This window comes from Schistocerca piceifrons, chromosome 1 (assembly GCF_021461385.2).
Source record: "Schistocerca piceifrons isolate TAMUIC-IGC-003096 chromosome 1, iqSchPice1.1, whole genome shotgun sequence".
Lineage (NCBI taxonomy): Eukaryota > Metazoa > Arthropoda > Insecta > Orthoptera > Acrididae > Schistocerca > Schistocerca piceifrons.
Window position 1 is genome coordinate 396,192,792 of NC_060138.1, and position 125,938 is coordinate 396,318,729.

Below are 125,938 nucleotides of genomic sequence, written 5' to 3' on the forward strand. Positions count from 1 at the left end.
GTTTTCGACGGTCGCCTGTTGCCATATCAGCCCGCACCACCGTATGTCACTCCCTCATGTGGAACGCACACGCTGCAAGCATTTAGGCCCTGACACTGCGGTTTTTCATCTCTGGCGGTACTCCGCAAGGATACCGCTCTTCGATTGTGCCATTCCAGCACTAATCGAAGTGCTAGGTTTTCCGGCCTGTTAGGAGACCGCTTCTGCAAAATGTGCAAGGAGATTTTTGCTGGTTGCGAGCTACCCGCCGATTTTCTAGCTGTACGTATTGGCTTTAATCCAAAGGTCACAGGTCACTGATGGGCTAAAGACGTACGTCCCATCACAGTTCTTAACACTGATTATAAGTTGGTGGCACGAAGTGTGGCTTCACGTCTTAAACAGGGAATGAATAAGGTACTTTGTCCCACTCAATCATGTGGCGTTTCGAATCGAACCACCTTCACCGCTGCATCTATATACCGTGATGCTGTCTTACTCACCCACCGCCGACGCTCGAACCCCGGCTGCAATTGATCCCTAGATTTCGCCGGTGCCTCCGATAGGGTCTCCCATCCTACCTGCTGGCCGTTATGTAGCGGATGGGTTTCGGGGAGCACTTCATAAGAGTCATCCGGCACTTCTTGGATGGAGCAAATTCCACAATCATTGTGAACGGTTGCAGATCATGACCAATTCCCATCAGACTATCAGTTCGACAAGGGTGTCCCTTGTCAGTGTATTTTATCGCTTTGGCGCTGTACCCCATGCTGCGTGACATCGGACGGATGGTCGATGGTGTTCCTTTCCCAGGCGTCACCTTCCGCAGTGTGGCGTAGGCGGATGGTGTAGGTGTGTTTGTAGCAAACGCCAGGGACATCGATTCGGTTCGCCGAGTCCTCCACGTTTATGAACGAGCATCCGGTGCCATGTTAAAATCCAACAAAATGGTGCTAATCCCACTAGGACCACGATCATTGACCATCGAACGCCCATGCTACCGGATTGTAGGGGAACAACGTATCTTGGGTCTTGAGGTGACTGCCTGTCCACAGCGCATGTTAACACTCACGTGCAGGCGGATTCTCACGCGCATCAGAGGACTTTGCGTGAGTCACACTGATCAACGACTCGACCTCCATCAACGAATCCAACTGATTAATACTTACACCCTATCACGGGCATGGTATGTAGCACAACTCCTTACGCTACCGAAACAAACCAGCAGAGCCATCTCACAAACAGTATATTGCCTATTGTGGCGGCGTGCACTATTCAAAGTTGATGCACAGACTTGTACACTGCCAAAAGTCGATAGTCGCCTTGGACTCATTGACTTTCCCCACAAATGTGCGGCAATCCTGATTCACCGTATCGCCACTTTGCGTGAGATTGACCCAGGTGGGACAACAGCGGTGCTTTTCGACCGTTATCGCCTACAATCGGCGCGTGCACCAGTATGCTTGACACATATTCCATTCCGGATGACGACAGTCAAGGACTATCACCTCAATCAAAGTTACATCCTAGCAGTGGCCACCGACAAGGCACGCACATCGAAGTGCCTTTACTAGGCGCTTCGAGGCCAGCTCACACCACACAAATTGGAGGACAGACGACCGTCGGTCATCTGGCACCACGCTTGGGCTAATATCAACCACCTAGCCCTTCCCACAGAAGTTTCAGCGCTATGGTATCGCGTTGTAAACAATTTAATACCCACTAATCATCGCCTGGCGGCCATCCTCCTATGGCCCTCGGCTGCTTGCGGCCGATGTGGTGACGTAGACAGCAGAGAGCATCGTCTCCTATGCCCTCACGTCACAGAAGTGTGGGACCTTGCACGTGTGCTATTAACGCTGATCGGTGGGACTACACTGGACTATGTGTCAGTCGACTGGTTCCTTAACCCTGGTATTCAGACCAACCCCCGAACACGACGTAACGCAATGGTGTGTCTCTTGGGCCAAACCATTTTCACGATCTATGACCTTTGCCTCGCAGATGCTGTCTCTTTCATGGACTACCTTTGGAGCCAGCATCGCCTGGCGGAATCTGACCGGAAATATACCATTACTTTTGCAAGATTTCTTAAAGTTGCAATGGTTCATGGTTATCAAAAGGTGTTCCGGGCTAACTAAGGCACCTCGTATAAGAATTGCCTGAGTGTACCCCTGGATCTTTGTCACTCGGACTTTCAAACTACCCTTGACTTACCCATACCCCAGATTTGATATTGGCCTTCTGGGCATCACTAGAGTAGACTGTTCTGTGATACTGATAATATGGAAATTGGTAACATGCGAATTGTGTGAACCTTGTATGAAAAATTATTGGAAAATTGGAAAACGCATAATCTATCTTAGAGGATTATTACTTTGTTAATTCTATGGGCGATGGGATTATCTCGCCAGTTCGTTTGAGTGTGCTGCGTCGCTGTTTTTTTTTTTATTTTGCCTTCATTTCTGTCTTTATTTATTTCTTTCTATTTAGTTTTTAAAATCATCACTTGCCTCACACCTGCAGAGGGAGGTGTGTTTCTGAGTAGTGTGTCGTCGCCCCCTGAGGCATAGCAGAGTATGCCTCCACTTTTATTTTCGGTTTATGGCAATAAGTCTTGCTACTAACAACACCCTGCTTTACGTGCTGCGTCGACACTAGAGGATGGCGGCATTTTTGGAGAGGAAAAGGTAGGGCTATAGGGGAGGTAGGAGGGAAAAAAAGTGTAGTATCTGTTCTTATCAGCTTAATATCTGATACGTCCTGCATCACACGACCAGAATATTAAACTCATTTTTGGCTTCTGACGGAGTGCTAGGGGCTTGCTCCACCTCTGTAGCGGGTTGGCCCGGCATTGCAGTACCGCCGGGATCGGCCCACCTAAAATTAATTAAAACACAGCCTGAAATGGGTTAACATTCTGCAGTGATCAGATATTCCGCTGGTAGCAAAACTTGTCGTAGTTGTTGATGTGCCCAGTAGTTAGTTGCTTACACACCACGATTTCTTTTAATTAATTTAAGATTATCTTAAGTAATTTTTTTTTTTTTTTTTTTTTTTTTTTTGCGGTTAGCCGGACCGCACTTGCAGCCGCATTACGCTAGGCTGGTAATTTATGGAGGCACAGGACAGTGCCTTCGGATGCCTCGTTAGCGTCTCTTATGGTCTGGTCACAGATAATTTTAATTAAATTGTTTGGAGTTATAACCTTAGCTCCTCGCGAACGTCGTCGTCGCACGCACGCAGAATACGTGTGTACACACGCACACACACATATGCAGTAGGTGGTGGACGACGTAAGCACTCGGCTAGGTGTAGCTCGCGCCAGTATAGCTCGCACCGGCCTGACGCTGCTGTGGGGCGGCCTCACGGCTTCTCCACTGCCCTGGCAGCTAGCGGCGTTCAAATAGGAGTCGCAGTTTACTCCTCGACATGGAGGGTAGTACTGGGCTGTTGACGAGTGCTCTCGTATATTGTCGTTCCTTCCGGCACTTGCTTTTGCGATGTTTTCGACGGTCGCCTGTTGCCATATCAGCCCGCACCACCGTATGTCACTCCCTCATGTGGAACGCACACGCTGCAAGCATTTAGGCCCTGACACTGCGGTTTTTCATCTCTGGCGGTACTCCGCAAGGATACCGCTCTTCGATTGTGCCATTCCAGCACTAATCGAAGTGCTAGGTTTTCCGGCCTGTTAGGAGACCGCTTCTGCAAAATGTGCAAGGAGATTTTTGCTGGTTGCGAGCTACCCGCCGATTTTCTAGCTGTACGTATTGGCTTTAATCCAAAGGTCACAGGTCACTGATGGGCTAAAGACGTACGTCCCATCACAGTTCTTAACACTGATTATAAGTTGGTGGCACGAAGTGTGGCTTCACGTCTTAAACAGGGAATGAATAAGGTACTTTGTCCCACTCAATCATGTGGCGTTTCGAATCGAACCACCTTCACCGCTGCATCTATATACCGTGATGCTGTCTTACTCACCCACCGCCGACGCTCGAACCCCGGCTGCAATTGATCCCTAGATTTCGCCGGTGCCTCCGATAGGGTCTCCCATCCTACCTGCTGGCCGTTATGTAGCGGATGGGTTTCGGGGAGCACTTCATAAGAGTCATCCGGCACTTCTTGGATGGAGCAAATTCCACAATCATTGTGAACGGTTGCAGATCATGACCAATTCCCATCAGACTATCAGTTCGACAAGGGTGTCCCTTGTCAGTGTATTTTATCGCTTTGGCGCTGTACCCCATGCTGCGTGACATCGGACGGATGGTCGATGGTGTTCCTTTCCCAGGCGTCACCTTCCGCAGTGTGGCGTAGGCGGATGGTGTAGGTGTGTTTGTAGCAAACGCCAGGGACATCGATTCGGTTCGCCGAGTCCTCCACGTTTATGAACGAGCATCCGGTGCCATGTTAAAATCCAACAAAATGGTGCTAATCCCACTAGGACCACGATCATTGACCATCGAACGCCCATGCTACCGGATTGTAGGGGAACAACGTATCTTGGGTCTTGAGGTGACTGCCTGTCCACAGCGCATGTTAACACTCACGTGCAGGCGGATTCTCACGCGCATCAGAGGACTTTGCGTGAGTCACACTGATCAACGACTCGACCTCCATCAACGAATCCAACTGATTAATACTTACACCCTATCACGGGCATGGTATGTAGCACAACTCCTTACGCTACCGAAACAAACCAGCAGAGCCATCTCACAAACAGTATATTGCCTATTGTGGCGGCGTGCACTATTCAAAGTTGATGCACAGACTTGTACACTGCCAAAAGTCGATAGTCGCCTTGGACTCATTGACTTTCCCCACAAATGTGCGGCAATCCTGATTCACCGTATCGCCACTTTGCGTGAGATTGACCCAGGTGGGACAACAGCGGTGCTTTTCGACCGTTATCGCCTACAATCGGCGCGTGCACCAGTATGCTTGACACATATTCCATTCCGGATGACGACAGTCAAGGACTATCACCTCAATCAAAGTTACATCCTAGCAGTGGCCACCGACAAGGCACGCACATCGAAGTGCCTTTACTAGGCGCTTCGAGGCCAGCTCACACCACACAAATTGGAGGACAGACGACCGTCGGTCATCTGGCACCACGCTTGGGCTAATATCAACCACCTAGCCCTTCCCACAGAAGTTTCAGCGCTATGGTATCGCGTTGTAAACAATTTAATACCCACTAATCATCGCCTGGCGGCCATCCTCCTATGGCCCTCGGCTGCTTGCGGCCGATGTGGTGACGTAGACAGCAGAGAGCATCGTCTCCTATGCCCTCACGTCACAGAAGTGTGGGACCTTGCACGTGTGCTATTAACGCTGATCGGTGGGACTACACTGGACTATGTGTCAGTCGACTGGTTCCTTAACCCTGGTATTCAGACCAACCCCCGAACACGACGTAACGCAATGGTGTGTCTCTTGGGCCAAACCATTTTCACGATCTATGACCTTTGCCTCGCAGATGCTGTCTCTTTCATGGACTACCTTTGGAGCCAGCATCGCCTGGCGGAATCTGACCGGAAATATACCATTACTTTTGCAAGATTTCTTAAAGTTGCAATGGTTCATGGTTATCAAAAGGTGTTCCGGGCTAACTAAGGCACCTCGTATAAGAATTGCCTGAGTGTACCCCTGGATCTTTGTCACTCGGACTTTCAAACTACCCTTGACTTACCCATACCCCAGATTTGATATTGGCCTTCTGGGCATCACTAGAGTAGACTGTTCTGTGATACTGATAATATGGAAATTGGTAACATGCGAATTGTGTGAACCTTGTATGAAAAATTATTGGAAAATTGGAAAACGCATAATCTATCTTAGAGGATTATTACTTTGTTAATTCTATGGGCGATGGGATTATCTCGCCAGTTCGTTTGAGTGTGCTGCGTCGCTGTTTTTTTTTTTATTTTGCCTTCATTTCTGTCTTTATTTATTTCTTTCTATTTAGTTTTTAAAATCATCACTTGCCTCACACCTGCAGAGGGAGGTGTGTTTCTGAGTAGTGTGTCGTCGCCCCCTGAGGCATAGCAGAGTATGCCTCCACTTTTATTTTCGGTTTATGGCAATAAGTCTTGCTACTAACAACACCCTGCTTTACGTGCTGCGTCGACACTAGAGGATGGCGGCATTTTTGGAGAGGAAAAGGTAGGGCTATAGGGGAGGTAGGAGGGAAAAAAAGTGTAGTATCTGTTCTTATCAGCTTAATATCTGATACGTCCTGCATCACACGACCAGAATATTAAACTCATTTTTGGCTTCTGACGGAGTGCTAGGGGCTTGCTCCACCTCTGTAGCGGGTTGGCCCGGCATTGCAGTACCGCCGGGATCGGCCCACCTAAAATTAATTAAAACACAGCCTGAAATGGGTTAACATTCTGCAGTGATCAGATATTCCGCTGGTAGCAAAACTTGTCGTAGTTGTTGATGTGCCCAGTAGTTAGTTGCTTACACACCACGATTTCTTTTAATTAATTTAAGATTATCTTAAGTAATTTTTTTTTTTTTTTTTTTGCGGTTAGCCGGACCGCACTTGCAGCCGCATTACGCTAGGCTGGTAATTTATGGGAGCACAGGACAGTGCCTTCGGATGCCTCGTTAGCGTCTCTTATGGTCTGGTCACAGATAATTTTAATTAAATTGTTTGGAGTTATAACCTTAGCTCCTCGCGAACGTCGTCGTCGTCGCCGCCGCACGCACGCAGAATACGTGTGTACACACGCACACACACATATGCAGTAGGTGGTGGACGACGTAAGCACTCGGCTAGGTGTAGCTCGCGCCAGTATAGCTCGCACCGGCCTGACGCTGCTGTGGGGCGGCCTCACGGCTTCTCCACTGCCCTGGCAGCTAGCGGCGTTCAAATAGGAGTCGCAGTTTACTCCTCGACATGGAGGGTAGTACTGGGCTGTTGACGAGTGCTCTCGTATATTGTCGTTCCTTCCGGCACTTGCTTTTGCGATGTTTTCGACGGTCGCCTGTTGCCATATCAGCCCGCACCACCGTATGTCACTCCCTCATGTGGAACGCACACGCTGCAAGCATTTAGGCCCTGACACTGCGGTTTTTCATCTCTGGCGGTACTCCGCAAGGATACCGCCCTTCGATTGTGCCATTCCAGCACTAATCGAAGTGCTAGGTTTTCCGGCCTGTTAGGAGACCGCTTCTGCAAAATGTGCGAGGAGATTTTTGCTGGTTGCGAGCTACCCGCCGATTTTCTAGCTGTACGTATTGGCTTTAATCCAAAGGTCACAGGTCACTGATGGGCTAAAGACGTACGTCCCACCACCGTTCTTAACACTGATTATAAGTTGGTGGCACGAAGTGTGGCTTCACGTCTTAAACAGGGAATGAATAAGGTACTTTGTCCCACTCAATCATGTGGCGTTTCGAATCGAACCACCTTCACCGCTGCTTCTACATACCGTGATGCTGTCTTACTCACCCACCGCCGACGCTCGAACCCCGGCTGCAATTGATCCCTAGATTTCGCCGGTGCCTCCGATAGGGTCTCCCATCCTACCTGCTGGCCGTTATGTAGCGGATGGGTTTCGGGGAGCACTTCATAAGAGTCATCCGGCACTTCTTGGATGGAGCAAATTCCACAATCATTGTGAACGGTTGCAGATCACGACCAATTCCCATCAGACGATCAGTTCGACAAGGGTGTCCCTTGTCAGTGTATTTTATCGCTTTGGCGCTGTACCCCATGCTGCGTGACATCGGACGGATGGTCGATGGTGTTCCTTTCCCAGGCGTCACCTTCCTCAGTGTGGCGTAGGCGGATGGTGTAGGTGTGTTTGTAGCAAACGCCAGGGACATCGATTCGGTTCGCCGAGTCCTCCACGTTTATGAACGAGCATCCGGTGCCATGTTAAAATCCAACAAAATGGTGCTAATCCCACTAGGACCACGATCATTGACCATCGAACGCCCATGCTACCGGATTGTAGGGGAACAACGTATCTTGGGTCTTGAGGTGACTGCCTGTCCACAGCGCATGTTAACACTCACGTGCAGGCGGATTCTCACGCGCATCAGAGGACTTTGCGTGAGTCACACTGATCAACGACTCGACCTCCATCAACGAATCCAACTGATTAATACTTACATCCTATCACGGGCATGGTATGTAGCACAACTCCTTACGCTACCGAAACAAACCAGCAGAGCCATCTCACAAACAGTATATTGCCTATTGTGGCGGCGTGCACTATTCAAAGTTGATGCACAGACTTGTACACTGCCAAAAGTCGATAGTCGCCTTGGACTCATTGACTTTCCCCACAAATGTGCGGCAATCCTGATTCACCGTATCGCCACTTTGCGTGAGATTGACCCAGGTGGGACAACAGCGGTGCTTTTCGACCGTTATCGCCTACAATCGGCGCGTGCACCAGTATGCTTGACACATATTCCATTCCGGATGACGACAGTCAAGGACTATCACCTCAATCAAAGTTACATCCTAGCAGTGGCCACCGACAAGGCACGCACATCGAAGCGCCTTTACTAGGCGCTTCGAGGCCAGCTCACACCACACAAATTGGAGGACAGACGACCGTCGGTCATCTGGCACCACGCTTGGGCTAATATCAACCACCTAGCCCTTCCCACAGAAGTTTCAGCGCTATGGTATCGCGTTGTAAACAATTTAATACCCACTAATCATCGCCTGGGGGCCATCCTCCTATGGCCCTCGGCTGCTTGCGGCCAATGTGGTGACGTAGACACCAGAGAGCATCGTCTCCTATGCCCTCACGTCACAGAAGTGTGGGACCTTGCACGTGTGCTATTAACGCTGATCGGTGGGACTACACTGGACTATGTGTCAGTCGACTGGTTCCTTAACCCTGGTATTCAGACCAACCCCCGAACACGACGTAACGCAATGGTGTGTCTCTTGGGCCAAACCATTTTCACGATCTATGACCTTTGCCTCGCAGATGCTGTCTCTTTCATGGACTACCTTTGGAGCCAGCATCGCCTGGCGGAATCTGACCGGAAATATACCATTACTTTTGCAAGATTTCTTAAAGTTGCAATGGTTCATGGTTATCAAAAGGTGTTCCGGGCTAACTAAGGCACCTCGTATAAGAATTGCCTGAGTGTACCCCTGGATCTTTGTCACTCGGACTTTCAAACTACCCTTGACTTACCCATACCCCAGATTTGATATTGGCCTTCTGGGCATCACTAGAGTAGACTGTCCTGTGATACTGATAATATGGAAATTGGTAACATGCGAATTGTGTGAACCTTGTATGAAAAATTATTGGAAAATTGGAAAACGCATAATCTATCTTAGAGGATTATTACTTTGTTAATTCTATGGGCGATGGGATTATCTCGCCAGTTCGTTTGAGTGTGCTGCGTCGCTGTTTTTTTTTTATTTTGCCTTCATTTCTGTCTTTATTTATTTCTTTCTATTTAGTTTTTAAAATCATCACTTGCCTCACACCTGCAGAGGGAGGTGTGTTTCTGAGTAGTGTGTCGTCGCCCCCTGAGGCATAGCAGAGTATGCCTCCGCTTTTATTTTCGGTTTATGGCAATAAGGCTTGCTACTAACAACACCCTGCTTTACGTGCTGCGTCGACACTAGAGGGTGGCGGCATTTTTGGAGAGGAAAAGGTAGGGCTATAGGGGAGGTAGGAGGGAAAAAAAGTATAGTATCTGTTCTTATCAGCTTAATATCTGATACGTCCTGCATCACACGACCAGAATATTAAACTCATTTTTGGCTTCTGACGGAGTGCTAGGGGCTTGCTCCACCTCTGTAGCGGGTTGGCCCGGCATTGCAGTACCGCCGGGATCGGCCCACCTAAAATTAATTAAAACACAGCCTGAAATGGGTTAACATTCTGCAGTGATCAGATATTCCGCTGGTAGCAAAACTTGTCGTAGTTGTTGATGTGCCCAGTAGTTAGTTGCTTACACACCACGATTTCTTTTAATTAATTTAAGATTATCTTAAGTAATTTTTTTTTTTTTTTTTTTTGCTGTTAGCCGGACCGCACTTGCAGCCGCATTACGCTAGGCTGGTAATTTATGGGGGCACAGGACAGTGCCTTCGGATGCCTCGTTAGCGTCTCTTATGGTCTGGTCACAGATAATTTTAATTAAATTGTTTGGAGTTATAACCTTAGCTCCTCGCGAACGTCGTCGTCGTCGCCGCCGCACGCACGCAGAATACGTGTGTACACACGCACACACACATATGCAGTAGGTGGTGGACGACGTAAGCAGTCGGCTAGGTGTAGCTCGCGCCAGTATAGCTCGCACCGGCCTGACGCTGCTGTGGGGCGGCCTCACGGCTTCTCCACTGCCCTGGCAGCTAGCGGCGTTCAAATAGGAGTCGCAGTTTACTCCTCGACATGGAGGGTAGTACTGGGCTGTTGACGAGTGCTCTCGTATATTGTCGTTCCTTCCGGCACTTGCTTTTGCGATGTTTTCGACGGTCGCCTGTTGCCATATCAGCCCGCACCACCGTATGTCACTCCCTCATGTGGAACGCACACGCTGCAAGCATTTAGGCCCTGACACTGCGGTTTTTCATCTCTGGCGGTACTCCGCAAGGATACCGCCCTTCGATTGTGCCATTCCAGCACTAATCGAAGTGCTAGGTTTTCCGGCCTGTTAGGAGACCGCTTCTGCAAAATGTGCGAGGAGATTTTTGCTGGTTGCGAGCTACCCGCCGATTTTCTAGCTGTACGTATTGGCTTTAATCCAAAGGTCACAGGTCACTGATGGGCTAAAGACGTACGTCCCATCACCGTTCTTAACACTGATTATAAGTTGGTGGCACGAAGTGTGGCTTCACGTCTTAAACAGGGAATGAATAAGGTACTTTGTCCCACTCAATCATGTGGCGTTTCGAATCGAACCACCTTCACCGCTGCTTCTACATACCGTGATGCTGTCTTACTCACCCACCGCCGACGCTCGAACCCCGGCTGCAATTGATCCCTAGATTTCGCCGGTGCCTCCGATAGGGTCTCCCATCCTACCTGCTGGCCGTTATGTAGCGGATGGGTTTCGGGGAGCACTTCATAAGAGTCATCCGGCACTTCTTGGATGGAGCAAATTCCACAATCATTGTGAACGGTTGCAGATCACGACCAATTCCCATCAGACGATCAGTTCGACAAGGGTGTCCCTTGTCAGTGTATTTTATCGCTTTGGCGCTGTACCCCATGCTGCGTGACATCGGACGGATGGTCGATGGTGTTCCTTTCCGCAGTGTGGCGTAGGCGGATGGTGTAGGTGTGTTTGTAGCAAACGCCAGGGACATCGATTCGGTTCGCCGAGTCCTCCACGTTTATGAACGAGCATCCGGTGCCATGTTAAAATCCAACAAAATGGTGCTAATCCCACTAGGACCACGATCATTGACCATCGAACGCGCATGCTACCGGATTGTAGGGGAACAACGTATCTTGGGTCTTGAGGTGACTGCCTGTCCACAGCGCATGTTAACACTCACGTGCAGGCGGATTCTCACGCGCATCAGAGGACTTTGCGTGAGTCACACTGATCAACGACTCGACCTCCATCAACGAATCCAACTGATTAATACTTACATCCTATCACGGGCATGGTCCCCCTGCGGGTTCGGGGGTAAGAATAGGCCCGCGGTATTCCTGCCTGTCGTAAGAGGCGACTAAAAGGAGTCTCAAACGTTTTGGCCTTAATGTGATGGTCCCCATTAGGGTTTGACCTCCATTTTTCCAAATTCCACAGAAGTACGAGCCTTTTGGGGAAGGACACCTTACGTGGTGCACCATCAGTCCTCTGTGCCCTACGACCTTGGCACTCTTGATCGTCTTTGCGTCGTACCTGCACCCTCCATCCCTCATTTTGGGCATAGACACCTGATGTATTGTGTAAGTACCGCCCTTAGTGCGTCACCACCAGCACCTACGATCACTATGGACTACCCATGGCACCCAAAATCCAGCACGGTAGCCAGCCCGTTGTGGTGGGGTCGTCATGTACCCTCTAGGTTGTAGCCCCCTGACAACACAGGGATCGTACTGCCGATGCCTGAGCTGACACCTCCCCACGTAAGCCAAGGAGTAGATGCTCGTCTCTCTGGGGCATCGGGACTCCCGGCAACGGCCATCCTGCCAGGTGGCCTTTGCTGTGGCTGGGTGGCGCCCGTGGGGAGAGCCCCTGGTCGGAGTGGGTGGCATCGGGGCGGATGCCCCGCAATGAAGCGGGTGAAATCTCAATCTGGTGGTCGTCCGACCGCCAATGTCTCTAAGCGTGGTAAGGTGGAATTTAACGCTGTGACATATAACCCGAAGTCGTTCCCTTCCCTAGCCACACCATGGGAGGAACGTAGGGCTGCAGACAGACAGGAGCCGTATTCGCCACGATACCTTGTATGCAGCAGAACTGATGGGGATTCGTTTTTGGGGACTAAGCCTCTTTTCTTCGTGCACAATCTCGAAGATAAGTTTGGGGAAGTGGCATCTCTTTCCAAAATGAGGAGCGGGGCCATTTTGATACAAGCAGCTTCATCTGCGCAGTCCCAGGCATTACTCGCCTGTGAGAAGCTCGGTGACATCCCCGTCACTGTCACTCCCCATAAGTCCTTAAATTTGGTCCAGGGGATTATTTTTCATAAAGATCTTCTGCTACAGTCTGATGACGAGCTACGTGAGAACCTGGCACGACGAGGTGTACACTTTGTCCGTCGTGTCTTTCGGGGGCCGAAGGATAATAGGGTCGCTACCGGTGCTTTCATCCTGGCCTTTGAGGGCGACTGCTTGCCTGAGAAAGTCAAGGTCATGATATACCGGTGCGATGTCAAGCCCTATGTCCCGCCCCCTATGCGATGCTTCCAGTGCTGGAAATTCGGACACATGTCCTCCAGGTGCACTTCCAGCCCCACGTGTCGTGATTGTGGACGACCTCCACATCCTAATGCTCCATGTGCTCCGCCTCCCACCTGCGTTAACTGTGGGGAGCATCATTCTCCCTGCTCACCAGACTGTGCAGTCTATCAACGAGAGCGGAAGATACAAGAAATTAAGACCTTGGACCGTTTAAGTTACCAAGAGGCAAAGAAGAAATTAGAACGGCTCAACCCCACACCTATGTTGAGGAGTTATGCTACTGTCACACTGCCGCCACCAGCTCCTGCACAGACTCCCTTCTCTGTTGGCCCACAGAGAAATCAGGTAACGTCTGCCCCACCGCTGGGACAGGCCGCTCTCTCTTCCACTGCTCCCAAAACACCGAGTTTGGGAGCGGTGCGCCCCAAGCAACCGGGGACGTTGGTCCCCACCTCTCAGCCGGAGCGGCGACAGCCCTCTCCGGCTCCTCAGCCGGGGAAGCGACAGCTCCCTCCGGCTGCTCAGCCGGGGACGCAACAGCCTCCTCCGGCCTCACTTGTTCGGAAGGGATCCCTTGGGGGCGTCCCTTCCAAGGACTTCCCCAGTGTCTCACAAGACACTAGCCAGTGGCTGAAGAAGCCACCAGCTGCTGGTCGAAGGGCTTCACGCTCTTCCTCTGTTCCTGATGATGCGTCAGGAAAGCCCTCCCAGCATGACAACCCTCCTCCCAAAGACAAGAGAGAGAAAAGGAAGCTCTCCAAGAAGAATAAGGACCCAGTGGTTCCCGCACCAACGCTCCCTGTCAGCTCAGCCTCTGAGGACGAGGTCGAGCTCTTTGCGTCCCCTGATGACCTGGATCTCGCCGTCTCCTCAGAAACGATGGCCGTAGTGACGTCCGTCGCTCAGTCGGTGGCAGCATGTGACCCTGCCAAGTAATTTGCCTTTTCAGTGCCTGCATGCCCCTACCGGACATGCTTTGTACAATCCTCCAGTGGAATTGTGGCGGTTATTTTAGCCATCTCCCTGAGCTACGACAGCTCCTAAGCCTGACACCTGCTTTCTGCATTGCCCTCCAAGAAACCTGGTTCCCGGCAATGCGGACCCCTGTTCTTCGTGGATACAGGGGCTATTACTGCAACCGTAGCACTTACAATTGTGTGTCAGGTGGAGCCTGCGTGTATGTCCTTACCTCTGTATATAGTGCTCCTGTGCCCCTTCAAACATCATTGGAAGCTGTGGCTGTCCGTGTAAGGACTACCCAGGACATAACCGTCTGCAGTGTTTATCTCCCTCCAGGTGGTACAGTCTCCCTGACCGAAATGGCTGCGCTTGTCGCCCAACTCCCCACGCCTTTCCTTCTCCTGGGGGATTTTAACGCCCACAATCCCCTGTGGGGTGGAACGAAGGTTACTGGCCGAGGCAGGGAGGTCGAGAATCTCATCTCCCAACTCGACCTCTGCCTCTTAAACTCTGGCGCCGCCACACATTTCAGTGTGGCGCATGACACGTTCTCGGCCATCGATCTGTCGTTGTGCAGCCCAGGGCTTGTACCATCGGTCCACTGGAGAGTCCATGAGGACTTGTGTGGTAGTGACCATTTTCCGATCTTCCTTTCACTACCACAGCGTCACTCCTTTGCGCGCTCGCCTAGATGGGCATTTAGCAAGGCGAACTGGGACACGTTCTGCTCTGCTGCCACTGTTGACTCTCTCCCCCATGGTACCATCGATGTGGCGGTTGAGACACTGACTGCAGCGATTGTTTCCGCTGCGGAACGTACCATTCCTCGTTCGTTCGGGTGCCCCCGGCGTAAGTCGGTGCCTTGGTGGTCTCCAGAGGTCGCTGCCGCCATTAAAGAACGTCGGCGGGCTCTTCAGCGACATAAGCGGCACCCGTCTTTGGAGAACCTCATTTTATTCAAACGTCTCCGTGCTCAGGTACGGAGGCTTATCAAACGGCGGAAACAGGAGTGTTGGGAGAGGTACGTTTCCAAGATTGGTTCCCGTACTTCCCCCTCCCAGGTGTGGCTGAAGATTCGGCGCATCTTTGGATTGCAGTACTCTACAGGTGTCCCAGGGCTTACCATCAACGGGGCAGTATCCACCGATGCCGATGCAATCGCAGAGCATTTCGCTCAGCACTATGTCCGGGCCTCTGCGTCGGGGAATTACCCGCCTGCGTTTCGCGCGCTCAAACGCCGGGAGGAAGGCAAACGGCTTTCTTTCGCTTCTCGCCACCCTGAGGCGTATAACGCCCCATTTAGTTTGTGGGAACTCCAGAGCGCTCTGGCACAGTGCCCCGATACAGCCTCTGGGCCAGATGGCGTCCACAATCAGATGCTAAAACACCTGTCCCCGGACTGTCAGCGATGTGTTCTTGCCATCTTCAACCGCCTATGGGGTGATGGTGTCTTTCCGTCGCAGTGGCGAGAAAGTACCATCATTCCAGTGCTGAAGCCTGGTAAGGACCCGCTTACTGTGGATAGTTATCGGCCCATTAGCTTAACCAATACTCTGTGCAAGCTGCTGGAACGCATGGTGAGTCGACGGCTGTGTTGGCTGCTCGAGTCTCGGGGTCTCCTGGCTCCATGCCAGAGCGGCTTCCGTCAGGGCCGTTCCACCGCCGATACTTTGGTCCTCCTTGAGTCTGCAATCCGCACTGCTTTTTCCAGGCGCCAACACCTCGTCTCCGTCTTTTTTGACCTCTCCAGAGCATATGACACGACGTAGCGCCACCATATTCTCGCCACGTTGCACGGGTGGGGTCTCCGGGGCTCTCTCCCCATTTTTATTCAGAATTTTTTATCTGTTCGGACATTCCGCGTTTTAATTGGCACATCCCATAGTTCCCTTCATATCCAGGAGAACGGCGTTCCACAGGGCTCTGTATTGAGCGTGCCCCTTTTCCTTGTGGCCATTAATGGCCTTGCAGCAGCAGTAGGGTCCTCTGTCTCGCCCACGTTATATGCTGACGATTTCTGCATCTTTTTCAGCTCCTCCACCATTGGCGTTGCAGAACGTCGGTTGCAGGGAGCCATACGCAAGGCACAGGCGTGGGCCCTAGCCCATGGGTTTCAGTTTTCTCCTGCGAAGACTTGTGTTATGCACTTTTGTCGGCGTCGCACTGTCCATCCCCACCCTGAGCTTTATCTTCAGGATGCTAAGCTCAGGGTTGTTGACACTTACCGTTTTCTGGGATTGCTGTTCGATGCCCGGCTTACTTGGCTTCCAACCCCCTGCGGGTTCGGGGGTAAGAATAGGCCCGCGGTATTCCTGCCTGTCGTAAGAGGCGACTAAAAGGAGTCTCAAACGTTTCGGCCTTCTGTGATGGTCCCCTCTTGGGTTTGACCTCCTTTTTTCTTCCAAATTTCCGTCGTCAGTGCGTGCCATTTGGGGAAGGACACCTTACGTGGTGTTTTTGTATTGGTCCATCATGCTCCACCATCTTGCATGTTACCTATTGTCGTGTGGGGGGGACTACGCCCAACATCTTCTGGGTGGTCTCCTTCTCGCCTTGTGCGCACTCTTCTTCTTAGCGCCTACGACAACTGTGGACCCTTTAAACACCTAAAATCCAGCACGGTAGCCAGTCCGTTGTGGTGGGGTCGTCATGTACCCTCTTGGTGGTAGCCCCCTGACCACGCAGGGATCGCACTACAGATGCCTGAGCTGTTTCCTCCCCATGCATGCCAAGGAGTATGTGCCCATCTTGTCTGGGGCACGGGGACTCCGGGCAACGGGATATCGGCCAGGTACCCGTTGCTTTGGCTGGGTGGCGCCCTTGGGGAGAGCCCTCGTTCGGAGTAGGTGGCATCTGGGCGGATGTGGCGCAATGAAGCGCAATAAATCACATCAAGCTGGTGGTCGCACGGCCACCAGCGTCTCTAAGCGAGGTAGAGTCGACTTCGATGCTGCGCAGTATGACCCTCAGACGTTCCCCTCGTTGGCTGCGCCATGGGAGGGACGCCGATCTAGTGCCAAGCGGGAGCCTTACGTGCCACAATACCTTGTCTGCAGCAGGACTGATGGTGACTCCTTTCTTCCGACGAAGCCTATGTTTTTTGTGGAACACCTGGAGGATAAGTTTGGGGAAGTGGCGGGGTTGTCAAAAATGAGGAATGGGTCCATCCTCCTCAAGACGTCCTCCCCAGCCCAGTCACGAGCGTTGCTCTTGTGTGATAAGCTGGGTGACGTCCCTGTTACCGTCACTCCCCACAGTAGCTTAAATATGGTCCAGGGGATTATTTACCATCGTGACCTCTTGTTGCAATCCGATGACGAGCTGAGAGCCGACTTGGAACGACGTGGTGTGCATTTTGTCCGTCGTGTCCATCGAGGACCCAAGACAAACAGGGTGGCTACCGGTGCCTTTATCTTGGCCTTCGAGGGTGATGTCTTGCCCGAGAAGGTCAAGGTAATGGTTTACCGTTGCGACGTGAAGCCATACGTCCCTCCCCCGATGCGGTGCTTCCAGTGCTGGAAGTTTGGGCATGTGTCCTCCCGTTGCCCATCCAGCGCTACATGTCGAGATTGCGGACGCCCGTCTCATCCCGATTCTCCATGTGCGCCCCCGCCTGTATGTGTCAACTGTGGGGAGCACCACTCTCCATGCTCGCCGGATTGCCCCGTTCTTCATAAGGAGCGGAAGATCATGGAATTTAAGACCCTGGACCGGCTTACTTATCGAGAGGCTAAACAGAAATATGACAGGTTGTATCCTGCTTCCCTTCGAACATCTTATGCTGCAGCCACGTTATCGTCGCCCGCACGAGCGACGGTTGTCGCTTCATCTGTGCCGCCTTCAGTGGGCCCTCGGGGCCATGTATCCCTGTCTGCCCCCCTCGTGCCTGGGGGCAAGCCTTCCTCTCTTGCCCCCTTAGCAGTTGGGGGCAAACCCTCTTCTGTCGCTCCCCCCAAGCTTACTTCGGGAGTGACATCTGCTCCACAACCGGGAGGCTCGCTTCCTCCCCCTCCTTCTCCGGCGGCGTTGCCTCCGCCGGTTCCTCTCTCACGGAAGGGGTCCCTCGGGGCTCTCCCTTCCTCCGTTTCTTCTCCTTCCCAGCCAGATGTCAGCCAGTGGCTGAAGGTTCCGCCACCTGCTGGTCGTAGGGCTTCTGCGTCGTCGTCAGCCTCTGACGCTCCTTCAGAGAAGCTCTCCCAGCCCTCTCACCCTAAGGGCAGACGCGAGAAGAAGGAACGGAATGTGTCCAAGAAGAAGGACGTTCCGGCGGTTTCAGCACCGCCTGCTGTACATAGTCCTGGCTCCGGGGATGAGGTGGAGATCCTCGCCTCTGCCGCGGATCTCGCCCTCACGGAACCCTTGGGGGCCTCTCCTATGGACTCCGCTGACTCTCCCCCAGTGGCGGCGGTTGGCTCTGAAGCGCTGTCTGCCTCTTAGTCGCATTCACGCCCTCCCAGTCCCTTCCTGCTTCCATTCTCCAATGGAACTGCGGCGGTTATTTCCGCCACCTGCCAGAGCTCCGGATGCTTCTGAGTGATTCCCCTGTTCTCTGCATTGCTCTGCAGGAAACTTGGTTTCCTGCACTGCGGACCCCCGCCCTTCGCGGTTATCGGGGATACTATAAGAACCGTGCTGCCTGTCAACGAGCGTCAGGTGGGGTTTGCCTCTTTGTTCACCACTCTGTCTGTAGCTCGCCAGTACCCCTTCAGACGCCTTTAGAGGCAGTTGCTGCCAGGGTTGAGCTCTCGCCGGCTATTACTGTTTGCTCTGTTTACATTCCTCCGGATGGGGAACTCCCCCGCCATGTCTTGGCTGCGCTGCTGGCTCAACTGCCGCCACCATTGCTGCTTCTGGGCGATTTCAACGCCCACAATCCTCTATGGGGTGGGACTGTCTCCGATGATCACGGTCGGGCCGTGGAGCATGTGTTGGCTCAGCTCGACCTTAGCCTCTTGAACACTGGTGCTCCCACGCATTTCAGTGTGGCCCATGGCTCGTTCTCGGCCATCGATCTCTCTATTTGCAGCCCTGGACTTGTCCCATCCCTCCACTGGAGGGTGCATCCTGACCTGTGTGGCAGTGACCATTTTCCCATCTGTTTGTCACTGCCACAGTGTCATTCTTCTGGGCGCTTGCCCCGCTGGGCTCTCCACAGGGCTGACTGGCCAGCTTTTACTTCCGCTGTAACCATTGCGTCTCCCCCACAGGGTGACATTGACGAGGTGGTCCGTGTTTTCACCACGTCCATCATTTCGGCGGCCGAGGCTGCTATCCCCCGTTCCTCTGGCCTCCCTCGGCGGAAGGCTGTCCCCTGGTGGTCGCCGGAGATTGCTGAGGCTATTCGCGACCGTAGGCGGGCTCTCCAGCGTCATAGGCGGCACCCGTCTCTGGAGATCCTCATCGCCTTTAAGAGGCTCCGTGCCTTCGCCCGTCGTCTTATTGCACGGCGTAAGCAGGAGTGCTGGGAGAGGTACGTCTCCTCCCTGGGCTCCCGTGTCTCGTCCTCGCACGTGTGGTCCCGGATCCGGCGGATTTATGGCTCCCAGACCCCTATGGGTGTCCCTGGGCTCTCGTTGGACGGCGCTGTCTGCACGGACGCTGCCGCCATTGCTGAACGGCTAGCCGCGCACTTTGCTCAGAGCTCTGCGACTGCATCCTATCCCCCCGCCTTTCGCTCTCTAAAGGAGCGAGCCGAGCGGACGCAGTTCTCATTCCACACGCGTCGTTCTGAAACATACAATGCACCTTTCAGCGAGAGGGAATTCCTCGCCGCCCTCGCCGATTGCCCTGATACAGCACCAGGCCCAGACTGCATCCACGCGCAGATGCTGAGGCATCTCTCCAGGGACTGCCAGAGACACATTCTCGCGATATTTAATCGCATTTGGAGCGAAGGCGTGTTCCCGTCGCAATGGCGGGAGGGCGTTATTGTCCCCATCTTGAAACCCGGTGCGGACCCACTGGCGGTGGACAGCTATCGTCCCATTACCCTCACCAACGTTTTGTGCAAATTGCTCGAACGTATGGTGGGGCGGCGTTTGTGTTGGGTCCTAGAGTCGCGCGGTCTCCTCGCTCCATCCCAGGGTGGCTTCCGTCGGGGCCGGTCTGCAGTGGACAATTTGGTGCGGCTGGAATCTGCTGTCCGTACGGCTTTTGCCCGACGTCAGCATCTTGTTGCTGTATTTTTCGATCTGCGGAAGGCGTATGACACCACATGGAGGCATCACATCCTCGCCACGTTGCATGGGTGGGGTCTTCGTGGTCGGCTCCCGGCTTTTCTTCAAAACTTTTTATTGCGCCGCTCTTTCCGGGTGCAAGTCGGTGCCACCTCTAGTTCCTCTTATATACAGGAAAATGGGGTCCCGCAGGGCTCGGTGTTGAGCGTCTCCTTATTTTTAGTGGCCATTAATGGTCTGACAGCAGCAGTGGGGTCGTCGGTGTCTCCTTCTTTGTATGCCGACGACTTCTGCATCTCATTTAGCTCCACGACTACGGGAGTCGCCGAACGCAGGCTGCAAGTCGCCGTTCGCAAGGCAGCATCATGGGCACTGACTCATGGCTTTCAGTTCTCTGCTGCCAAGACTCGAGTAATGCACTTCTGCAGGCGTCGGACGGTCCACCCTCATCCTGCACTTTACCTCGACGGCCACCTGCTTGACGTGGTGGACACTTGCCGCTTCTTGGGACTCGTGTTTGATGCCCGGCTCACATGGGTTCCTCATGTTACTCAGCTGAAGCAAAAATGCTGGCGGCACCTCAACGCCCTCCGCTGCCTTAGCCACACGTCTTGGGGTGCAGATCGCCGCACGCTGCTGCGGTTGTACAGAGCCCTTGTGCAGTCCCGGCTTGATTATGGGAGCCTGGCCTATGGGTCTGCGTCCCCCTCAGTGTTGAAGTTGTTAGACCCCATACACCACTGTGGGGTTAGGCTTGCCACTGGCGCTTTTCGCACCAGCCCCGTGGATAGTCTACTGGTGGAGGCCGGGGTTCCCCCACTGCGGATTCGCCGCCATCGTCTGCTTGTCGACTATGCTGTCCACGTTCATTGCTCGCCAGATCATCCCAATCGTCGCCTGCTTTTCCCTGCTATGGTCCTCCATCTGCCCGAACGGCGCCCTAGGTCTGGGCTTTCCATAGCTGTCCGTGTCCAGTCCCTGCTGTCAGAACTGGGGTCATTCCCTCTTCTGCCTCCCTTCCGGGTCCATACACCTACGCCTCCCTGGTGTTTGTCCCGGCCGTCCGTCCGTCTGGACTTGGCACAGGGACCCAAGGACTCGGTTCCGCCTGTGGCCCTCCGTCGCCGTTTTCTTGCTCTCCTCGCCTCATTTTCGGACTGTGAGACTGTCTACACTGATGGTTCCCTGGTTGATGGTCGCACTGCCTACGCCTTTGCTCACTCTGACCATGTTGAGCAACGCTGCTTGCCGGCTGGCTGCAGTATTTTTACTGCAGAGCTGGTGGCCATCTTGCGCGCTCTTGAGCACATGCGTTTCTGCTCAGGTAGGTCCGTTGTCATCTGCAGTGACTCCCTGAGCAGCCTTCAGGCCATCGACCGCTGCTATCCCTCCTCTCCTCTGGTGTCCTCCATTCAGGAGGCTGTTTCCGCCATTGCCCATTCTGGTGGTTCAGTGGTCCTGGTTTGGACGCCCGGTCATGTTGGCATCCCAGGGAACGAACGTGTAGACAGGCTGGCCAAAGGGGCGATAGACGCCCCAGTTTTGGAGATCGGCCTTACGGCTCGCGACCAGCAGCTGGTGTTGCGCCGTAAGGTACTTGGGATGTGGGCTGCTGAGTGGCGTGGCATGACAGCCCCGAATAAACTGCGGGCTGTCAAGGAGACGACCGATGTGTGGCGTTCCTCCCTGCGGGCTTCTCGCAGGGACTCGGTAGTCCTGTGTCGGCTGCGCATCGGCCATACGTACCTGACGCACGGCCATCTCTTGCGTCAGGAGGATCCCCCCTTGTGTCAGTGTGGGTCCCGGCTGACGGTCGGCCACATTTTGCTGGAGTGTCCTCGACTGCGCACACTCCGGCAATCTTTTAATCTCCCGGGCACTTTGGCTTTGGTTTTATCTGACGATGCCTCCATGGCTGATGACGTTTTAAATTTTATCCGTGGTAGTCCTTTTTATGGTTCGATTTAGGGAGGTCCTGCGCCTTTCCCTTTCTGTGTCTTTTGTCCTCGTGTCTGTTGCTGTTCTGGTAGGCCGTGAGATGGTTGACTCTTTCCCTTTTTTGATCTCGTGGTCAGTCAACCAGTCTCCGGCCCTCTTCCTTTCTTCTGTTTCTTTCTGTCTGGTGTTCCTCTGTCCTGTTCTTGTCTTTAGTGTTTGTTGCTGCATTTGTGTTCTTTTAGCGCCTGGGGGGATGTCTCCCCCCCCTTTGGTTTTTATCTGCTCCTTAGCTTTTCGGCTCGTTTGATTTTGGAATGGGGGACTGATGACCTTCGCTGTTTAGTCCCCCTTAAACATACCAACAACCACCACCACCACCACTTGGCTTCCACATATTCGTGAGCTCAAGCGTCAGTGCTGGCAGCATCTGAATGCCCTCCGCTGCCTCAGCAACACAACTTGGGGTGCCGACCGTAACACGCTGCTGCAGCTCTACAAAGCCCTTGTGCTGTCCCGACTGGATTATGGGAGTGTGGCGTATGGCTCAGCGTCGCACTCAGCGTTGCAACTGCTGGACCCCATTCACCACTGTGGGGTTCGACAGGCGACAGGAGCATTCCGCACCAGTCCTGTTAATAGCCTACTTGCTGAGGCAGGGGTTCCTCCGCTCTACATTCGGCGTCAACAACTCTTAGCCAACTATGCTGCCCACGTCCGTTGTTCTCCCCGTCACCCTAACTACCGTCTCCTTTTCACCGATGCGGCAGTCCATCTTCCACGCCGGCGGCCGCGATCAGGCCATGCAATTGGGATCCGTGTTCAGTCCCTGCTTAGTGAACTCGAGTCTTTGCCTCTTCCATCTGCTTTTCAGGTCCGCCCACATACACCACCTTGGTGTATCCGTCGGCCGCAGCTTCAGCTGGACCTCTCCCAATGGCAAAAGGATTCAGTTCCTCCTGCAGTCTTGCGCCGCCAATTTCTTGCTCTCCTCGACGAATCCCGTGACTCGGAGGTTATCTATACCGATGGCTCGATGGTTGATGGCCGTGTGGGGTACGCTTATGTTCATGCGGACTATGTCGACCAACGCTCCTTGCCGGACGGCTGCAGTGTTTACACTGCAGAGCTAACAGCTATTTTTCGTGCCCTTGAGCGTGTTCGTACCAGCACTGGCGAGTCTTTTGTCATTTGCAGTGACTCTCTCAGTAGTCTCCAGGCTCTTGACCAGTGCTACCCACGCCATCCCATTGTTGTTGCCATCCAGGAGTCCGTTCATGCTCTTGCACAACGTGGCCGTTCAGTGGTGTTCATATGGACCCCGGGACACGTTGGGATAGCGGGCAACGAACACGCCGACAAGTTAGCTAAAGAAGCCACCCGCAAACTGCCGTTGGAGATCGGCCTCCCGGCCACTGATCTCCGATCGGTGTTACGCCGTCGGGTCTTTGGGATGTGGGCCGACGAATGGCGCACCCTGTCTGTGCCCAACAAGCTGCGGCGTGTAAAGGAGACAACGACTGTGTGGGGTTCCTCCATGCGGGCCTCTCGGAGGGACTCTGTGGTTCTCTGTAGGCTCCGCATTGGTCACTCTTGGCTGACGCATGGTCATCTGCTGCGTCGAGAGGACCCCCCTCATTGTCGCTGTGGTGTGCTTATGACGGTGGCCCATATATTGTTGGACTGTCCTCTTTTAACCGCCCTCAGGCGAACTTTTAATCTCCAGGGTGCTTTATCATCTCTCTTAGGTGACAATGTCTCTATGGCAGATCAGGTTTTAAGTTTTATTCGCGCAAGCGGCTTTTATAGGTCCATTTAAATTTTTTTTTAACATCACCCTCTTTTGAGCTCTCTCTTTTACTTAGTTTTGTGTTGTGATTCGACTCCGCCCTAAACTTTTAGGCCGGAGGTTTTAACGTGTTGCAGAGTGGCTGGCTCATCCTATTATTTTCGTGATCAGCCAGCCACAGTTCTCTGCTGTGCAGTTTTACTTCCAATCTGCCTTTGTTCTCTATGTTGTTTTTGTTGCTGTGCTCTGTTTTCCATGTTGTCTTACAATGGCCCATGGGGCTTATCTTCCCCTGGAGTTTTTCTTTTAGTGCTTCGCTTGACTGGTGGATAGTTCCCCTGTGCTCTGTGTTTTTATGAAACAAGGGACCGATGACCTTTGTAGTTTGGTCCCTTTAATCTTTAACCCAACCAACCAACCAACCACGGGCATGGTATGTAGCACAACTCCTTACGCTACCGAAACAAACCAGCAGAGCCATCTCACAAACAGTATATTGCCTATTGTGGCGGCGTGCACTATTCAAAGTTGATGCACAGACTTGTACACTGCCAAAAGTCGATAGTCGCCTTGGACTCATTGACTTTCCCCACAAATGTGCGGCAATCCTGATTCACCGTATCGCCACTTTGCGTGAGATTGACCCAGGTGGGACAACAGCGGTGCTTTTCGACCGTTATCGCCTACAATCGGCGCGTGCACCAGTATGCTTGACACATATTCCATTCCGGATGACGACAGTCAAGGACTATCACCTCAATCAAAGTTACATCCTAGCAGTGGCCACCGACAAGGCACGCACATCGAAGCGCCTTTACTAGGCGCTTCGAGGCCAGCTCACACCACACAAATTGGAGGACAGACGACCGTCGGTCATCTGGCACCACGCTTGGGCTAATATCAACCACCTAGCCCTTCCCACAGAAGTTTCAGCGCTATGGTATCGCGTTGTAAACAATTTAATACCCACTAATCATCGCCTGGCGGCCATCCTCCTATGGCCCTCGGCTGCTTGCGGCCAATGTGGTGACGTAGACACCAGAGAGCATCGTCTCCTATGCCCTCACGTCACAGAAGTGTGGGACCTTGCACGTGTGCTATTAACGCTGATCGGTGGGACTACACTGGACTATGTGTCAGTCGACTGGTTCCTTAACCCTGGTATTCAGACCAACCCCCGAACACGACGTAACGCAATGGTGTGTCTCTTGGGCCAAACCATTTTCACGATCTATGACCTTTGCCTCGCAGATGCTGTCTCTTTCATGGACTACCTTTGGAGCCAGCATCGCCTGGCGGAATCTGACCGGAAATATACCATTACTTTTGCAAGATTTCTTAAAGTTGCAATGGTTCATGGTTATCAAAAGGTGTTCCGGGCTAACTAAGGCACCTCATATAAGAATTGCCTGAGTGTACCCCTGGATCTTTGTCACTCGGACTTTCAAACTACCCTTGACTTACCCATACCCCAGATTTGATATTGGCCTTCTGGGCATCACTAGAGTAGACTGTTCTGTGATACTGATAATATGGAAATTGGTAACATGCGAATTGTGTGAACCTTGTATGAAAAATTATTGGAAAATTGGAAAACGCATAATCTATCTTAGAGGATTATTACTTTGTTAATTCTATGGGCGATGGGATTATCTCGCCAGTTCGTTTGAGTGTGCTGCGTCGCTGTTTTTTTTTTATTTTGCCTTCATTTCTGTCTTTATTTATTTCTTTCTATTTAGTTTTTAAAATCATCACTTGCCTCACACCTGCAGAGGGAGGTGTGTTTCTGAGTAGTGTGTCGTCGCCCCCTGAGGCACAGCAGAGTATGCCTCCGCTTTTATTTTCGGTTTATGGCAATAAGTCTTGCTACTAACAACACCCTGCTTTACGTGCTGCGTCGACACTAGAGGATGGCGGCATTTTTGGAGAGGAAAAGGTAGGGCTATAGGGGAGGTAGGAGGGAAAAAAAGTGTAGTATCTGTTCTTATCAGCTTAATATCTGATACGTCCTGCATCACACGACCAGAATATTAAACTCATTTTTGGCTTCTGACGGAGTGCTAGGGGCTTGCTCCACCTCTGTCGCGGGTTGGCCCGGCATTGCAGTACCGCCGGGATCGGCCCACCTAAAATTAATTAAAACACAGCCTGAAATGGGTTAACATTCTGCAGTGATCAGATATTCCGCTGGTAGCAAAACTTGTCGTAGTTGTTGATGTGCCCAGTAGTTAGTTGCTTACACACCACGATTTCTTTTAATTAATTTAAGATTATCTTAAGTAATTTTTTTTTTTTTTTTTTTTTTTGCGGTTAGCCGGACCGCACTTGCAGCCGCATTACGCTAGGCTGGTAATTTATGGGGGCACAGGACAGTGCCTTCGGATGCCTCGTTAGCGTCTCTTATGGTCTGGTCACAGATAATTTTAATTAAATTGTTTGGAGTTATAACCTTAGCTCCTCGCGAACGTCGTCGTCTTCGCCGCCGCACGCACGCAGAATACGTGTGTACACACGCACACACACATATGCAGTAGGTGGTGGACGACGTAAGCACTCGGCTAGGTGTAGCTCGCGCCAGTATAGCTCGCACCGGCCTGACGCTGCTGTGGGGCGGCCTCACGGCTTCTCCACTGCCCTGGCAGCTAGCGGCGTTCAAATAGGAGTCGCAGTTTACTCCTCGACATGGAGGGTAGTACTGGGCTGTTGACGAGTGCTCTCGTATATTGTCGTTCCTTCCGGCACTTGCTTTTGCGATGTTTTCGACGGTCGCCTGTTGCCATATCAGCCCGCACCACCGTATGTCACTCCCTCATGTGGAACGCACACGCTGCAAGCATTTAGGCCCTGACACTGCGGTTTTTCATCTCTGGCGGTACTCCGCAAGGATACCGCCCTTCGATTGTGCCATTCCAGCACTAATCGAAGTGCTAGGTTTTCCGGCCTGTTAGGAGACCGCTTCTGCAAAATGTGCGAGGAGATTTTTGCTGGTTGCGAGCTACCCGCCGATTTTCTAGCTGTACGTATTGGCTTTAATCCAAAGGTCACAGGTCACTGATGGGCTAAAGACGTACGTCCCATCACCGTTCTTAACACTGATTATAAGTTGGTGGCACGAAGTGTGGCTTCACGTCTTAAACAGGGAATGAATAAGGTACTTTGTCCCACTCAATCATGTGGCGTTTCGAATCGAACCACCTTCACCGCTGCTTCTATATACCGTGATGCTGTCTTACTCACCCACCGCCGACGCTCGAACCCCGGCTGCAATTGATCCCTAGATTTCGCCGGTGCCTCCGATAGGGTCTCCCATCCTACCTGCTGGCCGTTATGTAGCGCATGGGTTTCGGGGAGCACTTCATAAGAGTCATCCGGCACTTCTTGGATGGAGCAAATTCCACAATCATTGTGAACGGTTGCAGATCACGACCAATTCCCATCAGACGATCAGTTCGACAAGGGTGTCCCTTGTCAGTGTATTTTATCGCTTTGGCGCTGTACCCCATGCTGCGTGACATCGGACGGATGGTCGATGGTGTTCCTTTCCCAGGCGTCACCTTCCGCAGTGTGGCGTAGGCGGATGGTGTAGGTGTGTTTGTAGCAAACGCCAGGGACATCGATTCGGTTCGCCGAGTCCTCCACGTTTATGAACGAGCATCCGGTGCCATGTTAAAATCCAACAAAATGGTGCTAATCCCACTAGGACCACGATCATTGACCATCGAACGCCCATGCTACCGGATTGTAGGGGAACAACGTATCTTGGGTCTTGAGGTGACGGCCTGTCCACAGCGCATGTTAACACTCACGTGCAGGCGGATTCTCACGCGCATCAGAGGACTTTGCGTGAGTCACACTGATCAACGACTCGACCTCCATCAACGAATCCAACTGATTAATACTTACATCCTATCACGGGCATGGTATGTAGCACAACTCCTTACGCTACCGAAACAAACCAGCAGAGCCATCTCACAAACAGTATATTGCCTATTGTGGCGGCGTGCACTATTCAAAGTTGATGCACAGACTTGTACACTGCCAAAAGTCGATAGTCGCCTTGGACTCATTGACTTTCCCCACAAATGTGCGGCAATCCTGATTCACCGTATCGCCACTTTGCGTGAGATTGACCCAGGTGGGACAACAGCGGTGCTTTTCGACCGTTATCGCCTACAATCGGCGCGTGCACCAGTATGCTTGACACATATTCCATTCCGGATGACGACAGTCAAGGACTATCACCTCAATCAAAGTTACATCCTAGCAGTGGCCACCGACGAGGCACGCACATCGAAGCGCCTTTACTAGGCGCTTCGAGGCCAGCTCACACCACACAAATTGGAGGACAGACGACCGTCGGTCATCTGGCACCACGCTTGGGCTAATATCAACCACCTAGCCCTTCCCACAGAAGTTTCAGCGCTATGGTATCGCGTTGTAAACAATTTAATACCCACTAATCATCGCCTGGCGGCCATCCTCCTATGGCCCTCGGCTGCTTGCGGCCAATGTGGTGACGTAGACACCAGAGAGCATCGTCTCCTATGCCCTCACGTCACAGAAGTGTGGGACCTTGCACGTGTGCTATTAACGCTGATCGGTGGGACTACACTGGACTATGTGTCAGTCGACTGGTTCCTTAACCCTGGTATTCAGACCAACCCCCGAACACGACGTAACGCAATGGTGTGTCTCTTGGGTCAAACCATTTTCACGATCTATGACCTTTGCCTCGCAGATGCTGTCTCTTTCATGGACTACCTTTGGAGCCAGCATCGCCTGGCGGAATCTGACCGGAAATATACCATTACTTTTGCAAGATTTCTTAAAGTTGCAATGGTTCATGGTTATCAAAAGGTGTTCCGGGCTAACTAAGGCACCTCATATAAGAATTGCCTGAGTGTACCCCTGGATCTTTGTCACTCCGACTTTCAAACTACCCTTGACTTACCCATACCCCAGATTTGATATTGGCCTTCTGGGCATCACTAGAGTAGACTGTTCTGTGATACTGATAATATGGAAATTGGTAACATGCGAATTGTGTGAACCTTGTATGAAAAATTATTGGAAAATTGGAAAACGCATAATCTATCTTAGAGGATTATTACTTTGTTAATTCTATGGGCGATGGGATTATCTCGCCAGTTCGTTTGAGTGTGCTGCGTCGCTGTTTTTTTTTTTATTTTGCCTTCATTTCTGTCTTTATTTATTTCTTTCTATTTAGTTTTTAAAATCATCACTTGCCTCACACCTGCAGAGGGAGGTGTGTTTCTGAGTAGTGTGTCGTCGCCCCCTGAGGCATAGCAGAGTATGCCTCCGCTTTTATTTTCGGTTTATGGCAATAAGTCTTGCTACTAACAACACCCTGCTTTACGTGCTGCGTCGACACTAGAGGATGGCGGCATTTTTGGAGAGGAAAAGGTAGGGCTATAGGGGAGGTAGGAGGGAAAAAAAGTGTAGTATCTGTTCTTATCAGCTTAATATCTGATACGTCCTGCATCACACGACCAGAATATTAAACTCATTTTTGGCTTCTGACGGAGTGCTAGGGGCTTGCTCCACCTCTGTAGCGGGTTGGCCCGGCATTGCAGTACCGCCGGGATCGGCCCACCTAAAATTAATTAAAACACAGCCTGAAATGGGTTAACATTCTGCAGTGATCAGATATTCCGCTGGTAGCAAAACTTGTCGTAGTTGTTGATGTGCCTAGTAGTTAGTTGCTTACACACCACGATTTCTTTTAATTAACTTAAGATTATCTTAAGTAATTTTTTTTTTTTTTTTTTTTTTGCGGTTAGCCGGACCGCACTTGCAGCCGCATTACGCTAGGCTGGTAATTTATGGGGGCACAGGACAGTGCCTTCGGATGCCTCGTTAGCGTCTCTTATGGTCTGGTCACAGATAATTTTAATTAAATTGTTTGGAGTTATAACCTTAGCTCCTCGCGAACGTCGTCGTCGTCGCCGCCGCACGCACGCAGAATACGTGTGTACACACGCACACACACATATGCAGTAGGTGGTGGACGACGTAAGCACTCGGCTAGGTGTAGCTCGCGCCAGTATAGCTCGCACCGGCCTGACGCTGCTGTGGGGCGGCCTCACGGCTTCTCCACTGCCCTGGCAGCTAGCGGCGTTCAAATAGGAGTCGCAGTTCACTCCTCGACATGGAGGGTAGTACTGGGCTGTTGACGAGTGCTCTCGTATATTGTCGTTCCTTCCGGCACTTGCTTTTGCGATGTTTTCGACGGTCGCCTGTTGCCATATCAGCCCGCACCACCGTATGTCACTCCCTCATGTGGAACGCACACGCTGCAAGCATTTAGGCCCTGACACTGCGGTTTTTCATCTCTGGCGGTACTCCGCAAGGATACCGCCCTTCGATTGTGCCATTCCAGCACTAATCGAAGTGCTAGGTTTTCCGGCCTGTTAGGAGACCGCTTCTGCAAAATGTGCGAGGAGATTTTTGCTGGTTGCGAGCTACCCGCCGATTTTCTAGCTGTACGTATTGGCTTTAATCCAAAGGTCACAGGTCACTGATGGGCTAAAGACGTACGTCCCATCACCGTTCTTAACACTGATTATAAGTTGGTGGCACGAAGTGTGGCTTCACGTCTTAAACAGGGAATGAATAAGGTACTTTGTCCCACTCAATCATGTGGCGTTTCGAATCGAACCACCTTCACCGCTGCTTCTATATACCGTGATACTGTCTTACTCACCCACCGCCGACGCTCGAACCCCGGCTGCAATTGATCCCTAGATTTCGCCGGTGCCTCCGATAGGGTCTCCCATCCTACCTGCTGGCCGTTATGTAGCGCATGGGTTTCGGGGAGCACTTCATAAGAGTCATCCGGCACTTCTTGGATGGAGCAAATTCCACAATCATTGTGAACGGTTGCAGATCACGACCAATTCCCATCAGACGATCAGTTCGACAAGGGTGTCCCTTGTCAGTGTATTTTATCGCTTTGGCGCTGTACCCCATGCTGCGTGACATCGGACGGATGGTCGATGGTGTTCCTTTCCCAGGCGTCACCTTCCGCAGTGTGGCGTAGGCGGATGGTGTAGGTGTGTTTGTAGCAAACGCCAGGGACATCGATTCGGTTCGCCGAGTCCTCCACGTTTATGAACGAGCATCCGGTGCCATGTTAAAATCCAACAAAATGGTGCTAATCCCACTAGGACCACGATCATTGACCATCGAACGCGCATGCTACCGGATTGTAGGGGAACAACGTATCTTGGGTCTTGAGGTGACTGCCTGTCCACAGCGCATGTTAACACTCACGTGCAGGCGGATTCTCACGCGCATCAGAGGACTTTGCGTGAGTCACACTGATCAACGACTCGACCTCCATCAACGAATCCAACTGATTAATACTTACATCCTATCACGGGCATGGTATGTAGCACAACTCCTTACGCTACCGAAACAAACCAGCAGAGCCATCTCACAAACAGTATATTGCCTATTGTGGCGGCGTGCACTATTCAAAGTTGATGCACAGACTTGTACACTGCAAAAGTCGATAGTCGCCTTGGACTCATTGACTTTCCCCACAAATGTGCGGCAATCCTGATTCACCGTATCGCCACTTTGCGTGAGATTGACCCAGGTGGGACAACAGCGGTGCTTTTCGACCGTTATCGCCTACAATCGGCGCGTGCACCAGTATGCTTGACACATATTCCATTCCGGATGACGACAGTCAAGGACTATCACCTCAATCAAAGTTACATCCTAGCAGTGGCCACCGACGAGGCACGCACATCGAAGCGCCTTTACTAGGCGCTTCGAGGCCAGCTCACACCACACAAATTGGAGGACAGACGACCGTCGGTCATCTGGCACCACGCTTGGGCTAATATCAACCACCTAGCCCTTCCCACAGAAGTTTCAGCGCTATGGTATCGCGTTGTAAACAATTTAATACCCACTAATCATCGCCTGGCGGCCATCCTCCTATGGCCCTCGGCTGCTTGCGGCCAATGTGGTGACGTAGACACCAGAGAGCATCGTCTCCTATGCCCTCACGTCACAGAAGTGTGGGACGTTGCACGTGTGCTATTAACGCTGATCGGTGGGACTACACTGGACTATGTGTCAGTCGACTGGTTCCTTAACCCTGGTATTCAGACCAACCCCCGAACACGACGTAACGCAATGGTGTGTCTCTTGGGCCAAACCATTTTCACGATCTATGACCTTTGCCTCGCAGATGCTGTCTCTTTCATGGACTACCTTTGGAGCCAGCATCGCCTGGCGGAATCTGACCGGAAATATACCATTACTTTTGCAAGATTTCTTAAAGTTGCAATGGTTCATGGTTATCAAAAGGTGTTCCGGGCTAACTAAGGCACCTCATATAAGAATTGCCTGAGTGTACCCCTGGATCTTTGTCACTCCGACTTTCAAACTACCCTTGACTTACCCATACCCCAGATTTGATATTGGCCTTCTGGGCATTACTAGAGTAGACTGTTCTGTGATACTGATAATATGGAAATTGGTAACATGCGAATTGTGTGAACCTTGTATGAAAAATTATTGGAAAATTGGAAAACGCATAATCTATCTTAGAGGATTATTACTTTGTTAATTCTATGGGCGATGGGATTATCTCGCCAGTTCGTTTGAGTGTGCTGCGTCGCTGATTTTTTTTTATTTTGCCTTCATTTCTGTCTTTATTTATTTCTTTCTATTTAGTTTTTAAAATCATCACTTGCCTCACACCTGCAGAGGGAGGTGTGTTTCTGAGTAGTGTGTCGTCGCCCCCTGAGGCATAGCAGAGTATGCCTCCGCTTTTACTTTCGGTTTATGGCAATAAGTCTTGCTACTAACAACACCCTGCTTTACGTGCTGCGTCGACACTAGAGGATGGCGGCATTTTTGGAGAGGAAAAGGTAGGGCTATAGGGGAGGTAGGAGGGAAAAAAAGTGTAGTATCTGTTCTTATCAGCTTAATATCTGATACGTCCTGCATCACACGACCAGAATATTAAACTCATTTTTGGCTTCTGACGGAGTGCTAGGGGCTTGCTCCACCTCTGTAGCGGGTTGGCCCGGCATTGCAGTACCGCCGGGATCGGCCCACCTAAAATTAATTAAAACACAGCCTGAAATGGGTTAACATTCTGCAGTGATCAGATATTCCGCTGGTAGCAAAACTTGTCGTAGTTGTTGATGTGCCCAGTAGTTAGTTGCTTACACACCACGATTTCTTTTAATTAATTTAAGATTATCTTAAGTAATTTTTTTTTTTTTTTTTTTGCGGTTAGCCGGACCGCACTTGCAGCCGCATTACGCTAGGCTGGTAATTTATGGGGGCACAGGACAGTGCCTTCGGATGCCTCGTTAGCGTCTCTTATGGTCTGGTCACAGATAATTTTAATTAAATTGTTTGGAGTTATAACCTTAGCTCCTCGCGAACGTCGTCGTCGTCGCCGCCGCACGCACGCAGAATACGTGTGTACACACGCACACACACATATGCAGTAGGTGGTGGACGACGTAAGCACTCGGCTAGGTGTAGCTCGCGCCAGTATAGCTCGCACCGGCCTGACGCTGCTGTGGGGCGGCCTCACGGCTTCTCCACTGCCCTGGCAGCTAGCGGCGTTCAAATAGGAGTCGCAGTTTACTCCTCGACATGGAGGGTAGTACTGGGCTGTTGACGAGTGCTCTCGTATATTGTCGTTCCTTCCGGCACTTGCTTTTGCGATGTTTTCGACGGTCGCCTGTTGCCATATCAGCCCGCACCACCGTATGTCACTCCCTCATGTGGAACGCACACGCTGCAAGCATTTAGGCCCTGACACTGCGGTTTTTCATCTCTGGCGGTACTCCGCAAGGATACCGCCCTTCGATTGTGCCATTCCAGCACTAATCGAAGTGCTAGGTTTTCCGGCCTGTTAGGAGACCGCTTCTGCAAAATGTGCGAGGAGATTTTTGCTGGTTGCGAGCTACCCGCCGATTTTCTAGCTGTACGTATTGGCTTTAATCCAAAGGTCACAGGTCACTGATGGGCTAAAGACGTACGTCCCATCACCGTTCTTAACACTGATTATAAGTTGGTGGCACGAAGTGTGGCTTCACGTCTTAAACAGGGAATGAATAAGGTACTTTGTCCCACTCAATCATGTGGCGTTTCGAATCGAACCACCTTCACCGCTGCTTCTATATACCGTGATGCTGTCTTACTCACCCACCGCCGACGCTCGAACCCCGGCTGCAATTGATCCCTAGATTTCGCCGGTGCCTCCGATAGGGTCTCCCATCCTACCTGCTGGCCGTTATGTAGCGGATGGGTTTCGGGGAGCACTTCATAAGAGTCATCCGGCACTTCTTGGATGGAGCAGATTCCACAATCATTGTGAACGGTTGCAGATCACGACCAATTCCCATCAGACGATCAGTTCGACAAGGGTGTCCCTTGTCAGTGTATTTTATCGCTTTGGCGCTGTACCCCATGCTGCGTGACATCGGACGGATGGTCGATGGTGTTCCTTTCCCAGGCGTCACCTTCCGCAGTGTGGCGTAGGCGGATGGTGTAGGTGTGTTTGTAGCAAACGCCAGGGACATCGATTCGGTTCGCCGAGTCCTCCACGTTTATGAACGAGCATCCGGTGCCATGTTAAAATCCAACAAAATGGTGCTAATCCCACTAGGACCACGATCATTGACCATCGAACGCGCATGCTACCGGATTGTAGGGGAACAACGTATCTTGGGTCTTGAGGTGACTGCCTGTCCACAGCGCATGTTAACACTCACGTGCAGGCGGATTCTCACGCGCATCAGAGGACTTTGCGTGAGTCACACTGATCAACGACTCGACCTCCATCAACGAATCCAACTGATTAATACTTACATCCTATCACGGGCATGGTATGTAGCACAACTCCTTACGCTACCGAAACAAACCAGCAGAGCCATCTCACAAACAGTATATTGCCTATTGTGGCGGCGTGCACTATTCAAAGTTGATGCACAGACTTGTACACTGCCAAAAGTCGATAGTCGCCTTGGACTCATTGACTTTCCCCACAAATGTGCGGCAATCCTGATTCACCGTATCGCCACTTTGCGTGAGATTGACCCAGGTGGGACAACAGCGGTGCTTTTCGACCGTTATCGCCTACAATCGGCGCGTGCACCAGTATGCTTGACACATATTCCATTCCGGATGACGACAGTCAAGGACTATCACCTCAATCAAAGTTACATCCTAGCAGTGGCCACCGACAAGGCACGCACATCGAAGCGCCTTTACTAGGCGCTTCGAGGCCAGCTCACACCACACAAATTGGAGGACAGACGACCGTCGGTCATCTGGCACCACGCTTGGGCTAATATCAACCACCTAGCCCTTCCCACAGAAGTTTCAGCGCTATGGTATCGCGTTGTAAACAATTTAATACCCACTAATCATCGCCTGGCGGCCATCCTCCTATGGCCCTCGGCTGCTTGCGGCCGATGTGGTGACGTAGACAACAGAGAGCATCGTCTCCTATGCCCTCACGTCACAGAAGTGTGGGACCTTGCACGTGTGCTATTAACGCTGATCGGTGGGACTACACTGGACTATGTGTCAGTCGACTGGTTCCTTAACCCTGGTATTCAGACCAACCCCCGAACACGACGTAACGCAATGGTGTGTCTCTTGGGCCAAACCATTTTCACGATCTATGACCTTTGCCTCGCAGATGCTGTCTCTTTCATGGACTACCTTTGGAGCCAGCATCGCCTGGCGGAATCTGACCGGAAATATACCATTACTTTTGCAAGATTTCTTAAAGTTGCAATGGTTCATGGTTATCAAAAGGTGTTCTGGGCTAACTAAGGCACCTCGTATAAGAATTGCCTGAGTGTACCCCTGGATCTTTGTCACTCGGACTTTCAAACTACCCTTGACTTACCCATACCCCAGATTTGATATTGGCCTTCTGGGCATCACTAGAGTAGACTGTTCTGTGATACTGATAATATGGAAATTGGTAACATGCGAATTGTGTGAACCTTGTATGAAAAATTATTGGAAAATTGGAAAACGCATAATCTATCTTAGAGGATTATTACTTTGTTAATTCTATGGGCGATGGGATTATCTCGCCAGTTCGTTTGAGTGTGCTGCGTCGCTGATTTTTTTTTATTTTGCCTTCATTTCTGTCTTTATTTATTTCTTTCTATTTAGTTTTTAAAATCATCACTTGCCTCACACCTGCAGAGGGAGGTGTGTTTCTGAGTAGTGTGTCGTCGCCCCCTGAGGCATAGCAGAGTATGCCTCCGCTTTTATTTTCGGTTTATGGCAATAAGTCTTGCTACTAACAACACCCTGCTTTACGTGCTGCGTCGACACTAGAGGATGGCGGCATTTTTGGAGAGGAAAAGGTAGGGCTATAGGGGAGGCAGGAGGGAAAAAAAGTGTAGTATCTGTTCTTATCAGCTTAATATCTGATACGTCCTGCATCACACGACCAGAATATTAAACTCATTTTTGGCTTCTGACGGAGTGCTAGGGGCTTGCTCCACCTCTGTAGCGGGTTGGCCCGGCATTGCAGTACCGCCGGGATCGGCCCACCTAAAATTAATTAAAACACAGCCTGAAATGGGTTAACATTCTGCAGTGATCAGATATTCCGCTGGTAGCAAAACTTGTCGTAGTTGTTGATGTGCCTAGTAGTTAGTTGCTTACACACCACGATTTCTTTTAATTAATTTAAGATTATCTTAAGTAATTTTTTTTTTTTTTGCGGTTAGCCGGACCGCACTTGCAGCCGCATTACGCTAGGCTGGTAATTTATGGGGGCACAGGACAGTGCCTTCGGATGCCTCGTTAGCGTCTCTTATGGTCTGGTCACAGATAATTTTAATTAAATTGTTTGGAGTTATAACCTTAGCTCCTCGCGAACGTCGTCGTCGTCGCCGCCGCACGCACGCAGAATACGTGTGTACACACGCACACACACATATGCAGTAGGTGGTGGACGACGTAAGCACTCGGCTAGGTGTAGCTCGCGCCAGTATAGCTCGCACCGGCCTGACGCTGCTGTGGGGCGGCCTCACGGCTTCTCCACTGCCCTGGCAGCTAGCGGCGTTCAAATAGGAGTCGCAGTTCACTCCTCGACATGGAGGGTAGTACTGGGCTGTTGACGAGTGCTCTCGTATATTGTCGTTCCTTCCGGCACTTGCTTTTGCGATGTTTTCGACGGTCGCCTGTTGCCATATCAGCCCGCACCACCGTATGTCACTCCCTCATGTGGAACGCACACGCTGCAAGCATTTAGGCCCTGACACTGCGGTTTTTCATCTCTGGCGGTACTCCGCAAGGATACCGCCCTTCGATTGTGCCATTCCAGCACTAATCGAAGTGCTAGGTTTTCCGGCCTGTTAGGAGACCGCTTCTGCAAAATGTGCGAGGAGATTTTTGCTGGTTGCGAGCTACCCGCCGATTTTCTAGCTGTACGTATTGGCTTTAATCCAAAGGTCACAGGTCACTGATGGGCTAAAGACGTACGTCCCATCACCGTTCTTAACACTGATTATAAGTTGGTGGCACGAAGTGTGGCTTCACGTCTTAAACAGGGAATGAATAAAGTACTTTGTCCCACTCAATCATGTGGCGTTTCGAATCGAACCACCTTCACCGCTGCTTCTATATACCGTGATGCTGTCTTACTCACCCACCGCCGACGCTCGAACCCCGGCTGCAATTGATCCCTAGATTTCGCCGGTGCCTCCGATAGGGTCTCCCATCCTACCTGCTGGCCGTTATGTAGCGGATGGGTTTCGGGGAGCACTTCATAATCCGGCACTTCTTGGATGGAGCAAATTCCACAATCATTGTGAACGGTTGCAGATCACGACCAATTCCCATCAGACGATCAGTTCGACAAGGGTGTCCCTTGTCAGTGTATTTTATCGCTTAGGCGCTGTACCCCATGCTGCGTGACATCGGACGGATGGTCGATGGTGTTCCTTTCCCAGGCGTCACCTTCCGCAGTGTGGCGTAGGCGGATGGTGTAGGTGTGTTTGTAGCAAACGCCAGGGACATCGATTCGGTTCGCCGAGTCCTCCACGTTTATGAACGAGCATCCGGTGCCATGTTAAAATCCAACTAAATGGTGCTAATCCCACTAGGACCACGATCATTGAGCATCGAACGCGCATGCTACCGGATTGTAGGGGAACAACGTATCTTGGGTCTTGAGGTGACTGCCTGTCCACAGCGCATGTTAACACTCACGTGCAGGCGGATTCTCACGCGCATCAGAGGACTTTGCGTGAGTCACACTGATCAACGACTCGACCTCCATCAACGAATCCAACTGATTAATACTTACATCCTATCACGGGCATGGTATGTAGCACAACTCCTTACGCTACCGAAACAAACCAGCAGAGCCATCTCACAAACAGTATATTGCCTATTGTGGCGGCGTGCACTATTCAAAGTTGATGCACAGACTTGTACACTGCCAAAAGTCGATAGTCGCCTTGGACTCATTGACTTTCCCCACAAATGTGCGGCAATCCTGATTCACCGTATCGCCACTTTGCGTGAGATTGACCCAGGTGGGACAACAGCGGTGCTTTTCGACCGTTATCGCCTACAATCGGCGCGTGCACCAGTATGCTTGACACATATTCCATTCCGGATGACGACAGTCAAGGACTATCACCTCAATCAAAGTTACATCCTAGCAGTGGCCACCGACAAGGCACGCACATCGAAGCGCCTTTACTAGGCGCTTCGAGGCCAGCTCACACCACACAAATTGGAGGACAGACGACCGTCGGTCATCTGGCACCACGCTTGGGCTAATATCAACCACCTAGCCCTTCCCACAGAAGTTTCAGCGCTATGGTATCGCGTTGTAAACAATTTAATACCCACTAATCATCGCCTGGCGGCCATCCTCCTATGGCCCTCGGCTGCTTGCGGCCGATGTGGTGACGTAGACAACAGAGAGCATCGTCTCCTATGCCCTCACGTCACAGAAGTGTGGGACCTTGCACGTGTGCTATTAACGCTGATCGGTGGGACTACACTGGACTATGTGTCAGTCGACTGGTTCCTTAACCCTGGTATTCAGACCAACCCCCGAACACGACGTAACGCAATGGTGTGTCTCTTGGGCCAAACCATTTTTACGATCTATGACCTTTGCCTCGCAGATGCTGTCTCTTTCATGGACTACCTTTGGAGCCAGCATCGCCTGGCGGAATCTGACCGGAAATATACCATTACTTTTGCAAGATTTCTTAAAGTTGCAATGGTTCATGGTTATCAAAAGGTGTTCCGGGCTAACTAAGGCACCTCGTATAAGAATTGCCTGAGTGTACCCCTGGATCTTTGTCACTCGGACTTTCAAACTACCCTTGACTTACCCATACCCCAGATTTGATATTGGCCTTCTGGGCATCACTAGAGTAGACTGTTCTGTGATACTGATAATATGGAAATTGGTAACATGCGAATTGTGTGAACCTTGTATGAAAAATTATTGGAAAATTGGAAAACGCATAATCTATCTTAGAGGATTATTACTTTGTTAATTCTATGGGCGATGGGATTATCTCGCCAGTTCGTTTGAGTGTGCTGCGTCGCTGTTTTTTTTTTATTTTGCCTTCATTTCTGTCTTTATTTATTTATTTCTATTTAGTTTTTAAAATCATCACTTGCCTCACACCTGCAGAGGGAGGTGTGTTTCTGAGTAGTGTGTCGTCGCCCCCTGAGGCATAGCAGAGTATGCCTCCGCTTTTATTTTCGGTTTATGGCAATAAGTCTTGCTACTAACAACACCCTGCTTTACGTGCTGCGTCGACACTAGAGGATGGCGGCATTTTTGGAGAGGAAAAGGTAGGGCTATAGGGGAGGTAGGAGGGAAAAAAAGTGTAGTATCTGTTCTTATCAGCTTAATATCTGATACGTCCTGCATCACACGACCAGAATATTAAACTCATTTTTGGCTTCTGACGGAGTGCTAGGGGCTTGCTCCACCTCTGTAGCGGGTTGGCCCGGCATTGCAGTACCGCCGGGATCGGCCCACCTAAAATTAATTAAAACACAGCCTGAAATGGGTTAACATTCTGCAGTGATCAGATATTCCGCTGGTAGCAAAACTTGTCGTAGTTGTTGATGTGCCTAGTAGTTAGTTGCTTACACACCACGATTTCTTTTAATTAATTTAAGATTATCTTAAGTAATTTTTTTTTTTTTGCGGTTAGCCGGACCGCACTTGCAGCCGCATTACGCTAGGCTGGTAATTTATGGGGGCACAGGACAGTGCCTTCGGATGCCTCGTTAGCGTCTCTTATGGTCTGGTCACAGATAATTTTAATTAAATTGTTTGGAGTTATAACCTTAGCTCCTCGCGAACGTCGTCGTCGTCGCCGCCGCACGCACGCAGAATACGTGTGTACACACGCACACACACATATGCAGTAGGTGGTGGACGACGTAAGCACTCGGCTAGGTGTAGCTCGCGCCAGTATAGCTCGCACCGGCCTGACGCTGCTGTGGGGCGGCCTCACGGCTTCTCCACTGCCCTGGCAGCTAGCGGCGTTCAAATAGGAGTCGCAGTTCACTCCTCGACATGGAGGGTAGTACTGGGCTGTTGACGAGTGCTCTCGTATATTGTCGTTCCTTCCGGCACTTGCTTTTGCGATGTTTTCGACGGTCGCCTGTTGCCATATCAGCCCGCACCACCGTATGTCACTCCCTCATGTGGAACGCACACGCTGCAAGCATTTAGGCCCTGACACTGCGGTTTTTCATCTCTGGCGGTACTCCGCAAGGATACCGCCCTTCGATTGTGCCATTCCAGCACTAATCGAAGTGCTAGGTTTTCCGGCCTGTTAGGAGACCGCTTCTGCAAAATGTGCGAGGAGATTTTTGCTGGTTGCGAGCTACCCGCCGATTTTCTAGCTGTACGTATTGGCTTTAATCCAAAGGTCACAGGTCACTGATGGGCTAAAGACGTACGTCCCATCACCGTTCTTAACACTGATTATAAGTTGGTGGCACGAAGTGTGGCTTCACGTCTTAAACAGGGAATGAATAAAGTACTTTGTCCCACTCAATCATGTGGCGTTTCGAATCGAACCACCTTCACCGCTGCTTCTATATACCGTGATGCTGTCTTACTCACCCACCGCCGACGCTCGAACCCCGGCTGCAATTGATCCCTAGATTTCGCCGGTGCCTCCGATAGGGTCTCCCATCCTACCTGCTGGCCGTTATGTAGCGGATGGGTTTCGGGGAGCACTTCATAATCCGGCACTTCTTGGATGGAGCAAATTCCACAATCATTGTGAACGGTTGCAGATCACGACCAATTCCCATCAGACGATCAGTTCGACAAGGGTGTCCCTTGTCAGTGTATTTTATCGCTTAGGCGCTGTACCCCATGCTGCGTGACATCGGACGGATGGTCGATGGTGTTCCTTTCCCAGGCGTCACCTTCCGCAGTGTGGCGTAGGCGGATGGTGTAGGTGTGTTTGTAGCAAACGCCAGGGACATCGATTCGGTTCGCCGAGTCCTCCACGTTTATGAACGAGCATCCGGTGCCATGTTAAAATCCAACTAAATGGTGCTAATCCCACTAGGACCACGATCATTGAGCATCGAACGCGCATGCTACCGGATTGTAGGGGAACAACGTATCTTGGGTCTTGAGGTGACTGCCTGTCCACAGCGCATGTTAACACTCACGTGCAGGCGGATTCTCACGCGCATCAGAGGACTTTGCGTGAGTCACACTGATCAACGACTCGACCTCCATCAACGAATCCAACTGATTAATACTTACATCCTATCACGGGCATGGTATGTAGCACAACTCCTTACGCTACCGAAACAAACCAGCAGAGCCATCTCACAAACAGTATATTGCCTATTGTGGCGGCGTGCACTATTCAAAGTTGATGCACAGACTTGTACACTGCCAAAAGTCGATAGTCGCCTTGGACTCATTGACTTTCCCCACAAATGTGCGGCAATCCTGATTCACCGTATCGCCACTTTGCGTGAGATTGACCCAGGTGGGACAACAGCGGTGCTTTTCGACCGTTATCGCCTACAATCGGCGCGTGCACCAGTATGCTTGACACATATTCCATTCCGGATGACGACAGTCAAGGACTATCACCTCAATCAAAGTTACATCCTAGCAGTGGCCACCGACAAGGCACGCACATCGAAGCGCCTTTACTAGGCGCTTCGAGGCCAGCTCACACCACACAAATTGGAGGACAGACGACCGTCGGTCATCTGGCACCACGCTTGGGCTAATATCAACCACCTAGCCCTTCCCACAGAAGTTTCAGCGCTATGGTATCGCGTTGTAAACAATTTAATACCCACTAATCATCGCCTGGCGGCCATCCTCCTATGGCCCTCGGCTGCTTGCGGCCGATGTGGTGACGTAGACAACAGAGAGCATCGTCTCCTATGCCCTCACGTCACAGAAGTGTGGGACCTTGCACGTGTGCTATTAACGCTGATCGGTGGGACTACACTGGACTATGTGTCAGTCGACTGGTTCCTTAACCCTGGTATTCAGACCAACCCCCGAACACGACGTAACGCAATGGTGTGTCTCTTGGGCCAAACCATTTTCACGATCTATGACCTTTGCCTCGCAGATGCTGTCTCTTTCATGGACTACCTTTGGAGCCAGCATCGCCTGGCGGAATCTGACCGGAAATATACCATTACTTTTGCAAGATTTCTTAAAGTTGCAATGGTTCATGGTTATCAAAAGGTGTTCCGGGCTAACTAAGGCACCTCGTATAAGAATTGCCTGAGTGTACCCCTGGATCTTTGTCACTCGGACTTTCAAACTACCCTTGACTTACCCATACCCCAGATTTGATATTGGCCTTCTGGGCATCACTAGAGTAGACTGTTCTGTGATACTGATAATATGGAAATTGGTAACATGCGAATTGTGTGAACCTTGTATGAAAAATTATTGGAAAATTGGAAAACGCATAATCTATCTTAGAGGATTATTACTTTGTTAATTCTATGGGCGATGGGATTATCTCGCCAGTTCGTTTGAGTGTGCTGCGTCGCTGTTTTTTTTTTATTTTGCCTTCATTTCTGTCTTTATTTATTTCTTTCTATTTAGTTTTTAAAATCATCACTTGCCTCACACCTGCAGAGGGAGGTGTGTTTCTGAGTAGTGTGTCGTCGTCCCCTGAGGCATAGCAGAGTATGCCTCCGCTTTTATTTTCGGTTTATGGCAATAAGTCTTGCTACTAACAACACCCTGCTTTACGTGCTGCGTCGACACTAGAGGATGGCGGCATTTTTGGAGAGGAAAAGGTAGGGCTATAGGGGAGGTAGGAGGGAAAAAAAGTGTAGTATCTGTTCTTATCAGCTTAATATCTGATACGTCCTGCATCACACGACCAGAATATTAAACTCATTTTTGGCTTCTGACGGAGTGCTAGGGGCTTGCTCCACCTCTGTAGCGGGTTGGCCCGGCATTGCAGTACCGCCGGGATCGGCCCACCTAAAATTAATTAAAACACAGCCTGAAATGGGTTAACATTCTGCAGTGATCAGATATTCCGCTGGTAGCAAAACTTGTCGTAGTTGTTGATGTGCCTAGTAGTTAGTTGCTTACACACCACGATTTCTTTTAATTAATTTAAGATTATCTTAAGTAATTTTTTTTTTTTTGCGGTTAGCCGGACCGCACTTGCAGCCGCATTACGCTAGGCTGGTAATTTATGGGGGCACAGGACAGTGCCTTCGGATGCCTCGTTAGCGTCTCTTATGGTCTGGTCACAGATAATTTTAATTAAATTGTTTGGAGTTATAACCTTAGCTCCTCGCGAACGTCGTCGTCGTCGCCGCCGCACGCACGCAGAATACGTGTGTACACACGCACACACACATATGCAGTAGGTGGTGGACGACGTAAGCACTCGGCTAGGTGTAGCTCGCGCCAGTATAGCTCGCACCGGCCTGACGCTGCTGTGGGGCGGCCTCACGGCTTCTCCACTGCCCTGGCAGCTAGCGGCGTTCAAATAGGAGTCGCAGTTCACTCCTCGACATGGAGGGTAGTACTGGGCTGTTGACGAGTGCTCTCGTATATTGTCGTTCCTTCCGGCACTTGCTTTTGCGATGTTTTCGACGGTCGCCTGTTGCCATATCAGCCCGCACCACCGTATGTCACTCCCTCATGTGGAACGCACACGCTGCAAGCATTTAGGCCCTGACACTGCGGTTTTTCATCTCTGGCGGTACTCCGCAAGGATACCGCCCTTCGATTGTGCCATTCCAGCACTAATCGAAGTGCTAGGTTTTCCGGCCTGTTAGGAGACCGCTTCTGCAAAATGTGCGAGGAGATTTTTGCTGGTTGCGAGCTACCCGCCGATTTTCTAGCTGTACGTATTGGCTTTAATCCAAAGGTCACAGGTCACTGATGGGCTAAAGACGTACGTCCCATCACCGTTCTTAACACTGATTATAAGTTGGTGGCACGAAGTGTGGCTTCACGTCTTAAACAGGGAATGAATAAAGTACTTTGTCCCACTCAATCATGTGGCGTTTCGAATCGAACCACCTTCACCGCTGCTTCTATATACCGTGATGCTGTCTTACTCACCCACCGCCGACGCTCGAACCCCGGCTGCAATTGATCCCTAGATTTCGCCGGTGCCTCCGATAGGGTCTCCCATCCTACCTGCTGGCCGTTATGTAGCGGATGGGTTTCGGGGAGCACTTCATAATCCGGCACTTCTTGGATGGAGCAAATTCCACAATCATTGTGAACGGTTGCAGATCACGACCAATTCCCATCAGACGATCAGTTCGACAAGGGTGTCCCTTGTCAGTGTATTTTATCGCTTAGGCGCTGTACCCCATGCTGCGTGACATCGGACGGATGGTCGATGGTGTTCCTTTCCCAGGCGTCACCTTCCGCAGTGTGGCGTAGGCGGATGGTGTAGGTGTGTTTGTAGCAAACGCCAGGGACATCGATTCGGTTCGCCGAGTCCTCCACGTTTATGAACGAGCATCCGGTGCCATGTTAAAATCCAACAAAATGGTGCTAATCCCACTAGGACCACGACCATTGACCATCGAACGCGCATGCTACCGGATTGTAGGGGAACAACGTATCTTGGGTCTTGAGGTGACTGCCTGTCCACAGCGCATGTTAACACTCACGTGCAGGCGGATTCTCACGCGCATCAGAGGACTTTGCGTGAGTCACACTGATCAACGACTCGACCTCCATCAACGAATCCAACTGATTAATACTTACATCCTATCACGGGCATGGTATGTAGCACAACTCCTTACGCTACCGAAACAAACCAGCAGAGCCATCTCACAAACAGTATATTGCCTATTGTGGCGGCGTGCACTATTCAAAGTTGATGCACAGACTTGTACACTGCCAAAAGTCGATAGTCGCCTTGGACTCATTGACTTTCCCCACAAATGTGCGGCAATCCTGATTCACCGTATCGCCACTTTGCGTGAGATTGACCCAGGTGGGACAACAGCGGTGCTTTTCGACCGTTATCGCCTACAATCGGCGCGTGCACCAGTATGCTTGACACATATTCCATTCCGGATGACGACAGTCAAGGACTATCACCTCAATCAAAGTTACATCCTAGCAGTGGCCACCGACAAGGCACGCACATCGAAGCGCCTTTACTAGGCGCTTCGAGGCCAGCTCACACCACACAAATTGGAGGACAGACGACCGTCGGTCATCTGGCACCACGCTTGGGCTAATATCAACCACCTAGCCCTTCCCACAGAAGTTTCAGCGCTATGGTATCGCGTTGTAAACAATTTAATACCCACTAATCATCGCCTGGCGGCCATCCTCCTATGGCCCTCGGCTGCTTGCGGCCGATGTGGTGACGTAGACAACAGAGAGCATCGTCTCCTATGCCCTCACGTCACAGAAGTGTGGGACCTTGCACGTGTGCTATTAACGCTGATCGGTGGGACTACACTGGACTATGTGTCAGTCGACTGGTTCCTTAACCCTGGTATTCAGACCAACCCCCGAACACGACGTAACGCAATGGTGTGTCTCTTGGGCCAAACCATTTTCACGATCTATGACCTTTGCCTCGCAGATGCTGTCTCTTTCATGGACTACCTTTGGAGCCAGCATCGCCTGGCGGAATCTGACCGGAAATATACCATTACTTTTGCAAGATTTCTTAAAGTTGCAATGGTTCATGGTTATCAAAAGGTGTTCCGGGCTAACTAAGGCACCTCGTATAAGAATTGCCTGAGTGTACCCCTGGATCTTTGTCACTCGGACTTTCAAACTACCCTTGACTTACCCATACCCCAGATTTGATATTGGCCTTCTGGGCATCACTAGAGTAGACTGTTCTGTGATACTGATAATATGGAAATTGGTAACATGCGAATTGTGTGAACCTTGTATGAAAAATTATTGGAAAATTGGAAAACGCATAATCTATCTTAGAGGATTATTACTTTGTTAATTCTATGGGCGATGGGATTATCTCGCCAGTTCGTTTGAGTGTGCTGCGTCGCTGTTTTTTTTTTATTTTGCCTTCATTTCTGTCTTTATTTATTTCTTTCTATTTAGTTTTTAAAATCATCACTTGCCTCACACCTGCAGAGGGAGGTGTGTTTCTGAGTAGTGTGTCGTCGTCCCCTGAGGCATAGCAGAGTATGCCTCCGCTTTTATTTTCGGTTTATGGCAATAAGTCTTGCTACTAACAACACCCTGCTTTACGTGCTGCGTCGACACTAGAGGATGGCGGCATTTTTGGAGAGGAAAAGGTAGGGCTATAGGGGAGGTAGGAGGGAAAAAAAGTGTAGTATCTGTTCTTATCAGCTTAATATCTGATACGTCCTGCATCACACGACCAGAATATTAAACTCATTTTTGGCTTCTGACGGAGTGCTAGGGGCTTGCTCCACCTCTGTAGCGGGTTGGCCCGGCATTGCAGTACCGCCGGGATCGGCCCACCTAAAATTAATTAAAACACAGCCTGAAATGGGTTAACATTCTGCAGTGATCAGATATTCCGCTGGTAGCAAAACTTGTCGTAGTTGTTGATGTGCCTAGTAGTTAGTTGCTTACACACCACGATTTCTTTTAATTAATTTAAGATTATCTTAAGTAATTTTTTTTTTTTTTGCGGTTAGCCGGACCGCACTTGCAGCCGCATTACGCTAGGCTGGTAATTTATGGGGGCACAGGACAGTGCCTTCGGATGCCTCGTTAGCGTCTCTTATGGTCTGGTCACAGATAATTTTAATTAAATTGTTTGGAGTTATAACCTTAGCTCCTCGCGAACGTCGTCGTCGTCGCCGCCGCACGCACGCAGAATACGTGTGTACACACGCACACACACATATGCAGTAGGTGGTGGACGACGTAAGCACTCGGCTAGGTGTAGCTCGCGCCAGTATAGCTCGCACCGGCCTGACGCTGCTGTGGGGCGGCCTCACGGCTTCTCCACTGCCCTGGCAGCTAGCGGCGTTCAAATAGGAGTCGCAGTTCACTCCTCGACATGGAGGGTAGTACTGGGCTGTTGACGAGTGCTCTCGTATATTGTCGTTCCTTCCGGCACTTGCTTTTGCGATGTTTTCGACGGTCGCCTGTTGCCATATCAGCCCGCACCACCGTATGTCACTCCCTCATGTGGAACGCACACGCTGCAAGCATTTAGGCCCTGACACTGCGGTTTTTCATCTCTGGCGGTACTCCGCAAGGATACCGCCCTTCGATTGTGCCATTCCAGCACTAATCGAAGTGCTAGGTTTTCCGGCCTGTTAGGAGACCGCTTCTGCAAAATGTGCGAGGAGATTTTTGCTGGTTGCGAGCTACCCGCCGATTTTCTAGCTGTACGTATTGGCTTTAATCCAAAGGTCACAGGTCACTGATGGGCTAAAGACGTACGTCCCATCACCGTTCTTAACACTGATTATAAGTTGGTGGCACGAAGTGTGGCTTCACGTCTTAAACAGGGAATGAATAAAGTACTTTGTCCCACTCAATCATGTGGCGTTTCGAATCGAACCACCTTCACCGCTGCTTCTATATACCGTGATGCTGTCTTACTCACCCACCGCCGACGCTCGAACCCCGGCTGCAATTGATCCCTAGATTTCGCCGGTGCCTCCGATAGGGTCTCCCATCCTACCTGCTGGCCGTTATGTAGCGGATGGGTTTCGGGGAGCACTTCATAATCCGGCACTTCTTGGATGGAGCAAATTCCACAATCATTGTGAACGGTTGCAGATCACGACCAATTCCCATCAGACGATCAGTTCGACAAGGGTGTCCCTTGTCAGTGTATTTTATCGCTTAGGCGCTGTACCCCATGCTGCGTGACATCGGACGGATGGTCGATGGTGTTCCTTTCCCAGGCGTCACCTTCCGCAGTGTGGCGTAGGCGGATGGTGTAGGTGTGTTTGTAGCAAACGCCAGGGACATCGATTCGGTTCGCCGAGTCCTCCACGTTTATGAACGAGCATCCGGTGCCATGTTAAAATCCAACAAAATGGTGCTAATCCCACTAGGACCACGACCATTGACCATCGAACGCGCATGCTACCGGATTGTAGGGGAACAACGTATCTTGGGTCTTGAGGTGACTGCCTGTCCACAGCGCATGTTAACACTCACGTGCAGGCGGATTCTCACGCGCATCAGAGGACTTTGCGTGAGTCACACTGATCAACGACTCGACCTCCATCAACGAATCCAACTGATTAATACTTACATCCTATCACGGGCATGGTATGTAGCACAACTCCTTACGCTACCGAAACAAACCAGCAGAGCCATCTCACAAACAGTATATTGCCTATTGTGGCGGCGTGCACTATTCAAAGTTGATGCACAGACTTGTACACTGCCAAAAGTCGATAGTCGCCTTGGACTCATTGACTTTCCCCACAAATGTGCGGCAATCCTGATTCACCGTATCGCCACTTTGCGTGAGATTGACCCAGGTGGGACAACAGCGGTGCTTTTCGACCGTTATCGCCTACAATCGGCGCGTGCACCAGTATGCTTGACACATATTCCATTCCGGATGACGACAGTCAAGGACTATCACCTCAATCAAAGTTACATCCTAGCAGTGGCCACCGACAAGGCACGCACATCGAAGCGCCTTTACTAGGCGCTTCGAGGCCAGCTCACACCACACAAATTGGAGGACAGACGACCGTCGGTCATCTGGCACCACGCTTGGGCTAATATCAACCACCTAGCCCTTCCCACAGAAGTTTCAGCGCTATGGTATCGCGTTGTAAACAATTTAATACCCACTAATCATCGCCTGGCGGCCATCCTCCTATGGCCCTCGGCTGCTTGCGGCCGATGTGGTGACGTAGACAACAGAGAGCATCGTCTCCTATGCCCTCACGTCACAGAAGTGTGGGACCTTGCACGTGTGCTATTAACGCTGATCGGTGGGACTACACTGGACTATGTGTCAGTCGACTGGTTCCTTAACCCTGGTATTCAGACCAACCCCCGAACACGACGTAACGCAATGGTGTGTCTCTTGGGCCAAACCATTTTCACGATCTATGACCTTTGCCTCGCAGATGCTGTCTCTTTCATGGACTACCTTTGGAGCCAGCATCGCCTGGCGGAATCTGACCGGAAATATACCATTACTTTTGCAAGATTTCTTAAAGTTGCAATGGTTCATGGTTATCAAAAGGTGTTCCGGGCTAACTAAGGCACCTCGTATAAGAATTGCCTGAGTGTACCCCTGGATCTTTGTCACTCGGACTTTCAAACTACCCTTGACTTACCCATACCCCAGATTTGATATTGGCCTTCTGGGCATCACTAGAGTAGACTGTTCTGTGATACTGATAATATGGAAATTGGTAACATGCGAATTGTGTGAACCTTGTATGAAAAATTATTGGAAAATTGGAAAACGCATAATCTATCTTAGAGGATTATTACTTTGTTAATTCTATGGGCGATGGGATTATCTCGCCAGTTCGTTTGAGTGTGCTGCGTCGCTGTTTTTTTTTTATTTTGCCTTCATTTCTGTCTTTATTTATTTCTTTCTATTTAGTTTTTAAAATCATCACTTGCCTCACACCTGCAGAGGGAGGTGTGTTTCTGAGTAGTGTGTCGTCGTCCCCTGAGGCATAGCAGAGTATGCCTCCGCTTTTATTTTCGGTTTATGGCAATAAGTCTTGCTACTAACAACACCCTGCTTTACGTGCTGCGTCGACACTAGAGGATGGCGGCATTTTTGGAGAGGAAAAGGTAGGGCTATAGGGGAGGTAGGAGGGAAAAAAAGTGTAGTATCTGTTCTTATCAGCTTAATATCTGATACGTCCTGCATCACACGACCAGAATATTAAACTCATTTTTGGCTTCTGACGGAGTGCTAGGGGCTTGCTCCACCTCTGTAGCGGGTTGGCCCGGCATTGCAGTACCGCCGGGATCGGCCCACCTAAAATTAATTAAAACACAGCCTGAAATGGGTTAACATTCTGCAGTGATCAGATATTCCGCTGGTAGCAAAACTTGTCGTAGTTGTTGATGTGCCTAGTAGTTAGTTGCTTACACACCACGATTTCTTTTAATTAATTTAAGATTATCTTAAGTAATTTTTTTTTTTTTTGCGGTTAGCCGGACCGCACTTGCAGCCGCATTACGCTAGGCTGGTAATTTATGGGGGCACAGGACAGTGCCTTCGGATGCCTCGTTAGCGTCTCTTATGGTCTGGTCACAGATAATTTTAATTAAATTGTTTGGAGTTATAACCTTAGCTCCTCGCGAACGTCGTCGTCGTCGCCGCCGCACGCACGCAGAATACGTGTGTACACACGCACACACACATATGCAGTAGGTGGTGGACGACGTAAGCACTCGGCTAGGTGTAGCTCGCGCCAGTATAGCTCGCACCGGCCTGACGCTGCTGTGGGGCGGCCTCACGGCTTCTCCACTGCCCTGGCAGCTAGCGGCGTTCAAATAGGAGTCGCAGTTCACTCCTCGACATGGAGGGTAGTACTGGGCTGTTGACGAGTGCTCTCGTATATTGTCGTTCCTTCCGGCACTTGCTTTTGCGATGTTTTCGACGGTCGCCTGTTGCCATATCAGCCCGCACCACCGTATGTCACTCCCTCATGTGGAACGCACACGCTGCAAGCATTTAGGCCCTGACACTGCGGTTTTTCATCTCTGGCGGTACTCCGCAAGGATACCGCCCTTCGATTGTGCCATTCCAGCACTAATCGAAGTGCTAGGTTTTCCGGCCTGTTAGGAGACCGCTTCTGCAAAATGTGCGAGGAGATTTTTGCTGGTTGCGAGCTACCCGCCGATTTTCTAGCTGTACGTATTGGCTTTAATCCAAAGGTCACAGGTCACTGATGGGCTAAAGACGTACGTCCCATCACCGTTCTTAACACTGATTATAAGTTGGTGGCACGAAGTGTGGCTTCACGTCTTAAACAGGGAATGAATAAAGTACTTTGTCCCACTCAATCATGTGGCGTTTCGAATCGAACCACCTTCACCGCTGCTTCTATATACCGTGATGCTGTCTTACTCACCCACCGCCGACGCTCGAACCCCGGCTGCAATTGATCCCTAGATTTCGCCGGTGCCTCCGATAGGGTCTCCCATCCTACCTGCTGGCCGTTATGTAGCGGATGGGTTTCGGGGAGCACTTCATAATCCGGCACTTCTTGGATGGAGCAAATTCCACAATCATTGTGAACGGTTGCAGATCACGACCAATTCCCATCAGACGATCAGTTCGACAAGGGTGTCCCTTGTCAGTGTATTTTATCGCTTAGGCGCTGTACCCCATGCTGCGTGACATCGGACGGATGGTCGATGGTGTTCCTTTCCCAGGCGTCACCTTCCGCAGTGTGGCGTAGGCGGATGGTGTAGGTGTGTTTGTAGCAAACGCCAGGGACATCGATTCGGTTCGCCGAGTCCTCCACGTTTATGAACGAGCATCCGGTGCCATGTTAAAATCCAACTAAATGGTGCTAATCCCACTAGGACCACGATCATTGAGCATCGAACGCGCATGCTACCGGATTGTAGGGGAACAACGTATCTTGGGTCTTGAGGTGACTGCCTGTCCACAGCGCATGTTAACACTCACGTGCAGGCGGATTCTCACGCGCATCAGAGGACTTTGCGTGAGTCACACTGATCAACGACTCGACCTCCATCAACGAATCCAACTGATTAATACTTACATCCTATCACGGGCATGGTATGTAGCACAACTCCTTACGCTACCGAAACAAACCAGCAGAGCCATCTCACAAACAGTATATTGCCTATTGTGGCGGCGTGCACTATTCAAAGTTGATGCACAGACTTGTACACTGCCAAAAGTCGATAGTCGCCTTGGACTCATTGACTTTCCCCACAAATGTGCGGCAATCCTGATTCACCGTATCGCCACTTTGCGTGAGATTGACCCAGGTGGGACAACAGCGGTGCTTTTCGACCGTTATCGCCTACAATCGGCGCGTGCACCAGTATGCTTGACACATATTCCATTCCGGATGACGACAGTCAAGGACTATCACCTCAATCAAAGTTACATCCTAGCAGTGGCCACCGACAAGGCATGCACATCGAAGCGCCTTTACTAGGCGCTTCGAGGCCAGCTCACACCACACAAATTGGAGGACAGACGACCGTCGGTCATCTGGCACCACGCTTGGGCTAATATCAACCACCTAGCCCTTCCCACAGAAGTTTCAGCGCTATGGTATCGCGTTGTAAACAATTTAATACCCACTAATCATCGCCTGGCGGCCATCCTCCTATGGCCCTCGGCTGCTTGCGGCCGATGTGGTGACGTAGACAACAGAGAGCATCGTCTCCTATGCCCTCACGTCACAGAAGTGTGGGACCTTGCACGTGTGCTATTAACGCTGATCGGTGGGACTACACTGGACTATGTGTCAGTCGACTGGTTCCTTAACCCTGGTATTCAGACCAACCCCCGAACACGACGTAACGCAATGGTGTGTCTCTTGGGCCAAACCATTTTCACGATCTATGACCTTTGCCTCGCAGATGCTGTCTCTTTCATGGACTACCTTTGGAGCCAGCATCGCCTGGCGGAATCTGACCGGAAATATACCATTACTTTTGCAAGATTTCTTAAAGTTGCAATGGTTCATGGTTATCAAAAGGTGTTCCGGGCTAACTAAGGCACCTCGTATAAGAATTGCCTGAGTGTACCCCTGGATCTTTGTCACTCGGACTTTCAAACTACCCTTGACTTACCCATACCCCAGATTTGATATTGGCCTTCTGGGCATCACTAGAGTAGACTGTTCTGTGATACTGATAATATGGAAATTGGTAACATGCGAATTGTGTGAACCTTGTATGAAAAATTATTGGAAAATTGGAAAACGCATAATCTATCTTAGAGGATTATTACTTTGTTAATTCTATGGGCGATGGGATTATCTCGCCAGTTCGTTTGAGTGTGCTGCGTCGCTGTTTTTTTTTTATTTTGCCTTCATTTCTGTCTTTATTTATTTATTTCTATTTAGTTTTTAAAATCATCACTTGCCTCACACCTGCAGAGGGAGGTGTGTTTCTGAGTAGTGTGTCGTCGCCCCCTGAGGCATAGCAGAGTATGCCTCCGCTTTTATTTTCGGTTTATGGCAATAAGTCTTGCTACTAACAACACCCTGCTTTACGTGCTGCGTCGACACTAGAGGATGGCGGCATTTTTGGAGAGGAAAAGGTAGGGCTATAGGGGAGGTAGGAGGGAAAAAAAGTGTAGTATCTGTTCTTATCAGCTTAATATCTGATACGTCCTGCATCACACGACCAGAATATTAAACTCATTTTTGGCTTCTGACGGAGTGCTAGGGGCTTGCTCCACCTCTGTAGCGGGTTGGCACGGCATTGCAGTACCGCCGGGATCGGCCCACCTAAAATTAATTAAAACACAGCCTGAAATGGGTTAACATTCTGCAGTGATCAGATATTCCGCTGGTAGCAAAACTTGTCGTAGTTGTTGATGTGCCTAGTAGTTAGTTGCTTACACACCACGATTTCTTTTAATTAATTTAAGATTATCTTAAGTAATTTTTTTTTTTTTTTTTTTTTGCGGTTAGCCGGACCGCACTTGCAGCCGCATTACGCTAGGCTGGTAATTTATGGGGGCACAGGACAGTGCCTTCGGATGCCTCGTTAGCGTCTCTTATGGTCTGGTCACAGATAATTTTAATTAAATTGTTTGGAGTTATAACCTTAGCTCCTCGCGAACGTCGTCGTCGTCGCCGCCGCACGCACGCAGAATACGTGTGTACACACGCACACACACATATGCAGTAGGTGGTGGACGACGTAAGCACTCGGCTAGGTGTAGCTCGCGCCAGTATAGCTCGCACCGGCCTGACGCTGCTGTGGGGCGGCCTCACGGCTTCTCCACTGCCCTGGCAGCTAGCGGCGTTCAAATAGGAGTCGCAGTTCACTCCTCGACATGGAGGGTAGTACTGGGCTGTTGACGAGTGCTCTCGTATATTGTCGTTCCTTCCGGCACTTGCTTTTGCGATGTTTTCGACGGTCGCCTGTTGCCATATCAGCCCGCACCACCGTATGTCACTCCCTCATGTGGAACGCACACGCTGCAAGCATTTAGGCCCTGACACTGCGGTTTTTCATCTCTGGCGGTACTCCGCAAGGATACCGCCCTTCGATTGTGCCATTCCAGCACTAATCGAAGTGCTAGGTTTTCCGGCCTGTTAGGAGACCGCTTCTGCAAAATGTGCGAGGAGATTTTTGCTGGTTGCGAGCTACCCGCCGATTTTCTAGCTGTACGTATTGCCTTTAATCCAAAGGTCACAGGTCACTGATGGGCTAAAGACGTACGTCCCATCACCGTTCTTAACACTGATTATAAGTTGGTGGCACGAAGTGTGGCTTCACGTCTTAAACAGGGAATGAATAAGGTACTTTGTCCCACTCAATCATGTGGCGTTTCGAATCGAACCACCTTCACCGCTGCTTCTATATACCGTGATGCTGTCTTACTCACTCACCGCCGACGCTCGAACCCCGGCTGCAATTGATCCCTAGATTTCGCCGGTGCCTCCGATAGGGTCTCCCATCCTACCTGCTGGCCGTTATGTAGCGGATGGGTTTCGGGGAGCACTTCATAAGAGTCATCCGGCACTTCTTGGATGGAGCAAATTCCACAATCATTGTGAACGGTTGCAGATCACGACCAATTCCCATCAGACGATCAGTTCGACAAGGGTGTCCCTTGTCAGTGTATTTTATCGCTTAGGCGCTGTACCCCATGCTGCGTGACATCGGACGGATGGTCGATGGTGTTCCTTTCCCAGGCGTCACCTTCCGCAGTGTGGCGTAGGCGGATTTTGTACGTGTGTTTGTAGCAAACGCCAGGGACATCGATTCGGTTCGCCGAGTCCTCCACGTTTATGAACGAGCATCCGGTGCCATGTTAAAATCCAACAAAATGGTGCTAATCCCACTAGGACCACGATCATTGACCATCGAACGCGCATGCTACCGGATTGTAGGGGAACAACGTATCTTGGGTCTTGAGGTGACTGCCTGTCCACAGCGCATGTTAACACTCACGTGCAGGCGGATTCTCACGCGCATCAGAGGACTTTGCGTGAGTCACACTGATCAACGACTCGACCTCCATCAACGAATCCAACTGATTAATACTTACATCCTATCACGGGCATGGTATGTAGCACAACTCCTTACGCTACCGAAACAAACCAGCAGAGCCATCTCACAAACAGTATATTGCCTATTGTGGCGGCGTGCACTATTCAAAGTTGATGCACAGACTTGTACACTGCCAAAAGTCGATAGTCGCCTTGGACTCATTGACTTTCCCCACAAATGTGCGGCAATCCTGATTCACCGTATCGCCACTTTGCGTGAGATTGACCCAGGTGGGACAACAGCGGTGCTTTTCGACCGTTATCGCCTACAATCGGCGCGTGCACCAGTATGCTTGACACATATTCCATTCCGGATGACGACAGTCAAGGACTATCACCTCAATCAAAGTTACATCCTAGCAGTGGCCACCGACAAGGCACGCACATCGAAGCGCCTTTACTAGGCGCTTCGAGGCCAGCTCACACCACACAAATTGGAGGACAGACGACCGTCGGTCATCTGGCACCACGCTTGGGCTAATATCAACCACCTAGCCCTTCCCACAGAAGTTTCAGCGCTATGGTATCGCGTTGTAAACAATTTAATACCCACTAATCATCGCCTGGCGGCCATCCTCCTATGGCCCTCGGCTGCTTGCGGCCGATGTGGTGACGTAGACACCAGAGAGCATCGTCTCCTATGCCCTCACGTCACAGAAGTGTGGGACCTTGCACGTGTGCTATTAACGCTGATCGGTGGGACTACACTGGACTATGTGTCAGTCGACTGGTTCCTTAACCCTGGTATTCAGACCAACCCCCGAACACGACGTAAAGCAATGGTGTGTCTCTTGGGCCAAACCATTTTCACGATCTATGACCTTTGCCTCGCAGATGCTGTCTCTTTCATGGACTACCTTTGGAGCCAGCATCGCCTGGCGGAATCTGACCGGAAATATACCATTACTTTTGCAAGATTTCTTAAAGTTGCAATGGTTCATGGTTATCAAAAGGTGTTCCGGGCTAACTAAGGCACCTCGTATAAGAATTGCCTGAGTGTACCCCTGGATCTTTGTCACTAGGACTTTCAAACTACCCTTGACTTACCCATACCCCAGATTTGATATTGGCCTTCTGGGCATCACTAGAGTAGACTGTTCTGTGATACTGATAATATGGAAATTGGTAACATGCGAATTGTGTGAACCTTGTATGAAAAATTATTGGAAAATTGGAAAACGCATAATCTATCTTAGAGGATTATTACTTTGTTAATTCTATGGGCGATGGGATTATCTCGCCAGTTCGTTTGAGTGTGCTGCGTCGCTGTTTTTTTATTTTTTATTTTGCCTTCATTTTTGTCTTTATTTATTTCTTTCTATTTAGTTTTTAAAATCATCACTTGCCTCACACCTGCAGAGGGAGGTGTGTTTCTGAGTAGTGTGTCGTCGCCCCCTGAGGCATAGCAGAGTATGCCTCCGCTTTTATTTTCGGTTTATGGCAATAAGTCTTGCTACTAACAACACCCTGCTTTACGTGCTGCGTCGACACTAGAGGATGGCGGCATTTTTGGAGAGGAAAAGGTAGGGCTATAGGGGAGGTAGGAGGGAAAAAAAGTGTAGTATCTGTTCTTATCAGCTTAATATCTGATACGTCCTGCATCATACGACCAGAATATTAAACTCATTTTTGGCTTCTGACGGAGTGCTAGGGGCTTGCTCCACCTCTGTAGCGGCTTGGCCCGGCATTGCAGTACCGCCGGGATCGGCCCACCTAAAATTAATTAAAACACAGCCTGAAATGGGTTAACATTCTGCAGTGATCAGATATTCCGCTGGTAGCAAAACTTGTCGTAGTTGTTGATGTGCCCAGTAGTTAGTTGCTTACACACCACGATTTCTTTTAATTAATTTAAGATTATCTTAAGTAATTTTTTTTTTTTTTTTTTTTGCGGTTAGCCGGACCGCACTTGCAGCCGCATTACGCTAGGCTGGTAATTTATGGGGGCACAGGACAGTGCCTTCGGATGCCTCGTTAGCGTCTCTTATGGTCTGGTCACAGATAATTTTAATTAAATTGTTTGGAGTTATAACCTTAGCTCCTCGCGAACGTCGTCGTCGTCGCCGCCGCACGCACGCAGAATACGTGTGTACACACGCACACACACATATGCAGTAGGTGGTGGACGACGTAAGCACTCGGCTAGGTGTAGCTCGCGCCAGTATAGCTCGCACCGGCCTGACGCTGCTGTGGGGCGGCCTCACGGCTTCTCCACTGCCCTGGCAGCTAGCGGCGTTCAAATAGGAGTCGCAGTTCACTCCTCGACATGGAGGGTAGTACTGGGCTGTTGACGAGTGCTCTCGTATATTGTCGTTCCTTCCGGCACTTGCTTTTGCGATGTTTTCGACGGTCGCCTGTTGCCATATCAGCCCGCACCACCGTATGTCACTCCCTCATGTGGAACGCACACGCTGCAAGCATTTAGGCCCTGACACTGCGGTTTTTCATCTCTGGCGGTACTCCGCAAGGATACCGCCCTTCGATTGTGCCATTCCAGCACTAATCGAAGTGCTAGGTTTTCCGGCCTGTTAGGAGACCGCTTCTGCAAAATGTGCGAGGAGATTTTTGCTGGTTGCGAGCTACCCGCCGATTTTCTAGCTGTACGTATTGGCTTTAATCCAAAGGTCACAGGTCACTGATGGGCTAAAGACGTACGTCCCATCACCGTTCTTAACACTGATTATAAGTTGGTGGCACGAAGTGTGGCTTCACGTCTTAAACAGGGAATGAATAAGGTACTTTGTCCCACTCAATCATGTGGCGTTTCGAATCGAACCACCTTCACCGCTGCTTCTATATACCGTGATGCTGTCTTACTCACCCACCGCCGACGCTCGAACCCCGGCTGCAATTGATCCCTAGATTTCGCCGGTGCCTCCGATAGGGTCTCCCATCCTACCTGCTGGCCGTTATGTAGCGGATGGGTTTCGGGGAGCACTTCATAAGAGTCATCCGGCACTTCTTGGATGGAGCAAATTCCACAATCATTGTGAACGGTTGCAGATCACGACCAATTCCCATCAGACGATCAGTTCGACAAGGGTGTCCCTTGTCAGTGTATTTTATCGCTTTGGCGCTGTACCCCATGCTGCGTGACATCGGACGGATGGTCGATGGTGTTCCTTTCCCAGGCGTCACCTTCCGCAGTGTGGCGTAGGCGGATGGTGTAGGTGTGTTTGTAGCAAACGCCAGGGACATCGATTCGGTTCGCCGAGTCCTCCACGTTTATGAACGAGCATCCGGTGCCATGTTAAAATCCAACAAAATGGTGCTAATCCCACTAGGACCACGACCATTGACCATCGAACGCGCATGCTACCGGATTGTAGGGGAACAACGTATCTTGGGTCTTGAGGTGACTGCCTGTCCACAGCGCATGTTAACACTCACGTGCAGGCGGATTCTCACGCGCATCAGAGGACTTTGCGTGAGTCACACTGATCAACGACTCGACCTCCATCAACGAATCCAACTGATTAATACTTACATCCTATCACGGGCATGGTATGTAGCACAACTCCTTACGCTACCGAAACAAACCAGCAGAGCCATCTCACAAACAGTATATTGCCTATTGTGGCGGCGTGCACTATTCAAAGTTGATGCACAGACTTGTACACTGCCAAAAGTCGATAGTCGCCTTGGACTCATTGACTTTCCCCACAAATGTGCGGCAATCCTGATTCACCGTATCGCCACTTTGCGTGAGATTGACCCAGGTGGGACAACAGCGGTGCTTTTCGACCGTTATCGCCTACAATCGGCGCGTGCACCAGTATGCTTGACACATATTCCATTCCGGATGACGACAGTCAAGGACTATCACCTCAATCAAAGTTACATCCTAGCAGTGGCCACCGACAAGGCACGCACATCGAAGCGCCTTTACTAGGCGCTTCGAGGCCAGCTCACACCACACAAATTGGAGGACAGACGACCGTCGGTCATCTGGCACCACGCTTGGGCTAATATCAACCACCTAGCCCTTCCCACAGAAGTTTCAGCGCTATGGTATCGCGTTGTAAACAATTTAATACCCACTAATCATCGCCTGGCGGCCATCCTCCTATGGCCCTCGGCTGCTTGCGGCCGATGTGGTGACGTAGACACCAGAGAGCATCGTCTCCTATGCCCTCACGTCACAGAAGTGTGGGACCTTGCACGTGTGCTATTAACGCTGATCGGTGGGACTACACTGGACTATGTGTCAGTCGACTGGTTCCTTAACCCTGGTATTCAGACCAACCCCCGAACACGACGTAACGCAATGGTGTGTCTCTTGGGCCAAACCATTTTCACGATCTATGACCTTTGCCTCGCAGATGCTGTCTCTTTCATGGACTACCTTTGGAGCCAGCATCGCCTGGCGGAATCTGACCGGAAATATACCATTACTTTTGCAAGATTTCTTAAAGTTGCAATGGTTCATGGTTATCAAAAGGTGTTCCGGGCTAACTAAGGCACCTCGTATAAGAATTGCCTGAGTGTACCCCTGGATCTTTGTCACTCGGACTTTCAAACTACCCTTGACTTACCCATACCCCAGATTTGATATTGGCCTTCTGGGCATCACTAGAGTAGACTGTTCTGTGATACTGATAATATGGAAATTGGTAACATGCGAATTGTGTGAACCTTGTATGAAAAATTATTGGAAAATTGGAAAACGCATAATCTATCTTAGAGGATTATTACTTTGTTAATTCTATGGGCGCTGGGATTATCTCGCCAGTTCGTTTGAGTGTGCTGCGTCGCTGTTTTTTTTTTATTTTGCCTTCATTTCTGTCTTTATTTATTTCTTTCTATTTAGTTTTTAAAATCATCACTTGCCTCACACCTGCAGAGGGAGGTGTGTTTCTGAGTAGTGTGTCGTCGCCCCCTGAGGCATAGCAGAGTATGCCTCCGCTTTTATTTTCGGTTTATGGCAATAAGTCTTGCTACTAACAACACCCTGCTTTACGTGCTGCGTCGACACTAGAGGATGGCGGCATTTTTGGAGAGGAAAAGGTAGGGCTATAGGGGAGGTAGGAGGGAAAAAAAGTGTAGTATCTGTTCTTATCAGCTTAATATCTGATACGTCCTGCATCACACGACCAGCAGAATATTAAACTCATTTTTGGCTTCTGACGGAGTGCTAGGGGCTTGCTCCACCTCTGTAGCGGGTTGGCCCGGCATTGCAGTACCGCCGGGATCGGCCCACCTAAAATTAATTAAAACACAGCCTGAAATGGGTTAACATTCTGCAGTGATCAGATATTCCGCTGGTAGCAAAACTTGTCGTAGTTGTTGATGTGCCTAGTAGTTAGTTGCTTACACACCACGATTTCTTTTAATTAATTTAAGATTATCTTAAGTAATTTTTTTTTTTTTTTTTTTGCGGTTAGCCGGACCGCACTTGCAGCCGCATTACGCTAGGCTGGTAATTTATGGGGGCACAGGACAGTGCCTTCGGATGCCTCGTTAGCGTCTCTTATGGTCTGGTCACAGATAATTTTAATTAAATTGTTTGGAGTTATAACCTTAGCTCCTCGCGAACGTCGTCGTCGTCGCCGCCGCACGCACGCAGAATACGTGTGTACACACGCACACACACATATGCAGTAGGTGGTGGACGACGTAAGCACTCGGCTAGGTGTAGCTCGCGCCAGTATAGCTCGCACCGGCCTGACGCTGCTGTGGGGCGGCCTCACGGCTTCTCCACTGCCCTGGCAGCTAGCGGCGTTCAAATAGGAGTCGCAGTTCACTCCTCGACATGGAGGGTAGTACTGGGCTGTTGACGAGTGCTCTCGTATATTGTCGTTCCTTCCGGCACTTGCTTTTGCGATGTTTTCGACGGTCGCCTGTTGCCATATCAGCCCGCACCACCGTATGTCACTCCCTCATGTGGAACGCACACGCTGCAAGCATTTAGGCCCTGACACTGCGGTTTTTCATCTCTGGCGGTACTCCGCAAGGATACCGCCCTTCGATTGTGCCATTCCAGCACTAATCGAAGTGCTAGGTTTTCCGGCCTGTTAGGAGACCGCTTCTGCAAAATGTGCGAGGAGATTTTTGCTGGTTGCGAGCTACCCGCCGATTTTCTAGCTGTACGTATTGGCTTTAATCCAAAGGTCACAGGTCACTGATGGGCTAAAGACGTACGTCCCATCACCGTTCTTAACACTGATTATAAGTTGGTGTCACGAAGTGTGGCTTCACGTCTTAAACAGGGAATGAATAAGGTACTTTGTCCCACTCAATCATGTGGCGTTTCGAATCGAACCACCTTCACCGCTGCTTCTATATACCGTGATGCTGTCTTACTCACCCACCGCCGACGCTCGAACCCCGGCTGCAATTGATCCCTAGATTTCGCCGGTGCCTCCGATAGGGTCTCCCATCCTACCTGCTGGCCGTTATGTAGCGGATGGGTTTCGGGGAGCACTTCATAATCCGGCACTTCTTGGATGGAGCAAATTCCACAATCATTGTGAACGGTTGCAGATCACGACCAATTCCCATCAGACGATCAGTTCGACAAGGGTGTCCCTTGTCAGTGTATTTTATCGCTTTGGCGCTGTACCCCATGCTGCGTGACATCGGACGGATGGTCGATGGTGTTCCTTTCCCAGGCGTCACCTTCCGCAGTGTGGCGTAGGCGGATGGTGTAGGTGTGTTTGTAGCAAACGCCAGGGACATCGATTCGGTTCGCCGAGTCCTCCACGTTTATGAACGAGCATCCGGTGCCATGTTAAAATCCAACAAAATGGTGCTAATCCCACTAGGACCACGATCATTGACCATCGAACGCGCATGCTACCGGATTGTAGGGGAACAACGTATCTTGGGTCTTGAGGTGACTGCCTGTCCACAGCGCATGTTAACACTCACGTGCAGGCGGATTCTCACGCGCATCAGAGGACTTTGCGTGAGTCACACTGATCAACGACTCGACCTCCATCAACGAATCCAACTGATTAATACTTACATCCTATCACGGGCATGGTATGTAGCACAACTCCTTACGCTACCGAAACAAACCAGCAGAGCCATCTCACAAACAGTATATTGCCTATTGTGGCGGCGTGCACTATTCAAAGTTGATGCACAGACTTGTACACTGCCAAAAGTCGATAGTCGCCTTGGACTCATTGACTTTCCCCACAAATGTGCGGCAATCCTGATTCACCGTATCGCCACTTTGCGTGAGATTGACCCAGGTGGGACAACAGCGGTGCTTTTCGACCGTTATCGCCTACAATCGGCGCGTGCACCAGTATGCTTGACACATATTCCATTCCGGATGACGACAGTCAAGGACTATCACCTCAATCAAAGTTACATCCTAGCAGTGGCCACCGACAAGGCACGCACATCGAAGCGCCTTTACTAGGCGCTTCGAGGCCAGCTCACACCACACAAATTGGAGGACAGACGACCGTCGGTCATCTGGCACCACGCTTGGGCTAATATCAACCACCTAGCCCTTCCCACAGAAGTTTCAGCGCTATGGTATCGCGTTGTAAACAATTTAATACCCACTAATCATCGCCTGGCGGCCATCCTCCTATGGCCCTCGGCTGCTTGCGGCCGATGTGGTGACGTAGACAACAGAGAGCATCGTCTCCTATGCCCTCACGTCACAGAAGTGTGGGACCTTGCACGTGTGCTATTAACGCTGATCGGTGGGACTACACTGGACTATGTGTCAGTCGACTGGTTCCTTAACCCTGGTATTCAGACCAACCCCCGAACACGACGTAACGCAATGGTGTGTCTCTTGGGCCAAACCATTTTCACGATCTATGACCTTTGCCTCGCAGATGCTGTCTCTTTCATGGACTACCTTTGGAGCCAGCATCGCCTGGCGGAATCTGACCGGAAGTATACCATTACTTTTGCAAGATTTCTTAAAGTTGCAATGGTTCATGGTTATCAAAAGGTGTTCCGGGCTAACTAAGGCACCTCGTATAAGAATTGCCTGAGTGTACCCCTGGATCTTTGTCACTCGGACTTTCAAACTACCCTTGACTTACCCATACCCCAGATTTGATATTGGCCTTCTGGGCATCACTAGAGTAGACTGTTCTGTGATACTGATAATATGGAAATTGGTAACATGCGAATTGTGTGAACCTTGTATGAAAAATTATTGGAAAATTGGAAAACGCATAATCTATCTTAGAGGATTATTACTTTGTTAATTCTATGGGCGATGGGATTATCTCGCCAGTTCGTTTGAGTGTGCTGCGTCGCTGTTTTTTTTTATTTTGCCTTCATTTTTGTCTTTATTTATTTCTTTCTATTTAGTTTTTAAAATCATCACTTGCCTCACACCTGCAGAGGGAGGTGTGTTTCTGAGTAGTGTGTCGTCGCCCCCTGAGGCATAGCAGAGTATGCCTCCGCTTTTATTTTCGGTTTATGGCAATAAGTCTTGCTACTAACAACACCCTGCTTTACGTGCTGCGTCGACACTAGAGGATGGCGGCATTTTTGGAGAGGAAAAGGTAGGGCTATAGGGGAGGTAGGAGGGAAAAAAAGTGTAGTATCTGTTCTTATCAGCTTAATATCTGATACGTCCTGCATCACACGACCAGAATATTAAACTCATTTTTGGCTTCTGACGGAGTGCTAGGGGCTTGCTCCACCTCTGTAGCGGGTTGGCCCGGCATTGCAGTACCGCAGGGATCGGCCCACCTAAAATTAATTAAAACACAGCCTGAAATGGGTTAACATTCTGCAGTGATCAGATATTCCGCTGGTAGCAAAACTTGTCGTAGTTGTTGATGTGCCTAGTAGTTAGTTGCTTACACACCACGATTTCTTTTAATTAATTTAAGATTATCTTAAGTAATTTTTTTTTTTTTTTTTTTTTTTTTTGCGGTTAGCCGGACCGCACTTGCAGCCGCATTACGCTAGGCTGGTAATTTATGGGGGCACAGGACAGTGCCTTCGGATGCCTCGTTAGCGTCTCTTATGGTCTGGTCACAGATAATTTTAATTAAATTGTTTGGAGTTATAACCTTAGCTCCTCGCGAACGTCGTCGTCGTCGCCGCCGCATGCACGCAGAATACGTGTGTACACACGCACACACACATATGCAGTAGGTGGTGGACGACGTAAGCACTCGGCTAGGTGTAGCTCGCGCCAGTATAGCTCGCACCGGCCTGACGCTGCTGTGGGGCGGCCTCACGGCTTCTCCACTGCCCTGGCAGCTAGCGGCGTTCAAATAGGAGTCGCAGTTCACTCCTCAACATGGAGGGTAGTACTGGGCTGTTGACGAGTGCTCTCGTATATTGTCGTTCCTTCCGGCACTTGCTTTTGCGATGTTTTCGACGGTCGCCTGTTGCCATATCAGCCCGCACCACCGTATGTCACTCCCTCATGTGGAACGCACACGCTGCAAGCATTTAGGCCCTGACACTGCGGTTTTTCATCTCTGGCGGTACTCCGCAAGGATACCGCCCTTCGATTGTGCCATTCCAGCACTAATCGAAGTGCTAGGTTTTCCGGCCTGTTAGGAGACCGCTTCTGCAAAATGTGCGAGGAGATTTTTGCTGGTTGCGAGCTACCCGCCGATTTTCTAGCTGTACGTATTGGCTTTAATCCAAAGGTCACAGGTCACTGATGGGCTAAAGACGTACGTCCCATCACCGTTCTTAACACTGATTATAAGTTGGTGGCACGAAGTGTGGCTTCACGTCTTAAACAGGGAATGAATAAGGTACTTTGTCCCACTCAATCATGTGGCGTTTCGAATCGAACCACCTTCACCGCTGCTTCTATATACCGTGATGCTGTCTTACTCACCCACCGCCGACGCTCGAACCCCGGCTGCAATTGATCCCTAGATTTCGCCGGTGCCTCCGATAGGGTCTCCCATCCTACCTGCTGGCCGTTATGTAGCGGATGGGTTTCGGGGAGCACTTCATAAGAGTCATCCGGCACTTCTTGGATGGAGCAAATTCCACAATCATTGTGAACGGTTGCAGATCACGACCAATTCCCATCAGACGATCAGTTCGACAAGGGTGTCCCTTGTCAGTGTATTTTATCGCTTAGGCGCTGTACCCCATGCTGCGTGACATCGGACGGATGGTCGATGGTGTTCCTTTCCCAGGCGTCACCTTCCGCAGTGTGGCGTAGGCGGATGGTGTAGGTGTGTTTGTAGCAAACGCCAGGGACATCGATTCGGTTCGCCGAGTCCTCCACGTTTATGAACGAGCATCCGGTGCCATGTTAAAATCCAACAAAATGGTGCTAATCCCACTAGGACCACGATCATTGACCATCGAACGCGCATGCTACCGGATTGTAGGGGAACAACGTATCTTGGGTCTTGAGGTGACTGCCTGTCCACAGCGCATGTTAACACTCACGTGCAGGCGGATTCTCACGCGCATCAGAGGACTTTGCGTGAGTCACACTGATCAACGACTCGACCTCCATCAACGAATCCAACTGATTAATACTTACATCCTATCACGGGCATGGTATGTAGCACAACTCCTTACGCTACCGAAACAAACCAGCAGAGCCATCTCACAAACAGTATATTGCCTATTGTGGCGGCGTGCACTATTCAAAGTTGATGCACAGACTTGTACACTGCCAAAAGTCGATAGTCGCCTTGGACTCATTGACTTTCCCCACAAATGTGCGGCAATCCTGATTCACCGTATCGCCACTTTGCGTGAGATTGACCCAGGTGGGACAACAGCGGTGCTTTTCGACCGTTATCGCCTACAATCGGCGCGTGCACCAGTATGCTTGACACATATTCCATTCCGGATGACGACAGTCAAGGACTATCACCTCAATCAAAGTTACATCCTAGCAGTGGCCACCGACAAGGCACGCACATCGAAGCGCCTTTACTAGGCGCTTCGAGGCCAGCTCACACCACACAAATTGGAGGACAGACGACCGTCGGTCATCTGGCACCACGCTTGGGCTAATATCAACCACCTAGCCCTTCCCACAGAAGTTTCAGCGCTATGGTATCGCGTTGTAAACAATTTAATACCCACTAATCATCGCCTGGCGGCCATCCTCCTATGGCCCTCGGCTGCTTGCGGCCGATGTGGTGACGTAGACACCAGAGAGCATCGTCTCCTATGCCCTCACGTCACAGAAGTGTGGGACCTTGCACGTGTGCTATTAACGCTGATCGGTGGGACTACACTGGACTATGTGTCAGTCGACTGGTTCCTTAACCCTGGTATTCAGACCAACCCCCGAACACGACGTAAAGCAATGGTGTGTCTCTTGGGCCAAACCATTTTCACGATCTATGACCTTTGCCTCGCAGATGCTGTCTCTTTCATGGACTACCTTTGGAGCCAGCATCGCCTGGCGGAATCTGACCGGAAATATACCATTACTTTTGCAAGATTTCTTAAAGTTGCAATGGTTCATGGTTATCAAAAGGTGTTCCGGGCTAACTAAGGCACCTCGTATAAGAATTGCCTGAGTGTACCCCTGGATCTTTGTCACTCGGACTTTCAAACTACCCTTGACTTACCCATACCCCAGATTTGATATTGGCCTTCTGGGCATCACTAGAGTAGACTGTTCTGTGATACTGATAATATGGAAATTGGTAACATGCGAATTGTGTGAACCTTGTATGGAAAATTATTGGAAAATTGGAAAACGCATAATCTATCTTAGAGGATTATTACTTTGTTAATTCTATGGGCGATGGGATTATCTCGCCAGTTCGTTTGAGTGTGCTGCGTCGCTGTTTTTTTTTTTATTTTGCCTTCATTTTTGTCTTTATTTATTTCTTTCTATTTAGTTTTTAAAATCATCACTTGCCTCACACCTGCAGAGGGAGGTGTGTTTCTGAGTAGTGTGTCGTCGCCCCCTGAGGCATAGCAGAGTATGCCTCCGCTTTTATTTTCGGTTTATGGCAATAAGTCTTGCTACTAACAACACCCTGCTTTACGTGCTGCGTCGACACTAGAGGATGGCGGCATTTTTGGAGAGGAAAAGGTAGGGCTATAGGGGAGGTAGGAGGGAAAAAAAGTGTAGTATCTGTTCTTATCAGCTTAATATCTGATACGTCCTGCATCATACGACCAGAATATTAAACTCATTTTTGGCTTCTGACGGAGTGCTAGGGGCTTGCTCCACCTCTGTAGCGGGTTGGCCCGGCATTGCAGTACCGCCGGGATCGGCCCACCTAATATTAATTAAAACACAGCCTGAAATGGGTTAACATTCTGCAGTGATCAGATATTCCGCTGGTAGCAAAACTTGTCGTAGTTGTTGATGTGCCCAGTAGTTAGTTGCTTACACACCACGATTTCTTTTAATTAATTTAAGATTATCTTAAGTAATTTTTTTTTTTTTTTTTTTTTTTTTTTTGCGGTTAGCCGGAAGGCACTTGCAGCCGCATTACGCTAGGCTGGTAATTTATGGGGGCACAGGACAGTGCCTTCGGATGCCTCGTTAGCGTCTCTTATGGTCTGGTCACAGATAATTTTAATTAAATTGTTTGGAGTTATAACCTTAGCTCCTCGCGAACGTCGTCGTCGTCGTCGCCGCCGCACGCACGCAGAATACGTGTGTACACACGCACACACACATATGCAGTAGGTGGTGGACGACGTAAGCACTCGGCTAGGTGTAGCTCGCGCCAGTATAGCTCGCACCGGCCTGACGCTGCTGTGGGGCGGCCTCACGGCTTCTCCACTGCCCTGGCAGCTAGCGGCGTTCAAATAGGAGTCGCAGTTCACTCCTCGACATGGAGGGTAGTACTGGGCTGTTGACGAGTGCTCTCGTATATTGTCGTTCCTTCCGGCACTTGCTTTTGCGATGTTTTCGACGGTCGCCTGTTGCCATATCAGCCCGCACCACCGTATGTCACTCCCTCATGTGGAACGCACACGCTGCAAGCATTTAGGCCCTGACACTGCGGTTTTTCATCTCTGGCGGTACTCCGCAAGGTTACCGCCCTTAGATTGTGCCATTCCAGCACTAATCGAAGTGCTAGGTTTTCCGGCCTGTTAGGAGACCGCTTCTGCAAAATGTGCGAGGAGATTTTTGCTGGTTGCGAGCTACCCGCCGATTTTCTAGCTGTACGTATTGGCTTTAATCCAAAGGTCACAGGTCACTGATGGGCTAAAGACGTACGTCCCATCACCGTTCTTAACACTGATTATAAGTTGGTGGCACGAAGTGTGGCTTCACGTCTTAAACAGGGAATGAATAAGGTACTTTGTCCCACTCAATCATGTGGCGTTTCGAATCGAACCACCTTCACCGCTGCTTCTATATACCGTGATGCTGTCTTACTCACCCACCGCCGACGCTCGAACCCCGGCTGCAATTGATCCCTAGATTTCGCCGGTGCCTCCGATAGGGTCTCCCATCCTACCTGCTGGCCGTTATGTAGCGGATGGGTTTCGGGGAGCACTTCATAATCCGGCACTTCTTGGATGGAGCAAATTCCACAATCATTGTGAACGGTTGCAGATCACGACCATTTCCCATCAGACGATCAGTTCGACAAGGGTGTCCCTTGTCAGTGTATTTTATCGCTTTGGCGCTGTACCCCATGCTGCGTGACATCGGACGGATGGTCGATGGTGTTCCTTTCCCAGGCGTCACCTTCCGCAGTGTGGCGTAGGCGGATGGTGTAGGTGTGTTTGTAGCAAACGCCAGGGACATCGATTCGGTTCGCCGAGTCCTCCACGTTTATGAACGAGCATCCGGTGCCATGTTAAAATCCAACAAAATGGTGCTAATCCCACTAGGACCACGATCATTGACCATCGAACGCGCATGCTACCGGATTGTAGGGGAACAACGTATCTTGGGTCTTGAGGTGACTGCCTGTCCACAGCGCATGTTAACACTCACGTGCAGGCGGATTCTCACGCGCATCAGAGGACTTTGCGTGAGTCACACTGATCAACGACTCGACCTCCATCAACGAATCCAACTGATTAATACTTACATCCTATCACGGGCATGGTATGTAGCACAACTCCTTACGCTACCGAAACAAACCAGCAGAGCCATCTCACAAACAGTATATTGCCTATTGTGGCGGCGTGCACTATTCAAAGTTGATGCACAGACTTGTACACTGCCAAAAGTCGATAGTCGCCTTGGACTCATTGACTTTCCCCACAAATGTGCGGCAATCCTGATTCACCGCCTTTACTAGGCGCTTCGAGGCCAGCTCACACCACACAAATTGGAGGACAGACGACCGTCGGTCATCTGGCACCACGCTTGGGCTAATATCAACCACCTAGCCCTTCCCACAGAAGTTTCAGCGCTATGGTATCGCGTTGTAAACAATTTAATACCCACTAATCATCGCCTGGCGGCCATCCTCCTATGGCCCTCGGCTGCTTGCGGCCGATGTGGTGACGTAGACACCAGAGAGCATCGTCTCCTATGCCCTCACGTCACAGAAGTGTGGGACCTTGCACGTGTGCTATTAACGCTGATCGGTGGGACTACACTGGACTATGTGTCAGTCGACTGGTTCCTTAACCCTGGTATTCAGACCAACCCCCGAACACGACGTAAAGCAATGGTGTGTCTCTTGGGCCAAACCATTTTCACGATCTATGACCTTTGCCTCGCAGATGCTGTCTCTTTCATGGACTACCTTTGGAGCCAGCATCGCCTGACGGAATCTGACCGGAAATATACCATTACTTTTGCAAGATTTCTTAAAGTTGCAATGGTTCATGGTTATCAAAAGGTGTTCCGGGCTAACTAAGGCACCTCGTATAAGAATTGCCTGAGTGTACCCCTGGATCTTTGTCACTCGGACTTTCAAACTACCCTTGACTTACCCATACCTCAGATTTGATATTGGCCTTCTGGGCATCACTAGAGTAGACTGTTCTGTGATACTGATAATATGGAAATTGGTAACATGCGAATTGTGTGAACCTTGTATGAAAAATTATTGGAAAATTGGAAAACGCATAATCTATCTTAGAGGATTATTACTTTGTTAATTCTATGGGCGATGGGATTATCTCGCCAGTTCGTTTGAGTGTGCTGCGTCGCTGTTTTTTTTTTATTTTGCCTTCATTTTTGTCTTTATTTATTTCTTTCTATTTAGTTTTTAAAATCATCACTTGCCTCACACCTGCAGAGGGAGGTGTGTTTCTGAGTAGTGTGTCGTCGCCCCCTGAGGCATAGCAGAGTATGCCTCCGCTTTTATTTTCGGTTTATGGCAATAAGTCTTGCTACTAACAACACCCTGCTTTACGTGCTGCGTCGACACTAGAGGATGGCGGCATTTTTGGAGAGGAAAAGGTAGGGCTATAGGGGAGGTAGGAGGGAAAAAAAGTGTAGTATCTGTTCTTATCAGCTTAATATCTGATACGTCCTGCATCATACGACCAGAATATTAAACTCATTTTTGGCTTCTGACGGAGTGCTAGGGGCTTGCTCCACCTCTGTAGCGGGTTGGCCCGGCATTGCAGTACCGCCGGGATCGGCCCACCTAAAATTAATTAAAACACAGCCTGAAATGGGTTAACATTCTGCAGTGATCAGATATTCCGCTGGTAGCAAAACTTGTCGTAGTTGTTGATGTGCCCAGTAGTTAGTTGCTTACACACCACGATTTCTTTTAATTAATTTAAGATTATCTTAAGTAATTTTTTTTTTTTTTTTTTTTTTTGCGGTTAGCCGGACCGCACTTGCAGCCGCATTACGCTAGGCTGGTAATTTATGGGGGCACAGGACAGTGCCTTCGGATGCCTCGTTAGCGTCTCTTATGGTCTGGTCACAGATAATTTTAATTAAATTGTTTGGAGTTATAACCTTAGCTCCTCGCGAACGTCGTCGTCGTCGCCGCCGCACGCACGCAGAATACGTGTGTACACACGCACACACACATATGCAGTAGGTGGTGGACGACGTAAGCACTCGGCTAGGTGTAGCTCGCGCCAGTATAGCTCGCACCGGCCTGACGCTGCTGTGGGGCGGCCTCACGGCTTCTCCACTGCCCTGGCAGCTAGCGGCGTTCAAATAGGAGTCGCAGTTCACTCCTCGACATGGAGGGTAGTACTGGGCTGTTGACGAGTGCTCTCGTATATTGTCGTTCCTTCCGGCACTTGCTTTTGCGATGTTTTCGACGGTCGCCTGTTGCCATATCAGCCCGCACCACCGTATGTCACTCCCTCATGTGGAACGCACACGCTGCAAGCATTTAGGCCCTGACACTGCGGTTTTTCATCTCTGGCGGTACTCCGCAAGGATACCGCCCTTCGATTGTGCCATTCCAGCACTAATCGAAGTGCTAGGTTTTCCGGCCTGTTAGGAGACCGCTTCTGCAAAATGTGCGAGGAGATTTTTGCTGGTTGCGAGCTACCCGCCGATTTTCTAGCTGTACGTATTGGCTTTAATCCAAAGGTCACAGGTCACTGATGGGCTAAAGACGTACGTCCCATCACCGTTCTTAACACTGATTATAAGTTGGTGGCACGAAGTGTGGCTTCACGTCTTAAACAGGGAATGAATAAGGTACTTTGTCCCACTCAGTCATGTGGCGTTTCGAATCGAACCACCTTCACCGCTGCTTCTATATACCGTGATGCTGTCTTACTCACTCACCGCCGACGCTCGAACCCCGGCTGCAATTGATCCCTAGATTTCGCCGGTGCCTCCGATAGGGTCTCCCATCCTACCTGCTGGCCGTTATGTAGCGGATGGGTTTCGGGGAGCACTTCATAAGAGTCATCCGGCACTTCTGGGATGGAGCAAATTCCACAATCATTGTGAACGGTTGCAGATCACGACCAATTCCCATCAGACGATCAGTTCGACAAGGGTGTCCCTTGTCAGTGTATTTTATCGCTTTGGCGCTGTACCCCATGCTGCGTGACATCGGACGGATGGTCGATGGTGTTCCTTTCCCAGGCGTCACCTTCCGCAGTGTGGCGTAGGCGGATGGTGTAGGTGTGTTTGTAGCAAACGCCAGGGACATCGATTCGGTTCGCCGAGTCCTCCACGTTTATGAACGAGCATCTGGTGCCATGTTAAAATCCAACAAAATGGTGCTAATCCCACTAGGACCACGATCATTGACCATCGAACGCGCATGCTACCGGATTGTAGGGGAACAACGTATCTTGGGTCTTGAGGTGACTGCCTGTCCACAGCGCATGTTAACACTCACGTGCAGGCGGATTCTCACGCGCATCAGAGGACTTTGCGTGAGTCACACTGATCAACGACTCGACCTCCATCAACGAATCCAACTGATTAATACTTACATCCTATCACGGGCATGGTATGTAGCACAACTCCTTACGCTACCGAAACAAACCAGCAGAGCCATCTCACAAACAGTATATTGCCTATTGTGGCGGCGTGCACTATTCAAAGTTGATGCACAGACTTGTACACTGCCAAAAGTCGATAGTCGCCTTGGACTCATTGACTTTCCCCACAAATGTGCGGCAATCCTGATTCACCGTATCGCCACTTTGCGTGAGATTGACCCAGGTGGGACAACAGCGGTGCTTTTCGACCGTTATCGCCTACAATCGGCGCGTGCACCAGTATGCTTGACACATATTCCATTCCGGATGACGACAGTCAAGGACTATCACCTCAATCAAAGTTACATCCTAGCAGTGGCCACCGACAAGGCACGCACATCGAAGCGCCTTTACTAGGCGCTTCGAGGCCAGCTCACACCACACAAATTGGAGGACAGACGACCGTCGGTCATCTGGCACCACGCTTGGGCTAATATCAACCACCTAGCCCTTCCCACAGAAGTTTCAGCGCTATGGTATCGCGTTGTAAACAATTTAATACCCACTAATCATCGCCTGGCGGCCATCCTCCTATGGCCCTCGGCTGCTTGCGGCCGATGTGGTGACGTAGACAACAGAGAGCATCGTCTCCTATGCCCTCACGTCACAGAAGTGTGGGACCTTGCACGTGTGCTATTAACGCTGATCGGTGGGACTACACTGGACTATGTGTCAGTCGACTGGTTCCTTAACCCTGGTATTCAGACCAACCCCCGAACACGACGTAACGCAATGGTGTGTCTCTTGGGCCAAACCATTTTCACGATCTATGACCTTTGCCTCGCAGATGCTGTCTCTTTCATGGACTACCTTTGGAGCCAGCATCGCCTGGCGGAATCTGACCGGAAATATACCATTACTTTTGCAAGATTTCTTAAAGTTGCAATGGTTCATGGTTATCAAAAGGTGTTCCGGGCTAACTAAGGCACCTCGTATAAGAATTGCCTGAGTGTACCCCTGGATCTTTGTCACTCGGACTTTCAAACTACCCTTGACTTACCCATACCCCAGATTTGATATTGGCCTTCTGGGCATCACTAGAGTAGACTGTTCTGTGATACTGATAATATGGAAATTGGTAACATGCGAATTGTGTGAACCTTGTATGAAAAATTATTGGAAAATTGGAAAACGCATAATCTATCTTAGAGGATTATTACTTTGTTAATTCTATGGGCGATGGGATTATCTCGCCAGTTCGTTTGAGTGTGCTGCGTCGCTGTTTTTTTTTTATTTTGCCTTCATTTCTGTCTTTATTTATTTCTTTCTATTTAGTTTTTAAAATCATCACTTGCCTCACACCTGCAGAGGGAGGTGTGTTTCTGAGTAGTGTGTCGTCGCCCCCTGAGGCATAGCAGAGTATGCCTCCGCTTTTATTTTCGGTTTATGGCAATAAGTCTTGCTACTAACAACACCCTGCTTTACGTGCTGCGTCGACACTAGAGGATGGCGGCATTTTTGGAGAGGAAAAGGTAGGGCTATAGGGGAGGTAGGAGGGAAAAAAAGTGTAGTATCTGTTATTATCAGCTTAATATCTGATACGTCCTGCATCACACGACCAGAATATTAAACTCATTTTTGGCTTCTGACGGAGTGCTAGGGGCTTGCTCCACCTCTGTAGCGGGTTGGCCCGGCATTGCAGTACCGCCGGGATCGGCCCACCTAAAATTAATTAAAACACAGCCTGAAATGGGTTAACATTCTGCAGTGATCAGATATTCCGCTGGTAGCAAAACTTGTCGTACTTGTTGATGTGCCTAGTAGTTAGTTGCTTACACACCACGATTTCTTTTAATTAATTTAAGATTATCTTAAGTAATTTTTTTTTTTTTTTTTGCGGTTAGCCGGACCGCACTTGCAGCCGCATTACGCTAGGCTGGTAATTTATGGGGGCACAGGACAGTGCCTTCGGATGCCTCGTTAGCGTCTCTTATGGTCTGGTCACAGATAATTTTAATTAAATTGTTTGGAGTTATAACCTTAGCTCCTCGCGAACGTCGTCGTCGTCGCCGCCGCACGCACGCAGAATACGTGTGTACACACGCACACACACATATGCAGTAGGTGGTGGACGACGTAAGCACTCGGCTAGGTGTAGCTCGCGCCAGTATAGCTCGCACCGGCCTGACGCTGCTGTGGGGCGGCCTCACGGCTTCTCCACTGCCCTGGCAGCTAGCGGCGTTCAAATAGGAGTCGCAGTTCACTCCTCGACATGGAGGGTAGTACTGGGCTGTTGACGAGTGCTCTCGTATATTGTCGTTCCTTCCGGCACTTGCTTTTGCGATGTTTTCGACAGTCGCCTGTTGCCATATCAGCCCGCACCACCGTATGTCACTCCCTCATGTGGAACGCACACGCTGCAAGCATTTAGGCCCTGACACTGCGGTTTTTCATCTCTGGCGGTACTCCGCAAGGATACCGCCCTTCGATTGTGCCATTCCAGCACTAATCGAAGTGCTAGGTTTTCCGGCCTGTTAGGAGACCGCTTCTGCAAAATGTGCGAGGAGATTTTTGCTGGTTGCGAGCTACCCGCCGATTTTCTAGCTGTACGTATTGGCTTTAATCCAAAGGTCACAGGTCACTGATGGGCTAAAGACGTACGTCCCATCACCGTTCTTAACACTGATTATAAGTTGGTGGCACGAAGTGTGGCTTCACGTCTTAAACAGGGAATGAATAAGGTACTTTGTCCCACTCAATCATGTGGCGTTTCGAATCGAACCACCTTCACCGCTGCTTCTATATACCGTGATGCTGTCTTACTCACTCACCGCCGACGCTCGAACCCCGGCTGCAATTGATCCCTAGATTTCGCCGGTGCCTCCGATAGGGTCTCCCATCCTACCTGCTGGCCGTTATGTAGCGGATGGGTTTCGGGGAGCACTTCATAAGAGTCATCCGGCACTTCTGGGATGGAGCAAATTCCACAATCATTGTGAACGGTTGCAGATCACGACCAATTCCCATCAGACGATCAGTTCGACAAGGGTGTCCCTTGTCAGTGTATTTTATCGCTTTGGCGCTGTACCCCATGCTGCGTGACATCGGACGGATGGTCGATGGTGTTCCTTTCCCAGGCGTCACCTTCCGCAGTGTGGCGTAGGCGGATGGTGTAGGTGTGTTTGTAGCAAACGCCAGGGACATCGATTCGGTTCGCCGAGTCCTCCACGTTTATGAACGAGCATCTGGTGCCATGTTAAAATCCAACAAAATGGTGCTAATCCCACTAGGACCACGATCATTGACCATCGAACGCGCATGCTACCGGATTGTAGGGGAACAACGTATCTTGGGTCTTGAGGTGACTGCCTGTCCACAGCGCATGTTAACACTCACGTGCAGGCGGATTCTCACGCGCATCAGAGGACTTTGCGTGAGTCACACTGATCAACGACTCGACCTCCATCAACGAATCCAACTGATTAATACTTACATCCTATCACGGGCATGGTATGTAGCACAACTCCTTACGCTACCGAAACAAACCAGCAGAGCCATCTCACAAACAGTATATTGCCTATTGTGGCGGCGTGCACTATTCAAAGTTGATGCACAGACTTGTACACTGCCAAAAGTCGATAGTCGCCTTGGACTCATTGACTTTCCCCACAAATGTGCGGCAATCCTGATTCACCGTATCGCCACTTTGCGTGAGATTGACCCAGGTGGGACAACAGCGGTGCTTTTCGACCGTTATCGCCTACAATCGGCGCGTGCACCAGTATGCTTGACACATATTCCATTCCGGATGACGACAGTCAAGGACTATCACCTCAATCAAAGTTACATCCTAGCAGTGGCCACCGACAAGGCACGCACATCGAAGCGCCTTTACTAGGCGCTTCGAGGCCAGCTCACACCACACAAATTGGAGGACAGACGACCGTCGGTCATCTGGCACCACGCTTGGGCTAATATCAACCACCTAGCCCTTCCCACAGACGTTTCAGCGCTATGGTATCGCGTTGTAAACAATTTAATACCCACTAATCATCGCCTGGCGGCCATCCTCCTATGGCCCTCGGCTGCTTGCGGCCGATGTGGTGACGTAGACAACAGAGAGCATCGTCTCCTATGCCCTCACGTCACAGAAGTGTGGGACCTTGCACGTGTGCTATTAACGCTGATCGGTGGGACTACACTGGACTATGTGTCAGTCGACTGGTTCCTTAACCCTGGTATTCAGACCAACCCCCGAACACGACGTAACGCAATGGTGTGTCTCTTGGGCCAAACCATTTTCACGATCTATGACCTTTGCCTCGCAGATGCTGTCTCTTTCATGGACTACCTTTGGAGCCAGCATCGCCTGGCGGAATCTGACCGGAAATATACCATTACTTTTGCAAGATTTCTTAAAGTTGCAATGGTTCATGGTTATCAAAAGGTGTTCCGGGCTAACTAAGGCACCTCGTATAAGAATTGCCTGAGTGTACCCCTGGATCTTTGTCACTCGGACTTTCAAACTACCCTTGACTTACCCATACCCCAGATTTGATATTGGCCTTCTGGGCATCACTAGAGTAGACTGTTCTGTGATACTGATAATATGGAAATTGGTAACATGCGAATTGTGTGAACCTTGTATGAAAAATTATTGGAAAATTGGAAAACGCATAATCTATCTTAGAGGATTATTACTTTGTTAATTCTATGGGCGATGGGATTATCTCGCCAGTTCGTTTGAGTGTGCTGCGTCGCTGTTTTTTTTTTTATTTTGCCTTCATTTCTGTCTTTATTTATTTCTTTCTATTTAGTTTTTAAAATCATCACTTGCCTCACACCTGCAGAGGGAGGTGTGTTTCTGAGTAGTGTGTCGTCGCCCCCTGAGGCATAGCAGAGTATGCCTCCGCTTTTATTTTCGGTTTATGGCAATAAGTCTTGCTACTAACAACACCCTGCTTTACGTGCTGCGTCGACACTAGAGGATGGCGGCATTTTTGGAGAGGAAAAGGTAGGGCTATAGGGGAGGTAGGAGGGAAAAAAAGTGTAGTATCTGTTATTATCAGCTTAATATCTGATACGTCCTGCATCACACGACCAGAATATTAAACTCATTTTTGGCTTCTGACGGAGTGCTAGGGGCTTGCTCCACCTCTGTAGCGGGTTGGCCCGGCATTGCAGTACCGCCGGGATCGGCCCACCTAAAATTAATTAAAACACAGCCTGAAATGGGTTAACATTCTGCAGTGATCAGATATTCCGCTGGTAGCAAAACTTGTCGTACTTGTTGATGTGCCTAGTAGTTAGTTGCTTACACACCACGATTTCTTTTAATTAATTTAAGATTATCTTAAGTAATTTTTTTTTTTTTTTTGCGGTTAGCCGGACCGCACTTGCAGCCGCATTACGCTCGGCTGGTAATTTATGGGGGCACAGGACAGTGCCTTCGGATGCCTCGTTAGCGTCTCTTATGGTCTGGTCACAGATAATTTTAATTAAATTGTTTGGAGTTATAACCTTAGCTCCTCGCGAACGTCGTCGTCGTCGCCGCCGCACGCACGCAGAATACGTGTGTACACACGCACACACACATATGCAGTAGGTGGTGGACGACGTAAGCACTCGGCTAGGTGTAGCTCGCGCCAGTATAGCTCTCACCGGCCTGACGCTGCTGTGGGGCGGCCTCACGGCTTCTCCACTGCCCTGGCAGCTAGCGGCGTTCAAATAGGAGTCGCAGTTCACTCCTCGACATGGAGGGTAGTACTGGGCTGTTGACGAGTGCTCTCGTATATTGTCGTTCCTTCCGGCACTTGCTTTTGCGATGTTTTCGAGGGTCGCCTGTTGCCATATCAGCCCGCACCACCGTATGTCACTCCCTCATGTGGAACGCACACGCTGCAAGCATTTAGGCCCTGACACTGCGGTTTTTCATCTCTGGCGGTACTCCGCAAGGATACCGCCCTTCGATTGTGCCATTCCAGCACTAATCGAAGTGCTAGGTTTTCCGGCCTGTTAGGAGACCGCTTCTGCAAAATGTGCGAGGAGATTTTTGCTGGTTGCGAGCTACCCGCCGATTTTCTAGCTGTACGTATTGCCTTTAATCCAAAGGTCACAGGTCACTGATGGGCTAAAGACGTACGTCCCATCACCGTTCTTAACACTGATTATAAGTTGGTGGCACGAAGTGTGGCTTCACGTCTTAAACAGGGAATGAATAAGGTACTTTGTCCCACTCAATCATGTGGCGTTTCGAATCGAACCACCTTCACCGCTGCTTCTATATACCGTGATGCTGTCTTACTCACCCACCGCCGACGCTCGAACCCCGGCTGCAATTGATCCCTAGATTTCGCCGGTGCCTCCGATAGGGTCTCCCATCCTACCTGCTGGCCGTTATGTAGCGGATGGGTTTCGGGGAGCACTTCATAAGAGTCATCCGGCACTTCTTGGATGGAGCAAATTCCACAATCATTGTGAACGGTTGCAGATCACGACCAATTCCCATCAGACGATCAGTTCGACAAGGGTGTCCCTTGTCAGTGTATTTTATCGCTTTGGCGCTGTACCCCATGCTGCGTGACATCGGACGGATGGTCGATGGTGTTCCTTTCCCAGGCGTCACCTTCCGCAGTGTGGCGTAGGCGGATGGTGTAGGTGTGTTTGTAGCAAACGCCAGGGACATCGATTCGGTTCGCCGAGTCCTCCACGTTTATGAACGAGCATCCGGTGCCATGTTAAAATCCAACAAAATGGTGCTAATCCCACTAGGACCACGATCATTGACCATCGATCGCGCATGCTACCGGATTGTAGGGGAACAACGTATCTTGGGTCTTGAGGTGACTGTCTGTCCACAGCGCATGTTAACACTCACGTGCAGGCGGATTCTCACGCGCATCAGAGGACTTTGCGTGAGTCACACTGATCAACGACTCGACCTCCATCAACGAATCCAACTGATTAATACTTACATCCTATCACGGGCATGGTATGTAGCACAACTCCTTACGCTACCGAAACAAACCAGCAGAGCCATCTCACAAACAGTATATTGCCTATTGTGGCGGCGTGCACTATTCAAAGTTGATGCACAGACTTGTACACTGCCAAAAGTCGATAGTCGCCTTGGACTCATTGACTTTCCCCACAAATGTGCGGCAATCCTGATTCACCGTATCGCCACTTTGCGTGAGATTGACCCAGGTGGGACAACAGCGGTGCTTTTCGACCGTTATCGCCTACAATCGGCGCGTGCACCAGTATGCTTGACACATATTCCATTCCGGATGACGACAGTCAAGGACTATCACCTCAATCAAAGTTACATCCTAGCAGTGGCCACCGACAAGGCACGCACATCGAAGCGCCTTTACTAGGCGCTTCGAGGCCAGCTCACACCACACAAATTGGAGGACAGACGACCGTCGGTCATCTGGCACCACGCTTGGGCTAATATCAACCACCTAGCCCTTCCCACAGAAGTTTCAGCGCTATGGTATCGCGTTGTAAACAATTTAATACCCACTAATCATCGCCTGGCGGCCATCCTCCTATGGCCCTCGGCTGCTTGCGGCCGATGTGGTGACGTAGACACCAGAGAGCATCGTCTCCTATGCCCTCACGTCACAGAAGTGTGGGACCTTGCACGTGTGCTATTAACGCTGATCGGTGGGACTACACTGGACTATGTGTCAGTCGACTGGTTCCTTAACCCTGGTATTCAGACCAACCCCCGAACACGACGTAAAGCAATGGTGTGTCTCTTGGGCCAAACCATTTTCACGATCTATGACCTTTGCCTCGCAGATGCTGTCTCTTTCATGGACTACCTTTGGAGCCAGCATCGCCTGGCGGAATCTGACCGGAAATATACCATTACTTTTGCAAGATTTCTTAAAGTTGCAATGGTTCATGGTTATCAAAAGGTGTTCCGGGCTAACTAAGGCACCTCGTATAAGAATTGCCTGAGTGTACCCCTGGATCTTTGTCACTCGGACTTTCAAACTACCCTTGACTTACCCATACCCCAGATTTGATATTGGCCTTCTGGGCATCACTAGAGTAGACTGTTCTGTGATACTGATAATATGGAAATTGGTAACATGCGAATTGTGTGAACCTTGTATGAAAAATTATTGGAAAATTGGAAAACGCATAATCTATCTTAGAGGATTATTACTTTGTTAATTCTATGGGCGATGGGATTATCTCGCCAGTTCGTTTGAGTGTGCTGCGTCGCTGTTTTTTATTTTTATTTTGCCTTCATTTCTGTCTTTATTTATTTCTTTCTATTTAGTTTTTAAAATCATCACTTGCCTCACACCTGCAGAAGGAGGTGTGTTTCTGAGTAGTGTGTCGTCGCCCCCTGAGGCATAGCAGAGTATGCCTCCGCTTTTATTTTCGGTTTATGGCAATAAGTCTTGCTACTAACAACACCCTGCTTTACGTGCTGCGTCGACACTAGAGGATGGTGGCATTTTTGGAGAGGAAAAGGTAGGGCTATAGGGGAGGTAGGAGGGAAAAAAAGTGTAGTATCTGTTATTATCAGCTTAATATCTGATACGTCCTGCATCACACGACCAGAATATTAAACTCATTTTTGGCTTCTGACGGAGTGCTAGGGGCTTGCTCCACCTCTGTAGCGGGTTGGCCCGGCATTGCAGTACCGCCGGGATCGGCCCACCTAAAATTAATTAAAACACAGCCTGAAATGGGTTAACATTCTGCAGTGATCAGATATTCCGCTGGTAGCAAAACTTGTCGTAGTTGTTGATGTGCCCAGTAGTTAGTTGCTTACACACCACGATTTCTTTTAATTAATTTAAGATTATCTTAAGTAATTTTTTTTTTTTTTTTTTTTTTTGCGGTTAGCCGGACCGCACTTGCAGCCGCATTACGCTAGGCTGGTAATTTATGGGGGCACAGGACAGTGCCTTCGGATGCCTCGTTAGCGTCTCTTATGGTCTGGTCACAGATAATTTTAATTAAATTGTTTGGAGTTATAACCTTAGCTCCTCGCGAACGTCGTCGTCGTCGCCGCCGCACGCACGCAGAATACGTGTGTACACACGCACACACACATATGCAGTAGGTGGTGGACGACGTAAGCACTCGGCTAGGTGTAGCTCGCGCCAGTATAGCTCGCACCGGCCTGACGCTGCTGTGGGGCGGCCTCACGGCTTCTCCACTGCCCTGGCAGCTAGCGGCGTTCAAATAGGAGTCGCAGTTCACTCCTCGACATGGAGGGTAGTACTGGGCTGTTGACGAGTGCTCTCGTATATTGTCGTTCCTTCCGGCACTTGCTTTTGCGATGTTTTCGACGGTCGCCTGTTGCCATATCAGCCCGCACCACCGTATGTCACTCCCTCATGTGGAACGCACACGCTGCAAGCATTTAGGCCCTGACACTGCGGTTTTTCATCTCTGGCGGTACTCCGCAAGGATACCGCCCTTCGATTGTGCCATTCCAGCACTAATCGAAGTGCTAGGTTTTCCGGCCTGTTAGGAGACCGCTTCTGCAAAATGTGCGAGGAGATTTTTGCTGGTTGCGAGCTACCCGCCGATTTTCTAGCTGTACGTATTGGCTTTAATCCAAAGGTCACAGGTCACTGATGGGCTAAAGACGTACGTCCCATCACCGTTCTTAACACTGATTATAAGTTGGTGGCACGAAGTGTGGCTTCACGTCTTAAACAGGGAATGAATAAGGTACTTTGTCCCACTCAATCATGTGGCGTTTCGAATCGAACCACCTTCACCGCTGCTTCTATATACCGTGATGCTGTCTTACTCACTCACCGCCGACGCTCGAACCCCGGCTGCAATTGATCCCTAGATTTCGCCGGTGCCTCCGATAGGGTCTCCCATCCTACCTGCTGGCCGTTATGTAGCGGATGGGTTTCGGGGAGCACTTCATAAGAGTCATCCGGCACTTCTGGGATGGAGCAAATTCCACAATCATTGTGAACGGTTGCAGATCACGACCAATTCCCATCAGACGATCAGTTCGACAAGGGTGTCCCTTGTCAGTGTATTTTATCGCTTTGGCGCTGTACCCCATGCTGCGTGACATCGGACGGATGGTCGATGGTGTTCCTTTCCCAGGCGTCACCTTCCGCAGTGTGGCGTAGGCGGATGGTGTAGGTGTGTTTGTAGCAAACGCCAGGGACATCGATTCGGTTCGCCGAGTCCTCCACGTTTATGAACGAGCATCTGGTGCCATGTTAAAATCCAATAAAATGGTGCTAATCCCACTAGGACCACGATCATTGACCATCGAACGCGCATGCTACCGGATTGTAGGGGAACAACGTATCTTGGGTCTTGAGGTGACTGCCTGTCCACAGCGCATGTTAACACTCACGTGCAGGCGGATTCTCACGCGCATCAGAGGACTTTGCGTGAGTCACACTGATCAACGACTCGACCTCCATCAACGAATCCAACTGATTAATACTTACATCCTATCACGGGCATGGTATGTAGCACAACTCCTTACGCTACCGAAACAAACCAGCAGAGCCATCTCACAAACAGTATATTGCCTATTGTGGCGGCGTGCACTATTCAAAGTTGATGCACAGACTTGTACACTGCCAAAAGTCGATAGTCGCCTTGGACTCATTGACTTTCCCCACAAATGTGCGGCAATCCTGATTCACCGTATCGCCACTTTGCGTGAGATTGACCCAGGTGGGACAACAGCGGTGCTTTTCGACCGTTATCGCCTACAATCGGCGCGTGCACCAGTATGCTTGACACATATTCCATTCCGGATGACGACAGTCAAGGACTATCACCTCAATCAAAGTTACATCCTAGCAGTGGCCACCGACAAGGCACGCACATCGAAGCGCCTTTACTAGGCGCTTCGAGGCCAGCTCACACCACACAAATTGGAGGACAGACGACCGTCGGTCATCTGGCACCACGCTTGGGCTAATATCAACCACCTAGCCCTTCCCACAGAAGTTTCAGCGCTATGGTATCGCGTTGTAAACAATTTAATACCCACTAATCATCGCCTGGCGGCCATCCTCCTATGGCCCTCGGCTGCTTGCGGCCGATGTGGTGACGTAGACAACAGAGAGCATCGTCTCCTATGCCCTCACGTCACAGAAGTGTGGGACCTTGCACGTGTGCTATTAACGCTGATCGGTGGGACTACACTGGACTATGTGTCAGTCGACTGGTTCCTTAACCCTGGTATTCAGACCAACCCCCGAACACGACGTAACGCAATGGTGTGTCTCTTGGGCCAAACCATTTTCACGATCTATGACCTTTGCCTCGCAGATGCTGTCTCTTTCATGGACTACCTTTGGAGCCAGCATCGCCTGGCGGAATCTGACCGGAAATATACCATTACTTTTGCAAGATTTCTTAAAGTTGCAATGGTTCATGGTTATCAAAAGGTGTTCCGGGCTAACTAAGGCACCTCGTATAAGAATTGCCTGAGTGTACCCCTGGATCTTTGTCACTCGGACTTTCAAACTACCCTTGACTTACCCATACCCCAGATTTGATATTGGCCTTCTGGGCATCACTAGAGTAGACTGTTCTGTGATACTGATAATATGGAAATTGGTAACATGCGAATTGTGTGAACCTTGTATGAAAAATTATTGGAAAATTGGAAAACGCATAATCTATCTTAGAGGATTATTACTTTGTTAATTCTATGGGCGATGGGATTATCTCGCCAGTTCGTTTGAGTGTGCTGCGTCGCTGTTTTTTTTTTTATTTTGCCTTCATTTCTGTCTTTATTTATTTCTTTCTATTTAGTTTTTAAAATCATCACTTGCCTCACACCTGCAGAGGGAGGTGTGTTTCTGAGTAGTGTGTCGTCGCCCCCTGAGGCATAGCAGAGTATGCCTCCGCTTTTATTTTCGGTTTATGGCAATAAGTCTTGCTACTAACAACACCCTGCTTTACGTGCTGCGTCGACACTAGAGGATGGCGGCATTTTTGGAGAGGAAAAGGTAGGGCTATAGGGGAGGTAGGAGGGAAAAAAAGTGTAGTATCTGTTATTATCAGCTTAATATCTGATACGTCCTGCATCACACGACCAGAATATTAAACTCATTTTTGGCTTCTGACGGAGTGCTAGGGGCTTGCTCCACCTCTGTAGCGGGTTGGCCCGGCATTGCAGTACCGCCGGGATCGGCCCACCTAAAATTAATTAAAACACAGCCTGAAATGGGTTAACATTCTGCAGTGATCAGATATTCCGCTGGTAGCAAAACTTGTCGTACTTGTTGATGTGCCTAGTAGTTAGTTGCTTACACACCACGATTTCTTTTAATTAATTTAAGATTATCTTAAGTAATTTTTTTTTTTTTTTTGCGGTTAGCCGGACCGCACTTGCAGCCGCATTACGCTAGGCTGGTAATTTATGGGGGCACAGGACAGTGCCTTCGGATGCCTCGTTAGCGTCTCTTATGGTCTGGTCACAGATAATTTTAATTAAATTGTTTGGAGTTATAACCTTAGCTCCTCGCGAACGTCGTCGTCGTCGCCGCCGCACGCACGCAGAATACGTGTGTACACACGCACACACACATATGCAGTAGGTGGTGGACGACGTAAGCACTCGGCTAGGTGTAGCTCGCGCCAGTATAGCTCTCACCGGCCTGACGCTGCTGTGGGGCGGCCTCACGGCTTCTCCACTGCCCTGGCAGCTAGCGGCGTTCAAATAGGAGTCGCAGTTCACTCCTCGACATGGAGGGTAGTACTGGGCTGTTGACGAGTGCTCTCGTATATTGTCGTTCCTTCCGGCACTTGCTTTTGCGATGTTTTCGACGGTCGCCTGTTGCCATATCAGCCCGCACCACCGTATGTCACTCCCTCATGTGGAACGCACACGCTGCAAGCATTTAGGCCCTGACACTGCGGTTTTTCATCTCTGGCGGTACTCCGCAAGGATACCGCCCTTCGATTGTGCCATTCCAGCACTAATCGAAGTGCTAGGTTTTCCGGCCTGTTAGGAGACCGCTTCTGCAAAATGTGCGAGGAGATTTTTGCTGGTTGCGAGCTACCCGCCGATTTTCTAGCTGTACGTATTGGCTTTAATCCAAAGGTCACAGGTCACTGATGGGCTAAAGACGTACGTCCCATCACCGTTCTTAACACTGATTATAAGTTGGTGGCACGAAGTGTGGCTTCACGTCTTAAACAGGGAATGAATAAGGTACTTTGTCCCACTCAATCATGTGGCGTTTCGAATCGAACCACCTTCACCGCTGCTTCTATATACCGTGATGCTGTCTTACTCACTCACCGCCGACGCTCGAACCCCGGCTGCAATTGATCCCTAGATTTCGCCGGTGCCTCCGATAGGGTCTCCCATCCTACCTGCTGGCCGTTATGTAGCGGATGGGTTTCGGGGAGCACTTCATAAGAGTCATCCGGCACTTCTGGGATGGAGCAAATTCCACAATCATTGTGAACGGTTGCAGATCACGACCAATTCCCATCAGACGATCAGTTCGACAAGGGTGTCCCTTGTCAGTGTATTTTATCGCTTTGGCGCTGTACCCCATGCTGCGTGACATCGGACGGATGGTCGATGGTGTTCCTTTCCCAGGCGTCACCTTCCGCAGTGTGGCGTAGGCGGATGGTGTAGGTGTGTTTGTAGCAAACGCCAGGGACATCGATTCGGTTCGCCGAGTCCTCCACGTTTATGAACGAGCATCTGGTGCCATGTTAAAATCCAACAAAATGGTGCTAATCCCACTAGGACCACGATCATTGACCATCCAACGCGCATGCTACCGGATTGTAGGGGAACAACGTATCTTGGGTCTTGAGGTGACTGCCTGTCCACAGCGCATGTTAACACTCACGTGCAGGCGGATTCTCACGCGCATCAGAGGACTTTGCGTGAGTCACACTGATCAACGACTCGACCTCCATCAACGAATCCAACTGATTAATACTTACATCCTATCACGGGCATGGTATGTAGCACAACTCCTTACGCTACCGAAACAAACCAGCAGAGCCATCTCACAAACAGTATATTGCCTATTGTGGCGGCGTGCACTATTCAAAGTTGATGCACAGACTTGTACACTGCCAAAAGTCGATAGTCGCCTTGGACTCATTGACTTTCCCCACAAATGTGCGGCAATCCTGATTCACCGTATCGCCACTTTGCGTGAGATTGACCCAGGTGGGACAACAGCGGTGCTTTTCGACCGTTATCGCCTACAATCGGCGCGTGCACCAGTATGCTTGACACATATTCCATTCCGGATGACGACAGTCAAGGACTATCACCTCAATCAAAGTTACATCCTAGCAGTGGCCACCGACAAGGCACGCACATCGAAGCGCCTTTACTAGGCGCTTCGAGGCCAGCTCACACCACACAAATTGGAGGACAGACGACCGTCGGTCATCTGGCACCACGCTTGGGCTAATATCAACCACCTAGCCCTTCCCACAGAAGTTTCAGCGCTATGGTATCGCGTTGTAAACAATTTAATACCCACTAATCATCGCCTGGCGGCCATCCTCCTATGGCCCTCGGCTGCTTGCGGCCGATGTGGTGACGTAGACAACAGAGAGCATCGTCTCCTATGCCCTCACGTCACAGAAGTGTGGGACCTTGCACGTGTGCTATTAACGCTGATCGGTGGGACTACACTGGACTATGTGTCAGTCGACTGGTTCCTTAACCCTGGTATTCAGACCAACCCCCGAACACGACGTAACGCAATGGTGTGTCTCTTGGGCCAAATCATTTTCACGATCTATGACCTTTGCCTCGCAGATGCTGTCTCTTTCATGGACTACCGTTGGAGCCAGCATCGCCTGGCGGAATCTGACCGGAAATATACCATCACTTTTGCAAGATTTCTTAAAGTTGCAATGGTTCATGGTTATCAAAAGGTGTTCCGGGCTAACTAAGGCACCTCGTATAAGAATTGCCTGAGTGTACCCCTGGATCTTTGTCACTCAGACTTTCAAACTACCCTTGACTTACCCATACCCCAGATTTGATATTGGCCTTCTGGGCATCACTAGAGTAGACTGTTCTGTGATACTGATAATATGGAAATTGGTAACATGCGAATTGTGTGAACCTTGTATGAAAAATTATTGGAAAATTGGAAAACGCATAATCTATCTTAGAGGATTATTACTTTGTTAATTCTATGGGCGATGGGATTATCTCGCCAGTTCGTTTGAGTGTGCTGCGTCGCTGTTTTTTTTTTTATTTTGCCTTCATTTCTGTCTTTATTTATTTCTTTCTATTTAGTTTTTAAAATCATCACTTGCCTCACACCTGCAGAGGGAGGTGTGTTTCTGAGTAGTGTGTCGTCGCCCCCTGAGGCATAGCAGAGTATGCCTCCGCTTTTATTTTCGGTTTATGGCAATAAGTCTTGCTACTAACAACACCCTGCTTTACGTGCTGCGTCGACACTAGAGGATGGCGGCATTTTTGGAGAGGAAAAGGTAGGGCTATAGGGGAGGTAGGAGGGAAAAAAAGTGTAGTATCTGTTATTATCAGCTTAATATCTGATACGTCCTGCATCACACGACCAGAATATTAAACTCATTTTTGGCTTCTGACGGAGTGCTAGGGGCTTGCTCCACCTCTGTAGCGGGTTGGCCCGGCATTGCAGTACCGCCGGGATCGGCCCACCTAAAATTAATTAAAACACAGCCTGAAATGGGTTAACATTCTGCAGTGATCAGATATTCCGCTGGTAGCAAAACTTGTCGTACTTGTTGATGTGCCTAGTAGTTAGTTGCTTACACACCACGATTTCTTTTAATTAATTTAAGATTATCTTAAGTAATTTTTTTTTTTTTTTTGCGGTTAGCCGGACCGCACTTGCAGCCGCATTACGCTAGGCTGGTAATTTATGGGGGCACAGGACAGTGCCTTCGGATGCCTCGTTAGCGTCTCTTATGGTCTGGTCACAGATAATTTTAATTAAATTGTTTGGAGTTATAACCTTAGCTCCTCGCGAACGTCGTCGTCGTCGCCGCCGCACGCACGCAGAATACGTGTGTACACACGCACACACACATATGCAGTAGGTGGTGGACGACGTAAGCACTCGGCTAGGTGTAGCTCGCGCCAGTATAGCTCTCACCGGCCTGACGCTGCTGTGGGGCGGCCTCACGGCTTCTCCACTGCCCTGGCAGCTAGCGGCGTTCAAATAGGAGTCGCAGTTCACTCCTCGACATGGAGGGTAGTACTGGGCTGTTGACGAGTGCTCTCGTATATTGTCGTTCCTTCCGGCACTTGCTTTTGCGATGTTTTCGACGGTCGCCTGTTGCCATATCAGCCCGCACCACCGTATGTCACTCCCTCATGTGGAACGCACACGCTGCAAGCATTTAGGCCCTGACACTGCGGTTTTTCATCTCTGGCGGTACTCCGCAAGGATACCGCCCTTCGATTGTGCCATTCCAGCACTAATCGAAGTGCTAGGTTTTCCGGCCTGTTAGGAGACCGCTTCTGCAAAATGTGCGAGGAGATTTTTGCTGGTTGCGAGCTACCCGCCGATTTTCTAGCTGTACGTATTGCCTTTAATCCAAAGGTCACAGGTCACTGATGGGCTAAAGACGTACGTCCCATCACCGTTCTTAACACTGATTATAAGTTGGTGGCACGAAGTGTGGCTTCACGTCTTAAACAGGGAATGAATAAGGTACTTTGTCCCACTCAATCATGTGGCGTTTCGAATCGAACCACCTTCACCGCTGCTTCTATATACCGTGATGCTGTCTTACTCACCCACCGCCGACGCTCGAACCCCGGCTGCAATTGATCCCTAGATTTCGCCGGTGCCTCCGATAGGGTCTCCCATCCTACCTGCTGGCCGTTATGTAGCGGATGGGTTTCGGGGAGCACTTCATAAGAGTCATCCGGCACTTCTTGGATGGAGCAAATTCCACAATCATTGTGAACGGTTGCAGATCACGACCAATTCCCATCAGACGATCAGTTCGACAAGGGTGTCCCTTGTCAGTGTATTTTATCGCTTTGGCGCTGTACCCCATGCTGCGTGACATCGGACGGATGGTCGATGGTGTTCCTTTCCCAGGCGTCACCTTCCGCAGTGTGGCGTAGGCGGATGGTGTAGGTGTGTTTGTAGCAAACGCCAGGGACATCGATTCGGTTCGCCGAGTCCTCCACGTTTATGAACGAGCATCCGGTGCCATGTTAAAATCCAACAAAATGGTGCTAATCCCACTAGGACCACGATCATTGACCATCGATCGCGCATGCTACCGGATTGTAGGGGAACAACGTATCTTGGGTCTTGAGGTGACTGTCTGTCCACAGCGCATGTTAACACTCACGTGCAGGCGGATTCTCACGCGCATCAGAGGACTTTGCGTGAGTCACACTGATCAACGACTCGACCTCCATCAACGAATCCAACTGATTAATACTTACATCCTATCACGGGCATGGTATGTAGCACAACTCCTTACGCTACCGAAACAAACCAGCAGAGCCATCTCACAAACAGTATATTGCCTATTGTGGCGGCGTGCACTATTCAAAGTTGATGCACAGACTTGTACACTGCCAAAAGTCGATAGTCGCCTTGGACTCATTGACTTTCCCCACAAATGTGCGGCAATCCTGATTCACCGTATCGCCACTTTGCGTGAGATTGACCCAGGTGGGACAACAGCGGTGCTTTTCGACCGTTATCGCCTACAATCGGCGCGTGCACCAGTATGCTTGACACATATTCCATTCCGGATGACGACAGTCAAGGACTATCACCTCAATCAAAGTTACATCCTAGCAGTGGCCACCGACAAGGCACGCACATCGAAGCGCCTTTACTAGGCGCTTCGAGGCCAGCTCACACCACACAAATTGGAGGACAGACGACCGTCGGTCATCTGGCACCACGCTTGGGCTAATATCAACCACCTAGCCCTTCCCACAGACGTTTCAGCGCTATGGTATCGCGTTGTAAACAATTTAATACCCACTAATCATCGCCTGGCGGCCATCCTCCTATGGCCCTCGGCTGCTTGCGGCCGATGTGGTGACGTAGACAACAGAGAGCATCGTCTCCTATGCCCTCACGTCACAGAAGTGTGGGACCTTGCACGTGTGCTATTAACGCTGATCGGTGGGACTACACTGGACTATGTGTCAGTCGACTGGTTCCTTAACCCTGGTATTCAGACCAACCCCCGAACACGACGTAACGCAATGGTGTGTCTCTTGGGCCAAACCATTTTCACGATCTATGACCTTTGCCTCGCAGATGCTGTCTCTTTCATGGACTACCTTTGGAGCCAGCATCGCCTGGCGGAATCTGACCGGAAATATACCATTACTTTTGCAAGATTTCTTAAAGTTGCAATGGTTCATGGTTATCAAAAGGTGTTCCGGGCTAACTAAGGCACCTCGTATAAGAATTGCCTGAGTGTACCCCTGGATCTTTGTCACTCGGACTTTCAAACTACCCTTGACTTACCCATACCCCAGATTTGATATTGGCCTTCTGGGCATCACTAGAGTAGACTGTTCTGTGATACTGATAATATGGAAATTGGTAACATGCGAATTGTGTGAACCTTGTATGAAAAATTATTGGAAAATTGGAAAACGCATAATCTATCTTAGAGGATTATTACTTTGTTAATTCTATGGGCGATGGGATTATCTCGCCAGTTCGTTTGAGTGTGCTGCGTCGCTGTTTTTTTTTTTATTTTGCCTTCATTTCTGTCTTTATTTATTTCTTTCTATTTAGTTTTTAAAATCATCACTTGCCTCACACCTGCAGAGGGAGGTGTGTTTCTGAGTAGTGTGTCGTCGCCCCCTGAGGCATAGCAGAGTATGCCTCCGCTTTTATTTTCGGTTTATGGCAATAAGTCTTGCTACTAACAACACCCTGCTTTACGTGCTGCGTCGACACTAGAGGATGGCGGCATTTTTGGAGAGGAAAAGGTAGGGCTATAGGGGAGGTAGGAGGGAAAAAAAGTGTAGTATCTGTTATTATCAGCTTAATATCTGATACGTCCTGCATCACACGACCAGAATATTAAACTCATTTTTGGCTTCTGACGGAGTGCTAGGGGCTTGCTCCACCTCTGTAGCGGGTTGGCCCGGCATTGCAGTACCGCCGGGATCGGCCCACCTAAAATTAATTAAAACACAGCCTGAAATGGGTTAACATTCTGCAGTGATCAGATATTCCGCTGGTAGCAAAACTTGTCGTACTTGTTGATGTGCCTAGTAGTTAGTTGCTTACACACCACGATTTCTTTTAATTAATTTAAGATTATCTTAAGTAATTTTTTTTTTTTTTTTTGCGGTTAGCCGGACCGCACTTGCAGCCGCATTACGCTCGGCTGGTAATTTATGGGGGCACAGGACAGTGCCTTCGGATGCCTCGTTAGCGTCTCTTATGGTCTGGTCACAGATAATTTTAATTAAATTGTTTGGAGTTATAACCTTAGCTCCTCGCGAACGTCGTCGTCGTCGCCGCCGCACGCACGCAGAATACGTGTGTACACACGCACACACACATATGCAGTAGGTGGTGGACGACGTAAGCACTCGGCTAGGTGTAGCTCGCGCCAGTATAGCTCTCACCGGCCTGACGCTGCTGTGGGGCGGCCTCACGGCTTCTCCACTGCCCTGGCAGCTAGCGGCGTTCAAATAGGAGTCGCAGTTCACTCCTCGACATGGAGGGTAGTACTGGGCTGTTGACGAGTGCTCTCGTATATTGTCGTTCCTTCCGGCACTTGCTTTTGCGATGTTTTCGAGGGTCGCCTGTTGCCATATCAGCCCGCACCACCGTATGTCACTCCCTCATGTGGAACGCACACGCTGCAAGCATTTAGGCCCTGACACTGCGGTTTTTCATCTCTGGCGGTACTCCGCAAGGATACCGCCCTTCGATTGTGCCATTCCAGCACTAATCGAAGTGCTAGGTTTTCCGGCCTGTTAGGAGACCGCTTCTGCAAAATGTGCGAGGAGATTTTTGCTGGTTGCGAGCTACCCGCCGATTTTCTAGCTGTACGTATTGCCTTTAATCCAAAGGTCACAGGTCACTGATGGGCTAAAGACGTACGTCCCATCACCGTTCTTAACACTGATTATAAGTTGGTGGCACGAAGTGTGGCTTCACGTCTTAAACAGGGAATGAATAAGGTACTTTGTCCCACTCAATCATGTGGCGTTTCGAATCGAACCACCTTCACCGCTGCTTCTATATACCGTGATGCTGTCTTACTCACCCACCGCCGACGCTCGAACCCCGGCTGCAATTGATCCCTAGATTTCGCCGGTGCCTCCGATAGGGTCTCCCATCCTACCTGCTGGCCGTTATGTAGCGGATGGGTTTCGGGGAGCACTTCATAAGAGTCATCCGGCACTTCTTGGATGGAGCAAATTCCACAATCATTGTGAACGGTTGCAGATCACGACCAATTCCCATCAGACGATCAGTTCGACAAGGGTGTCCCTTGTCAGTGTATTTTATCGCTTTGGCGCTGTACCCCATGCTGCGTGACATCGGACGGATGGTCGATGGTGTTCCTTTCCCAGGCGTCACCTTCCGCAGTGTGGCGTAGGCGGATGGTGTAGGTGTGTTTGTAGCAAACGCCAGGGACATCGATTCGGTTCGCCGAGTCCTCCACGTTTATGAACGAGCATCCGGTGCCATGTTAAAATCCAACAAAATGGTGCTAATCCCACTAGGACCACGATCATTGACCATCGATCGCGCATGCTACCGGATTGTAGGGGAACAACGTATCTTGGGTCTTGAGGTGACTGCCTGTCCACAGCGCATGTTAACACTCACGTGCAGGCGGATTCTCACGCGCATCAGAGGACTTTGCGTGAGTCACACTGATCAACGACTCGACCTCCATCAACGAATCCAACTGATTAATACTTACATCCTATCACGGGCATGGTATGTAGCACAACTCCTTACGCTACCGAAACAAACCAGCAGAGCCATCTCACAAACAGTATATTGCCTATTGTGGCGGCGTGCACTATTCAAAGTTGATGCACAGACTTGTACACTGCCAAAAGTCGATAGTCGCCTTGGACTCATTGACTTTCCCCACAAATGTGCGGCAATCCTGATTCACCGTATCGCCACTTTGCGTGAGATTGACCCAGGTGGGACAACAGCGGTGCTTTTCGACCGTTATCGCCTACAATCGGCGCGTGCACCAGTATGCTTGACACATATTCCATTCCGGATGACGACAGTCAAGGACTATCACCTCAATCAAAGTTACATCCTAGCAGTGGCCACCGACAAGGCACGCACATCGAAGCGCCTTTACTAGGCGCTTCGAGGCCAGCTCACACCACACAAATTGGAGGACAGACGACCGTCGGTCATCTGGCACCACGCTTGGGCTAATATCAACCACCTAGCCCTTCCCACAGAAGTTTCAGCGCTATGGTATCGCGTTGTAAACAATTTAATACCCACTAATCATCGCCTGGCGGCCATCCTCCTATGGCCCTCGGCTGCTTGCGGCCGATGTGGTGACGTAGACACCAGAGAGCATCGTCTCCTATGCCCTCACGTCACAGAAGTGTGGGACCTTGCACGTGTGCTATTAACGCTGATCGGTGGGACTACACTGGACTATGTGTCAGTCGACTGGTTCCTTAACCCTGGTATTCAGACCAACCCCCGAACACGACGTAAAGCAATGGTGTGTCTCTTGGGCCAAACCATTTTCACGATCTATGACCTTTGCCTCGCAGATGCTGTCTCTTTCATGGACTACCTTTGGAGCCAGCATCGCCTGGCGGAATCTGACCGGAAATATACCATTACTTTTGCAAGATTTCTTAAAGTTGCAATGGTTCATGGTTATCAAAAGGTGTTCCGGGCTAACTAAGGCACCTCGTATAAGAATTGCCTGAGTGTACCCCTGGATCTTTGTCACTCGGACTTTCAAACTACCCTTGACTTACCCATACCCCAGATTTGATATTGGCCTTCTGGGCATCACTAGAGTAGACTGTTCTGTGATACTGATAATATGGAAATTGGTAACATGCGAATTGTGTGAACCTTGTATGAAAAATTATTGGAAAATTGGAAAACGCATAATCTATCTTAGAGGATTATTACTTTGTTAATTCTATGGGCGATGGGATTATCTCGCCAGTTCGTTTGAGTGTGCTGCGTCGCTGTTTTTTATTTTTATTTTGCCTTCATTTCTGTCTTTATTTATTTCTTTCTATTTAGTTTTTAAAATCATCACTTGCCTCACACCTGCAGAGGGAGGTGTGTTTCTGAGTAGTGTGTCGTCGCCCCCTGAGGCATAGCAGAGTATGCCTCCGCTTTTATTTTCGGTTTATGGCAATAAGTCTTGCTACTAACAACACCCTGCTTTACGTGCTGCGTCGACACTAGAGGATGGTGGCATTTTTGGAGAGGAAAAGGTAGGGCTATAGGGGAGGTAGGAGGGAAAAAAAGTGTAGTATCTGTTATTATCAGCTTAATATCTGATACGTCCTGCATCACACGACCAGAATATTAAACTCATTTTTGGCTTCTGACGGAGTGCTAGGGGCTTGCTCCACCTCTGTAGCGGGTTGGCCCGGCATTGCAGTACCGCCGGGATCGGCCCACCTAAAATTAATTAAAACACAGCCTGAAATGGGTTAACATTCTGCAGTGATCAGATATTCCGCTGGTAGCAAAACTTGTCGTAGTTGTTGATGTGCCCAGTAGTTAGTTGCTTACACACCACGATTTCTTTTAATTAATTTAAGATTATCTTAAGTAATTTTTTTTTTTTTTTTTTTTTTGCGGTTAGCCGGACCGCACTTGCAGCCGCATTACGCTAGGCTGGTAATTTATGGGGGCACAGGACAGTGCCTTCGGATGCCTCGTTAGCGTCTCTTATGGTCTGGTCACAGATAATTTTAATTAAATTGTTTGGAGTTATAACCTTAGCTCCTCGCGAACGTCGTCGTCGTCGCCGCCGCACGCACGCAGAATACGTGTGTACACACGCACACACACATATGCAGTAGGTGGTGGACGACGTAAGCACTCGGCTAGGTGTAGCTCGCGCCAGTATAGCTCGCACCGGCCTGACGCTGCTGTGGGGCGGCCTCACGGCTTCTCCACTGCCCTGGCAGCTAGCGGCGTTCAAATAGGAGTCGCAGTTCACTCCTCGACATGGAGGGTAGTACTGGGCTGTTGACGAGTGCTCTCGTATATTGTCGTTCCTTCCGGCACTTGCTTTTGCGATGTTTTCGACGGTCGCCTGTTGCCATATCAGCCCGCACCACCGTATGTCACTCCCTCATGTGGAACGCACACGCTGCAAGCATTTAGGCCCTGACACTGCGGTTTTTCATCTCTGGCGGTACTCCGCAAGGATACCGCCCTTCGATTGTGCCATTCCAGCACTAATCGAAGTGCTAGGTTTTCCGGCCTGTTAGGAGACCGCTTCTGCAAAATGTGCGAGGAGATTTTTGCTGGTTGCGAGCTACCCGCCGATTTTCTAGCTGTACGTATTGGCTTTAATCCAAAGGTCACAGGTCACTGATGGGCTAAAGACGTACGTCCCATCACCGTTCTTAACACTGATTATAAGTTGGTGGCACGAAGTGTGGCTTCACGTCTTAAACAGGGAATGAATAAGGTACTTTGTCCCACTCAATCATGTGGCGTTTCGAATCGAACCACCTTCACCGCTGCTTCTATATACCGTGATGCTGTCTTACTCACTCACCGCCGACGCTCGAACCCCGGCTGCAATTGATCCCTAGATTTCGCCGGTGCCTCCGATAGGGTCTCCCATCCTACCTGCTGGCCGTTATGTAGCGGATGGGTTTCGGGGAGCACTTCATAAGAGTCATCCGGCACTTCTGGGATGGAGCAAATTCCACAATCATTGTGAACGGTTGCAGATCACGACCAATTCCCATCAGACGATCAGTTCGACAAGGGTGTCCCTTGTCAGTGTATTTTATCGCTTTGGCGCTGTACCCCATGCTGCGTGACATCGGACGGATGGTCGATGGTGTTCCTTTCCCAGGCGTCACCTTCCGCAGTGTGGCGTAGGCGGATGGTGTAGGTGTGTTTGTAGCAAACGCCAGGGACATCGATTCGGTTCGCCGAGTCCTCCACGTTTATGAACGAGCATCTGGTGCCATGTTAAAATCCAACAAAATGGTGCTAATCCCACTAGGACCACGATCATTGACCATCGAACGCGCATGCTACCGGATTGTAGGGGAACAACGTATCTTGGGTCTTGAGGTGACTGCCTGTCCACAGCGCATGTTAACACTCACGTGCAGGCGGATTCTCACGCGCATCAGAGGACTTTGCGTGAGTCACACTGATCAACGACTCGACCTCCATCAACGAATCCAACTGATTAATACTTACATCCTATCACGGGCATGGTATGTAGCACAACTCCTTACGCTACCGAAACAAACCAGCAGAGCCATCTCACAAACAGTATATTGCCTATTGTGGCGGCGTGCACTATTCAAAGTTGATGCACAGACTTGTACACTGCCAAAAGTCGATAGTCGCCTTGGACTCATTGACTTTCCCCACAAATGTGCGGCAATCCTGATTCACCGTATCGCCACTTTGCGTGAGATTGACCCAGGTGGGACAACAGCGGTGCTTTTCGACCGTTATCGCCTACAATCGGCGCGTGCACCAGTATGCTTGACACATATTCCATTCCGGATGACGACAGTCAAGGACTATCACCTCAATCAAAGTTACATCCTAGCAGTGGCCACCGACAAGGCACGCACATCGAAGCGCCTTTACTAGGCGCTTCGAGGCCAGCTCACACCACACAAATTGGAGGACAGACGACCGTCGGTCATCTGGCACCACGCTTGGGCTAATATCAACCACCTAGCCCTTCCCACAGAAGTTTCAGCGCTATGGTATCGCGTTGTAAACAATTTAATACCCACTAATCATCGCCTGGCGGCCATCCTCCTATGGCCCTCGGCTGCTTGCGGCCGATGTGGTGACGTAGACAACAGAGAGCATCGTCTCCTATGCCCTCACGTCACAGAAGTGTGGGACCTTGCACGTGTGCTATTAACGCTGATCGGTGGGACTACACTGGACTATGTGTCAGTCGACTGGTTCCTTAACCCTGGTATTCAGACCAACCCCCGAACACGACGTAACGCAATGGTGTGTCTCTTGGGCCAAACCATTTTCACGATCTATGACCTTTGCCTCGCAGATGCTGTCTCTTTCATGGACTACCGTTGGAGCCAGCATCGCCTGGCGGAATCTGACCGGAAATATACCATTACTTTTGCAAGATTTCTTAAAGTTGCAATGGTTCATGGTTATCAAAAGGTGTTCCGGGCTAACTAAGGCACCTCGTATAAGAATTGCCTGAGTGTACCCCTGGATCTTTGTCACTCGGACTTTCAAACTACCCTTGACTTACCCATACCCCAGATTTGATATTGGCCTTCTGGGCATCACTAGAGTAGACTGTTCTGTGATACTGATAATATGGAAATTGGTAACATGCGAATTGTGTGAACCTTGTATGAAAAATTATTGGAAAATTGGAAAACGCATAATCTATCTTAGAGGATTATTACTTTGTTAATTCTATGGGCGATGAGATTATCTCGCCAGTTCGTTTGAGTGTGCTGCGTCGCTGTTTTTTTTTTTATTTTGCCTTCATTTCTGTCTTTATTTATTTCTTTCTATTTAGTTTTTAAAATCATCACTTGCCTCACACCTGCAGAGGGAGGTGTGTTTCTGAGTAGTGTGTCGTCGCCCCCTGAGGCATAGCAGAGTATGCCTCCGCTTTTATTTTCGGTTTATGGCAATAAGTCTTGCTACTAACAACACCCTGCTTTACGTGCTGCGTCGACACTAGAGGATGGCGGCATTTTTGGAGAGGAAAAGGTAGGGCTATAGGGGAGGTAGGAGGGAAAAAAAGTGTAGTATCTGTTATTATCAGCTTAATATCTGATACGTCCTGCATCACACGACCAGAATATTAAACTCATTTTTGGCTTCTGACGGAGTGCTAGGGGCTTGCTCCACCTCTGTAGCGGGTTGGCCCGGCATTGCAGTACCGCCGGGATCGGCCCACCTAAAATTAATTAAAACACAGCCTGAAATGGGTTAACATTCTGCAGTGATCAGATATTCCGCTGGTAGCAAAACTTGTCGTACTTGTTGATGTGCCTAGTAGTTAGTTGCTTACACACCACGATTTCTTTTAATTAATTTAAGATTATCTTAAGTAATTTTTTTTTTTTTTTTGCGGTTAGCCGGACCGCACTTGCAGCCGCATTACGCTAGGCTGGTAATTTATGGGGGCACAGGACAGTGCCTTCGGATGCCTCGTTAGCGTCTCTTATGGTCTGGTCACAGATAATTTTAATTAAATTGTTTGGAGTTATAACCTTAGCTCCTCGCGAACGTCGTCGTCGTCGCCGCCGCACGCACGCAGAATACGTGTGTACACACGCACACACACATATGCAGTAGGTGGTGGACGACGTAAGCACTCGGCTAGGTGTAGCTCGCGCCAGTATAGCTCTCACCGGCCTGACGCTGCTGTGGGGCGGCCTCACGGCTTCTCCACTGCCCTGGCAGCTAGCGGCGTTCAAATAGGAGTCGCAGTTCACTCCTCGACATGGAGGGTAGTACTGGGCTGTTGACGAGTGCTCTCGTATATTGTCGTTCCTTCCGGCACTTGCTTTTGCGATGTTTTCGACGGTCGCCTGTTGCCATATCAGCCCGCACCACCGTATGTCACTCCCTCATGTGGAACGCACACGCTGCAAGCATTTAGGCCCTGACACTGCGGTTTTTCATCTCTGGCGGTACTCCGCAAGGATACCGCCCTTCGATTGTGCCATTCCAGCACTAATCGAAGTGCTAGGTTTTCCGGCCTGTTAGGAGACCGCTTCTGCAAAATGTGCGAGGAGATTTTTGCTGGTTGCGAGCTACCCGCCGATTTTCTAGCTGTACGTATTGCCTTTAATCCAAAGGTCACAGGTCACTGATGGGCTAAAGACGTACGTCCCATCACCGTTCTTAACACTGATTATAAGTTGGTGGCACGAAGTGTGGCTTCACGTCTTAAACAGGGAATGAATAAGGTACTTTGTCCCACTCAATCATGTGGCGTTTCGAATCGAACCACCTTCACCGCTGCTTCTATATACCGTGATGCTGTCTTACTCACCCACCGCCGACGCTCGAACCCCGGCTGCAATTGATCCCTAGATTTCGCCGGTGCCTCCGATAGGGTCTCCCATCCTACCTGCTGGCCGTTATGTAGCGGATGGGTTTCGGGGAGCACTTCATAAGAGTCATCCGGCACTTCTTGGATGGAGCAAATTCCACAATCATTGTGAACGGTTGCAGATCACGACCAATTCCCATCAGACGATCAGTTCGACAAGGGTGTCCCTTGTCAGTGTATTTTATCGCTTTGGCGCTGTACCCCATGCTGCGTGACATCGGACGGATGGTCGATGGTGTTCCTTTCCCAGGCGTCACCTTCCGCAGTGTGGCGTAGGCGGATGGTGTAGGTGTGTTTGTAGCAAACGCCAGGGACATCGATTCGGTTCGCCGAGTCCTCCACGTTTATGAACGAGCATCCGGTGCCATGTTAAAATCCAACAAAATGGTGCTAATCCCACTAGGACCACGATCATTGACCATCGATCGCGCATGCTACCGGATTGTAGGGGAACAACGTATCTTGGGTCTTGAGGTGACTGCCTGTCCACAGCGCATGTTAACACTCACGTGCAGGCGGATTCTCACGCGCATCAGAGGACTTTGCGTGAGTCACACTGATCAACGACTCGACCTCCATCAACGAATCCAACTGATTAATACTTACATCCTATCACGGGCATGGTATGTAGCACAACTCCTTACGCTACCGAAACAAACCAGCAGAGCCATCTCACAAACAGTATATTGCCTATTGTGGCGGCGTGCACTATTCAAAGTTGATGCACAGACTTGTACACTGCCAAAAGTCGATAGTCGCCTTGGACTCATTGACTTTCCCCACAAATGTGCGGCAATCCTGATTCACCGTATCGCCACTTTGCGTGAGATTGACCCAGGTGGGACAACAGCGGTGCTTTTCGACCGTTATCGCCTACAATCGGCGCGTGCACCAGTATGCTTGACACATATTCCATTCCGGATGACGACAGTCAAGGACTATCACCTCAATCAAAGTTACATCCTAGCAGTGGCCACCGACAAGGCACGCACATCGAAGCGCCTTTACTAGGCGCTTCGAGGCCAGCTCACACCACACAAATTGGAGGACAGACGACCGTCGGTCATCTGGCACCACGCTTGGGCTAATATCAACCACCTAGCCCTTCCCACAGAAGTTTCAGCGCTATGGTATCGCGTTGTAAACAATTTAATACCCACTAATCATCGCCTGGCGGCCATCCTCCTATGGCCCTCGGCTGCTTGCGGCCGATGTGGTGACGTAGACACCAGAGAGCATCGTCTCCTATGCCCTCACGTCACAGAAGTGTGGGACCTTGCACGTGTGCTATTAACGCTGATCGGTGGGACTACACTGGACTATGTGTCAGTCGACTGGTTCCTTAACCCTGGTATTCAGACCAACCCCCGAACACGACGTAAAGCAATGGTGTGTCTCTTGGGCCAAACCATTTTCACGATCTATGACCTTTGCCTCGCAGATGCTGTCTCTTTCATGGACTACCTTTGGAGCCAGCATCGCCTGGCGGAATCTGACCGGAAATATACCATTACTTTTGCAAGATTTATTAAAGTTGCAATGGTTCATGGTTATCAAAAGGTGTTCCGGGCTAACTAAGGCACCTCGTATAAGAATTGCCTGAGTGTACCCCTGGATCTTTGTCACTCGGACTTTCAAACTACCCTTGACTTACCCATACCCCAGATTTGATATTGGCCTTCTGGGCATCACTAGAGTAGACTGTTCTGTGATACTGATAATATGGAAATTGGTAACATGCGAATTGTGTGAACCTTGTATGAAAAATTATTGGAAAATTGGAAAACGCATAATCTATCTTAGAGGATTATTACTTTGTTAATTCTATGGGCGATGGGATTATCTCGCCAGTTCGTTTGAGTGTGCTGCGTCGCTGTTTTTTATTTTTATTTTGCCTTCATTTCTGTCTTTATTTATTTCTTTCTATTTAGTTTTTAAAATCATCACTTGCCTCACACCTGCAGAGGGAGGTGTGTTTCTGAGTAGTGTGTCGTCGCCCCCTGAGGCATAGCAGAGTATGCCTCCGCTTTTATTTTCGGTTTATGGCAATAAGTCTTGCTACTAACAACACCCTGCTTTACGTGCTGCGTCGACACTAGAGGATGGTGGCATTTTTGGAGAGGAAAAGGTAGGGCTATAGGGGAGGTAGGAGGGAAAAAAAGTGTAGTATCTGTTATTATCAGCTTAATATCTGATACGTCCTGCATCACACGACCAGAATATTAAACTCATTTTTGGCTTCTGACGGAGTGCTAGGGGCTTGCTCCACCTCTGTAGCGGGTTGGCCCGGCATTGCAGTACCGCCGGGATCGGCCCACCTAAAATTAATTAAAACACAGCCTGAAATGGGTTAACATTCTGCAGTGATCAGATATTCCGCTGGTAGCAAAACTTGTCGTACTTGTTGATGTGCCTAGTAGTTAGTTGCTTACACACCACGATTTCTTTTAATTAATTTAAGATTATCTTAAGTAATTTTTTTTTTTTTTTTTGCGGTTAGCCGGACCGCACTTGCAGCCGCATTACGCTAGGCTGGTAATTTATGGGGGCACAGGACAGTGCCTTCGGATGCCTCGTTAGCGTCTCTTATGGTCTGGTCACAGATAATTTTAATTAAATTGTTTGGAGTTATAACCTTAGCTCCTCGCGAACGTCGTCGTCGTCGCCGCCGCACGCACGCAGAATACGTGTGTACACACGCACACACACATATGCAGTAGGTGGTGGACGACGTAAGCACTCGGCTAGGTGTAGCTCGCGCCAGTATAGCTCGCACCGGCCTGACGCTGCTGTGGGGCGGCCTCACGGCTTCTCCACTGCCCTGGCAGCTAGCGGCGTTCAAATAGGAGTCGCAGTTTACTCCTCGACATGGAGGGTAGTACTGGGCTGTTGACGAGTGCTCTCGTATATTGTCGTTCCTTCCGGCACTTGCTTTTGCGATGTTTTCGACGGTCGCCTGTTGCCATATCAGCCCGCACCACCGTATGTCACTCCCTCATGTGGAACGCACACGCTGCAAGCATTTAGGCCCTGACACTGCGGTTTTTCATCTCTGGCGGTACTCCGCAAGGATACCGCCCTTCGATTGTGCCATTCCAGCACTAATCGAAGTGCTAGGTTTTCCGGCCTGTTAGGAGACCGCTTCTGCAAAATGTGCGAGGAGATTTTTGCTGGTTGCGAGCTACCCGCCGATTTTCTAGCTGTACATATTGGCTTTAATCCAAAGGTCACAGGTCACTGATGGGCTAAAGACGTACGTCCCATCACCGTTCTTAACACTGATTATAAGTTGGTGGCACGAAGTGTGGCTTCACGTCTTAAACAGGGAATGAATAAGGTACTTTGTCCCACTCAATCATGTGGCGTTTCGAATCGAACCACCTTCACCGCTGCTTCTATATACCGTGATGCTGTCTTACTCACCCACCGCCGACGCTCGAACCCCGGCTGCAATTGATCCCTAGATTTCGCCGGTGCCTCCGATAGGGTCTCCCATCCTACCTGCTGGCCGTTATGTAGCGGATGGGTTTCGGGGAGCACTTCATAAGAGTCATCCGGCACTTCTTGGATGGAGCAAATTCCACAATCATTGTGAACGGTTGCAGATCACGACCAATTTCCATCAGACGATCAGTTCGACAAGGGTGTCCCTTGTCAGTGTATTTTATCGCTTTGGCGCTGTACCCCATGCTGCGTGACATCGGACGGATGGTCGATGGTGTTCCTTTCCCAGGCGTCACCTTCCGCAGTGTGGCGTAGGCGGATGGTGTAGGTGTGTTTGTAGCAAACGCCAGGGACATCGATTCGGTTCGCCGAGTCCTCCACGTTTATGAACGAGCATCCGGTGCCATGTTAAAATCCAACAAAATGGTGCTAATCCCACTAGGACCACGATCATTGACCATCGAACGCCCATGCTACCGGATTGTAGGGGAACAACGTATCTTGGGTCTTGAGGTGACTGCCTGTCCACAGCGCATGTTAACACTCACGTGCAGGCGGATTCTCACGCGCATCAGAGGACTTTGCGTGAGTCACACTGATCAACGACTCGACCTCCATCAACGAATCCAACTGATTAATACTTACATCCTATCACGGGCATGGTATGTAGCACAACTCCTTACGCTACCGAAACAAACCAGCAGAGCCATCTCACAAACAGTATATTGCCTATTGTGGCGGCGTGCACTATTCAAAGTTGATGCACAGACTTGTACACTGCCAAAAGTCGATAGTCGCCTTGGACTCATTGACTTTCCCCACAAATGTGCGGCAATCCTGATTCACCGTATCGCCACTTTGCGTGAGATTGACCCAGGTGGGACAACAGCGGTGCTTTTCGACCGTTATCGCCTACAATCGGCGCGTGCACCAGTATGCTTGACACATATTCCATTCCGGATGACGACAGTCAAGGACTATCACCTCAATCAAAGTTACATCCTAGCAGTGGCCACCGACAAGGCACGCACATCGAAGCGCCTTTACTAGGCGCTTCGAGGCCAGCTCACACCACACAAATTGGAGGACAGACGACCGTCGGTCATCTGGCACCACGCTTGGGCTAATATCAACCACCTAGCCCTTCCCACAGAAGTTTCAGCGCTATGGTATCGCGTTGTAAACAATTTAATACCCACTAATCATCGCCTGGCGGCCATCCTCCTATGGCCCTCGGCTGCTTGCGGCCGATGTGGTGACGTAGACACCAGAGAGCATCGTCTCCTATGCCCTCACGTCACAGAAGTGTGGGACCTTGCACGTGTGCTATTAACGCTGATCGGTGGGACTACACTGGACTATGTGTCAGTCGACTGGTTCCTTAACCCTGGTATTCAGACCAACCCCCGAACACGACGTAACGCAATGGTGTGTCTCTTGGGCCAAACCATTTTCACGATCTATGACCTTTGCCTCGCAGATGCTGTCTCTTTCATGGACTACCTTTGGAGCCAGCATCGCCTGGCGGAATCTGACCGGAAATATACCATTACTTTTGCAAGATTTCTTAAAGTTGCAATGGTTCATGGTTATCAAAAGGTGTTCCGGGCTAACTAAGGCACCTCATATAAGAATTGCCTGAGTGTACCCCTGGATCTTTGTCACTCGGACTTTCAAACTACCCTTGACTTACCCATACCCCAGATTTGATATTGGCCTTCTGGGCATCACTAGAGTAGACTGTTATGTGATACTGATAATATGGAAATTGGTAACATGCGAATTGTGTGAACCTTGTATGAAAAATTATTGGAAAATTGGAAAACGCATAATCTATCTTAGAGGATTATTACTTTGTTAATTCTATGGGCGATGGGATTATCTCGCCAGTTCGTTTGAGTGTGCTGCGTCGCTGTTTTTTTTTTTTATTTTGCCTTCATTTCTGTCTTTATTTATTTCTTTCTATTTAGTTTTTAAAATCATCACTTGCCTCACACCTGCAGAGGGAGGTGTGTTTCTGAGTAGTGTGTCGTCGCCCCCTGAGGCATAGCAGAGTATGCCTCCGCTTTTATTTTCGGTTTATGGCAATAAGTCTTGCTACTAACAACACCCTGCTTTACGTGCTGCGTCGACACTAGAGGATGGCGGCATTTTTGGAGAGGAAAAGGTAGGGCTATAGGGGAGGTAGGAGGGAAAAAAAGTGTAGTATCTGTTCTTATCAGCTTAATATCTGATACGTCCTGCATCACACGACCAGAATATTAAACTCATTTTTGGCTTCTGACGGAGTGCTAGGGGCTTGCTCCACCTCTGTAGCGGGTTGGCCCGGCATTGCAGTACCGCCGGGATCGGCCCACCTAAAATTAATTAAAACACAGCCTGAAATGGGTTAACATTCTGCAGTGATCAGATATTCCGCTGGTAGCAAAACTTGTCGTAGTTGTTGATGTGCCCAGTAGTTAGTTGCTTACACACCACGATTTCTTTTAATTAATTTAAGATTATCTTAAGTAATTTTTTTTTTTTTTTTTTTTTTGCGGTTAGCCGGACCGCACTTGCAACCGCATTACGCTAGGCTGGTAATTTATGGGGGCACAGGACAGTGCCTTCGGATGCCTCGTTAGCGTCTCTTATGGTCTGGTCACAGATAATTTTAATTAAATTGTTTGGAGTTATAACCTTAGCTCCTCGCGAACGTCGTCGTCGTCGCCGCCGCACGCACGCAGAATACGTGTGTACACACGCACACACACATATGCAGTAGGTGGTGGACGACGTAAGCACTCGGCTAGGTGTAGCTCGCGCCAGTATAGCTCGCACCGGCCTGACGCTGCTGTGGGGCGGCCTCACGGCTTCTCCACTGCCCTGGCAGCTAGCGGCGTTCAAATAGGAGTCGCAGTTTACTCCTCGACATGGAGGGTAGTACTGGGCTGTTGACGAGTGCTCTCGTATATTGTCGTTCCTTCCGGCACTTGCTTTTGCGATGTTTTCGACGGTCGCCTGTTGCCATATCAGCCCGCACCACCGTATGTCACTCCCTCATGTGGAACGCACACGCTGCAAGCATTTAGGCCCTGACACTGCGGTTTTTCATCTCTGGCGGTACTCCGCAAGGATACCGCCCTTCGATTGTGCCATTCCAGCACTAATCGAAGTGCTAGGTTTTCCGGCCTGTTAGGAGACCGCTTCTGCAAAATGTGCGAGGAGATTTTTGCTGGTTGCGAGCTACCCGCCGATTTTCTAGCTGTACGTATTGGCTTTAATCCAAAGGTCACAGGTCACTGATGGGCTAAAGACGTACGTCCCATCACCGTTCTTAACACTGATTATAAGTTGGTGGCACGAAGTGTGGCTTCACGTCTTAAACAGGGAATGAATAAGGTACTTTGTCCCACTCAATCATGTGGCGTTTCGAATCGAACCACCTTCACCGCTGCTTCTATATACCGTGATGCTGTCTTACTCACTCACCGCCGACGCTCGAACCCCGGCTGCAATTGATCCCTAGATTTCGCCGGTGCCTCCGATAGGGTCTCCCATCCTACCTGCTGGCCGTTATGTAGCGGATGGGTTTCGGGGAGCACTTCATAAGAGTCATCCGGCACTTCTTGGATGGAGCAAATTCCACAATCATTGTGAACGGTTGCAGATCACGACCAATTCCCATCAGACGATCAGTTCGACAAGGGTGTCCCTTGTCAGTGTATTTTATCGCTTTGGCGCTGTACCCCATGCTGCGTGACATCGGACGGATGGTCGATGGTGTTCCTTTCCCAGGCGTCACCTTCCGCAGTGTGGCGTAGGCGGATGGTGTAGGTGTGTTTGTAGCAAACGCCAGGGACATCGATTCGGTTCGCCGAGTCCTCCACGTTTATGAACGAGCATCCGGTGCCATGTTAAAATCCAACAAAATGGTACTAATCCCACTAGGACCACGATCATTGACCATCGAACGCGCATGCTACCGGATTGTAGGGGTACAACGTATCTTGGGTCTTGAGGTGACTGCCTGTCCACAGCGCATGTTAACACTCACGTGCAGGCGGATTCTCACGCGCATCAGAGGACTTTGCGTGAGTCACACTGATCAACGACTCGACCTCCATCAACGAATCCAACTGATTAATACTTACATCCTATCACGGGCATGGTATGTAGCACAACTCCTTACGCTACCGAAACAAACCAGCAGAGCCATCTCACAAACAGTATATTGCCTATTGTGGCGGCGTGCACTATTCAAAGTTGATGCACAGACTTGTACACTGCCAAAAGTCGATAGTCGCCTTGGACTCATTGACTTTCCCCACAAATGTGCGGCAATCCTGATTCACCGTATCGCCACTTTGCGTGAGATTGACCCAGGTGGGACAACAGCGGTGCTTTTCGACCGTTATCGCCTACAATCGGCGCGTGCACCAGTATGCTTGACACATATTCCATTCCGGATGACGACAGTCAAGGACTATCACCTCAATCAAAGTTACATCCTAGCAGTGGCCACCGACAAGGCACGCACATCGAAGCGCCTTTACTAGGCGCTTCGAGGCCAGCTCACACCACACAAATTGGAGGACAGACGACCGTCGGTCATCTGGCACCACGCTTGGGCTAATATCAACCACCTAGCCCTTCCCACAGAAGTTTCAGCTCTATGGTATCGCGTTGTAAACAATTTAATACCCACTAATCATCGCCTGGCGGCCATCCTCCTATGGCCCTCGGCTGCTTGCGGCCGATGTGGTGACGTAGACACCAGAGAGCATCGTCTCCTATGCCCTCACGTCACAGAAGTGTGGGACCTTGCACGTGTGCTATTAACGCTGATCGGTGGGACTACACTGGACTATGTGTCAGTCGACTGGTTCCTTAACCCTGGTATTCAGACCAACCCCCGAACACGACGTAACGCAATGGTGTGTCTCTTGGGCCAAACCATTTTCACGATCTATGACCTTTGCCTCGCAGATGCTGTCTCTTTCATGGACTACCTTTGGAGCCAGCATCGCCTGGCGGAATCTGACCGGAAATATACCATTACTTTTGCAAGATTTCTTAAAGTTGCAATGGTTCATGGTTATCAAAAGGTGTTCCGGGCTAACTAAGGCACCTCATATAAGAATTGCCTGAGTGTACCCCTGGATCTTTGTCACTCGGACTTTCAAACTACCCTTGACTTACCCATACCCCAGATTTGATATTGGCCTTCTGGGCATCACTAGAGTAGACTGTTATGTGATACTGATAATATGGAAATTGGTAACATGCGAATTGTGTGAACCTTGTATGAAAAATTATTGGAAAATTGGAAAACGCATAATCTATCTTAGAGGATTATTACTTTGTTAATTCTATGGGCGATGGGATTATCTCGCCAGTTCGTTTGAGTGTGCTGCGTCGCTGTTTTTTTTTTTTATTTTGCCTTCATTTCTGTCTTTATTTATTTCTTTCTATTTAGTTTTTAAAATCATCACTTGCCTCACACCTGCAGAGGGAGGTGTGTTTCTGAGTAGTGTGTCGTCGCCCCCTGAGGCATAGCAGAGTATGCCTCCGCTTTTATTTTCGGTTTATGGCAATAAGTCTTGCTACTAACAACACCCTGCTTTACGTGCTGCGTCGACACTAGAGGATGGCGGCATTTTTGGAGAGGAAAAGGTAGGGCTATAGGGGAGGTAGGAGGGAAAAAAAGTGTAGTATCTGTTCTTATCAGCTTAATATCTGATACGTCCTGCATCACACGACCAGAATATTAAACTCATTTTTGGCTTCTGACGGAGTGCTAGGGGCTTGCTCCACCTCTGTAGCGGGTTGGCCCGGCATTGCAGTACCGCCGGGATCGGCCCACCTAAAATTAATTAAAACACAGCCTGAAATGGGTTAACATTCTGCAGTGATCAGATATTCCGCTGGTAGCAAAACTTGTCGTAGTTGTTGATGTGCCCAGTAGTTAGTTGCTTACACACCACGATTTCTTTTAATTAATTTAAGATTATCTTAAGTAATTTTTTTTTTTTTTTTTTTTTTGCGGTTAGCCGGACCGCACTTGCAACCGCATTACGCTAGGCTGGTAATTTATGGGGGCACAGGACAGTGCCTTCGGATGCCTCGTTAGCGTCTCTTATGGTCTGGTCACAGATAATTTTAATTAAATTGTTTGGAGTTATAACCTTAGCTCCTCGCGAACGTCGTCGTCGTCGCCGCCGCACGCACGCAGAATACGTGTGTACACACGCACACACACATATGCAGTAGGTGGTGGACGACGTAAGCACTCGGCTAGGTGTAGCTCGCGCCAGTATAGCTCGCACCGGCCTGACGCTGCTGTGGGGCGGCCTCACGGCTTCTCCACTGCCCTGGCAGCTAGCGGCGTTCAAATAGGAGTCGCAGTTTACTCCTCGACATGGAGGGTAGTACTGGGCTGTTGACGAGTGCTCTCGTATATTGTCGTTCCTTCCGGCACTTGCTTTTGCGATGTTTTCGACGGTCGCCTGTTGCCATATCAGCCCGCACCACCGTATGTCACTCCCTCATGTGGAACGCACACGCTGCAAGCATTTAGGCCCTGACACTGCGGTTTTTCATCTCTGGCGGTACTCCGCAAGGATACCGCCCTTCGATTGTGCCATTCCAGCACTAATCGAAGTGCTAGGTTTTCCGGCCTGTTAGGAGACCGCTTCTGCAAAATGTGCGAGGAGATTTTTGCTGGTTGCGAGCTACCCGCCGATTTTCTAGCTGTACGTATTGGCTTTAATCCAAAGGTCACAGGTCACTGATGGGCTAAAGACGTACGTCCCATCACCGTTCTTAACACTGATTATAAGTTGGTGGCACGAAGTGTGGCTTCACGTCTTAAACAGGGAATGAATAAGGTACTTTGTCCCACTCAATCATGTGGCGTTTCGAATCGAACCACCTTCACCGCTGCTTCTATATACCGTGATGCTGTCTTACTCACTCACCGCCGACGCTCGAACCCCGGCTGCAATTGATCCCTAGATTTCGCCGGTGCCTCCGATAGGGTCTCCCATCCTACCTGCTGGCCGTTATGTAGCGGATGGGTTTCGGGGAGCACTTCATAAGAGTCATCCGGCACTTCTTGGATGGAGCAAATTCCACAATCATTGTGAACGGTTGCAGATCACGACCAATTCCCATCAGACGATCAGTTCGACAAGGGTGTCCCTTGTCAGTGTATTTTATCGCTTTGGCGCTGTACCCCATGCTGCGTGACATCGGACGGATGGTCGATGGTGTTCCTTTCCCAGGCGTCACCTTCCGCAGTGTGGCGTAGGCGGATGGTGTAGGTGTGTTTGTAGCAAACGCCAGGGACATCGATTCGGTTCGCCGAGTCCTCCACGTTTATGAACGAGCATCCGGTGCCATGTTAAAATCCAACAAAATGGTGCTAATCCCACTAGGACCACGATCATTGACCATCGAACGCGCATGCTACCGGATTGTAGGGGAACAACGTATCTTGGGTCTTGAGGTGACTGCCTGTCCACAGCGCATGTTAACACTCACGTGCAGGCGGATTCTCACGCGCATCAGAGGACTTTGCGTGAGTCACACTGATCAACGACTCGACCTCCATCAACGAATCCAACTGATTAATACTTACATCCTATCACGGGCATGGTATGTAGCACAACTCCTTACGCTACCGAAACAAACCAGCAGAGCCATCTCACAAACAGTATATTGCCTATTGTGGCGGCGTGCACTATTCAAAGTTGATGCACAGACTTGTACACTGCCAAAAGTCGATAGTCGCCTTGGACTCATTGACTTTCCCCACAAATGTGCGGCAATCCTGATTCACCGTATCGCCACTTTGCGTGAGATTGACCCAGGTGGGACAACAGCGGTGCTTTTCGACCGTTATCGCCTACAATCGGCGCGTGCACCAGTATGCTTGACACATATTCCATTCCGGATGACGACAGTCAAGGACTATCACCTCAATCAAAGTTACATCCTAGCAGTGGCCACCGACAAGGCACGCACATCGAAGCGCCTTTACTAGGCGCTTCGAGGCCAGCTCACACCACACAAATTGGAGGACAGACGACCGTCGGTCATCTGGCACCACGCTTGGGCTAATATCAACCACCTAGCCCTTCCCACAGAAGTTTCAGCTCTATGGTATCGCGTTGTAAACAATTTAATACCCACTAATCATCGCCTGGCGGCCATCCTCCTATGGCCCTCGGCTGCTTGCGGCCGATGTGGTGACGTAGACACCAGAGAGCATCGTCTCCTATGCCCTCACGTCACAGAAGTGTGGGACCTTGCACGTGTGCTATTAACGCTGATCGGTGGGACTACACTGGACTATGTGTCAGTCGGCTGGTTCCTTAACCCTGGTATTCAGACCAACCCCCGAACACGACGTAACGCAATGGTGTGTCTCTTGGGCCAAACCATTTTCACGATCTATGACCTTTGCCTCGCAGATGCTGTCTCTTTCATGGACTACCTTTGGAGCCAGCATCGCCTGGCGGAATCTGACCGGAAATATACCATTACTTTTGCAAGATTTCTTAAAGTTGCAATGGTTCATGGTTATCAAAAGGTGTTCCGGGCTAACTAAGGCACCTCGTATAAGAATTGCCTGAGTGTACCCCTGGATCTTTGTCACTCGGACTTTCAAACTACCCTTGACTTACCCATACCCCAGATTTGATATTGGCCTTCTGGGCATCACTAGAGTAGACTGTTCTGTGATACTGATAATATGGAAATTGGTAACATGCGAATTGTGTGAACCTTGTATGAAAAATTATTGGAAAATTGGAAAACGCATAATCTATCTTAGAGGATTATTACTTTGTTAATTCTATGGGCGATGGGATTATCTCGCCAGTTCGTTTGAGTGTGCTGCGTCGCTGTTTTTTTTTTTTATTTTGCCTTCATTTCTGTCTTTATTTATTTCTTTCTATTTAGTTTTTAAAATCATCACTTGCCTCACACCTGCAGAGGGAGGTGTGTTTCTGAGTAGTGTGTCGTCGCCCCCTGAGGCATAGCAGAGTATGCCTCCGCTTTTATTTTCGGTTTATGGCAATAAGTCTTGCTACTAACAACACCCTGCTTTACGTGCTGCGTCGACACTAGAGGATGGCGGCATTTTTGGAGAGGAAAAGGTAGGGCTATAGGGGAGGTAGGAGGGAAAAAAAGTGTAGTATCTGTTCTTATCAGCTTAATATCTGATACGTCCTGCATCACACGACCAGAATATTAAACTCATTTTTGGCTTCTGACGGAGTGCTAGGGGCTTGCTCCACCTCTGTAGCGGGTTGGCCCGGCATTGCAGTACCGCCGGGATCGGCCCACCTAAAATTAATTAAAACACAGCCTGAAATGGGTTAACATTCTGCAGTGATCAGATATTCCGCTGGTAGCAAAACTTGTCGTAGTTGTTGATGTGCCCAGTAGTTAGTTGCTTAGACACCACGATTTCTTTTAATTAATTTAAGATTATCTTAAGTAATTTTTTTTTTTTTTTTGCGGTTAGCCGGACCGCACTTGCAGCCGCATTACGCTAGGCTGGTAATTTATGGGGGCACAGGACAGTGCCTTCGGATGCCTCGTTAGCGTCTCTTATGGTCTGTTCACAGATAATTTTAATTAAATTGTTTGGAGTTATAACCTTAGCTCCTCGCGAACGTCGTCGTCGTCGCCGCCGCACGCACGCAGAATACGTGTGTACACACGCACACACACATATGCAGTAGGTGGTGGACGACGTAAGCACTCGGCTAGGTGTGGCTCGCGCCAGCATAGCTCGCACCGGCCTGACGCTGCTGTGGGGCGGCCTCACGGCTTCTCCACTGCCCTGGCAGCTAGCGGCGTTCAAATAGGAGTCGCAGTTTACTCCTCGACATGGAGGGTAGTACTGGGCTGTTGACGAGTGCTCTCGTATATTGTCGTTCCTTCCGGCACTTGCTTTTGCGATGTTTTCGACGGTCGCCTGTTGCCATATCAGCCCGCACCACCGTATGTCACTCCCTCATGTGGAACGCACACGCTGCAAGCATTTAGGCCCTGACACTGCGGTTTTTCATCTCTGGCGGTACTCCGCAAGGATACCGCCCTTCGATTGTGCCATTCCAGCACTAATCGAAGTGCTAGGTTTTCCGGCCTGTTAGGAGACCGCTTCTGCAAAATGTGCGAGGAGATTTTTGCTGGTTGCGAGCTACCCGCCGATTTTCTAGCTGTACATATTGGCTTTAATCCAAAGGTCACAGGTCACTGATGGGCTAAAGACGTACGTCCCATCACCGTTCTTAACACTGATTATAAGTTGGTGGCACGAAGTGTGGCTTCACGTCTTAAACAGGGAATGAATAAGGTACTTTGTCCCACTCAATCATGTGGCGTTTCGAATCGAACCACCTCCACCGCTGCTTCTACACTCCTGGAAATTGAAATAAGAACACCGTGAATGCATTGTCCCAGGAAGGGGAAACTTTATTGACACATTCCTGGGGTCAGATACATCACATGATCACACTGACAGAACCACAGGCACATAGACACAGGCAACAGAGCATGCACAATGTCGGCACTAGTACAGTGTATATCCACCTTTCGCAGCAATGCAGGCTGCTATTCTCCCATGGAGACGATCGTAGAGATGCTGGATGTAGTCCTGTGGAACGGCTTGCCATGCCATTTCCACCTGGCGCCTCAGTTGGACCAGCGTTCGTGCTGGACGTGCAGACCGCATGAGACGACGCTTCATCCAGTCCCAAACATGCTCAATGGGGGACAGATCCGGAGATCTTGCTGGCCAGGGTAGTTGACTTACACCTTCTAGAGCACGTTGGGTGGCACGGGATACATGCGGGCGTGCATTGTCCTGTTGGAACAGCAAGTTCCCTTGCCGGTCTAGGAATGCTAGAACGATGGGTTCGATGACGGTTTGGATGTACCGTGCACTATTCAGTGTCCCCTCGACGATCACCAGTGGTGTACGGCCAGTGTAGGAGATCGCTCCCCACACCATGATGCCGGGTGTTGGCCCTGTGTGCCTCGGTCGTATGCAGTCCTGATTGTGGCGCTCACCTGCACGGCGCCAAACACGCATACGACCATCATTGGCAACAAAGCAGAAGCGACTCTCATCGCTGAAGACGACACGTCTCCATTCGTCCCTCCATTCACCACTGGAGGCGGGCTGCACGATGTTGGGGCGTGAGCGGAAGACGGCCTAACGGTGTGTGGGACTGTAGCCCAGCTTCATGGAGACGGTTGCGAATGGTCCTCGCCGATACCCCAGGAGCAACAGTGTCCCTAATTTGCTGGGAAGTGGCGGTGCGGTCCCCTACGGCACTGCGTAGGATCCTACGGTCTTGGCGTGCATCCGTGCGTCGCTGCGGTCCGGTCCCAGGTCGACGGGCACGTGCACCTTCCGCCGACCACTGGCGACAACATCGATGTACTGTGGAGACCTCACGCCCCACGTGTTGAGCAATTCGGCGGTACGTCCACCCGGCCTCCCGCATGCCCACTATACGCCCTCGCTCAAAGTCCGTCAACTGCACATACGGTTCACGTCCACGCTGTCGCGGCATGCTACCAGTGTTAAAGACTGCGATGGAGCTCCGTATGCCACGGCAAACTGGCTGACACTGACGGCGGCGGTGCACAAATGCTGCGCAGCTAGCGCCATTCGACGGCCAACACCGCGGTTCCTGGTGTGTCCGCTGTGCCGTGCGTGTGATCATTGCTTGTACAGCCCCCTCGCAGTGTCCGGAGCAAGTATGGTGGGTCTGACACACCGGTGTCAATGTGTTCTTTTTTCCATTTCCAGGAGTGTATATACCGTGATGCTGTCTTACTCACCCACCGCCGACGCTCGAACCCCGGCTGCAATTGATCCCTAGATTTCGCCGGTGCCTCCGATAGGGTCTCCCATCCTACCTGCTGGCCGTTATGTAGCGGATGGGTTTCGGGGAGCACTTCATAAGAGTCATCCGGCACTTCTTGGATGGAGCAAATTCCACAATCATTGTGAACGGTTGCAGATCACGACCAATTCCCATCAGACGATCAGTTCGACAAGGGTGTCCCTTGTCAGTGTATTTTATCGCTTTGGCGCTGTACCCCATGCTGCGTGACATCGGACGGATGGTCGATGGTGTTCCTTTCCCAGGCGTCACCTTCCGCAGTGTGGCGTAGGCGGATGGTGTAGGTGTGTTTGTAGCAAACGCCAGGGACATCGATTCGGTTCGCCGAGTCCTCCACGTTTATGAACGAGCATCCGGTGCCATGTTAAAATCCAACAAAATGGTGCTAATCCCACTAGGACCACGATCATTGACCATCGAACGCCCATGCTACCGGATTGTAGGGGAACAACGTATCTTGGGTCTTGAGGTGACTGCCTGTCCACAGCGCATGTTAACACTCACGTGCAGGCGGATTCTCACGCGCATCACAGGACTTTGCGTGAGTCACACTGATCAACGACTCGACCTCCATCAACGAATCCAACTGATTAATACTTACATCCTATCACGGGCATGGTATGTAGCACAACTCCTTACGCTACCGAAACAAACCAGCAGAGCCATCTCACAAACAGTATATTGCCTATTGTGGCGGCGTGCACTATTCAAAGTTGATGCACAGACTTGTACACTGCCAAAAGTCGATAGTCGCCTTGGACTCATTGACTTTCCCCACAAATGTGCGGCAATCCTGATTCACCGTATCGCCACTTTGCGTGAGATTGACCCAGGTGGGACAACAGCGGTGCTTTTCGACCGTTATCGCCTACAATCGGCGCGTGCACCAGTATGCTTGACACATATTCCATTCCGGATGACGACAGTTAAGGACTATCACCTCAATCAAAGTTACATCCTAGCAGTGGCCACCGACAAGGCACGCACATCGAAGCGCCTTTACTAGGCGCTTCGAGGCCAGCTCACACCACACAAATTGGAGGACAGACGACCGTCGGTCATCTGGCACCACGCTTGGGCTAATATCAACCACCTAGCCCTTCCCACAGAAGTTTCAGCGCTATGGTATCGCGTTGTAAACAATTTAATACCCACTAATCATCGCCTGGCGGCCATCCTCCTATGGCCCTCGGCTGCTTGCGGCCGATGTGGTGACGTAGACACCAGAGAGCATCGTCTCCTATGCCCTCACGTCACAGAAGTGTGGGACCTTGCACGTGTGCTATTAACGCTGATCGGTGGGACTACACTGGACTATGTGTCAGTCGACTGGTTCCTTAACCCTGGTATTCAGACCAACCCCCGAACACGACGTAACGCAATGGTGTGTCTCTTGGGCCAAACCATTTTCACGATCTATGACCTTTGCCTCGCAGATGCTGTCTCTTTCATGGACTACCTTTGGAGCCAGCATCGCCTGGCGGAATCTGACCGGAAATATACCATTACTTTTGCAAGATTTCTTAAAGTTGCAATGGTTCATGGTTATCAAAAGGTGTTCCGGGCTAACTAAGGCACCTCGTATAAGAATTGCCTGAGTGTACCCCTGGATCTTTGTCACTCGGACTTTCAAACTACCCTTGACTTACCCATACCCCAGATTTGATATTGGCCTTCTGGGCATCACTAGAGTAGACTGTTCTGTGATACTGATAATATGGAAATTGGTAACATGCGAATTGTGTGAACCTTGTATGAAAAATTATTGGAATTATTACTTTGTTAATTCTATGGGCGATGGGATTATCTCGCCAGTTCGTTTGAGTGTGCTGCGTCGCTGTTTTTTTTTTTATTTTGCCTTCATTTTTGTCTTTATTTATTTCTTTCTATTTAGTTTTTAAAATCATCACTTGCCTCACACCTGCAGAGGGAGGTGTGTTTCTGAGTAGTGTGTCGTCGCCCCCTGAGGCATAGCAGAGTATGCCTCCGCTTTTATTTTCGGTTTATGGCAATAAGTCTTGCTACTAACAACACCCTGCTTTACGTGCTGCGTCGACACTAGAGGATGGCGGCATTTTTGGAGAGGAAAAGGTAGGGCTATAGGGGAGGTAGGAGGGAAAAAAAGTGTAGTATCTGTTCTTATCAGCTTAATATCTGATACGTCCTGCATCACACGACCAGAATATTAAACTCATTTTTGGCTTCTGACGGAGTGCTAGGGGCTTGCTCCACCTCTGTAGCGGGTTGGCCCGGCATTGCAGTACCGCCGGGATCGGCCCACCTAAAATTAATTAAAACACAGCCTGAAATGGGTTAACATTCTGCAGTGATCAGATATTCCGCTGGTAGCAAAACTTGTCGTAGTTGTTGATGTGCCCAGTAGTTAGTTGCTTACACACCACGATTTCTTTTAATTAATTTAAGATTATCTTAAGTAATTTTTTTTTTTTTTTTTTTTTGCGGTTAGCCGGACCGCACTTGCAGCCGCATTACGCTAGGCTGGTAATTTATGGGGGCACAGGACAGTGCCTTCGGATGCCTCGTTAGCGTCTCTTATGGTCTGTTCACAGATAATTTTAATTAAATTGTTTGGAGTTATAACCTTAGCTCCTCGCGAACGTCGTCGTCGTCGCCGCCGCACGCACGCAGAATACGTGTGTACACACGCACACACACATATGCAGTAGGTGGTGGACGACGTAAGCACTCGGCTAGGTGTAGCTCGCGCCAGTATAGCTCGCACCGGCCTGACGCTGCTGTGGGGCGGCCTCACGGCTTCTCCACTGCCCTGGCAGCTAGCGGCGTTCAAATAGGAGTCGCAGTTTACTCCTCGACATGGAGGGTAGTACTGGGCTGTTGACGAGTGCTCTCGTATATTGTCGTTCCTTCCGGCACTTGCTTTTGCGATGTTTTCGACGGTCGCCTGTTGCCATATCAGCCCGCACCACCGTATGTCACTCCCTCATGTGGAACGCACACGCTGCAAGCATTTAGGCCCTGACACTGCGGTTTTTCATCTCTGGCGGTACTCCGCAAGGATACCGCCCTTCGATTGTGCCATTCCAGCACTAATCGAAGTGCTAGGTTTTCCGGCCTGTTAGGAGACCGCTTCTGCAAAATGTGCGAGGAGATTTTTGCTGGTTGCGAGCTACCCGCCGATTTTCTAGCTGTACATATTGGCTTTAATCCAAAGGTCACAGGTCACTGATGGGCTAAAGACGTACGTCCCATCACCGTTCTTAACACTGATTATAAGTTGGTGGCACGAAGTGTGGCTTCACGTCTTAAACAGGGAATGAATAAGGTACTTTGTCCCACTCAATCATGTGGCGTTTCGAATCGAACCACCTTCACTGCTGCTTCTACACTCCTGGAAATTGAAATAAGAACACCGTGAATGCATTGTCCCAGGAAGGGGAAACTTTATTGACACATTCCTGGGGTCAGATACATCACATGATCACACTGACAGAACCACAGGCACATAGACACAGGCAACAGAGCATGCACAATGTCGGCACTAGTACAGTGTATATCCAACTTTCGCAGCAATGCAGGCTGCTATTCTCCCATGGAGACGATCGTAGAGATGCTGGATGTAGTCCTGTGGAACGGCTTGCCATGCCATTTCCACCTGGCGCCTCAGTTGGACCAGCGTTCGTGCTGGACGTGCAGACCGCATGAGACGACGCTTCATCCAGTCCCAAACATGCTCAATGGGGGACAGATCCGGAGATCTTGCTGGCCAGGGTAGTTGACTTACACCTTCTAGATCACGTTGGGTGGCACGGGATACATGCGGGCGTGCATTGTCCTGTTGGAACAGCAAGTTCCCTTGCCGGTCTAGGAATGCTAGAACGATGGGTTCGATGACGGTTTGGATGTACCGTGCACTATTCAGTGTCCCCTCGACGATCACCAGTGGTGTACGGCCAGTGTAGGAGATCGCTCCCCACACCATGATGCCGGGTGTTGGCCCTGTGTGCCTCGGTCGTATGCAGTCCTGATTGTGGCGCTCACCTGCACGGCGCCAAACACGCATACGACCATCATTGGCAACAAAGCAGAAGCGACTCTCATCGCTGAAGACGACACGTCTCCATTCGTCCCTCCATTCACGCCTGTGGCGACACCACTGGAGGCGGGCTGCACGATGTTGGGGCGTGAGCGGAAGACGGCCTAACGGTGTGTGGGACTGTAGCCCAGCTTCATGGAGACGGTTGCGAATGGTCCTCGCCGATACCCCAGGAGCAACAGTGTCCCTAATTTGCTGGGAAGTGGCGGTGCGGTCCCCTACGGCACTGCGTAGGATCCTACGGTCTTGGCGTGCATCCGTGCGTCGCTGCGGTCCGGTCCCAGGTCGACGGGCACGTGCACCTTCCGCCGACCACTGGCGACAACATCGATGTACTGTGGAGACCTCACGCCCCACGTGTTGAGCAATTCGGCGGTACGTCCACCCGGCCTCCCGCATGCCCACTATACGCCCTCGCTCAAAGTCCGTCAACTGCACATACGGTTCACGTCCACGCTGTCGCGGCATGCTACCAGTGTTAAAGACTGCGATGGAGCTCCGTATGCCACGGCAAACTGGCTGACACTGACGGCGGCGGTGCACAAATGCTGCGCAGCTAGCGCCATTCGACGGCCAACACCGTGGTTCCTGGTGTGTCCGCTGTGCCGTGCGTGTGATCATTGCTTGTACAGCCCCCTCGCAGTGTCCGGAGCAAGTATGGTGGGTCTGACACACCGGTGTCAATGTGTTCTTTTTTCCATTTCCAGGAGTGTATATACCGTGATGCTGTCTTACTCACCCACCGCCGACGCTCGAACCCCGGCTGCAATTGATCCCTAGATTTCGCCGGTGCCTCCGATAGGGTCTCCCATCCTACCTGCTGGCCGTTATGTAGCGGATGGGTTTCGGGGAGCACTTCATAAGAGTCATCCGGCACTTCTTGGATGGAGCAAATTCCACAATCATTGTGAACGGTTGCAGATCACGACCAATTTCCATCAGACGATCAGTTCGACAAGGGTGTCCCTTGTCAGTGTATTTTATCGCTTTGGCGCTGTACCCCATGCTGCGTGACATCGGACGGATGGTCGATGGTGTTCCTTTCCCAGGCGTCACCTTCCGCAGTGTGGCGTAGGCGGATGGTGTAGGTGTGTTTGTAGCAAACGCCAGGGACATCGATTCGGTTCGCCGAGTCCTCCACGTTTATGAACGAGCATCCGGTGCCATGTTAAAATCCAACAAAATGGTGCTAATCCCACTAGGACCACGATCATTGACCATCGAACGCCCATGCTACCGGATTGTAGGGGAACAACGTATCTTGGGTCTTGAGGTGACTGCCTGTCCACAGCGCATGTTAACACTCACGTGCAGGCGGATTCTCACGCGCATCAGAGGACTTTGCGTGAGTCACACTGATCAACGACTCGACCTCCATCAACGAATCCAACTGATTAATACTTACATCCTATCACGGGCATGGTATGTAGCACAACTCCTTACGCTACCGAAACAAACCAGCAGAGCCATCTCACAAACAGTATATTGCCTATTGTGGCGGCGTGCACTATTCAAAGTTGATGCACAGACTTGTACACTGCCAAAAGTCGATAGTCGCCTTGGACTCATTGACTTTCCCCACAAATGTGCGGCAATCCTGATTCACCGTATCGCCACTTTGCGTGAGATTGACCCAGGTGGGACAACAGCGGTGCTTTTCGACCGTTATCGCCTACAATCGGCGCGTGCACCAGTATGCTTGACACATATTCCATTCCGGATGACGACAGTCAAGGACTATCACCTCAATCAAAGTTACATCCTAGCAGTGGCCACCGACAAGGCACGCACATCGAAGCGCCTTTACTAGGCGCTTCGAGGCCAGCTCACACCACACAAATTGGAGGACAGACGACCGTCGGTCATCTGGCACCACGCTTGGGCTAATATCAACCACCTAGCCCTTCCCACAGAAGTTTCAGCGCTATGGTATCGCGTTGTAAACAATTTAATACCCACTAATCATCGCCTGGCGGCCATCCTCCTATGGCCCTCGGCTGCTTGCGGCCGATGTGGTGACGTAGACACCAGAGAGCATCGTCTCCTATGCCCTCACGTCACAGAAGTGTGGGACCTTGCACGTGTGCTATTAACGCTGATCGGTGGGACTACACTGGACTATGTGTCAGTCGACTGGTTCCTTAACCCTGGTATTCAGACCAACCCCCGAACACGACGTAACGCAATGGTGTGTCTCTTGGGCCAAACCATTTTCACGATCTATGACCTTTGCCTCGCAGATGCTGTCTCTTTCATGGACTACCTTTGGAGCCAGCATCGCCTGGCGGAATCTGACCGGAAATATACCATTACTTTTGCAAGATTTCTTAAAGTTGCAATGGTTCATGGTTATCAAAAGGTGTTCCGGGCTAACTAAGGCACCTCGTATAAGAATTGCCTGAGTGTACCCCTGGATCTTTGTCACTCGGACTTTCAAACTACCCTTGACTTACCCATACCCCAGATTTGATATTGGCCTTCTGGGCATCACTAGAGTAGACTGTTCTGTGATACTGATAATATGGAAATTGGTAACATGCGAATTGTGTGAACCTTGTATGAAAAATTATTGGAAAATTGGAAAACGCATAATCTATCTTAGAGGATTATTACTTTGTTAATTCTATGGGCGATGGGATTATCTCGCCAGTTCGTTTGAGTGTGCTGCGTCGCTGTTTTTTTTTTTATTTTGCCTTCATTTCTGTCTTTATTTATTTCTTTCTATTTAGTTTTTAAAATCATCACTTGCCTCACACCTGCAGAGGGAGGTGTGTTTCTGAGTAGTGTGTCGTCGCCCCCTGAGGCATAGCAGAGTATGCCTCCGCTTTTATTTTCGGTTTATGGCAATAAGTCTTGCTACTAACAACACCCTGCTTTACGTGCTGCGTCGACACTAGAGGATGGCGGCATTTTTGGAGAGGAAAAGGTAGGGCTATAGGGGAGGTAGGAGGGAAAAAAAGTGTAGTATCTGTTCTTATCAGCTTAATATCTGATACGTCCTGCATCACACGACCAGAATATTAAACTCATTTTTGGCTTCTGACGGAGTGCTAGGGGCTTGCTCCACCTCTGTAGCGGGTTGGCCCGGCATTGCAGTACCGCCGGGATGGGCCCACCTAAAATTAATTAAAACACAGCCTGAAATGGGTTAACATTCTGCAGTGATCAGATATTCCGCTGGTAGCAAAACTTGTCGTAGTTGTTGATGTGCCCAGTAGTTAGTTGCTTACACACCACGATTTCTTTTAATTAATTTAAGATTATCTTAAGTAATTTTTTTTTTTTTTTTTTTTTTTTGCGGTTAGCCGGACCGCACTTGCAGCCGCATTACGCTAGGCTGGTAATTTATGGGGGCACAGGACAGTGCCTTCGGATGCCTCGTTAGCGTCTCTTATGGTCTGGTCACAGATAATTTTAATTAAATTGTTTGGAGTTATAACCTTAGCTCCTCGCGAACGTCGTCGTCGTCGCCGCCGCACGCACGCAGAATACGTGTGTACACACGCACACACACATATGCAGTAGGTGGTGGACGACGTAAGCACTCGGCTAGGTGTAGCTCGCGCCAGTATAGCTCGCACCGGCCTGACGCTGCTGTGGGGCGGCCTCACGGCTTCTCCACTGCCCTGGCAGCTAGCGGCGTTCAAATAGGAGTCGCAGTTTACTCCTCGACATGGAGGGTAGTACTGGGCTGTTGACGAGTGCTCTCGTATATTGTCGTTCCTTCCGGCACTTGCTTTTGCGATGTTTTCGACGGTCGCCTGTTGCCATATCAGCCCGCACCACCGTATGTCACTCCCTCATGTGGAACGCACACGCTGCAAGCATTTAGGCCCTGACACTGCGGTTTTTCATCTCTGGCGGTACTCCGCAAGGATACCGCCCTTCGATTGTGCCATTCCAGCACTAATCGAAGTGCTAGGTTTTCCGGCCTGTTAGGAGACCGCTTCTGCAAAATGTGCGAGGAGATTTTTGCTGGTTGCGAGCTACCCGCCGATTTTCTAGCTGTACGTATTGGCTTTAATCCAAAGGTCACAGGTCACTGATGGGCTAAAGACGTACGTCCCATCACCGTTCTTAACACTGATTATAAGTTGGTGGCACGAAGTGTGGCTTCACGTCTTAAACAGGGAATGAATAAGGTACTTTGTCCCACTCAATCATGTAGCGTTTCGAATCGAACCACCTTCACCGCTGCTTCTATATACCGTGATGCTGTCTTACTCACCCACCGCCGACGCTCGAACCCCGGCTGCAATTGATCCCTAGATTTCGCCGGTGCCTCCGATAGGGTCTCCCATCCTACCTGCTGGCCGTTATGTAGCGGATGGGTTTCGGGGAGCACTTCATAAGAGTCATCCGGCACTTCTTGGATGGAGCAAATTCCACAATCATTGTGAACGGTTGCAGATCACGACCAATTTCCATCAGACGATCAGTTCGACAAGGGTGTCCCTTGTCAGTGTATTTTATCGCTTTGGCGCTGTACCCCATGCTGCGTGACATCGGACGGATGGTCGATGGTGTTCCTTTCCCAGGCGTCACCTTCCGCAGTGTGGCGTAGGCGGATGGTGTAGGTGTGTTTGTAGCAAACGCCAGGGACATCGATTCGGTTCGCCGAGTCCTCCACGTTTATGAACGAGCATCCGGTGCCATGTTAAAATCCAACAAAATGGTGCTAATCCCACTAGGACCACGATCATTGACCATCGAACGCCCATGCTACCGGATTGTAGGGGAACAACGTATCTTGGGTCTTGAGGTGACTGCCTGTCCACAGCGCATGTTAACACTCACGTGCAGGCGGATTCTCACGCGCATCAGAGGACTTTGCGTGAGTCACACTGATCAACGACTCGACCTCCATCAACGAATCCAACTGATTAATACTTACATCCTATCACGGGCATGGTATGTAGCACAACTCCTTACGCTACCGAAACAAACCAGCAGAGCCATCTCACAAACAGTATATTGCCTATTGTGGCGGCGTGCACTATTCAAAGTTGATGCACAGACTTGTACACTGCCAAAAGTCGATAGTCGCCTTGGACTCATTGACTTTCCCCACAAATGTGCGGCAATCCTGATTCACCGTATCGCCACTTTGCGTGAGATTGACCCAGGTGGGACAACAGCGGTGCTTTTCGACCGTTATCGCCTACAATCGGCGCGTGCACCAGTATGCTTGACACATATTCCATTCCGGATGACGACAGTCAAGGACTATCACCTCAATCAAAGTTACATCCTAGCAGTGGCCACCGACAAGGCACGCACATCGAAGCGCCTTTACTAGGCGCTTCGAGGCCAGCTCACACCACACAAATTGGAGGACAGACGACCGTCGGTCATCTGGCACCACGCTTGGGCTAATATCAACCACCTAGCCCTTCCCACAGAAGTTTCAGCGCTATGGTATCGCGTTGTAAACAATTTAATACCCACTAATCATCGCCTGGCGGCCATCCTCCTATGGCCCTCGGCTGCTTGCGGCCGATGTGGTGACGTAGACACCAGAGAGCATCGTCTCCTATGCCCTCACGTCACAGAAGTGTGGGACCTTGCACGTGTGCTATTAACGCTGATCGGTGGGACTACACTGGACTATGTGTCAGTCGACTGGTTCCTTAACCCTGGTATTCAGACCAACCCCCGAACACGACGTAACGCAATGGTGTGTCTCTTGGGCCAAACCATTTTCACGATCTATGACCTTTGCCTCGCAGATGCTGTCTCTTTCATGGACTACCTTTGGAGCCAGCATCGCCTGGCGGAATCTGACCGGAAATATACCATTACTTTTGCAAGATTTCTTAAAGTTGCAATGGTTCATGGTTATCAAAAGGTGTTCCGGGCTAACTAAGGCACCTCGTATAAGAATTGCCTGAGTGTACCCCTGGATCTTTGTCACTCGGACTTTCAAACTACCCTTGACTTACCCATACCCCAGATTTGATATTGGCCTTCTGGGCATCACTAGAGTAGACTGTTCTGTGATACTGATAATATGGAAATTGGTAACATGCGAATTGTGTGAACCTTGTATGAAAAATTATTGGAAAATTGGAAAACGCATAATCTATCTTAGAGGATTATTACTTTGTTAATTCTATGGGCGATGGGATTATCTCGCCAGTTCGTTTGAGTGTGCTGCGTCGCTGTTTTTTTTTTATTTTGCCTTCATTTCTGTCTTTATTTATTTCTTTCTATTTAGTTTTTAAAATCATCACTTGCCTCACACCTGCAGAGGGAGGTGTGTTTCTGAGTAGTGTGTCGTCGCCCCCTGAGGCATAGCAGAGTATGCCTCCGCTTTTATTTTCGGTTTATGGCAATAAGTCTTGCTACTAACAACACCCTGCTTTACGTGCTGCGTCGACACTAGAGGATGGCGGCATTTTTGGAGAGGAAAAGGTAGGGCTATAGGGGAGGTAGGAGGGAAAAAAAGTGTAGTATCTGTTCTTATCAGCTTAATATCTGATACGTCCTGCATCACACGACCAGAATATTAAACTCATTTTTGGCTTCTGACGGAGTGCTAGGGGCTTGCTCCACCTCTGTAGCGGGTTGGCCCGGCATTGCAGTAC

At 50.0% G+C, this 125,938-nt stretch overlaps 32 pseudogenes; all 32 read left to right on the forward strand.

Annotated features, from left to right (window-relative positions):
• The first annotated feature begins 2,651 nt into the window (after positions 1-2,651).
• LOC124719647 lies at positions 2,652-2,864 on the forward strand (annotated as a pseudogene).
• Positions 2,865-6,135: 3,271 nt separating this feature from the next.
• On the forward strand, positions 6,136-6,348 carry LOC124719654 (annotated as a pseudogene).
• Positions 6,349-9,618: 3,270 nt separating this feature from the next.
• On the forward strand, positions 9,619-9,831 carry LOC124721243 (annotated as a pseudogene).
• A 15,792-nt stretch (positions 9,832-25,623) lies between these two features.
• LOC124719137 lies at positions 25,624-25,836 on the forward strand (annotated as a pseudogene).
• A 3,275-nt stretch (positions 25,837-29,111) lies between these two features.
• LOC124719661 lies at positions 29,112-29,324 on the forward strand (annotated as a pseudogene).
• Positions 29,325-32,596: 3,272 nt separating this feature from the next.
• LOC124719669 lies at positions 32,597-32,809 on the forward strand (annotated as a pseudogene).
• A 3,270-nt stretch (positions 32,810-36,079) lies between these two features.
• Positions 36,080-36,292, forward strand: LOC124720639 (annotated as a pseudogene).
• Positions 36,293-39,551: 3,259 nt separating this feature from the next.
• Positions 39,552-39,764, forward strand: LOC124719681 (annotated as a pseudogene).
• Positions 39,765-43,022: 3,258 nt separating this feature from the next.
• Positions 43,023-43,235, forward strand: LOC124719688 (annotated as a pseudogene).
• Positions 43,236-46,493: 3,258 nt separating this feature from the next.
• Positions 46,494-46,706, forward strand: LOC124719696 (annotated as a pseudogene).
• A 3,259-nt stretch (positions 46,707-49,965) lies between these two features.
• On the forward strand, positions 49,966-50,178 carry LOC124719703 (annotated as a pseudogene).
• A 3,259-nt stretch (positions 50,179-53,437) lies between these two features.
• Positions 53,438-53,650, forward strand: LOC124721256 (annotated as a pseudogene).
• A 3,276-nt stretch (positions 53,651-56,926) lies between these two features.
• Positions 56,927-57,139, forward strand: LOC124721425 (annotated as a pseudogene).
• A 3,271-nt stretch (positions 57,140-60,410) lies between these two features.
• LOC124721204 lies at positions 60,411-60,626 on the forward strand (annotated as a pseudogene).
• A 3,263-nt stretch (positions 60,627-63,889) lies between these two features.
• LOC124721388 lies at positions 63,890-64,102 on the forward strand (annotated as a pseudogene).
• Positions 64,103-67,380: 3,278 nt separating this feature from the next.
• LOC124720783 lies at positions 67,381-67,593 on the forward strand (annotated as a pseudogene).
• Positions 67,594-70,677: 3,084 nt separating this feature from the next.
• On the forward strand, positions 70,678-70,890 carry LOC124720860 (annotated as a pseudogene).
• Positions 70,891-74,164: 3,274 nt separating this feature from the next.
• LOC124721317 lies at positions 74,165-74,377 on the forward strand (annotated as a pseudogene).
• Positions 74,378-77,646: 3,269 nt separating this feature from the next.
• LOC124721324 lies at positions 77,647-77,859 on the forward strand (annotated as a pseudogene).
• A 3,269-nt stretch (positions 77,860-81,128) lies between these two features.
• LOC124721363 lies at positions 81,129-81,341 on the forward strand (annotated as a pseudogene).
• Positions 81,342-84,616: 3,275 nt separating this feature from the next.
• On the forward strand, positions 84,617-84,829 carry LOC124721330 (annotated as a pseudogene).
• A 3,268-nt stretch (positions 84,830-88,097) lies between these two features.
• On the forward strand, positions 88,098-88,310 carry LOC124721334 (annotated as a pseudogene).
• Positions 88,311-91,578: 3,268 nt separating this feature from the next.
• On the forward strand, positions 91,579-91,791 carry LOC124721339 (annotated as a pseudogene).
• A 3,270-nt stretch (positions 91,792-95,061) lies between these two features.
• On the forward strand, positions 95,062-95,274 carry LOC124721369 (annotated as a pseudogene).
• A 3,274-nt stretch (positions 95,275-98,548) lies between these two features.
• Positions 98,549-98,761, forward strand: LOC124721344 (annotated as a pseudogene).
• A 3,269-nt stretch (positions 98,762-102,030) lies between these two features.
• On the forward strand, positions 102,031-102,243 carry LOC124721376 (annotated as a pseudogene).
• Positions 102,244-105,513: 3,270 nt separating this feature from the next.
• On the forward strand, positions 105,514-105,726 carry LOC124719711 (annotated as a pseudogene).
• Positions 105,727-109,001: 3,275 nt separating this feature from the next.
• On the forward strand, positions 109,002-109,214 carry LOC124719726 (annotated as a pseudogene).
• Positions 109,215-112,489: 3,275 nt separating this feature from the next.
• On the forward strand, positions 112,490-112,702 carry LOC124719734 (annotated as a pseudogene).
• Positions 112,703-117,349: 4,647 nt separating this feature from the next.
• Positions 117,350-117,562, forward strand: LOC124719742 (annotated as a pseudogene).
• Positions 117,563-122,259: 4,697 nt separating this feature from the next.
• On the forward strand, positions 122,260-122,472 carry LOC124721265 (annotated as a pseudogene).
• Positions 122,473-125,747: 3,275 nt separating this feature from the next.
• The window catches only part of LOC124719749, a 213-nt pseudogene continuing 22 nt past the window's right edge, over positions 125,748-125,938 (forward strand).